General features: G+C 43.6%; 5 protein-coding genes across 9 annotated transcripts in view; 4 read left to right on the top strand and 1 right to left on the bottom strand.

Annotated features, from left to right (window-relative positions):
- The window catches only part of LOC133005369 (integrin alpha-M-like), a 15,587-nt gene extending 2,109 nt beyond the window's left edge, over positions 1 to 13,478 (top strand). Inside the window, exons 6-32 of the mRNA XM_061075030.1 lie at positions 1 to 113; positions 224 to 366; positions 470 to 617; positions 1,183 to 1,318; positions 1,422 to 1,477; positions 1,773 to 1,890; positions 2,078 to 2,220; positions 2,840 to 2,986; positions 3,082 to 3,276; positions 4,179 to 4,309; positions 5,601 to 5,758; positions 5,854 to 6,017; positions 6,803 to 6,919; positions 7,057 to 7,136; positions 8,058 to 8,129; positions 8,215 to 8,356; positions 8,627 to 8,725; positions 8,842 to 8,921; positions 10,380 to 10,460; positions 10,599 to 10,674; positions 11,817 to 11,924; positions 12,021 to 12,059; positions 12,147 to 12,272; positions 12,366 to 12,479; positions 12,573 to 12,644; positions 12,737 to 12,847; positions 12,941 to 13,478. The exon at positions 1 to 113 is cut by the window's left edge and continues 18 nt beyond it. Of these exons, the coding sequence (XP_060931013.1) occupies positions 1 to 113; positions 224 to 366; positions 470 to 617; positions 1,183 to 1,318; positions 1,422 to 1,477; positions 1,773 to 1,890; positions 2,078 to 2,220; positions 2,840 to 2,986; positions 3,082 to 3,276; positions 4,179 to 4,309; positions 5,601 to 5,758; positions 5,854 to 6,017; positions 6,803 to 6,919; positions 7,057 to 7,136; positions 8,058 to 8,129; positions 8,215 to 8,356; positions 8,627 to 8,725; positions 8,842 to 8,921; positions 10,380 to 10,460; positions 10,599 to 10,674; positions 11,817 to 11,924; positions 12,021 to 12,059; positions 12,147 to 12,272; positions 12,366 to 12,479; positions 12,573 to 12,644; positions 12,737 to 12,847; positions 12,941 to 13,063 (3,092 nt within the window). The 3' untranslated portion in view covers positions 13,064 to 13,478. The remainder of the gene's footprint in view (positions 114 to 223; positions 367 to 469; positions 618 to 1,182; positions 1,319 to 1,421; positions 1,478 to 1,772; positions 1,891 to 2,077; positions 2,221 to 2,839; positions 2,987 to 3,081; positions 3,277 to 4,178; positions 4,310 to 5,600; positions 5,759 to 5,853; positions 6,018 to 6,802; positions 6,920 to 7,056; positions 7,137 to 8,057; positions 8,130 to 8,214; positions 8,357 to 8,626; positions 8,726 to 8,841; positions 8,922 to 10,379; positions 10,461 to 10,598; positions 10,675 to 11,816; positions 11,925 to 12,020; positions 12,060 to 12,146; positions 12,273 to 12,365; positions 12,480 to 12,572; positions 12,645 to 12,736; positions 12,848 to 12,940) is intronic.
- Positions 13,479 to 24,331: 10,853 nt separating this feature from the next.
- Positions 24,332 to 41,560, top strand: bltp3a (bridge-like lipid transfer protein family member 3A). The gene is made up of 21 exons (XM_061075056.1): positions 24,332 to 24,501; positions 26,684 to 26,846; positions 28,770 to 28,808; positions 29,035 to 29,126; positions 29,226 to 29,415; positions 29,692 to 29,832; positions 29,943 to 30,113; positions 30,859 to 31,039; positions 31,234 to 31,317; positions 31,903 to 32,073; positions 32,597 to 32,715; positions 33,719 to 33,860; positions 34,059 to 34,252; positions 34,347 to 35,533; positions 35,656 to 35,837; positions 35,914 to 36,053; positions 36,203 to 36,353; positions 36,770 to 37,029; positions 37,273 to 37,400; positions 39,107 to 39,137; positions 40,488 to 41,560. Exons 1-21 carry the CDS (start codon positions 24,458 to 24,460, stop codon positions 40,602 to 40,604), a joined length of 3,927 nt encoding a protein of 1,308 aa, XP_060931039.1. The 5' UTR covers positions 24,332 to 24,457; the 3' UTR covers positions 40,605 to 41,560.
- Positions 41,561 to 43,668: 2,108 nt separating this feature from the next.
- Positions 43,669 to 46,218, bottom strand: taf11 (TAF11 RNA polymerase II, TATA box binding protein (TBP)-associated factor). The gene is made up of 6 exons (XM_061075057.1): positions 45,936 to 46,218; positions 45,552 to 45,729; positions 44,738 to 44,868; positions 44,553 to 44,640; positions 44,218 to 44,314; positions 43,669 to 44,084 (listed from the first exon to the last, which is right to left on the bottom strand). The coding sequence occupies exons 2-6, from the start codon at positions 45,711 to 45,713 to the stop codon at positions 43,954 to 43,956; spliced, it is 609 nt and encodes a 202-aa protein (XP_060931040.1). The 5' UTR covers positions 45,714 to 45,729; positions 45,936 to 46,218; the 3' UTR covers positions 43,669 to 43,953.
- Positions 46,219 to 46,921: 703 nt separating this feature from the next.
- Positions 46,922 to 111,888, top strand: LOC133005299 (ankyrin repeat and SAM domain-containing protein 1A-like). Of its 4 annotated transcripts, XM_061074941.1 has the most exons (27): positions 46,922 to 47,396; positions 57,898 to 57,978; positions 58,201 to 58,357; positions 59,564 to 59,626; positions 70,403 to 70,699; positions 71,994 to 72,069; positions 72,165 to 72,266; positions 72,361 to 72,447; positions 72,608 to 72,777; positions 73,064 to 73,126; positions 73,602 to 73,731; positions 74,640 to 74,683; positions 75,784 to 75,877; positions 80,402 to 80,892; positions 91,189 to 91,258; positions 94,665 to 94,777; positions 102,555 to 102,653; positions 103,018 to 103,164; positions 103,490 to 103,597; positions 103,751 to 103,921; positions 104,017 to 104,154; positions 104,251 to 104,322; positions 104,441 to 104,527; positions 104,937 to 105,074; positions 107,142 to 107,324; positions 109,173 to 109,267; positions 110,504 to 111,888. In XM_061074941.1, the coding sequence occupies exons 1-27, from the start codon at positions 47,218 to 47,220 to the stop codon at positions 110,505 to 110,507; spliced, it is 3,459 nt and encodes a 1,152-aa protein (XP_060930924.1). In that variant the 5' UTR covers positions 46,922 to 47,217; the 3' UTR covers positions 110,508 to 111,888. The 4 variants fall into 4 exon arrangements, with proteins under 4 accessions (XP_060930924.1, XP_060930923.1, XP_060930926.1 ...); XM_061074940.1 differs by lacking the exon at positions 110,504 to 111,888 and having other exon boundaries at positions 109,173 to 109,289; XM_061074943.1 differs by lacking the exons at positions 46,922 to 47,396; positions 57,898 to 57,978; positions 58,201 to 58,357; ... (9 more) ...; positions 75,784 to 75,877; positions 110,504 to 111,888 and adding an exon at positions 80,105 to 80,150 and having other exon boundaries at positions 109,173 to 109,289.
- Positions 111,889 to 114,501: 2,613 nt separating this feature from the next.
- LOC133004908 (specifically androgen-regulated gene protein) lies at positions 114,502 to 121,341 on the top strand. Of its 2 annotated transcripts, XM_061074463.1 has the most exons (4): positions 114,502 to 114,632; positions 117,739 to 117,923; positions 119,076 to 119,226; positions 119,320 to 121,341. In XM_061074463.1, exons 2-4 carry the CDS (start codon positions 117,819 to 117,821, stop codon positions 121,032 to 121,034), a joined length of 1,971 nt encoding a protein of 656 aa, XP_060930446.1. In that variant the 5' UTR covers positions 114,502 to 114,632; positions 117,739 to 117,818; the 3' UTR covers positions 121,035 to 121,341. The 2 variants fall into 2 exon arrangements, with proteins under 2 accessions (XP_060930446.1, XP_060930447.1); XM_061074464.1 differs by lacking the exon at positions 117,739 to 117,923.
- The last annotated feature ends 555 nt before the right edge of the window (positions 121,342 to 121,896 follow it).

The following is a 121,896-nucleotide window of genomic DNA, read 5'->3' on the forward strand; positions in this document are numbered from 1 at the left end:
TGGACCTTGTCTTTCTTGTTGATGGATCAGGCAGTATGACCGGAACTGAGTTCAGAAAAAGTAAAGATTTCATAGTGGATATAATGGCCAGCCTTAAGAACACATCAATCAAGGTCACTGCTCCACTGCAACATTAAAGAGTTCATGACTTTTGTTTGTTGAATTATATACAAATGGTGTTATGTTAAATTGTATTGTGTTGTCTGTTTCATGCATTTTCCAGTTCTCAGCAGTTCAGTTCTCCTCAAAGCACAGAACGGTATTTGACTTCAACGACTATCAAGATGGCAGCGCTCTTGAAAAACTAATGAAAGAACCCCACATGGAGGATCAGACCAACACACATGGAGCCCTCGAATTTGTGATGTGAGTTCAGTTAAGTTATAATTGTCGATTTATTAATATTTATAGATGGAGTTTTGTTTATTCTGAGCAATTAAAAAATCACTTTACTATTTGTTTTTTTCAGGATAAATATCTTTGAAAACCTAACTGCAGGTGCCTCTCCTGATGCAATTAAAGTTCTGGTAATGATCACAGATGGGAATCCCAGTGACAGAGACAAAGGGATTATTAAAAAATATGATGAGAAACAGATCATTCGCTTTGTCATTGGGGTAAGCTGTGATATGATATGTTTTATTACTCTTCTTACTCTGTCTTATTTATGTTACTAGTTTACTTCTCTCGTCCTGTGTTCATCCTGCTGAGCTACAGTTGAAGTGTTTGGTTTATATACTGTGTATATATAGGGTGAATTCGGGTAATATGGGATATTTCTGCTGATGTTTATCAGAGGAATTAGACTCTAAGACTTAGAAGAAGACCTGTTGAATCTGGTACACAGATTGAGGGTCCCGCCCCTTCTGACTGCTACAGAGTGCTGGTCACCTGTTTATCCTATTTGTATTTATATTGAACGCATTGCATTTAAAAATTCTGGTTCACAGGATATGCATTCCACATACAGACAGACATTCAGCTCATGGAACTCCTACAGAGATGCACAATTGCACTTCTTAGAAAAGAACTGAAATGTTTGACCAGCAAAGCTTAAGTGTTTTCTCTTTAAATGGTAGTGTAACAATCATGTTAGAGCTCAGCCTTTCAGCCTGTGCTGTTTCTATTTACGACCTCAGACTTAGACGTGGGTCATAATATCAAACTGCATTCTGATTTCAGGTCAAAGACTTCTCGTTAGAAAGATTCACAGCCATTGCTTCAAAACCAGCAGAGGACTATGTCTTTCCAATCGAGAACTACAACGGACTGGAAGGAATACTGGAAAAGTTTCAAAAAAGGATTTTTAAAATGGAAGGTGATATTGGATATTTTTCTTTCCTCTCTATCAAACAATGTTATAAAAAATACCATAGCCTATACACACCAATACTAGTGAACTAGTTTTGTTCCATATTTAGGAGGAGACTTGAAGGAGGAAATGGCTCAGAGTGGATTCAGTGCTGTCTTCTATAACGTGAGTAAAGTGAAAACAGACAAAAATCTGAGCACATTCAAAATCCCAGTGGTTTTATACACAGGTGCAGACAAACAGTAGAGTTAATTCCCTCCTGAACAAAGCGGCTGTCTTGTTGAGGGACCACTGTTTACAATCTTCCATTGTTTTTTCTGGATGAAACAACATTTCTCTAGTGCCCCAGTGGACCAACCAGTTTGACAGCAGTAGTTCAGACTGAGCATTCGACATAGCACCCACTGGTAGCTCCACTTTTCTCTGTGCTCTGACTAGCAATGCATTTCTCTGTTGACAGAATACGTTGATCCTGGGTTCAGTGGGCTCAAAGAGCTGGGGGGGCTCTCTCAGAGAGATCCATGAAGGAAAAGAAACACAAATTGAAGATCCACTAATGAAGAAGGACTCCTACATGGGTAAAGTCACATCAACAGTCATTACCATATCACCTGCCCCTTTATTAAAATAGTTTATTTTGGCAGGAGACATGCAAAGGTAAATGACGATGTAACTGACATTTGAAGTAGCTGTAAAGCACTGGGCTTCTTAAAAATGAACATTTCATGTGAGTGACATATCATGTTGTGACGGTCACTGTTGCAGGATACTCCATCTCTGTTGGCAAGAGGGACAATGCTTCTCTATACTTTGCGGGTGCACCAAGATTTGAGCACACAGGACAGGTCCTACTTTTCAGACGTGATGGTGGTAATTGGACCGCAGCCCAATCACTAAATGGTACCCAGGTAGGTACACTGTCTTGAAAAGGTTGTTTACAATATGAGTTATTGAACATAATAACATAAACGTTTTGCTTAGCGTGCTAATTTTGCTTAATCTGCCAGTGCAAGTTAACAAACGTCTTTTTGTTACGCAGCCCTTAGAGGCCGTCTCAATCATTTTTGGGTCATTTCTCATTAAAGTAGCTGTTCAATGACGAACAAGAATGTGTGCAAGGTGCAGGTTTACTTTCACCTTTGAGACAGCATTGCTGGAACCCCTCACATATACCGCTACTGTGAAGAGACATCAGCATTTACTTTGCAAAGTTACTCAGAAAGCTTCATGTAACAGGTGACCAGGCCCTGTTAGTAGTGTTTTTCATTAATGCAATCAAGGACATCAGCTAAATTATCATGCAGCAAAGTTGCACTATTTTTGAGGTTTTGAAGAGGAAACCAGAAAACTCCCTTGCACTGGCCACTCTTCTTATTTTTTTTGAGGAATTGTGTGAGAAAATGACAGAGCTCTTGGAAGCAGAATACATGATTATCCTTACTCTACTCAAATACATGTTATACTCAAAACAATGTTTTAGCAAGTGTATGTTTAGACCCTCTGCATTTGTATGCCCCACATTTTCAGATTGGCTCCTACTTTGGTGCAGAGCTGTGCTCAGTAGATATCGACTCAGATGGTAACACTGACTTCCTGTTGGTGGGAGCTCCCCTGTTCTATCAGCCCCATGAGAAGAAAGAAGGCCGGATCTATGTCTACATACTGTCTGAGGAGGTGGGGGCAGCGATAAAGCTTAGAGATGCTTCTTATTTGTTTCCTTCACGTTTTTAATCGATGCATTTGTTTTCATAATGAATTGACTTCTACAGATGCAACTGGAAATTGTACTAAATGTGACAGCATCCATGGGCAGATTTGGCACCACCATTTCCAGCCTTGCGGATCTTAACGGAGACGAACTCCGAGACGTTGCTGTTGGAGCCCCCCTTGAGGATGATAACAGAGGGGCTGTGTACATCTACCTTGGTGACAGACGCAATGGCATACGCAGCAATTTCAGCCAGGTGAGCTCATCACTGACATGCTGTGGGTAGATTCATCAACCACACATCAACCAGTGGTGCATCAAGGAAACCCAGTGAATACAGCATTAAGATGAACCACAATTTCACCAGGTCAAATCCACCATGGGGACGTTTGTTGAATCTTCCTAATTTCCTGTCATCTCTATACTGTCTGTCAAAATCTTTGACAGACATGTATTCATTCCTCATTACACAGTGTAAAATTGTCTTTTGAATCAAACAAAAACTCACATTAAAGGACATGATGACGAGGACGATATTATCATCAGAACATTTTTCAGTTGTTTCAGCTATAACCTCCAAAATGTTTGTGTTTAGTTTAGTTTAGTTCATTTCAAATGTTTTAAAAAGATAGAATTAAATACATTTATAGGAAAAAAATCACAAAATAATTAAACAACAACCTATGTAGTAGAAAACCACAACATAAATATTCAGTCCTCTCTATGGAAGCCGCCAGGTTTCTTGTAGTAGCCATGACTGGACAAACTAAACACCCTTTGAGTTTTTATGAACACTGAAGGTTAACACAGGTTCTCTATCATGTTTGGAAGGGGAGGGTGAGGTGAGGGGGATTCAGCACATGACACTACACCACTAGATTTCACTAAATTCTACACACAGCAACTATAAATTCCACCAGATCCATGAGTTTCAATGCATGTGACTTTAAAATCAGATTATTAGATTGTTCCTGATATCCAATTTCATGTATGATCCTTATGGCTCCTTTTTGTTAGTGAGCAAAGTGGCTGCAGTCTGGTTTCGTAGATGTTGCCCCATCTATCAAGCATCATCTGTTTCCACCACCTCTCTAATGAGTAACTTAGAATTTATAGGCGAATCGTGCACACTTTAAATTTTCCAATCTTTTATTCCAGAGAATCATGGGACAGGGAATAAGACCTGAGATGAGATTCTTCGGACAGGCCATTGATGGGCGCATTGACCTCGGAGAGGACGGACTTCCAGATATTTTGATCGGATCCCAGGGCATGGCTGTTGTCTTGAGGTATGGATACTGTGTGCGTTAAAGGTTCAGTGTGTCAGATTTAGGTGAAAAGATCTACTGGCAGAAAGTGAATATAAAATAATCCTAGTGATGTTTCACTAGTGTGTTTCATCTAAATTGTAAGAATCATTGTTTTATTTTCCCTAGAATGGGCCCTTTATATTTAAATACTTTATATTTACATTGGAAGCAGGTCCTCTCTACAGAGGCCGCCATGTTTTTTTTATAGTAGCCCAAACTGGACAAACTAAACACTGTTGATTTTTTATGACAACTTAAGGTTTCCAGAGGTTCTGTGTCATGTTGAAAAGGGGAGAGTGGGGTGAGTGGTATTCAGCTGCAACATGCAATTTCATCACTAGATGTCACTAAATACTACTAACTGAACCTTAAAGACTATGGCCAAGTCTGAATCAGAATCAGATAAAAAAGGGTTTTTGAGTGAACACATTACCTGAGAACCTACTTAGCACTATAAGTAACCTATAACATATTAATTAAATGTTATAAATTAAAGAAATTACAATATCAAATCTGTTCAAATATACAGAAAATGTCTCATAAGCTGATTTCAAAATATAGGTCAGTTTTTTTTGCAGTTGCAATATTTCTACAATAATAAAGCAGTGTTTACATCCAGGCTGGTATAAAGCGGGACCAAAGGAACTAATATCAACCGTCTCCTATATGACCTACCAAAATATGATTCAACTCTATGCAAGACTCTTTAAAAATAAGCTTCTTGTAATGGAAATTTACTTAATAACGTCTTAGTTTATCCCTACAACAGACATTTCCATCTAGGGCACAGCTCGACATAAACTTTATGGTGCACACACTTTCTAGCATGTGAGCCCTAAGTCTTTTCATGTATTGCAGAAGTTGATCCTGAGGTCATCTGAATTCTAGTGACCTTTGCTTTAGTCTGTGGTTGGACTGTGTTTTTTTGATGAACACTCACCCTAACCACCCAACCATACATGATACTAGTTCCTCTCTAACACATTTAGGATGCACTGTTACAGACTATATGTTCCAGTCACAGAACAATACATTCACACACACCGCCCCCCTGGGTATTTTGGGTGAGGAGGTATCCAACACACACGTTTCCTCTCACTTTCTACCTCCACCTTCACTGTGTGATCCTTTCTGCAAACAGCTTTTACAAATAAACTTACAAAGACAACTTGTCGCAGAACCTCGTTTGTTAGACCACAGTCTAATGATACATTTTTTTATCTCTTAAAATTAATTTAATACATTTGTATCTTTAATCAATATCTTTCAGGTCCCGTCCTGTCTTCAACGTCACCGCACATCTCTCTTTTCTTCCTAAGGAAATAAGCACTGAGGAGATTAACTGTGTGGACCAAACAGATGAAAGTGTACCCATGGGGATCTTAAAAGTCTGCTTTGAAATGGTAGAAAACACAAAGAGCAACGCTGGTAAGTACCGAAGCCAATGAACAGATTTATTAAGAGCTGCCAATAGTGCACACCCTATCAATGAGGTACTTGAATCTTGCTGTGTGTCCTTATAGACGTGATGAGCTCAGGACTGAACATCTCATACATGCTTAATGTGGATCCAGTGAGACAAACCTACCGAGGTTTCTTTGGAAATGACAAGAAAGCCAGGAGTCTTACTTCCACCTGCAACCTGACGGCTAATGAAACTTGCTTCCAGTACCCTGTCAACATGCCTGTATGGAGACCAATTCATTCACACTCATACTCTACACATATGTTTTAGAGCACCTACCACCTATATATAAATATCATCCATGTCGCTACACTGTAAATTGCTTCCATAACCAACACCAGTTGTTCTGAAATTGGGATCAGAGGACCCTAAGAAATGGACCCTAAGAAATGTTTTTAGTTGTTCTCACAAAACTTGTAGAAATATGAAAAGTAGGCTAGGTTTAATATTCCAAGGGACATGTGTGAGGGGTCCTAGCAATATTTTCTATAGGGAGACAATGGCCAGAAAAAAATGGAGGAGCTCTGTCCTACACGACACACTATAAAATGTTGTGTAGGGCGGAGTAAAAAATGAGCGAAATGTTTTGAGCACATGACCTCTGCAACAGACGCATCGAAATTGTGTATAGTTGTGTTTTCACAATTCGCTTAAGGATTTTAACACTTTGTCTCAAACAGAAATGTTCCTCTGAGGAAAACACTGAAATGTTTGCTATCAGTATAGAAATCTGCTGCATGCTTTAGTTTACTTGTTTTCTGTTGTTGTTGTTTATTCAAGCTCAAAGACTCACCGACCCACCTCTCCATGTAGCAATACCTTTTTTGTCACATCATGATACATTAAACTGATAAAACTGGACTCCAGTTACACTAGCCGTCAAAATCTTGTACATTTATTTGATATTTTCTCATGTTCATGCTGAAATCAATTTCTAAAATGAAAAATCTCTACTGTGTGATTATGTCTTCAACAATATGCAGATGACTTCTCTTCCTTTCTCATAGAAATGTCTGAAAGACACTTTTTCACCCATCACCATCAAATTCAACTTTTCCCAAGTCGACATTGAGAGTGCGAGTGCCGTCCTGAACGTGGACAGCAGCAGGTCGGCTAGTGTTGAGGTATGTGCACTGCAGATGGCTGCAGGCCGTCACACAGAGTTGTATCCTTACAGACGCTCTCTTAACAGGTTCCAAACTAAGATGAAATGGATGTCCCACAAAATCCTATGGTGACTTCACTCTCTTTTTCTGTGAAGGCAACGTTTATAACTACTTTCCTCATCATGCCCGAGTACGAGTGGAACGACACAATCGTGATGACCGTTACTGAAAAAAGGTAGAGGCCTTCTTATGCAATCCAACACACACAGCAAAGTCAAACATTTAAATGAAAATATCATTTACTATCATTGCAAATTGTATTTGTGAAGTCCATATTCACAAATCCCAATTTGCCTGATAGAGCTTAACAAGGTGGGACATTCTCTGTCCTTAACCCTCAGCAAGAGTGAAAACATTTTAACAGAGGAAAACATTTAGAAACCGCAGAGAGAGACACATGTGAGGAATCCCTCTACAAGGACGGACAGAAGTGCAAAAGACGCCTCATGTAACAGAGAGCATCAAAATAACATTTACAGCATTCATGAAAAAATATGTTGTCGATAAAAGGAGAGGTGTGTCAAGTTTAAATAGCCCATATTGTGTCAAATACATTTTCTGGGCTTTTACTATCCGTAATGACTTGAAGGGGCTCAGTAGTGACCCTCAAAGTATGACAATTGCAATCCGGGTTCTTTTTCACTCAGTCCATTCTAAGAAATATGTTGTGGAAAGGTCGTGTTTCCTACTTCCTCCCCTGTATGAGTCATATGGGATCGCACTCGTCTCTCAGCTCCACCCAGCCGGTACCAGTCCAGACACCGAATGTGACACCAAGCACACTTGTTGCTCAGCTAGCAGCTTGTTAGCTACCACAGACTAACCACAACAAACAACACTGAAGAAACACTGCAACGTGTAGGGATCATAGACTGTATATATAGAACACTTTATACTTCCTCATTTCGATACATTAAAATAAACCTAAATGCTATACATCAAGTTTTCTAAACCTTTTTTGTACTGTTCATGTTTAACTCAATTTTTTTCATTTGCATGTTTTGATATCATTTAATGGCACCAAAGTAGAACATGTAGTGCAACTATCTGCTTCTTGCCCTGTATTTCCAAATAAGCAGCAATCTTTTTTGTACAGGTTCCCTTTGAAAAGCAATGTGCAAAAAAACGACAACTGTGTTGCTGAGCTCGAGGTGGATTTCAACTTCATGTACGTTCGACATGTGATCAAACACCGGACAGCATCTGTAATGTTGGCATCGTGCGACCAGTAAGAAGTACTCTGTGTCTCCTAGGACTCCTGCCTTATTGGTGGCAGAAGATAGCTACTTCAACGTGAGTGTAAAACTGTCCAATTATGGTGATGATTCATACAACACCAGCCTCACCATGCACTATCTTCCTGGCCTCTCCTTCTCCAGGATGATTATTACAGAGGTGATGTAAACATTTTATTTTATTCTTAATTACATATGAGGGGTATTCTCCATCTTTTCCTATGTTCTATAATGGGACAGCTTTTGACTCTGCTGAACGACACTATGTGTTCGGTTTAAAAAAGGCATAGAGGTAATGATGTCTGATCTTCTGACCTAGCATCATGGCTTCATTTATTTTCTAATAAACAGTCAAAGTCGTGCAAGTATCACAGCATTGTATTTAAATGTTAAGCTCATCCTTCTTTGTTCATGTTTTTCCTTCAAACAGGCGACTAGACCAACGCTCCACAGCTGTCATGATCTTGACGGGGTGCTTGACAAAACTGTGTGCGGCGTCGGCCTTCCTGTGTATCGCAGCAGATCTGCTGTGAGTCAAACTGCAGCCACTTCACAGCAGACAGAAGTGAACTACTATAAATGATGAACTCAAACTACTTTGACCTTTGAAGACGTTTGGTGACTTCTCTCTCTTTTTCTGTGAAGGCAACATTTATAACTACTTTCCTCATCATGCCCGAGTACGAGTGGAACGACACAATCGTGATGACCGTTACTGGAAGAAGGTAGAGGCCTTCTCATGCAATCCAACACACACAGCAAAGCCAAACATTTAAATGAAAATATAATTTACTATCATTGCAAATTATATTTGTGAAGTCCATATTCACAAATCCCAATTTGCCTGATAGAGCTTAACAAGGTGGGACATTCTCTGTCCTTAACCCTCAGCAAGAGTGAAAACATTTTAACAGAGGAAAACATTTAGAAACCGCAGAGAGAGACACATGTGAGGAATCCCTCTACAAGGACGGACAGAAGTGCAAAAGACGCCTCATGTAACAGAGAGCATCAAAATAACATTTACAGCATTCATGAAAAAATATGTTGTCGATAAAAGGAGAGGTGTGTCAAAGTTTAAATAGCCCATATTGTGTCAAATACATTTTCTGGGCTTTTACTATCCGTAATGACTTGAAGGGGCTCAGTAGTGACCCTCAAAGTATGACAACCGTCAGTCCGGGTTCTTTTTCACTCAGTCCATTCTAAGAAATATGTTGTGGAAAGGTCGTGTTTCCTACTTCCTCCCCTGTATGAGTCATATGGGATCGCACCATGGATCGCACTCGTCTCTCAGCTCCACCCAGCCGGTACCAGTCCAGACATCGAAAGTGACACCAAGCACTTGTTGCTCAGCTAGCAGCTTGTTAGCTACCACAGGCTAACCAAAGAAGAAGAACCAAAGAAGAAGAAGAAGAATTCCTCTTAATTCCTCTTAAGAACGTTACTATTCAAGACCAGCGGTATATCATCTTATACCTCATATTAAATCCCAGAAAGGTGTCAAATATGGGCCCTTAAAAGTATTTATACAAAAGAAAATGTTTGACAGAGATGAAGGGCGCAGCAATGACAATTGTAATGATAGAGGAATTGCCAGTAAAGGTATACGTAGGAATATTGTATATCTAAACAATCAAGTTCTTATCATAATCCGTCACGATCCATGACCACGATGTGGCCACAGAAGTGATCCTGGATCTGCTGCGATAAAGCTCAGTCAAGTCAAGTCAAGTCAGCAACATGTATTGAAAAAAAAAACATGTGTCATGTGTCCCCCGGCAATCTAAAAATATAGCAGCAGAATTAAAGGACTTAGACAGACCTGAACCAGCTCTAACTATAAGCTTTATCAATCAGGAAGGTTTCAAGCCGATTGATAAATGTAGAGGGTGTCTGCCTCCTGAACTGACACTGGGACATGATTCCACAGCAGAGGAGCTTAGATAGATAGTTGACAGATGGATGTACTTTATTGTATTTCAACAGCATGTCAAGGGTATTTCACAAAGAGCAAAAAAAAAAGAAACATAACAGAGAACTTCTGCAAGTGACTCATAGTTGTACCCCTCTGACTTTCAGTACAACAAACCCTTTTCTATGTTTAGAGACTTTACAGATGACTAGTATGCTTGAATACTTAACTACCAGTTCTCACAATAACTGCTCTGTTGCTTTCTCAGTGATAACGCGAACATCACCGAGAGCAATACCCTGACCAAAAGTATCCCACTGCAATTTGAAATTAAAATGGGACTGACAGTGTAAGTATGAGTGTCTTAATAAATACCATGTTGTAATGGTAGCTCATATTTGACCCAAGAATATCTGATCAATTTGATAAATGTATTATTGCATAATATATCCCACAGCACACTGTTAACATCTTGTGGTCTTTTCAGGAAAGAAGGCACCACCACATATCTGAACTTCACAGCAGAAGAGGCTGCACCTAAAAAAATGGAGATTATATACCAGGTAAAAAACTTCTAAAAATCTGTCTTTCAATGTTCTCAACAACATTCACCCAATAGACTTCAGCTGCATGGATGGTCAAGTGTTCTGGGTGAGAAGCTGTTGCCAAGCAACAATTCACCACTATTAAAAAGAACATCTAGCGTAACAATAGTAGCATACTATCATCCAATCATCAGCCAGACAGAGACATGTATTGTGAACGTGCAAACCCAACAACCAACCACACAGCTCTTCAGTTTAACACTTACACAACAGCCTAAGTTTTTCAGATGAGGAGTAGATTTATCTTCAAATCACTGAGCAGCTTGACAAATAATACCAAATGATAGGTTACAATAAGTTAGGTTTACTGATGGTTTGTAATATTTAAGGAGTGATATCTATCAACCTTTCTGACAGGCGTTACATGTCGATATGTGATTTTCTAGTCTTGATTACCTGTCAAAGCTCTTTACAGTACATATTTGACATTCACACACATTCATATGGTGCATATACTGCATGTGCAGCACTTTCTCTATCATACATAATCACACGCTAGCTTAGCCGCCATCAGAGGCGATTTGGTGTTGAGTATCTTTCCCAAGGACACACAGCATGTGGGAGACTGGGATCAAACTGCCAACTTTCTGGTTAGTGGACAATCCACCTCATGATTCAGTTCAAGTCTATTGTATTTGAATAGTGGCAAATCAAAACATACATGATCTCAAGGCACTTTACATAGTAAGGTCGAAACCAAACCATTCCCATGACCAGCAAACTCTAACCACATCATACACTGTCATGCTGAATGTGTCAGAAAACAGTTGTCCACTTACCAACTCAACTTTCACTAGCTAGTTGCTGGATTTACAGATTGGAGGTGGGCTGGTTGAATACATCATGAAAGTATAACCTAACATGTGTTTCTTTATGTAGGTTTGTATGAACTAAAAAATACACCAAATGTCAATCACTGGGCTTTAGGAGCTTGCAGTTATGTTTGTTTACAACAACCGGTTGAGCAGTTTCCTCAAAGACAAGCCAGTAGCATCAATCTTCTCATCTGACTTGACAGGAATATGAATTAGCATATACTGTATCCCCAAAATGTTGAACTAATCTTTTTAAATGGACCAAGTGTCTCTCACCATTCACAGATTTATAATCCAGGTTTTAAGGCTTTTCCTGTCAACGTGTCTCTGTTCTTCCCAACGCAACTGGAACATAACTTTGAAATGAAGGATTATCAAGTGTTTGTCCAGCAGGTAATTTGTTAACTACCACAACACTTCTAACTGATAATGCTCCTGTGTAGGAAATTCCAAACTCTTAATACTCACATTTACTTTCTCTCTTTTAAGAACAAAACTCAATGCAGAATCCCTGATCTCAAAGCTGATGTAAGTGAAACATATACAGTGTCGAAATATTCTCAATGAACATGTACTGAACCTACAAGTCTCAAATAAACCGCTGATGTGTTACAGCACTGCTCGCCAGAAGAACACCACAAAATCATTGCATGTGACACATTCATCCTGGACAAGGAGTCGTCCACTGAGTTCACATTGTCAGGAGAAGCACATTTTAGGGATCTCGAAAAGCATGCAGAGGTATGAAGTGACAACACACACACTGACAGAATACATACCACAGTAAACCATTGAAAGCGCTGAATATATATCTAATTAATGTGCACATTGCAGAATAATGCCTTTCTGAAACGATACACCGGAGACAGCGGGGAGGTGAAATTCAAAAGCTCCATAGGTGTTGAATTTGACGGGCGACACTACGTGCTGGTTTCTCGTAAACAAGAGGTTTGCTGATGTTCCACCACAGTATTATCCTTTCAAAGATGCTGATAAAAAAAAATTCCACGATACCTAATTTATCATGTTCATTAAAAACAGAGAAAAGATGGATTTATGGAGACGTCTCATAAATCTTGCTCATGGAAAGACAACGATCCAACCATGAAATGGGTAAATTCAGTCTTTTCACAAACAGCTCAAACTATGTTGTTTTTTAGATCCACAGACTCAGGTTTCACTACAAAACCTTTTTCTGCCAACAGAGTGAAGTTCTGGTTGAGTTCATAATTCTCCCCAATCGACTGCTCAGCATCTTTACTGGAGTTGGATTGGGTTTGTTGTTTCTCATCATAACCACAATCATCATGTGTAAGGTGAGAGATCATTTCTTATTCCACGTGTTCCCCATGTACAGTCTTCAACCTTCGTTTTGAACTAATAATTTATTTCCTTGCTTCCAACACAAGCTTGGTTGCTTCAAGAGGAAGACGTTTTATGAAGAAGAGGAGACAGATGTTGTTCTTCTGGCTTACACTCCCAAAGAGTCTGCCTTTGACCCCATAGTACCATCTGCTACGATTCAATCCTAATTTTCTAACCCCAAAAAACTCTTCTCCATCTTTTCAAACCTGTTATCGCATTACTGATGTCCCATACCTGCAGTAGGTCGCATGATGACAACCGTGTAAAGGAAATGCTTTTTTTAAAATATTTTATCAAATCATTAAATGTTTTTGGAGCACTTTTATTCCATGTAATACCATGGTTGTGTTATATCAGGCACAACAAAGTTATGTGAAAACTCGTCCTCAACACAGAAGAGACACAAGTTTAACTTGCAGGTAGCGTCACATGAAGCCTGGTCACATGATCCCTGTGTCCGGCCTAGGGTGCCGTCTATACTAATGTATATTTACACTGTAAAATACTGTAACATTAATACTAGTCAGCCTTTACCTATTTGTAATCTTCGGCACAGGTTTTATCTCCTTGTTTATGCAATGTTGTGCCTTAATATTATTATGTTTTTATGCTATTTCATTCAAAAAATTAAAGTGAGAGAAAAAGATTGGGTGAGTGTATAAGTTTAGCATTAAAGAGGTGTCACTGTATGTTGTGTTGATTCTTCCTAGTTAAAAACTTCAAAACTCCTGGTGTACTAGCAAGCAACCATTTCAAAAAGATTGATCTGTCCTGACAAATAGCTTTTCCGAACAATTGTGCAATTCTTTAAAAGCATGAAATCATATTATGTAATACTAAGATTAGTACTTTCCATGCTGAGAAATCTTTGTGAGGAAGATTTATTTCAGGTATAGCCAGTTTGAATCCTGGGCTAAAAAGGTCACATTAAGAGACAACCCTTCAATTTTTACCAACAAAATAATATGTATCTGGTTTCTCCTTTGATCCAGAACTTCACTGTGTAAACATAATGGAGAAAAAACTGCAAAGCAATTACAAATTTGTTAAGTTTGATAAAGGGTCCATCAGGTGTGGTTCACTTAACACTATATCTGGGAGGCATAAGATAATTGCACACGAGTATTATTGAGAATAGCAGCAACATCTGAGCTGACAACCTTTGAGTAGCTCAAGAATGAAAAGTCAAGTTATTCACCCAACAATTTGAATTTGAAATTGATCAGAAACCACCTCTTATTAAAAATGAAACAAATGCTTGTAAAAATATATAATACACAAAGTGCAGCCCATCCCCTGCAGGAGGCGCTCAAACTGTCTTTAAAAACGAGGCACAACCTGATGCTGACCTCATGATATGACCCATCCTCTCTCACAAGTTGACCTCTTACATCATATTCCTGTTAAGATATCATTTTAATAAGCATGCATCATACATATATCTTACATATATGCACAGTGTAGAAAGTTTGTGGTAGAGTATTGATGAATGGTACTCATTATTCAAGTTGTAATTTTCATACTTTACAACAATGAGAAAAAACAAACTTTTTATTTTGTTTGGCCTAATAAACCAGCATCTTTCCTGTCTAAATATGACTGTTTTAAATCAGAAGCTTCAAATATAATTGATCTAATTAAGTCTTTAGTATCTTATCTTCCAATATTTGATCTACTCTAAACAAAAATAAGATTTGTGGCACAACAGTTTATATGGCATTCCATTGTAGAATAAAAGAATTTCAGTCGTATAGTTTTGAACAACTTATGCATAAGAAGCTTGTAAGTTTGAAATTCAACACAAGATTGAAATATGTGTACCCCTTTTAAACAAGGTGACCAGGACTGACCACAGATTAAGGGAGAATGTAGACAAATGCATTACACACTCACATTTACCAGCTTATCAGGGCATTTGTATTTTAAAAAGTAAATGTACCTAATAAACTGGCAATAAATACGAACGTAGAAGCAATATTGTTTGGAAACAGTGATATGATTTACTCAAAACCTTTGGCAAACATATGTATGATAAGTAAACAGGTAAGATTTTCACACTTTTCACCTTTTCAAAAATCCAAATAATATGTAAACACATACAGGTTATAGAGATCAGAAGCCTGGGCTTTGACTCAGATAATAACTACATTCAGTTTCACTGTTTCAACATTGATGCTAAAAGAATAAAAGATTTAGACTTTGAAATATGTTAGGGAGATAAAACAAAAGTAAGTCCAATGTTAATGCCCGAGGTTGAAAGCAGTGGTGTCTAAAGTCTTAAAAAGGTCTTTGAATGGTGTGACCGACACTTTCCCATTTCCCCACTTTCCTTCCTCTGAATTGTTCTTCAGTCTCGGTCGGACGTGATGCTGCGTCAGTTGCGTCACAGGTCTGAATGGCAAGTTGTGTGTTCCAGAGTTTCTGACCTGAGGCTCCGTCCTAGCTGGAGCACTGAAGGTCGACCCGACTGTTGCCTCCACAGAGATGAGAGAGGTCTGAGAAGAGGTCTGGTGCTCTGTGGAGTGGGCAACACTCTTCTCAGTGGACTGTTGCTGGGAATACGGAGTCTGAGGAGCACATTACACACAGAGGCAAAAAGTCATCAGCTGCCACACACAAGATACACTTTTGGGCAGACAGTAGCTGATTAGAATATTGTAGCACATCCCCCAACCCTAATGACCTGAAGGTGTCCTGAGGTATTACGTTCACGTGGCAAAAGAAAATGAGTTCCTCCTTGAATACCGGTGAATATTTGTTCCAGATATGAAAATGAGTTCCCTCAATATTCCCTTTTGAGATAGTGTTCACAAGAACGGGACTGACAAACAGAAATTCCCCCAGAAATAATGCAGACATAATGATGGCGCAGACACAAGATTGTGTATATTTTTACTTTCAACAAATATAATGAAAAACCCAAAATCAACAAATAAAACGTAATATCAACAAGTTGTTAAGGTATAAACCTGATACATCTTCTAACTTTGTACCATAAAGCTCCTACAAGACATAAATGAGTCCAAGTCCCACCACAGTTTGATTTAAAAACTACAGTGTACCACCTTAAATGATCTGTTTGCACTTACAATGGAGATCAAGTCTTGTCAAATGATGGCATCGAGTAATACAGGTAAAAAAAAAAAGGGAAAGTAACAAAGAACTAAAGATATTCAAGCATCATTTACTGTCTGATAGTTGATGAGCCACATCTCTGTACCACCAATTCCAGAAATCTTTGTGTCTCTAGAACCATTCATCTGATCAGCCTCACGCTTGCCATGTGCATCGAAGTGCTGTGTCAAATTTACTGCCATTTGAAATCTCAACATTTTCTAAATTAAGTAGCTTTGAATAAAGAGCAATCAGCGCTCTGCAGCAGCTGCACCAGCGTAAGTGATGTCAATCAGGAGGTCAACGGCAAAGATAACACATTCTCCAGTTCGGGGGGGTCCACATACTGAGTTGAAAACATTGAATAAACTGGAGTCCTGCAGCAGGTGTAGAATACTGCAGTCACTTACAGTTTTAGAAAGGAAGCTGCAACCAGCATCACCACAGGCCAGTAGTGGACACTACACAAGTTATGATAATTATAGGATATTGTTCATGTACGGTGGCCCTGATGCAAGTGGACAAAACACAAGCAAGAAAGTAAAAAAACATCTTCATCAATTTCACAACACAACACAACACATTACAGAAACGCACTGCAAATACAGAAAAAGACAACTGAAGTGTTTCCAGAGGACAGCTAAAAGTGATGGACACAAAGAGACACAAACATGTCCAATACATCAAACAAATTCGGTTCCACACAGGAGTCGGCAACCCGCGGCTCTTCAGCTCCTCTGCAGTGGCTGTACAGTGATGTGCATATTTTTTGCAAACGATGTACTTAGCGAATCAGTTTGCATATGATTAACGTGGACGTAAAGTTGTTTTTTTAAATCATTATCGTATCAGGCCATCAGGAAATACAAGGAGAGGGCGTGTGTGTGTGTGCGTGTGTGCGTGTGTGCGTGTGTGTGTGTGTGTGCTCCCAATTAGCTCACACCCACACTGGCCCCGGGGCTCCGACTCCACTCACTCGCTCGGAGAGACGCACAGTGACATCTGAGCACAGAAGAGGAAGCAAACTTGCTCTTTTGATAGTAAAGGTTACCTACCCCTGCACAATATGGACAATACATTTCCTTAGACACAGCAACAACAAACGCACGTGTCCATCACTTTTAGGTGTCCTCTGGAAACACCTCCGTTGTCGTTTTCTGTATTTGTGTATTTGCAGTGCGTTTCCGTAATGTGTTGTGTTGTGTTGTAAAATTGATGAAGGTGTTTTCTTACCTTGCTTGAGTTTTGTCCACCTGCATGTGTTTTCTTAAGTTGCAGTGCGTTGAGCTCTCAGAGCCACCGTATTATTTCAGAGCAGCAAGCCAAAAGCGAAAGTGTGACGGAAGAGATACATTTTGCTGAGAGCATTGTTGTGAGAGGAGAAGTGTCACAACCATCTGTTACCGTAACTCCCTCATTTAAAAAGCGCACAGGAGGTGTTGCACATAGGGTCTAATTTTAAGTGTCAAGCAGCACCATCTTTAGCCTTGAGAAGATTCGTGTGGAAGATGAGAGACTAGCGTCATATTTTCCTTCTCACCTACATGGTAGTGCTTGGTAAGAAAATAATATTTCCTACATTTATCGGACAAAATTTCTCCACGAGGTAAAGGGGGTTTGTGGGAGAATGTGTGTTTGAGTGTTTTAGGCTTACAACTAATAGATGTTTTTTTTTTGTTTTACCAAAAAACTATGTAAAGTTACAAAACCTTATGAATGGACTCTTTCAACTTGAATATTTGTTGCTGAGCAGATATAGTTGCGTTAATTGGTTTTGAGGGCTTTTAGAAAATAGCTGCCTGCTGCTATTCTTGAAAACAACACTTGATGAGAAGTGTACCCATGAATGTAATGAAAACTCCTATCTGAACACTGTGTGTTACAAGATGACATACAGTCTTCAGACAATCTCCTCTTTCACTCCTGCTTTCCAAGGTAAGAGATGATGAAAGACTGGAAATGTCTCCATTACTCACATCTTGTTCTACAGGCTTTTGTCCAAACAAACAATGTTTTTATTCTGTATATTTCTATTCAGAATGTACCAAAAAGACAGTGGACCTTGTCTTTCTTTTTGATGGATCAGGCAGTATGACCGGAACAGAGTTCAACAAAAATAAAGATTTCATAGTGGATATAATGGCCAGCCTTAAGAACACATCAATCAAGGTCACTGCTCCACTGCAACATTAAAGAGTTCATGACTTTTATTTGTTGAATTATAAACAAATGGTGTTATCTTAAATTCTATTGTGTTGTCTGTTTCATACATTTTCCAGTTCTCAGCAGTTCAGTTCTCCTCAGAGTACAGGACGGTATTTGACTTCAACGACTATCAAGATGGCAGCGCTCTTAAAAAACTAAAGAAAGAACCCCACATGGAGGATCTGACCAACACACATGAAGCCCTCGAATTTGTGATGTGAGTTCAGTGATGTTAAACATACAGTTTCAAACTCTCCATCTGAGATGCTCAAGGAATCATGTTGACATTACTGTTGAGGGCCACACTCAACATCACAGCTGGTCCAGTGCCACATTAAGATCTTGAGCATGTTATTTAAGTTATTATTTCTGATTTATTCATATTTATAGATGGAGTTTTGTTTATTCTGAGCATTTAAAAAAACACTTTACTATTTGTGTATTTCAGGATAAATATCTTGGAAAACAGAACTGCAGGTGCCTCTCCTGATACAATTAAAGTTCTGGTCATAATCACAGATGGCGATCCCAGTGACAGAGACAATGGGATTATTAAAAAATATGATGAGAAACAGATCATTCAGTTTGTCATTGGGGTAAGCTGTGATATGATATGTTTTATTATGCTTTCTTATCTATATTACTTGTCCACTTGTTCTCTCGTCCTGTGTTCATACTGCTGAGCTACTGTTCAAGTGTGTGGTTTATGTACTGTATATATATATATATATCGATACAAGAGGAGATGGGACCCAGCCCGGAGGAAGCCCAGGGCCCCCGTCTGGAGCTAGGCCCAGACGGAGGGCTCGATGGCGAGCGCCTGGTGGCCGGGTTTGCCACGGAGCCCGGTCGGGCACAGCCCGAAAAAACTACGTGGCACCCCCCTCTCTTCATCTCATGGGCCCACCACCTGTGGGAAGACCCGTTGGGGTCGGGTGCGCAGCCACATGGGTGGCAGCGAAGGTCAGGGGTCTCGACGGACCAGACCCGGGCGGCAGAAGCTGGCTCTGGGGACGTGGAACGTCACCTCGCTGTGGGGAAAGGAACCGGAGCTTGTGAGGGAGGTGGAGCGCTACCAGTTAGATCTGGTGGGGCTTACCTCCACGCACAGTCTCGGCTCTGGTACCGTACTCCTGGATAAGGGTTGGACTCTATTCTTCTCCGGAGTTGCCAAGGGCGTGAGGCGCCGGGCGGGTGTGGGGATACTCATAAATCCCCGGCTGAGCGCCGCGGTGTTGGAGTTTACCCCGGTAGACGAGAGGGTCGCCTCCCTGCGCCTAAGGGTTGTAAGGGGGAAAACTCTGACTGTTGTTTGTGCGTATGCACCAAACAGCAGCTCAGAGTACTCGGCCTTCTTGGAGACCCTGAATGGAGTCCTGCATGGGGCTCCAGTAGGGGACTCCGTAGTTCTGCTGGGTGACTTCAACGCCCACGTGGGCAACGATGGAGATACCTGGAGAGGCGTGGTGGGGAGGAACGGCCTCCCTAATCTGAACACGAGCGGTCGTTTGTTTTTGGACTTCTGTGCGAGTCATGGATTATCCATAACAAACACCATGTTCGAACATAAGGGTGCTCATAAGTGTACCTGGTACCAGAGTACCCTAGGCCGAAGATCAATGATCGATTTTGTGATCGTGTCATCTGAGCTGAGGCCGCATGTTTTGGACACTCGGGTAAAGAGAGGGGCGGAACTGTCAACCGACCACCATCTTGTTGTGAGTTGGATCAGGGAACGGGGGAAATTTCCGGATAGACCTGGTAAGCCCAAACGAGCAGTGCGGGTGAACTGGGAACGTCTGGAGGAGGCCCCCGTCCTAGGTATCTTCAACTCACACCTCCGGCGGAGTTTTTCTGGCATTCCTGTGGAGGTTGGGGACATTGAGCCGGAGTGGGCGGTGTTCAAAGCCTCCATTGCTGAAGCTGCGGCGGCTAGCTGTGGCCTCAGGGTCTTAGGTTCCTCAAGGGGCGGTAACCCTCGGACACCGTGGTGGACACCGGTGGTCAGGGAAGCCATCCGATTGAAGAAGGAGGCCTTCCGGGATATGATATCCTGGAGGACTCCTGACTCGGTTGCAGGGTACCGACAGGCCCGAAGGGCTGCAGCTGCTGCCGTGTCGGAGGCTAAGCAGCGGGTGTGGGAGAAGTTCGGAGAGGTCATGGAGAAGGACTTTCGGTCGGCACCAAAGTGTTTCTGGAAGACTATCCGGCACCTCAGGAGGGGGAAACGGGGAACCATCCAAGCTGTGTACAGTAAGGATGGGACTCTGTTGACCTCAACTGAGGAGGTCGTCGGACGTTGGAAGGAACACTTTGAGGAACTCCTGAATCCGAATAACACGCCCTCTATGTTGGAGGCAGAGCTCGAGGTTGATGGTGTTTCGTCGTCAATTTCCCTGGTGGAGGTCACTGAGGTAGTCAAACATCTCCGCAGTGGCAAAGCCCCAGGGATTGATGAGATCCAGCCAGAAATGCTAAAGGGTCTGGGTGTTGAGGGGCTGTCATGGTTGACACGCCTATTCAACATCGCGTGGGAGTCGGGTACAGTGCCAAAGGAGTGGCAAACCGGGGTGGTGTTTCCCCTGTTCAAAAAGGGGGACCAGAGAGTGTGTACCAATTATCGGGGTATCACACTTCTCAGCCTCCCTGGTAAAGTCTACTCCAAGGTGCTGGAAAGGAGGGTTCGGCCGATCGTCGAACCTCAGATTGAAGAGGAACAATGCGGTTTTCGCCCCGGACGTGGAACTACGGACCAGCTCTTCACTCTCGCAAGGATCCTGGAGGGGGCCTGGGAGTATGCCCATCCGGTCCACTTGTGTTTTGTGGATCTGGAGAAGGCGTATGACCGGGTCCCCCGGGAGAAACTGTGGGAGGTGCTGCGGGAGTATGGGGTAAGGGGGTCTCTCCTCAGGGCCATCCAATCCCTGTACTCCCAAAGCGAGAGCTGTGTTCGGGTCCTCGGCAGCCAGTCAGTTTCGTTCTCAGTGGGTGCTGGTCTCCGCCAGGGCTGCGCCTTGTCACCAATCCTGTTTGTGATATACATGGACAGGATATCGAGGCGTAGTCGTGGTGGGGAGGGGTTGCAGTTCGGTGGTCTGAGGATCTCGTCACTGCTTTTTGCGGATGATGTGGTCCTCATTGGATCATCGGCTTTTGACCTTCAGCACTCACTGGATCGGCTGGCGGCCGAGTGTGAAGCGGCTGGGATGAGGATCAGCACCGCTAAATCTGAGGCCATGACTCTTAGCAGGAAACCGATGGATTGCTTACTCCGGGTAGGAAATGAGTCCTTAGCCCAAGTGAAGGAGTTCAAGTACCTCGGGGTCTTGTTCGCGAGTGAGGGTACTATGGAGCGTGAGATTGGCCGGAGAATCGGAGCAGCGGGGGCGGTATTGCGTTCGCTTTACCGCACCGTTGTAACGAAAAGAGAGCTGAGCCGCAAGGCAAAGCTCTCGATCTACCTGTCGATCTTCGTTCCTATCCTCACCTATGGTCATGAGGGCTGGGTGATGACCGAAAGGACGAGATCGCGGGTACAAGCGGCCGAGATGAGTTTTCTCAGAAGGGTGGCTGGCGTCTCCCTTAGAGATAGGGTGAGAAGCTCAGTCATCCGTGAGGGACTCGGATTAGAGCCGCTGCTCCTTTACTTAGAAAGGAGTCAGCTGAGGTGGTTCGGGCATCTGGTAAGGATGCCCACTGGGCGCCTCCCTTGGGAGGTGTTTCAGGCACGTCCAGTGGGGAGGAGACCTCGGGGAAGACCCAGGACTAGGTGGAGAGATTATATCTCAACACTGGCCTGGGAACCCCTCGGGATCCCCCCGTCAGAGCTGGTCAATGTGGCCCGGGAAAGGGAAGTCTGGGGCCCCCTGCTTGAGCTGCTCCCCCCGCGACCCGACCCCGGATAAGCGGATGACGAGGAGATGAGATGAGATGAGATATATAGGGTGAATTTGGGTAATATGGGATATATCTTTAATTTTGACTTTTCCCACTTATTCCCGAAGAAAGAATGGAGATCTCATAGAGGAGACTTTTAGTGTTCTTTGTGCCAAAAAAGAAAATCCTGCCTGAATTTGAATTTGTCTGCGACAGGTCCCTTGGTAACCTGGGACATTTGCATTAGGCTTTAAAAAAAGGCCTGCAGTTATAATTTCATGCATTGCATGTCCACTATTACAGAGGTCTGTTAAGCAATCCATCTTCAGACCCAAGTTCACAATTTGTAAAACCAAAAGTGCTGCAGTTTAGCTTGTTATGAGGCATTGCAGCAACAAAACCAACATTGTCCTTTAACTCTAGGGACAAACTCCTAAAAAGGAAGAGATTCTGCGAATGGTACTGCTATGAATGTTTGCCTCAGGTCATCAAAATTATCTGGTGGCGGTTTTGACTGCTGCTGATGTTTATTAAAAGGAATTGGACTGTAAGACTTAGAAGAATACATGTTGAATCTGGTAAACAGACTGAGGGCACCTGTTTATCCCATTTTTTTTCATATTGAACGCATTGCATGTAAAAATTCGGGTTCACAGGATATGCATTCCACATACAGACAGACATTCAGCTCATGGAACTCCTACTGAGATGCACAATTGCACTTCTCAGAAAAGAACTGAAATGTTTGACCAGCAAAGTTTAAGTGTTTTCTCTTTAAATGGTAGTGTAACAATCATGTTAGAGCTCAGCCTCTCAGCCTGTGCTGTTTCTCTTTACGACCTCAGACTTAGACGTGGGTCATAATATCAAACTGCATTCTGATTTCAGGTCAAAGACGTCTCGTTAGAAAAATTCACAGCCATTGCTTCAAAACCAGCAGAGGACTATGCCTTTCAAATCGAGAACTACAACGGACTGAAAGGAATACTGCTAAAGTTTCAAAAAAGGATTTTTAAAATGGAAGGTGATATTGGATATTTTTCTTTTCTCTCTATCAAACAATGTTATAACAAATACCATAGCCTATACATACCAATACTAGTGAACTAATTTTGTTCCATATTTAGGCTCCAGTGTGGCTCGAGGAGAAGACTTGAAGGAGGAAATGGCTCAGAGTGGATTCAGTGCTGTCTTCTATAACGTCAGTAAAGTGAAAAAAGACAAAAGTCTGAGCACATTCAAAATCCCAGTGGTTTCTATACACAGGTGCAGACAAACAGTAGAGTTAATTCCCTCCTGAACAAAGCGGCTGTCTTGTTGAGGGACCACTGTTTACAATCTTCCATTGTTTTTTCTGGATGAAACAACAATTCTTTTTATATATTTGATCTTGTTTATCATTTTATTTTATATGTTGTTTTTTTTCCGTTTTTGTTTTGTGTTGTATATATATTCTGTTTTTATGTTTTTATGTTCATTGTATGCACCAACAACCAGAGCAAATTCCAGGTAGGTGTAAACCTACTTGGCAGTAAATACCTTCTGATTCTGATTCTGAGCTCTTTCTATTTTATTTGTGTCATTCCTTAATTTTACTTGAAAATTGTTGTTATCTGCGCTTTCGTATTTTTAAATTGTTCTGTTGTGTCTGTGTTTAAAAAAAATGTTATATCCGTGTATGAAAAGGTACTTGATAAATAAATTAGCTTTTCCTTTCCTTAAAGGCTCAGTGTGTAGAATGTAGTGACATCTAGTGGTGAAGGTGCATATTGCAGCTGAAGGAGAATCTATGGTCGCCTTCAGTTGTTATTTAAAACTCAAAAGGTATTTAGTTTGTCCAGTCTGGGCTACTGTAAAAAAAACACATGGCCACCCAGGCTAACAACTGTATCTGCCCAATGCCCACAGCACACTTCATATGGTTTCAAATGCAACGTTGTGTTTGTAAACACGTTTTTAAAAAGTAGAAGTAATTGTGTCTATTGTACAATTAATAAACCATATTGCTTTATATTTTTATACATAGTTAAACTTTATATTATTGTTGTTATTATTTTGTATCACCCAAACACTCCTTCCCTGAACACCCAGCAGATGGCAGCATTATGTTGCTGTAGTTTTGTGTGTGTGTGAGAGAGAGACAGAAAGAGAGAGAGAGAATGTGTGTGTGTGTTTTTTTTGTGCATGTGTGCATGTGTTTGTGTGAGTCCGGTGTGTAGCAGTGTAGCTGTGCAACAGCAGCAGCAGCAGTTAGCAGAAGATGCTCACAGTTAGCTCCTTGCTCTGAATGGAGGCTGCCACCGGCTGCTTCGTGTTTATTTAACCGGGAGATCCGCTGCTCAGCAGGGACACGGACCCGAGGAGAGATGGCTGGAATCATCAAGAAGCAAATCTTGAAACATTTGTCCCGGTAAGTGTCCGGCTCGTCTGGTTGTTAGCCTGTTAGCTCGGCTGGGTCCAGGATAGGTCTAAATCGGTCTAAATATACAGTCTATGTTCCAACGTCAGTGACTAAAACTCAGATAACTGTGTGTTTGTCATTTGCACCGATTCACAAACTGTGAAGCTGCCAAGAGGAACCAGAGGAGGGTGGACAGGGACAGTGAAGACAGACTGTCCTCTCAGCACATCATCACTTTACCAACTGTCTGTCTGTGTGTCTGGTTAACAATAAGATAATTATACGAATAAAACGTCTGTATTCTGCGTTAAAATGTGCTTTGGAAAGCTGCTGTATCAGATTAAATGAGCCCAATGCTTCCTCTGCCTTTACCCAACTGTCTACTTGTATATCTTATATTATGATTATTCAATATCTACACCTGAATAGCGTTCATTCTCACCCCCCATGTCTGTCTGGGGACACATTAAATAAGATAATAATATAATAAAGCGTCTGTATTCTGCGTTAAATGTGCTATAGAAAGCTGATATATTAGATTAAATGAGCCCTAGGATTCCTCTGCCTTTACCCAACTGTCTTCTTATATATCTTACATTATGACTATTCAATATCTACACCTGAATAGCAGTCATTCTCAACCTCCCATGTCTGTCTGACACATTAAAGGTGTAGTTCACCCCCAAAATGAAAATTCACTCATCTACAGAAATACTTGTGGAGGCTCAGGGGTAAACAGAGTTGTAGCCAAATGGTGAGCAGTTCTTCAAATGTAAAAAGACAACAATTAATAGATATAAAATGCCTCCATACTTCTCCTGTGGTGTCATCCAAGTGTCTGTAAGCCCGATATTCATATACTAATCAAAAAGAGGTAATTTACATCATGTTTTTAGCCTAAATGTTGTCTGATATCCTCCTTCACAGTTGGATCTTTTCCCTTTTTTAGCTTTTATTTAGGCAGAATGTGTTTTTTTCTGTTGCTCTCAGTTTAGCACAGCTCACAGTGAACTAATGTAATTTGGGTGAAATGTGTTTAAAAGGCCCCTGGTAGCCCGGCTGGACGGGGTAAAGGCTAAAGTTGATCTTGAGTGTGAAATCAGAGATAGGACACAGCATCTCCGTTAATGGGCGGTCATAAAGTACACACCCACTGTATGTTTTGTCCTAAACATACAGATGGAGCGTTATATTTACACACAGTGAGCTGCTGAGGGTTGTTGGGTTTACACTGAATCGACACTTAAAGGCTGATCCTTTTGTGTTAATTGTTTTATATTGCAATCATTAAACTAAACATTTGTGCTTTGGCAGGATACTATCACAATGGTTTCTTTTTTTACCTAAAGAGGCTGTGGAATTTCCTCCTTTCTTAAACCATGTTAATCTCAGCAATTAGCCCATTTAAGAAATAATAGAAACACTAGTCTTTGTTCTAATGTTTAGTTCTTAATCATGCACGCCACACAAATCACTTCTTTACACTCTTATCTGCCGATCTGGCACTTGTTAGTTGTTGTCGTACGGTTGAGTCACAGCTGTTATGTATGGTCAGCGTGCGTTTTTATCTCGAGTGTGGGAGTTAATGTGAAACGTTAGTTTTAGGAAAGCAGTGGATCAGGTTGTGTTGAGCTGTTATTCTTGTGCAGAGTAGCTTTTGACCAGCTTGTCAGGTTTATCAGGTGCAGCGAGGAGTTGGGACAAACAGCGTTAATAAAGTTCACTCTATTTTCACGTCTTCAAGCTTATTCTGTGGCTTTTTCAGCAGCATTTCTCTGTGGATTTCCAAAATGTCACATGGATATGTCAGGACAGTTTTCGATCATGTTATGAAAGCAAAATTAAATATACGTGACAAATGAATTAGCTCCCATTGCTCCTATATTCCCCCTGTGTTGGGTCGTAAGGTGGTGGAGCTCCCTATGTTAGCCTTCTTAACCTAGTTGAGGTATGCAGCTTTATGGGTTTTACTCGAGTAAAGGAGATTGCCACGGTTTCTCAGGATGACTCATTCAGATGCACTGCTTCATCTAAGTCAAGCTGCATAATTCATTTGTGTCTTCTAGGTCATCAGTGACGTCTGCTGGTGTTTCCCTGATAGAAGTTACACTGAACCACTCCAGATCCAGCCTGTGTGTTCTCTCCTCTAATACAATTAGCTTTAACATATTTATCTGGTTCTTTTCCTCAGGTTCACCAAGAATCTGTCCCCGGACAAGATCAACCTGAGCACGTTGAAGGGGGAGGGGCAGCTGTCCAACCTTGAACTCGATGAGGAGGTTCTGCAGAACATGCTGGACCTGCCCACCTGGCTGGCGGTCACACGGGTCTTCTGCAACAAAGCCGCCATCAGGGTACGTTCCTGACCAGTCAAACCTGATTGTGAGGCTGGTCTGATAAGTGAAGCTTTCTCCCTTTTCTATTGAAACACCAGGGCTGCTGCAGAAATGCTGCACCAATTATGTAAATGTAACTCTTGTCTCCTTGTTGATTCTCATACTAATCAAGGGTTTCCTGTTTATTAACGCCAAAGAGGTGCTTTTGAAAGCGTGTAGAGTCACTGAGCAAATAAGCAGTGGCAGTGGCACAATGGCTGGAGGCGCTGCAGAGAGGACGATGTGATCTCCCAGACCAGCGCTGCTTGTTGATAATGGAGAGGCTTCATGTCGTGATTCAGAGGGACACAACAGGCCAGAGGCTAAAGTGATCCTGAGATATACTGGCTGCTGCTGTACATTGAGCTGTAAGGAGCTGCTCTGTGCTCTCAAATGATCCCCAAACATGACATTTAAAAGTAGCTTTTAAAGTAGTATGTCCAATATTATTACACATATGTATTACATATGTATGTGTGTGTGTGTGTATGTTTGTATCTTTGTTTGTTTTATGTTTGCTGCTGTACTGTATTTTATTGACTAAATAAACCCAAAGCTATTTTTATAGCTTTCTTTTATAGCATACATTTTTATCTGTCTCCACACCAGTGACAGTTGTACCTGGAGGTTTTATATCCGTCCATCTGTCTGTCCCACTCACTCTTGAAAAGACAATATCTCAGGAATTCGCTTGGACGCAAGGATGAGGGTCTCTGTGATTTCCTAAAACACCTTTTTGCCTTTTGAGCGTTGAGGGAATTTCTTCAAATTAAGCTCAAAGGTTCAACTGGATGTTTTGTGAACGTGTTTCATCAGGAATTACCAGAGAGAATTTTATGACTTCTGGCACAAACTCAGGGATGACTGATAGGAATTGGTGGTCAAAAGTCAAGGTCGCTGTGACCTCAGACACTAAAAGTCTCAACATCCATTTTAGGAGTCTGGAAAGATTTAAATGTGCAGTGTAACTTGATTGGTTGGTGGAGACATACAACCATAATGCAGTTATTTCAGCTCAACCCAATATTGAGGTTTGTGGTGTTGCCACCAGTCAACAGAGTGACTCCTGTTTAAAAGCATCTCCTTCACAAATTCATGTTTGTCTTTTACTATTTGTTTAGAAATGCCTCAGGCTTTCTCTTTAAAAAAGCTTTAATTTGAAACTTGAACTGTGATACTAGTTTATACAAACACTCTTTTGTTGTGAGGCTCCCAGAGATAAAGACTGTTTAGTGGATTGCAATGCCTCTTAGCTGGCAACAGCCGTGGCACAACGCATTATGTTTTCCGGTTTTGCTGATCCTCCTTTATTTATGTGACCATAACTCAGGATTGAATGCACCTATTAGGAACACAAATCGGACTAATGTGTAAAAGGACATTATAATGATATATTATATCCAAAGGGTCACAGGTCACATTCACTGTGAGATCATAATGTTCTGCACAGACACTTATTCAGCAACATAACTCAGTAGTAGAGGGGAAAGTTACTGTATTTGGTGAACTGAGGCATACAACTGCCATGTGGTAATTCCAGTTAATGGGTCGGTCAATTTCCTATTTAAAAATGTCATGTCCTAAAAACTCATTTTAAAATATTTGTTAACCTTGTTTGATCCCAAACATTAGGGACATTAATAACCTTTTCCTTTTTTCCTTTTTTCTAATCATAAAATCAGACACTATGTCTCTAATTTCCTGTGTTGGGCCTGTGCTTGCTGAACAAACAGCAGCACAGGCAGTTTGACAGAAATGAAGGTTATTGTTGTTTTCCCTGCTTCATGTTGTGGGAGCTTGAGTGTCACTGTGGCCTTGTGCCCGGTGAATGACAAACAGTGCAGAATGCTGTAGCAAGTGTTCGTGACTGACGCTCTTGACCCTGCTGTCCTTTCTTTTCAGATACAATGGACCAAGTTGAAAACAAGCCCTATCTGCCTGGTAAAGAACAGTTCTATTTTTGTCCCTCTGCAGAATTCCTCTACATTTCTTCAACACGAAGCCTCCCCTGTGTTTTAATCCAAAATAAGAAAACTCTGGCCTGACTCCAGCAGTGCCCTTTACAGATATTCTGCACACTAGGCTGCTTATCATCGGTAAATATTAGGCCATCTCTACGTACCCTATCTCAATGGTACGCCGTGTTTTGGTTTCCTCTCTCGTGCAGTTCTTGGATAAGGTCGAGGTGGAGATGAGGACGTGTGAAGAGCCTCGCCCCCCCAACGGCCCCTCTCCTATCGCTATCACAGCAGGACAGAGGTCAGTCTGCGTATCAGACGATGAATCCTGAACCACATCTACATGTCATGTAACACGGTGAAATGTGCCTTCGCTCATCTTTATATTGTGCTTTCACAGCGAGTACGGCTTCGCAGAGAAAGTGGTGGAGGGCATGTCAGTTAGAATCAACTCCATCACCATCAAGGTGCAGGCTCAGGCCTTCCACGCCTCCTTTGAGCTCTGGCAGCTCCAAGGCAACAGCCTCAACCCCAAATGGCAGCACAGTGACCTCCGCTACACCCGCGTCACCGACCCAAAGAGAGGAGAGGTACACTTTCACTAACCCACTCGGGCAATCTTCTACCACAGAAAACACATCTGCCCTGCTTGGTCCTTATTATCTGAAGGGACGATGTTGAGATGAGCAACCTTTCAGAATGAGATCTTATAATCCACTTAGAGGGAATTGCTTTTTATTCCTCTGTTTGTCTAAAAACAGATCTTACCCTTACCACACCAGTAGCAATAACTCCATATAAATGTTGGAAATTTGTGCTTTTATGTTTTGATCGTTTTCAATTTTGATTTGATTTGTTTCCATTAGGTTTTGACATTCAAAGAAATCAACTGGCAGAGTCTCCGAATTGAGGCGGACGCCATTGAGAGCGATGACCAGGACCTCGGCAGCACGCCGTTGCGTCTCATCACCAACCAGGGTCGCATTCGCATCGCTCTAAAACGCAAAGTACGACTGTGTTTCTACTATTCATGGGATGGTTAGATATCACATGTGTAAATTCATCTCAATTACAAATGATTTGTCCCAACTTGTGAATTCTTCATTGTTCTCTCCAGATAAAGGACTGTAACGTGTTGGCGTCCAAGCTGCTCTTCATTTTGGACGACCTGCTGTGGGTGCTGACCGACTCTCAACTCAAAGCGATCATTCATTACGCCAAATCTCTGAGTGAGGCCATGGAGAAGTCGGCCCAGCAGAGGAAGAGCATGACCGCCGAATCCCTGCAGGTACCGCCTCCTTGATTGGTTAACGAACAATATACGTTGAGAAGTTTAAACTACATTCTTCATGTGTTTTAAAGGATAATCTTGGCCAATGTCAGGATTAAAACATCTAAGCTTGATTCAGTCATACATTGCAATTGATTTGATGTTTGACAATGAAATTAATGTTTTCAGACAAACGTTGATTTAAGTTTAAAGCTGCCAGGAACACGAATGCAAGAAAAGTGACACAGACAACAAAAACAAAACAAACAATTTAAATAAATTTACAAATATTACAGTTACAGTAGAAGGTTTCTTAAAATAAAAGAAGTTCCACTATATTCATTTAGAATTGTTACATAAATATAATTATAATACAGTAACAAAACAAAAACATTTATTTAAAGTGTTATTATATCAACTCATTTTGATGTCTTTGTTAATAAAAAGTTACTCTCCACACATGAAGAAAATCACTGTGTTAAAGCCTTGCATCAGCACTTTCAGCTGATTTTGATCTTGTTTATGCATAATATAAAAATAAAGTTGTTACTATAAATAAAACAAACTCAGTGCATCCACCGATACAACGTCAGACTCCAGATTGGTTTGCAGTTATGCATTCATTCAGTTTCCTCTTACAAGGGACACTGAGAAAGACTCTGACACTGAGCTTTCTGTAGAAGAGAATTTGTGTTGTGAGAAATTTTTTCCTAATTTTCTTGGTTGATTATATTGAGATGTTTTCCTTCCCTCTGTGGTTCAGACGTCTCCTCCATCTCCTGGCCTCCACAGCTTGTGGACGGAGCCCCCCCCTGCTCCGACCGGCACCCCCAACAACATGAGTCAATACTTTGATCTCTACGATGTAAAGGAGTCTTCGTACCACACCTTCATATCCCGCTTGGACTTACACATATGCAATGATAGTTCTTCAATGGATGAAGGTTTGTTGGGAAGAACTCACCATGTGCTAAAAGCATCAAAATGCGTAAATTCTCTTGTAACTCCAGTAGATTTCTGCTGCTCTGTATGGTTGTAAAGCCAAGTTCGTACTCTCAGAATAACCCTTAAATTTGAGTTAATTTCTAAGTATTTAATGTGATGGTGTTTTTAACGTCTGTAATGTGATTTTGCACAGATGAGCCTCCTCCGGGTTTGCAGGGTGCGATGCAGCTGACCTTCAGGAAGCTGGGTTTTGATTACTATCCCATCCACAGACCTGGTGAGTGTGATGACTGCGACCATAATTCAACTGCCGCTCACCCTGAGGCTTTGCACTTGTCCGACCGCAAACCACAGCGTCCAGTTAAGAGTGGCTGTTAGGAGGATTACCATTCAAGCAGACTAATGGCCTGAGAGAGTGTGCCCAGTGCCATTAGTCTTTGTGGAATTCCTGAAGTGTAGAATGTAGAACAGCCTCCAAGCCCTTATGGTCAATTAAACAAAGTTTTAAAAAAGCTTTTTTTTTTTTATATATATAACAGGCTTTCGAATATGAAAATAGGAAACTGTATCAAACAACACAGTTCTTATTCTGTATCTGCAGATGTTTGGGTAATGGGTTTGAAAATATTATTGCTTTTCCACATTTTACTGGGTTGTAGACTTGCATCAAGTGATCTGTTTAATTTAAATAAAGTTAAAGACCTCATTTAGGTTTAGCATGACTTTCCATATTTTAGCCCTTAATTGCCATTTTGGTTTGTTTATATTTCATATATTTTGAGTTTAACAATTTGCAGACTAGAGCAAGTCATAATTGCAGATTGCTGAATCATATTTGCTTTTTGATATTTCTCTAATCCAGCTGATGGGTGTCGACACTGGGAGCGTCACAGTGGAGCCATGGAGGCTCAAGCCCAGTGGGCTGGGAAACTTCTGCAGGAGTACCACAAGAGAGTTGAGGCCTCCGGGATCCCAGGGCCACACACCGAGGGGCCCCGGCCAACCAAGGACGGTCCTGCAAAGCCAGGCCAAGGTAGGAATGAATGTACAGGTTTGAATTTTCCAAAAGAAAAACCGATACAATGAAATAATGGTTTTATTACAGTTCAAACTTAAATCCACTTTATAAAAGTTTGGTTGGAGATGGATCTGTTGCCATGGCTAATCTTCTGAATCACTAATTGCAAATTGCTATGACACCCCATTTATCAACAAGTACATCTCCATGGCAACTGAGCAAACTCCATCTGCTGATGAAGATTGAGTGATGTGATTGTAAAGGAAGTGGACTCAAAATCGTGATTATTTAGAATCTTCGTAGCTACAGTCAAATGCCAGAAAAACAACTGAGATGCTGTTAACATCACAACATCTTTGAGAAGTGGTGCACAGGGGTGATGGTAGCACTACGACATACAAACCTACATATGGTTCAATAAGAATAACATTCTTATGATGAGGCAAAAATCCACATCTGTAAAAAATTTGTTTTTTCTGTTGTGCTTGTGCGGAAGCGAGTTATTTGAAGTGTTTCCTCTCCTGTGTAAACGCATTAGATGGACAGTCTGAGAAAGAACAGACGACCTCCAGGAACACTGCTCCGACCGGCTCATCTCTGAAGAGGCTGCGATCCAGCTGCGTGGTGGTCAGGGTGGATGACGTGGACATTCACCAGGCAAGCTTTTATCATCCGCTGATTTGATTTATCTGCTCTGACAGAAGCTTTACTCTCCAATTAAAAGGTGGTTATCTGCTGTGGATCATACCACCGAGCACAGAGCAGCAGCTCATGTAGAATCATATCTTAAAGAATTAACTTAGAAAATTATATCCTCAGATGTGACCACCAGGTCCCCACTGTGGACTACAATGATGCCAGCATAGATTACACGAGTGGATGTTGGAAATAGTTCTGTGACAATAACACTAAATATACTGCAGATATGAGTCTCCATTCAAAAATAAAATAAAATCACGTCACACAGTTGCCTTAGACATTTATAAGATGGAAAGAGAGGGACAGTCTACTCCAGCTAAAATTCTCATGTGCTACAGTGTGATCATCGCTTGCACTTGATTCAAATTGGAATAGACAGTGTCAGATTATCAGCCTCGGAGGCATCTGCATGACAGACTTTGCAGAACAGCCATTCAGTTTGTTTGAACAGGAGCTGATTTGACATATTAATGGAATGATGTGTAAATATTTTGCATCAAATTACCCATGTAAGTAAAGGCTGCTTCTTGGTGTTGCTTTCCTAAAGACCACAGATTTCAATATGACATTCCTGATGTTTTCAGCAAAATTACTACTGTATTCTCAGTGAGAACACAATAACACTATAAATGTCACTTCACCTGCTGTATCGTCTTTTATCCGAGATGGAGAAACCCCCGTTCTATTCAAATTACACTCTCTGGCACATTTTGCATTTCACACTTTCTTTTATCACAAAAGAACGAGAACACTCTCTGGGTTTTTTTTCAGTTAAAAACACTTGTACTTCCTCATTTGTTAGAACAAGAGACACTTTCTCTATGTAAATTATCTATGTGTGGACAGGAAGTCCCTGATATGCAGACTCAGGTGTTTTAGCTCTGTTCTGTGCAGCAAATGTTTACTATTGTTGATTTATTCATTTATTGTATCTAAAACTGTGTCTATCCTCCGCCTCCAGGTGTCTACAAGGGGCCGTCAGAACAAGAAGACCCAGTCTTTATTGTCCTGTAACCGTAAAACTCTGCGTTTGCCAGACAGCGTACCAGCAATTCATCTGCAGTTCACTGAGTACTACTTTCCTGACAACCCAAGTCTCTCGGGTACCAACTTTTCTTTTAGTTTATTGTTATTGTGGGCTTCTGCTTTGCTACATTCACACGACAGAAGGTTTAGTCACCACCAACATATTTCTCTTGGATATGTTAAGGCATTTTTTTGTTTACTTTGTGTTACTTATAATTGATGATAAAAAAAATTCTCCCCCCATCAACTACTCCTGCCTTCTTCCTTTCTTCCAGTGCCCACCTCGAACCTGTATGCCCAGTTAAACGGCCTGCAGCTGTGTGTGGACCCGGCCAGTGTGCTGTGGATCAATCTGTTCTCCAGGGGTCTGCTGCACACGCTGGACCAGGTCAAAGCTTTCTACCATCTGCAAGACAGTAGCAAGGCTGAGGAGCATGTAGACGTCCGCATGGATGCAGCTCAGCTTAAGGTGAATACACAACGGTTTGCAGTGATTTTGTATCATTAATTGTTCACCTTTTAAAAGTAATGTAATTGATTTTGTTTGATGTTTTTTTTTATAGTTGATCATTCCCTTGGATTCCTCCATACTGGACCATCCAGAGCGTCCACAGTCTCTATGCATTACCGTTCCCCAGATGGCGCTCAGCAACACTCGCCTCTGCCCCCATGGCTCCAGAGCTGACCTCCACACCATCTATGACAAGTTTTCCAGCTGCTCTTTCTTCCAACCCACGTCACCTTGCTCTTACCCCAGAGACCCTAGTGCCTTCCATCCCATCCCCTCCTCCCTCCTCCATCTCTCCCAGGAGACAGAGCCTCAACCTCTGGATGGAAAGCAGCTACGATCCCAGGACGTCTGGTCCCTCAGTCTGTCCCGTGTAACCCTGGGTTTCGATGGAGCTCGGCGATTCCCCAAAGGCCGGACCCAGCCCTTTGTCGAGCCCTTCGCCGTGTCCGTGTGGATGTGTCAGCCCGCTGCCTTGAAAAGCGCTTTGTCGTCTTCCTCCTCCACTCCCAGCAGAGACCACCAGCCTCCTGCAGCACAGGAAGAGGCTTCGCTTGCCTCTATCCACTTCCTGGTTCACACCAACACTCCAGTGAAATTGTGGCTCAACCACTACCAGTATGTAGCACTGCTGAGAATGAAGGATTCCATGGCTCGGTTGGGGGCCGAGCTGGGCCGGGACCTGCGAGATGTTAAACAGGCTCGTGGCCAGAAGACAAACAACCCTGCTTCTGTTTGCGTCGCCCTTCTGGTGGACTCGGCAGAACTCGGTCTCCTGCTGCCACCGGTCAGCTCAGAGCCAGAGGAAGAGGTCCCCCACACTCCAGAGACAGACAGCATGACAGACTCTGATATTTCCCCGACTCATCACTCGGCAGAGCTGGTCCCGGAGGACGGTGGGATGGAAAACGGCATCTCCTCTGAGTTGGATCAGGATGAACACGTGGAGGAGGCGTGTGAGGCTGTGGAGGAGGGGCCGGAGCAGGACGGTTTGTCAACACAAGTGGACAATGCTGTCCTCTCACACCCCCTGTCACCTGGACACTCCCCTGCCCTGTCCCGCGTGCCGTCCAGCTTCAGCCTGGAGGGAGAGCTGTCAAGCGCCATTAACGTGACCAAGGATGCGACTAAAGATGCCATCAGTGCCTCGCTGGACCTGACAAAGGGAGCGTTTTCAATAACAAAAGATGCATTTAGCCTTCTGAGTCGTGGCTCGGGGATGAGCAAACTGTTCAGTCCAAAGTAAGTGCCAGTGCTCCCCTGCTGGGCTGTTGGTGAAAACAATATGATTGTTTGTGTGCCTGGACCCCTGCTGTGCACTACCTGCTTTCACCGGCTGTCCCTTAACGACTGTGTTTTCATAGGGAACAGGTCCAGCGTTCAGAGGAGTCCTCCCCCTCGCTGGCTGCCGGCCTGCGTCACCAACCGATGAAGCAGTCTCCTTCCCAGCATTCCTTCGATAGTGCTATCTTGGAGGGCAGCCTACCTGATGAGAATCATGTGGATAGTGACGTCAGCGACGGTTTTGTTATTCTCATGGACTCAGGTACTTGAAAGTTTCCATAACAAATTCTCTGAATACCTCAGGCGACACCTACTGCAGCTTTATATTTTGTTTCCAGAGTCAGGCGTGGAGTCCATGCGTCCCAACAACACTGCACTAGGCAGCCGGGGAAGCCCCGCCCCGGGGACAGAGGGGGGGTCATCAGCTGACCTCAGCAGCTCCCTGTCCCAAAGTATTGAGGACGTGTCTGAGGACATGGTGGGTTACTCTTCTGATATAAAGTTCTATACAAACAAAAGATTGGTTGATTGTTTAACATTGGAGCTCCGTTATGTGTCTGAACAAATAATATCTCAAAGAATAATTCAAATCATTTAAAGTGTGATTTCATTGTGCTGTGGTTACAGTCTTCGGTGTTGTTACTGATCCTGAGTGGAGCAGCATGTACCATGGAAGTAAAGGGAGAAAACCAAGTTGTGGCTGTGGAAGCCCAGAATCTGAGCCCTGTGCAGATGGGAACCATCAAGGTGTCCGACGTGCTGACTGGGCTCGTACAAGGTAAACTGGTTATTGTGGACACACTGACATTTCCTGTTCGTCTTTGCTATGAGTCCTAAACAACACTCCATATTTTACATGTGCTATCACATTCTGAAAAAGCTTAAATGTAGATTAGTGTTTTGGATAAACTTGGGATAAAGGGATTAAGAAATATGATCAATCGACTTCCAGAAGTCTAATTTAAGTTTACTTGAAATGTTCTGCAATTTCAAACAAACAAATCATGACCGGTTGAAGGATCGACACCACTGCTGAGTTGAGTAGTATAAACTCAAACCTTATAATCCCTCTTTTTCTTCTGTTGTATAAATGCCTTCGAATCAAAACATGGTTTCTACATTGCTATATATTTTCTAGCCTGGTTGCAGTGTAAAGTTTTCACTCATATGTATCTTCTCCTTTTGTTTCTGCAGCTCCAGGTGGACCAGTCCAGAACCAGAATGGGCGAGGTGGGTCTCCAGTGGTGCGCATGCGAGCAGAAATGGGTCCGTCTGCAGCCCGGCACTCTTCCCTGGCCGAGTCTCTGGGCTTCCTGGACGTGAGAGTGCAGGACTGCCACGCTGAGCTGTTAGCCTCTACAGTGGCTAACATCGGGCCTTTCCTGGAAGACGAATTCAGTGTCGATGGCCAACCGATGAAGTTACACATGAGCAACATCACCATCACCATGAAGGTTGGTTCCTCATAATGTTTGGATTTGGGGAAAAGCAAAGTCGGATGTTGGTGGGAGATGTTTGACACGATTGGATGTCAAGATGTTTTTCTCCACTGAACTGAACAACCTCAAGAAATTGATTCGTTGTTTGTTGTAAACAGAATGACCTTGCTAAGTGGCCGGTCCTGGTATTTAGAAGTAAATGGACTTGAATCTGTAAATTGGTGAATTACCAAGATCCTTTGTTCTTTTGTTTTTTAGGATGACGGCCCTAGAAACTATCCCACCGCCCCTCAACCTGTCCCAGCCACTTTCATCGTGGATCAGCTTCTCCTGCAGCGCAGTGACGATGGCATCATGAGGCTCAAAGGTGGGCAAGAGAAGACACAGTATTATTATTTGTTGCCATAGTCACAGAATGATGAACAGGAAGTGATAGTCACGGTTTCTTTTTTAATTTAATCCTTAGCAGGTGCTCCTGTGGCTGGTCCAGGCAACACAGACACTTCCTGTGCTGTTCTACAGACGAGAGAGGTAAGAGAAAACTAAAGTAACTAAATACAGCTGTATAAGATTGATCTAAAAAATGTAATATACTGTTACGGACCTATAAGAAATGGCTCGTGAGGCCCGGAACACATCAAATAAACGAATCAGAAACAACTGTTGCCACTAAATAATAACAAATGTTTATTGGTTGAAACAAACAAATATTTAGAAAGGCAACAAACCAAAAGGGTTGGAGGTTTCCGGCCAAAACAAACAAAAGAGAGGGGAACACTGAGCCAGCCATCGGCCGTCGAAGTCAGTGTTCACCCCCGAACTAAGTCTGCCTAAATAACCCACTACCTAAATGAAAGAAAAAGGTTATCCGAAAACAGGACTACCGGGAACCCCCGAACCAACTACCAACATAACAAAAGCTCAAAAGGACTTCTGGCATGGGGGAAACCGGAGCCTCGGTCTCCTCACCCGTTCACCTGCATGGAAGAATAGAGAGCGAGAAAGAAATTCACAGCCTCCTTAAGTCAGCTCCAGCTGACGAGGTGATGAGTCTCACCTGAGGACTGGCTGCGTGGAGAGAGAGAGAAAGGTGGAGAGGCACAAACACACACATTCTCACACAGAGCCCCACCTCCTGGCCACACGTAACACCCCCACCCATAGCTTGTGAATAGCCGGGGGCAAACGTGAAGACCAGGGAGGAAGGAAAAAAAAACAACACATTCACAAGACCTAACAACGTGTCGGCCAGGACGTTGTCCCGCCCCTTCACATGCCGAATGATCACGTTAAAGGACTGCAGGAAGAGCGCCCAGCGCATTAACCTCTGGTTAGTGTTCCGCATCTGATTCACAAAAACTAAAGGATTGTGGTCCGTATACACAACAGTTGGCGAACTCGCGGAACCCACATAAACTTCAAAGTGGCTCAGCGCCAGGACCAAGGCCAACGCCTCCTTCTCAATAGTAGAGTACACGCGCTGGTGTTTGTTGAACTTCTTGGAGAAGTAAGAGACGGGATGTTCAACCCCGTCCCCCCCCTCCTGAAGCAGAACAGCACCAGCACCCGCATCACTGGCATCAACAGACAGTTTAAATGGACGATCAAACACAGGGGCACACAGGACTGGGGCCGTAGTCAACAAAGCCTTAATACAGTCAAAAGCACGCTGACAGCCCTCAGTCCAGCGAAAACACACCTTCGGGCTCAACAAGTCAGTGAGGGAAGCAGCTACCGCAGAAAAGTTCTTACAAAAACTACGGTAGTAGCCCGCCATCCCCAGAAACCGGCGCAATTCCCGCCATGAACGAGGGACAGGGAAAGAAAGAATAGCCTCCACCTTGGAGTGCACCGGCCTGACTTGGCCCCGACCAACCACTTTGCCCAAATAGGTCACTGTCGCCTGGCCAAACTCCACGTATGTCTTCTCATACAACTTCTTGAGACGACGGTACCTCTGGCGATATGCCTCGGGCACTAACTCGTAGGCCCTCAGCACCGCCTCTTTGACATGATCATAATTCAGGCTCATACCAGACTCCAAAGACGCGTAGGCATCCTGGGCCTTTCCCGTGAACACACATTGTAAAAGCAACGGCCAAAACTGCCTAGGCCACTCCAGGGTCTCAGCTACACGTTCAAACAGGGTGAAATATTTGTCAACATCTTTATCATTAAAAGACGGAACGAAACGGATGCATCTACCTATATCAAAACCACTGGCGGCAGGAGGGGGAGGAGAAGGAGGTGCATGCTGTAACTCCAGCTCCTTCAGATGCACCTGCCTCTTTGTCTCTTCCTCCAGCTTCCGCACCTCCAGTTCACCCAACAGCTCCTTCTCCCTCAGATCCAGACGGCGCAACTCAATCTGCAGCTCCAATCCCCTGAGACGAGCCGCTTCATCCACATCTGACCGTGACTCCACCCCCTTCATGACCGCTTCACTCAAAAGACCCTCTTTATACAACACAGACAGCAGCTCAGTTTTTATAGCCTGCTTCTTCATCTGCTTAGTCACCGTAACTTTAAGAAAACTGGCCAGAGAAATTAACTGCTCTTTAGTGCAAGAACAGAACTGCTCCATCGTCGGATGAGCAACAAACTCCTCAGCACTAAACGCCATGACGAGACTGGCCACACTGATCAGACCAGGGCGAGAGGAAAAAAAACAAAAAAAACAGACCGCTCACCAACCTACTCCCTCAAAAAGTCAGTGTTCACCCCCGAACTAACTCTGCCTAAATAACCCACTACCTAAATGAAAGAAAAAGGTTATCCGAAAACAGGACTACCGGGAACCCCCGAACCAACTACCAACATAACAAAAGCTCAAAAGGACTTCTGGCATGGGGGAAAACGGAGCCTCGGTCTCCTCACCCGTTCACCTGCATGGAAGAATAGAGAGCGAGAAAGAAATTCACAGCCTCCTTAAGTCAGCTCCAGCTGACGAGGTGATGAGTCTCACCTGAGGACTGGCTGCGTGGAGAGAGAGAGAAAGGTGGAGAGGCACAAACACACACACACATTCTCACACAGAGCCCCACCTCCTGGCCACACGTAACATATACAAAGTTGGATTCAAAACACTTTAGGTGGTAAACTATCTTTTTTTATCAAATTTCCCATTTATAACTCTTTTTCAGCCACAGAAAAAAGGACTATGTCAATTTCCTCATAACAACTCAAAAGTCCTGTCAAACTGCAGCAGAGTTTGACTCATTCAGATTAGTTTTCACTCATGTTTCAGATATCTTCAGTCTTAATTACAGCTGTTAAACTGATCACTGGTCAGCTCTAAGATACACACAGCAGAGGTGTTGAGTATCTCTATACAAGTTTGTGTAACGGTATCGTAATGACACCTGTTGCTGTCTGTCAGAATCTGATATCCGCCCTCTTGGCGTGGAGCACGTAGCCAGCGCCTCCATTACCTACAGCTGAAACTAACCGATTCACTCATCCTGTGCTTCCAGAGACAGACTGTGGAGTCGCAGCTCTCTGATGCCCAGGCTGTCCTCACCCAGGCCCTCAGTGACAGAGAGCGCCTCCTTCTGGAGGTCAGGAAGTATGACCCAGCGTTTACTCTCTGACCCCCGACCATCGGTGCTGACTGACTGAGATCAGACGTATCGGGATGTAGGTCAGGAAACTTGAAGACTCGCGAAAAGACATGTCAGGGCATTAGTCATGTTTCAGAGGAAAATGAAAGTTGAGGCTTTGGATCACTTCCCATTCTATTATCATGCTTCTCTTGAGATTCAAAAATAGCCCTTGTAACAACTACTTAAAGGGGAAGCTAGTGGACTAACTTATTGGTACATTATTGGTACTATATTTGAACTTGGCAGTGTTGATATTCCTCACTGCGTTACTCAACCCAAGTTATTGTGGTTGTTTCATTCACATAGTGTTGACAGTGAACTCAGTGTGTGGTTTCAGTGATTGTCACAAAGCATGCAAGAGTAAACATCATCAAGGTTTAATCCTCTCCACTTTAATAATAGTGTAACGGAACTGTTGAGTCAGGCACAAGCCAAAACCTCCTCACATGCACTGACACTGCCAGACAGTCATCAGTCGCTCCTTCTGCAGAACAATACACAAGTTACTGTCAAGCATGCTTCGTGATCAGTGCTAATTTACACATGGCACATTTACAGATAGTCATAACGTTAGGCTAAGTGACGTAGAGTTCCTCTGTTTAAGTGTTAAATACAATAGATCCATGTGCTTACTTTTCTTTTACAAATTTAATAATAAGATATCACCTGTTGTTGGAGATGTGATTCAATAGGTAGGGAAATCAATGCACTTTTTAATTTAATTAAAAAAAAGAAAAGAAGGCAGAAGCATAACAACACTGATTTCATAGAGGGAGAGGGATGTGTCACAGTGTTGTGTTGCTTTATCACCAGTGGTCACACAAACTTAACAAGTTCTCTGTTCTCAGAAAGCAGGTCGACTCATTCCCCAGTGTTGTGTTATTCTCCGAGCGGTGAAAGGTTTATCGTTTTTCTTTTTTGTCCTGTGAAACGGTGCTCGGTGGCAGAACGTCCACTCAAAAGACGACCCGCCTTTCCTTCTCCCCCCCCCCCCCTCGGCTCTGAGAGCAGGTTGCACGGTACCTTCAGTATTGTAACTGGTTCTGTGTTTTCATTCTCTACTGTGAGAGGTTTGGGATTTTACCAGCAAAGCCAGAGATAGAATACTTGACCCTCTTGAAACGTGTTTTTGTAGCTTGCCAGGAAACAAGTCAGACTGCTTGTGTTGTTACCACTGTACACACTGATCATGTTTAGTGATCAGACATCATTAACTTACAGCTCACTGTGTTTGTTGTTTTACATGTGTGTATTTATTTAGATTTGTCAATGCCTTTGTTTTTGTACGACCAGATTGACGTCGGTGTGTTGAAGCCATATCAATCAAAGAAAGTGACATTTAAACAAGCTACGGTACTGCTTATACTCACAAGCTGTGTTTTATGTATGTTATTTAACCCACAACAAAAACGGATATTTCCCAATGTTAAACCTCGATCTGATGGTTTATCAATGGGGCCGGATGCCAGTTTCCTTTATTCATGCATAAATCTGTTACATGCATGGATTCAAACAATGATGGATTTGTTCATCAGTGTAACATTAATTTTATGAATTCTTTCTAAAATGTTGTTCTAATTCCTGGTTAAATCCACATCTCACTCATGTGTCTCATTCTGTACCCTGGAGACCTCTGGTGGCTGTGCGTCACCACTGCACTGCTTATTCAGAATTCATCAGTATTTATCTTTTTTTCAATCTGTGGTTGCCTTGCAAGCTATGAATGATATTTTCCCATTCTTAAAGAGGAATGTAAAATATTGAAGCAATAGAAAGAAAGTTTGAACCAAAAACATGACAACGAACAGTAACACTATATGTTTGATGTTGAATTCTTAACAGTACTTATATCAAAGAAAATCAATTTACTCGTCAGGTTTGAGTGTTTTTCCCCCTCAACTGCATGTGGACTCCACATCTCTTCCTTCTGTGCAACAAGGCAGCAACTCTGCCATTTAACCTCAGTGTCACTTGTAGATGTGATCTTCTCCTCAGCTCTTGGTGTTATATGATTTTGCATGGCCTCAGTAAACAAACATGTGGTGGTACGAAACTGAACGTCCCAGTCTGGATGCAACATATGTAGCTGTAGAGTGGCTCACTCCTCTGTCAGGCCTCAGTGACACGTAGCACCCCCGAGCTGCAGACAAACTGGTGCTCTGATACCTGCTGACTTCCTTTTTGCACTCCAGAGCAGGCCAGGGTTTCCATGACAACTGAACCCTTACCCAGTGTGCCATGAAAAAAGATGAGATGGACAGAGAGTGAAGCAGGACTCTCTTCAGGGTGTTTCTCTCTCTCGGTGCATGTGCTGAAGTGATGTATGTTGTATATGCCTTGTGAATTACTTGCACCTGTGTAGTAACTTCACTGGAAATTGCACTTGTTTTAATGTAACTCACTTCAGAGGACTCCTTGTGATATCTTCCTACGTGGAAGTCGCAGCCCCTGTTGACAGTATTTTTTTTCTCATTTATGTAGAATAACATTGAATTTTGTATCGTCTTTACCAGTTCATCAAGACTAATATAAAACTGGTTCTGTGAACCAAAGTATGTGGAACATATTTGAAAAAGGTGACAGAATAAATTAATTGCTGAACACTTCTCAGTTGTGTCTTTGTGATTTAATCGATGTACAACACATGGTCTGTTCCAAGTGTCTGTCATTTTACTAGTGAGAAGTTTGTGTCACATATTTCCAAATAAATGCTGAACATGTGATTTATTTGGCAACTAATAAACTAAGATGAAAAATACCTCTCCTGTAAAACTGGAAGAAAGGTTCCATTGTTGTCTCCCATCCGAACCACTTCCTCTCAATAAGAGCAGACATACACAAATGTGATGCAAATATCACAGGTTGAACTTCACACAGAAACCACACTGCAACTTGCCTCACTACAGAAGGCAAATGTTTGATTCGCCTACTTGATCTCACAGATTGGAAAAGAACAGGAGGGACAAGGTTCACCACTAAAGAGAAGTCATGTGTGACCATGTGTCCAAAGTTCAGTGAATCATAAAAATAACTACGGCACCAAAACAAAACATTACTGGTTTTCGAGTATAAAACTTTATTTACAACCATAATACATCAATAGAATTATTCAAATGTAACATTAAGCTTTGACAGATAGAGGTGAATGGCAGGTTTAGTCTTCTGCTTATTGTTCAGTGCTGCAGTCAACACTGAGCTAGAGAATGATCAGCCCCTGGTCGGCTGCAGGATCATTAAAGTGTTTTTTAACAGGACTTTGACACGAGATGGCCCAATGTTTTAATCACAGCCGATCCTCCGTCTCCATGATCCCCAAACGATGTAAAACTCTGGTGCCTCAGTGAAAGACAATGTTCTTAAACTTGGTGTTGGGAATTTGATCTCTGCTCTTCAACCTCCTCACGGCTTCCCTCATGTGTTTGGGCTGTAGAGGTGGTGTCTCTCCCCACTTCTCACAAACATCCAACGCTGCGAGAGCAAAGAAAACCGACATGACATTAATAATCTTACACCCTGGGAAATGGGCCAAATAAAGTCAGCTTATATTTATACATATTTGAAATTATTTTGTCTGAACATTCTTTGTAAGTCTGCCACTCACCTTCCTCAACAATTTCCCCGGCAAAAACCTTTGAAATACCAGACATGGCGATCACTACGTTCTGAGACACAGATGATCCGGTTATGGACTGGATCAGCTGGAAGAAAAAAACAAAACATTTTAGCTGCTATGAGCAACAATTGGTTGAGTGCCGGGCGTTTAGAGGAAGAATAGGAAGAAGATGAGGGAAATGGAGGAAGAGGAAAACAAGCTTTTCCTGATGCGTTTTGCTTAAATAGACATGAGCAGAGTTATCAACCAGGGTTTGAACTCACAACCTCAGACACTAATTTCAAAAACTTAAGAACAATTTATCAGTGTCTGTAACAGCGTACCCTCTTAATAGCGGCCTTGGGGAAGGCCGATCGTCTGTACATCTCATAGCGATTCAGCTGTTCTTCAGAAAAGGACGACACCAGAACCCTTAAAAAAACAGGTGAAGGTGATGTTTAGCAAAAAGAAGCTTGTGCAAATTTCAAGAATTTTACAATTTCTGTTCAGATAAAATGTTTGATCTTACTGCATCTTCTGTATTTCGTCCTCATCAACCTTGAGACGTTTCTCCTTCTTCTTCTCTGGTTCCACCTTCAGTCTTTTGGCACCAGACTGGCCGGAGGTTCCTTCCTCCTCATCTTCTCCAGCTGCTGTTTCCTTTACAGAGGAAGATGAAATGATTTATATAGCTACTAGAAACAAGGGAATGACATCTGTAAAACCACCGCATACACACAGCCATGGTAATTGGTAAAGTATATTGTTTCATTTTGTGTTATTTTATAGAGATTTCCTTTTGGATATAGTATTTTTAAACTGTGTGTCCAATTAACCTTTTTAAGTCTGTTTCAAATAAGTAAAGTCGGTATAAATCTGCTGGATTCACCTTCTTAAAAGCTTACATTTCCTTGCAATCATTATTTGATATCGAATGCACAATGTGAGTTTGATGTTTGTTTGTTTTTCAACCCAAACTTAGATCACAGTCGTTCCTTGTAAACGTTATTTGTTATGGCTGCTTGTACTAAAGCAACATCTAAAATTAAAGATGTTTTCATTGTGTTTATCTTATTGTGTTGATTGGGATATAAGACGATTATTGTTTTTCTAACTCAGGATATAAAGAATCTTGTAATTTCTATACTTACAATAACAATGTAGTAGTAGTGTTTTGTTATCTGAACCATTCAGGCATCACAACAACTCTAGTTTGAACACATGTCTACTAGCAGTGAGGTGGTGTAAAGATATTTACTAATAAGAGGATAGCTCCATATGTTGTTTAATATGAACTCCATCTTTTCCTCTGGTGTTGAGAGAAACGAAGCTGCACAACTCACATCTTTCACCTCCTCTTTGGACTGATCCTGCGAGGACGACTCCTTGCTTTCATGGGATGATTTTTCTTTTGCATCTTCGGATTCTTCTGATTTGGGATGATCCTCTGAGGCTTTCCTCGCGGATTTGTCCTCAGTTGTTTTCATTCGTGCAGGGTCCGCCATGATGCAGCTTCACTACCTGTGCAATAACAACAATACAGAGGATACGTCACTGGTTTGACTGGATAAGAGTTCAGTTTAACTTCAGTTACCAGCTCAAGTCTGGGCAAACGGGACATGACGTGTTAACAAACTACCAAGGAATAAATAGTTAGTGGATTTGTGTTAATTTTGACTTTGATAGATAAACATCTGGATGGAGGTGAGTCTGACAGATGCACTTACCTCCTCTGCAGCCAGGCGTCAACAAAGCAGTAGCAACAACTAAGCTAACGATGCCGCTAAGCTAACGATGCCGCTAAGCTAACGCTAGCTCAGTAGTTGTCGCTAGTTAGCGAAACACATTCACTTTACCTGCTTGAGCGCATTAAAACATTCATACAAATGCAAGTGACTAATCTATGAACACGGTTAATACACTACAAGCACGTCACCAAGTCTGGGAGCTACGGTTGAAACGACAATGCTAACTTTCAGTAGCATGCACTCGTCACTTCCGCTTCCGCTTTGTAAGAACTTTATTAACACTAAGCAGTAGGAACAAAGACAACTTGTGCCCAACCTACAGTCAATGTGCCAAACACGTAAAATATACACACTTAACTAGACATTTACAGTTTATTTCTGCTATAAACTAATAAAATAATGAGTTAACTACATTTATCTCACACTATATATTACACTTTTACAGTTTAAGACGGTCATCCTCACTGTTTTCCCTTTAATTTTACTCAAACTATGAGTTGTCACCTGATAACATGTGATGAAATGTCCCAGTTTACACACATGTGGGAATCTGACACAGTTTTATCAGCATAACTAAATAAATTCATGTACTTTCCCTCATTGTTTACAACCTGTGCACACTTGTAAATTAAGTGACTGTATTTCTGGATTTAAAAAAAAAATATATATATATATTCAAGCTTCTGGTTTAATAATAATAATAATAATTTAGTTGAGTGAGTTAAATTAGAACAAACATATAAAAAATATGGGGTTTTGGACATTTGGATACTAGGAGTGGTGGTAGAATAGATCTGTTACCAGCTGGATGGGTGTAGTTGCCTCTGAGTAGCACAGGCACCATCTTGCTTTCCCCCATCCAGCTGGTGTGTGCTCGTACGCGTGCAGGGTTTGGGGTTCGAGCAGCAGAAAGAAGAAAGGGCAGTTTCGAGGAAGTGACGAGGGGACGAGGAGCAGCGGACCGGTGGACCAGAGGAAGTTTACTCGATGCTGGTTCCGTGCGGCTGAGCCAAACTTTCACCCCCTCCTTCGGCTCCAGCTCCAGCGGCAGGAGGCGGCACCGTGGACCGGGAACCAGGGATCCAGCGGCGGCGGCAGCTCCAGCTCCGGCTCCCGCTCCAGCTCCAGCAGCATCCGGGAGGAATAACTTGACATCGGGGATCGCAGAGGAATTTCACTCCCCCCCCCCCTCCTCCTCCTCCTACTCCCCTTTCCCTTCTCCTCACCCTTCTTCTTCTTCTTCTTCTCTCCGGGATCCGCGATGGGGAAGGAGCAGGAGCTGCTCGAAGCGGCTCGCACGGGAAACCTGGCCGCCGTGGAGAAGCTTTTATCCGGGAAGCGGCAGTCCTTGGGCACCGGCGGCGGGTCGTCGGGCACCGGAGGAGGAGGCAGCAGCGGCGGCCACGGAGCCTCCTCTCACCCGCTCTCCAGTCTGCTCAGGTAGGCACTCAGTATACCTGACTGGGAGCCAGTGTCTTCCCAGTCTAATATCCCCGGATCATTCACAGCGCATCCCAGTCTTTAAAATCAATGTTAGTTACAGTCATGTTTTATTTGCATTTGCCAAACAAACAATCAAACCGAACCAGTGCAGCACCGGAGCAGGGGCATGCTTCTTTGTTAGCTCCCAGGCAGCTGAGTCCCTGCCAGCTTTCACTGAAATGTGCACCGACACCTCAGGAGGCAATTGTGCAATTTAACTAGAGAAACGTGCAATAAAGCAGCCCAGGGTTTCTTCCCTTTAAAAAAAGAACGGGTGCACATGTATTATTAATAGCTTACACACAGTCTAGACCTGAGAGCTCTCAGTGGGGAAGGAGGAGCAGAGATCCAGTTGTCAGGATCCTTACTGTACCCACTTAAAAAAAGAATAAAACATCTATTTACCTCAAAGAGCAAAGGCCTTGGATGAGGTTAGCATTTGATGTGGGTTTCACATCCTGCATGAGACCCACCATGAAGGTTAGAGAGGTTTAGCTGCTCTCATGAGGTTTTCCCTTGTCACCCGAAGGCTTTTTGTACTGCTAATATCTCCCTATAATTACTAATCTCCATAGAATAAAGCAAAGTACAGTCAACACACAGTACCCGTACATACCACAGTATACAGATACTCATATTAACATGTGTTGTTCAACAGTGAGGACATACAACACATACTTGATCTACTGTACCTCAGATTTGTGAATGATTTGCTATTGTTATTCTCTGCCCATAAAGAATTTTACACTTACAATAAATAGTCATGTCATATCGAAAGAGGCATTGGTCAAATTGCCTGAGTCACCAGTCCGTGGTCCTGTGCTGTTTGTTGTAATTTAAGATTGCATCAAATTCTTCACTGTATTAAGAAGATGCAGCTTGGCCAGACCTCCATCCTAATGCACAGTCCTTCTACCTCTGTGCTGCTGCAGGGTTATATTAAACAGTACTATCGAGTATAATCGATCTGATAAGTTACGAGTTTCATTTTGTCCTGGTGATGTTATCGGAGTTATTGGCTTACCACAACCTAATTGCTGAATTCCCTGGGCTGTAGAGAGAGAGCATTTGATCCAGTTTTACAATACAGTCTTTACTGAGATAGCCAGTGTGCAAGAAAGGAACACTCTTATTGTTTAGACAGAGCCCACTCTCGTCTAGCTTACGCGTACAAATGAACTAAAGCTTGTAAACTCATGGTTGGGGAGAGCTGTGTGTCGAAAGCTTCCTCATTTTAGTAACAAGCACATGTAGGTGAACGTCCGGCGTCAATCAAAACATAGTATTGTTGCTGTGGGAGCCGCCGTCACCTGGGGGACGGTCTGATGGCGTGGGCCGAGGTGACTCATCATTGTGTTACTCAGCGCAGATCATTCAATCTGAGGTAATTACATTAAATCCCGTTGTAAATATCAAGGATCCAATTCGGTGATGCTGCTCCGTCTTCTGCTCACAGATCCCTGGGCGGTCTGAAGAGCCCATTGTGTCATCTGTCTCGGACTTGAGCAATCAATGTGGGGCAATGTTGGCTCGGGGAAATTATTGGCCAGTCTTTGTTGGAAATGAGTTGACTAATGTGCGGTTGTACCTTACAGACCAGGTTGCTTCCGGACACCTGAGTTTAGAGGAAAGACTCCGAAACAAAACAAGCTGTGAGATTATTGACCAGAGGAAAGCCCCGGGGGACTTGTTGCTATTGTGTGCATTTGATTTAGTTTGCATAATGAAAATGTCAATACGTGTTTAAGGGCTTCCTAGTGAATGACTACAGTGGCTGCTGGTTGGCGTTTATGTGTGTGTGTGTTTGTGTGTTTTTCTCCTCTTTACCAGAATTTTGTAACTTATTAATCATCCATAGTTGGAAAGTGTAGCCTTGTAATCCTGTCAAAGGAGATTTGATCTGTAGGGACGACAGCTTTCTTCAGCAGATTTTCAGCCTGTGTTGATCATCATGTAGGAACGCCTTTGTGTTATTTCATTATTTTGTTCGGTATTCAGAACAATCATTGAATTTGACTTTCTCTGCTGCTGTTGGTGTGAGAGCAGGACGTTCGGCCTTATGTGCGCCACCACAGGTCATACAGATGAATAATCAGACCTAATGGCTGTCATTACCATGCTTTGAAGGCATGTTGTGTGTGTTTCCACTAGTTTGTTAGTGTTCTCGCTCTGGAATGGCCCCGCGTGTCAAGACTTGTTGTGTTTTTGTAACCAGGCAGTTGTACAGCTCTGCTCTGCGGAATGTCTGCTTTCCCAGGAGGCTGCATCCCGGCGGCTGCCATGGGATCGGCACTGACCCCTGCATGTTTAACACTGTCACCGCCCCAAACATTTGTTCTCTGGTGCTCCATTAACACCAAAATGAGCCGGGCAGGGCTTCTCTGTCAAGAAGGAAGGTCATGCTATTATATAGAGCCACCGTGCAGTGTTGGTTACAATAGCTTGCAACAATAGTGTGTGGCGGAAATGGTTTGTCCATATTGTGGCCTGTTGCATTGAGGTTTTGTTTACCTCAATGCGTCGGCCCCGTGACCTGCTTTGATCCCAGAGGTGTACAGGAAGTGGTCTAAAGCAACACTTCCTGGTCCAGGTCGTCCAAACGCAGGCAGCTGCTGCAGTCAGACCGGAGGTAAGACAAGTCCCTGGCAGGGAGGAAGCCTGCCCACTGAGGGGAACTTAACAGAGGAATGCACGGGGTTCTGGACAGACGCTCTGAGAGCTTAGCCAGATGAGGGCTCGTCTCCCAGATTCACAGCCGTGTCCTTTGTCCAGCTGACAAAGCGTAGAATGGCTGCTTTTCATATTCATAGGAGTCCCTAAAGACCATTATGTGCTTTTTTTTGTTTTACAAAGAAAATTGAGCTGTCATTCGGACCACCTATTAAGAGGAGCCTCATTCAGGCTAGTGTTTGCCATCACTATAGGCTGAATCAAGATGGGCTTTCTCAAACATTTCTGCGATGAAGATTTCCTTTTGAATCGAGGTTTCTGTATTATGGTTTCTTCTTTTTTCTGAATCCTAGGGAGGGAAGAGTTTCTATCAGTGCGAGGGCTCGGTTTGCATTTTAAGAGGCTCGGGCACAACTCCAGATCTTTCCGTCCCATTACATCCACCATTTCTGGCTCGTCCCTGGCAAACCCATGCTGTCAGACCGGTGTCAGCTGAGGAAATATCTGCTGCATAATAATGAGCACACACTGTCCCTATAAAAAAATAACAGAAACTCCTTGTAGCTTCTTTTCTAATGGGATCTGTGTGCATGTCAGTGTGAAGGTGCAGAGTGGGACTTGTGATGGTGTGTTGGCTGACGACCGGTTCACAGCAGAAATCTGTCACCCTGGGTCCTTTGCTGTACTACCCAGTAGCTATCAGAGTCCATGCCTGCTGTAAGTGCAGCCACAGTGTTAACAAGGCAGTTCCACTCACTTTTACAGAAATGGCCAGATCCTCGGATCCCCACTAGGTAGCTAAAAGCTAGCACGCAGCAGGCCTGGCAGTCACATTTCATCAGTTGTCGACCTCTGAACTGAGAGAAACTGTAGCCGGTTCAACGCAGGAGGGAGCGGTGGAAGCTGGGAAATCTAACACCACTCTGTTAGCATTCCTGGAGCATCTGAGTTTGGGATGCTCTACTCGGCACGTTGTGTTTACGGCCCTTGTTTGTGTAGTCTGAGAATCCAAGCACTTAGTAGCAGTGATGCATTCCACATATGTGTCTGTGTGGAGGGAGCATAAACCGACACATGTAGTGTCCATCTTTATTTTAACCTAATGGTGTTGTGCTAAAGATAGTTTTCATCCAAGTGGGTCAGGGGATTCTTGATTAGTTTGCCGAGGTAGTGGTTGCCCTTGAGTCGTCTGAAGTAGAAAATATATCTTGTAAGAAAACCAAGCAATGTTCCCAATTTTAACTATACTATAAAATTATTTTAACAGCCCTATTAATAGTCAAGTGCTTCACAATTAAGGCTCCCTCAGTTACCATATTTTTCTTGTTTCTCATAAAGGTTATTCTTTTTTGAAGTTCCCATCTCACTGGGCTTCCTGTATTGAAACGAAAAAGAAAGTTGCTCATGTAGGAGCAGGACAGAAGCACTCAGACCTATGTACAGACTCTTCTGTCTGCTTGTGTATGTGAACTCTATTTCACCCCAGTCGCTGAAATCCTTTATAATAACAAATGGACAAAAAGATAAGGCTGCTGAGCTTGTGGTTTATCTACGTGTGTGGTGTCTGTTTTTTCTAACCAACTAATAGGAAGAAAGTACCACATTGACCCCAGACATCAGACCTCCATGTCCCGTGCAGAACCAGACACTTCAGTCTGTCTGGTTGGCGTCGTCTCCCTGCTCTCCCACTCTGCCTCTCCCAGCAGCCTTGTAGCCCACCTGCTGGGCCCGAGCCCACCTCCACTGCACCTCCAGACTTCAAACACATTGTGCTTGGAGCCAGAATAATGGCACTGCCCTCAGTCTGGACGCTAAGGAAACTACCCAGCCCAGAATCTTTTACTCTAAATTTCCCCTTTGCTCTGCTGTTTCTGCAAACCATATAAAAGAAGCAGGCTCTGGGCTGGATTAGCCTGAGCATGACTAAGCAGACTGGCGACAGACTGTGACCAGGAAATGGCTCTTTTCTTATATTAACACACACAGAAGTTGTTTTTTTTGTTTAGTAGTCACAAAAAAACAACAAATTTAAAAGTTAAATGATAAATTTGTGATCAAACAGAGAAATATGTCACTTTCAGTAGCTGTTTGTCAGACTTACTGAAAATCAGCTTGTCTTTTAAGCAAAATGCTCAGTGGATTCCTGTGTGACAAAATGAGATCTGTGAAGTGTCTTCTGCTGTGAATTCATGGGAAGTGGCAGCTTCTCTGCGACAGGATGAGATATAAAGGGTTTTCCTCGTTTTTTGTCATCCCATCTCATTCTTCCTTATCGCTTTTCTTCTTTTCTTCTACATTAATTCCACCTTTTCATCCTGCTATTATTTTTCTTTTCATGCCCATCAATTTGATTGTGCTGGAGCTCATTGGACCGCTCTCATCATAGACAGTGGGGGTGCGCAGTTTATTCACACCTCCTGCTGCAACACAGATGCTCATTACTGTGCGTTTCCAGGCAGCCGCAGCTCAATCAGGTTCTGTAAAGACTGAATTGGCAAATGAGCTCCCGCGACTTTGGCATAATTTCATTCAGTTTTGTTGCAAGATGTACTTGGAGCCGTTTCTGTACCTCCTAAATGTTCAGATGTTTCTGTAGCCATGTTGAAAGGTTTATAACATTCTTCCTTTTTGTATCATTGATGACATGTCCAAGCTACGTACCCACTTCTCAGCTCCAGCTCATCTCCAACCCTCAGAAGGATAATATATATAGTAAAGCTGATGGATGGATGGTTGTAACTATAGATGATCAGAACAAAATGTAATTGTATGAATAATTACTTTCAAATTAAACTCAATTGTACTTTGTGTTAATTGCTAAGTAGCTTCCTAACATGTGTAAATTAAGATAGTGAACATTGTAAACGTTATTCTTACTAAACGCATGCATGTTAGCATTGTCATTGTGAAGATGTTAGCACTCAGAGGTTAGCATCCAGCTCAAAGCACTGGTTTTGTGCCACCCCAAAGAAAATAAACCAAAGCTTACAAATAGTCACAAACTTGAACTTTTAAATAAAAGCAGTTTGAGGATGTTTATTTGGGTCTTGTGTCATAGATTTCAGATTTGTTGCAAGAGGTGTTTCTGCCTAACTCGTAACACTGCTTCACGACTGTAGATGTGTCATCCTATTAATCTGTTCTGTCACAGCCTCTGTGACGAGCGTGTTCTGCTTCACTCCAGTTGTAGTTGAAACATGGCATCTTGAGGGAGATGTAGCTCATTAAGTCATTGAGTGCAGTCTTCAGGAGGCCGGGAGGACTCTGGCAGGTACTTCACTCTCTCCCGCTGAGGAGCAGATGCTCAGGTTGGCGGTTTGGCAGCAGGGCATCTGGTTTCGGCACCCGCCAGCCGTATGCATAATTAAGCCCAATTTCCCCTCATGGTGGCTGACATGCGCCAGTCACTGCTGGGCTCAGCGCCCTGGGCGAGAGTAATCCCCTGGCAGTGTGGTATCACTGCTAATAGGCTGCAGGACAAATCTGTTTATTTGACACCGGATCCACACTCACCTGGGTTTTTATTTGCTGAAACTCACTGCTGGATTTTGCTTTGGATTCTCCCCGGAGCTCCACAAGCAAACAGGTTATCGTATATCCTGACTTTTGATTCCACTGGAATTATCTTGGGTTTTGTGGCATATGGACTAAAAACAAACATTTACTCTGACTACCTGCTGTTGCTAAAATAGTCAACATGTTGAAGCCTGATGGAGATAAGGCACACAAATAGCTGCTCTGGAAGGCAGAGGGTCTATTGGTTCTGTTTAATCCTTTATATAATATCAAGAAAAGTAAGTAAACATTTTAACCCTGTGTGCAGCCTGACACATCATTTCTAAATTTTTAAATTTGAAGATTTATTTTGACCTTTGACAATATATATAAAAAAGAAAACATTTGCATACAGGATCTCTTGTTTCCTATTTGATACAGAAGGTGTTAAAGGCATTTTATTGACAACAACAGTGTTTATTCTAGAGACATTTAATTTGGAACATTTACTTTGGTATCAAACATTCATTTCATCTGGTAACAACCAGTTTGTTGCGTCCTCTTCATATTTTACTCTCCCACAGTTTTGGAAACCCCAATAAAGACCACATTTCATGCAGAAACTAGAATTCAGAATAGCACATGTCTCCACCAAGGCCCAACAGTCCCTGTAAATTCAATACCTGAGTTTTTTCTGACAGCTTTAAAGAAAGTGATAAATCAATCCTGGATCTGCACAAAATCGTGAGGGGTTCTTCCCTGACCCGTATCGCATCCTTCCACCAAGTGGTAATCTGTCTGTTAATATCTGTGTAACGCTGCTAACTAACAGACAGACATATTAACAAAAGAATTTGAAAACACAACCTCCTTGGCCGAGGTAAATACAGAAATGTTTCACAACTGCTCATCACTCTGAGGGAGAGGGAACTACATTATCAACTCAAATGTGATGGAAATGACAGATGCATCACCTAATTGAGTCCACAGTGAGTTGTTATTTGAGTCGGTGCTAAAAACAACTGCAGTGTTTTTTGTTTTGTGCTTGAGCTCCATGACATTTGAACTTCAGGAAAAGAAACCCAGTGGAGATTAATGTTTAAGCCTACATATTTTGCAAATGACCGTCTGTTTAAAATAGCAGTATTCACAATGTGTGACTGACATTAGCAAACTAGTGCAGATAATGCATAAAAGAGGGAGAATGTTATTATCTTTCCTGCTCTCATACTGGCTGAACACAGCACAACGCACAATTACAGCCTCCCAGAATCTCTTTCAAACTTCAGCCTCATCCCGTTGATATTCCCTCAGGGAAATTAAGGATTAGCGCAGCTTTTCAAACAGGAATTCCTCCGTCAGTTCCCATGAATGTGCCCCCTCCCAAACTAAATCAACTCTGTTTTGCCCATTGCGCCGCTGCGGGCCTAAGCCCCGGCCCCCAGATAGGTTGGTTGTGAGCCGTAGTAAGAGGATGAAGTGGATTGTCGAGCACCACTCTGACTCATGCCCTTGAGTGCCGTGCAGCCAAAATGCAGAGAGGACGTAACACTTTTTGACTGCACTTAAAGCTGTTGCTTCGGGGCCTTTAAAGCAAATTTAAATAGTATGACAGTAGAGAGGCAGACAGCTTCATTTCCTCTACACGGAGATAATTCTGATAGGATTAATTAGTACCCGGGTCCCTGATTAGAGCCGTAATATTCCCGGAAAACCACAGAGTTGCATGTTATTGGGGTTTGTGATGCGGTTGACCCCTGTTGAGGTTTCATTGGTCACTGGGCTGATGTGACAGTGATTGTTTGTGTTTCTGAGTGGCATTTGTGGAACTTCTGGCAATGTCACATCCATGTCATAACTGCTGAGACTGTCCAGTGTCAAACACAGAGTCAATTTAACCCTTTATTCTAGAGCTCTCTGATCTTGGGCATTTATCTTGTGATACATCTGCAGGTTCATCTTGCATGACTCAGCAATTGATGGTCAAAAATAACACAAGACGAGAACGTAACATTAAATGTCCCGATTCTCACTTGCATGATATGACAATCACGGCAATAAAGTCACAGCCATGTTAATGATGTGCCCGACCCCATGGCATGCCTCCTTGCATTACTCGGATAATCATTACTGCCCCATGCCTGATTTTGTTGAATTCTAAAGTCGAAGTTGCTGCTGTTCGTGTTTATGTTAATTTGTGTATGTGGGGGTTTTTCCGCTGTAAGCCGTTACATAACTCCTTTATCTGGGACAGCCACGAAAGGTCTGTTTCTGTCTCCGCTTTCCACTTTGATGTGTTCGCCGACCATGCACATGCAAGGGCTGCTGCACTCTTTACTACGAATTTGATTCCTGGTCCAGGGGAAGGGACGAGAGTGGAAGTGTGCCTCTACGACTCCTTCAAAGCCGACATTGATCCGAGCTCACGCATCTTCTAACTGAAACGCATCAATCCCCATCATGTCCGTCCACCACCTTCTCCCGGCTGTAGTGTTCCCTTTGAACTCACCCTGCGTTTGATGTCTCACGTCTTCACGGCTGCCCGAGTCGGTTCAGACGTGAGCCAGAGGGGTCGGCCGTAAGAAATAAACGGCTTAGGTTATGACGAGGAGAGCGGTGCATCCCTGTGTGTCTGCGCTCCGTCAGGCCCATTGTTCCGCGGGCTGCGGAGCCCTCCGAGATACTTATTTAATGAGACAGCTCTGACTGTGTAATTGCAGGCTGCTCTGAGAGCTATTATGGGAGATGTATTTTCGGGGAGGGGAGGCAAAATGGCCATTACTGCGACAAAACCGAGCGGCGCGTGTGTGTGGGACAATGTCACAGGAGTTGCACTGAAGCTGACGCGAGGAGGCCGAGCATGCCGCTGCCACACCTTCCACACCGATTACATCACGGATCAATTCCTCCTGTGTCTGTGAGCGTGTTCTACTGCCGGAGCTGTTGTTTCTTTCCCCAGCCGACAGCCTGTGATGCTGTTCCTCCTCTCAGCAGAGACCTCTCTTCCAAACACTTCATTCATAGAAGTTTTTTCTCGCTTGCATTAAAATTCAAGCCACTAATAATTAATGAATCTCTTCCCGCTGCCAAAACGGTCGCTCTCGTTGGTTTTTAAGACAGTTTTCTATAATGTATCAAAAGCTAAGTAAATAGTTTTTTAAAAATAGAGGAGAAATCTGTTCATGTTTGATTCTGTGTGAGGACCGACTGCTTTTCAGACCCTGGTCTCAGAGATTTGGTTCACTAGTGTTGGGATTTCCACGTCACATGATTTATTTAGGATGTGTTAAGGTCTTTCAGAGAGCCTCACATCCCCGGCCTGGCACTCAGTCTCACCAGACATCCTTCAGCTTCTTAAATTACTCATTCCATCTCTCTTAACCCCCCCCTCCCCTTCCCTATCGCCTCACTCTTTTTCGTCCTCGCCACAATGCTGTTTGTGAATTAAAAGAAACAAGCCAATCTGAGTTGACAGCTCCAGTTCAGCTCAAGTGGATGAGAGTGCCGGGCTGATTCCGGGCCAGCTTTACACTTTACCCCTCCGCTGCTTGTTCTTGGCTCGGCCTCAGAGCTTTGTTTGTTGTTTCTGACGCTGCATGACAAAATGCCCATTCTCATTCAGTGCCGGGCTCAGAACGATCAGGCTTCGGGATGCATATCTGTTTACCAGATACCATTCGCTCACCCTAGCTGCCGCTCCCGGGTGTTTCTTTCCCTTCCTGGTTGTCTCAGTCGATGCTGCTGCAGCTGCTGGCCCCGGCCCCAGTGTTTTCTTGTTCCAGTCGTCTGGCAGCGGGTTGGGCTGCATGATGTGAGCGAGCCGCTGAGATAGTGATCAGTCACACCCACGGGTAGAGACTTTACACAGGGCTAGGCAGTGTGTGTTTGGTCTGTGCGTGTGTGTTTGTCTGTGTTAAAAATGTGAGAGGCGGTGGACTAGTGGCAGAAACTTGGACTATGGGCAGAAAAGGTCTCTGGTTCGTCTCTGGTTCGACTCCACGGACAAAACAACAAAAAGACGAAACTGCATTGATCTGTCCAAAAATCCAAGAGGATTCTCCCTACCCTGTCTAGTGCCCCTGAGCAAGGCACCTTACTCCCCCAACATCTGCTCCCCGGGCGCCGTACATGGCTGCTCACTGCTCTGTGTGTCCTGCACCAGATGGGTTAACAGCAGAGGTTAAGTTTCCCTACAATTGCATGAGTGTGCTTGTGTGTTTGGGACAAATAAATGTATCTTAATCTTAATCGTATCTTGAAAAGCTAAATAACAATCTCCTCCTCTCCTCCACAGCATCTGGAGAGGCCCCAATGTGAATTGTGTGGACAGCACTGGATACACCCCCCTCCACCACGCTGCCCTGAATGGACACAGGTAGATGGGTGATACATTACTGTTGGGAATTGGGAGGAATGCCTGAGTTGCGGCTTCTCATTATGTATGTACATTAAATGAGCTCTGCCCTCACACACACTTGTCCCATGGGGACATTAAAGCTATTGATTTGACTGTCTCTTAAGGTTGTGTGTGTATTTATTAGTGTGGTTTAAACTCTGACCATTCTCTGACCCGAGTTGTTCCTCGATTGCTCCGCAGCGAGGTGGTGGAGGCGCTGCTACGAAACGAGGCCTTGACCAACATCGCCGACAACAAGGGTTGCTACCCGCTGCACCTGGCAGCGTGGAAGGGGGACGAGCACATCGTCAAGCTGCTCGTTCACCAGGGGCCGTCGCACCCCCGACTCAACGAGCAGGTCAGGCTCAGCGGTTTCTCTTCTGCTTTGTTTTTTGTGTGTGTTGTGTTTTCTGATTTGACTCAAGCAGTTCTAGTTTGGGATTTTCAAACACATTTATTTTGCTGATAATATCACAAGTTGTGAGATGCGGTCAGTGATTTGTTCCTCAGCTTTTTTAAGAGCCAGAGATCCGGTTCAGACCGGGTGTTCACATCCGTCCTGAGGGATCCGATCACAAAGGTGTCTGGTTCAGGCGTCGAGATCCGATCACTCAGACCGGACGCGGAGGTGGTTTTAGATACACGTGGCCTCAACTTCTCAAATTGATATACATCTCTCTTTCAGATTCACTCTTTCAGCGACATCACTCACACGCTAACACACAAACACAAACACAGTGACACATCTGTAAACTCAAACCATCAGCAAACCGAAATTTGAGTGTTTATTCCCAAATAGAGCAGGGAAGTGAGATCTGATCACAAGTGGTCACAGGAGACACTTCCAGGACCCGTGTTAATGTCAGGGGTGAACTTGCTGCTGTCCACTTGCGATCGCATCTCTCAGGACGGATGTGAACACCGGGTCTGAACCATAGACTGAATAGAGCCTGTGTGTCTGACACACGAGGACTTCTTCTTTTAAAGTCACAGACGTGTAAATTCAGCTTTTCAGCAGATTTGTCGACCTCTTGAAGTTTCATTATGACAGTTCTAAGGGTTCAGTCAGGAACTGAAGGAGGTGGATTTTAGTTTTTCTGGTAACGAGGAAGGAGCTGGTTTTAGCAACAAAATGCCCACTAAACAATTTTCGATGTTAAATTCTCCCTCAGCATGGCATGCTTTATATTAGAAACAGGAAGAGTGCATTGTGACTTTTACAGCTTTGACGCCATGTCAGTGTGATGAGTGCTTGTTTGCTCTAACTGTTTAACTCATGTGTTTGATTTTTAGTTGCTTCCAAACTCTCCAGCCGGAGAAATGACCCATGATGAGCATCAGAAATTTAATCTGAACCATAACAGGCCAATCTGATATTTATTTAACAAAAAAGTAGATTTAAAAAGTCTCATTTTGTGTCATCTCTCACTGCCTGTTCATGACATCTGACTGTTCATTAACTCAAATCTGATTTTTAGTTGCACTCATTTGTGATCATCATTGGTTTTGTTCATCGCTTGTTTGAAAAGAAGCCATCAGCCTATCTTCTCTTTCTCCCTCCCAGAGCTCTGTAGACCATAAAGAGTTCAAACGCTGTGGGCCCTTTGACCCCTATATTAATGCCAAGGTGTGTACACAGTGCTGCCGAAACAACAATTTCCTTCCTGAAGTGCTCCTTCGCTTTACTGCTGTGTTGGCTTGATGTGCTTGGGTTCGGTCTGTTGCTGCTTGCTGCTGCTGCTCTGGAGATCTGGGGGAGGCTTTTAATTTCCCTGGCTATCAGTACATCTCTGTCCTCTGGCTCTCTACTCATGTTCGCTTGTGATCTCCAAATTGTTGTGTTTGACATAAGTGACACTGCATTTACAGCATGCCCTCCACCGATGTTAATCTTCCCCTCACATGTTACAATACTCTTGTTGCAGCCTTTTTTTTTGAGCAGGGTCAGGAATAAACTGGGCTTTGGATGGAAATGCCTTTTAGAGTTTTGGTTAATGCCTCCGTGTCCCCTCCGTGTCCCGGGAGGTGATTTGTGAGTTTCTGTGTGGGAGCTTTTCTCTTCGGGGTGAAGACTAAGTGAAAAGTGGTGTAATATACAGCCTCAGTCAGCAAAGTTGTTGGCTGCAGTAAGAGAAAGTATTGAATGATTCAAACCGCTCTATTAATTAAAGCTCCGACACCCATTACAGTATTAGAAAATCAACAGTGGAAGGTTGAAGTATAGCTTACAGGAAGTCTTCTATAAAACCTGATTAATTAACCTCTTATTAATTGAATTCAAAGAATAAACTATATAATTCCTTAAATAAAAAAAGAAGTTAAGGCTGAAGAGGAAAAATTGTGTGACGTGATAAGTTAATTTTTATTCCAATGTCGCAGTAGGTGGTCCAAAAAATCTGAGGATTAATTTGCTGAGGTTAGAGTTTGTCTTTCACATATGAAAAACACAGCAGGAGATTGTCCAGGTCAGGAAGCATCCACAACAACAGGAAAATGTCCTCTTCATTCAGATGAGGGCTGGTGCGTGGGGGGGGGGCACGCTGCAGGACGGACATGACTTATAAATTATGTTGCGGAAATCACATTTTTCCGCAAACAGCACTTCAACACCAGAATCGGCCCTTATCACCAACAGAGAAATCTCTTGTCGTCGAATCTCGTTGTCTTTCAAAGTTCGACATTGAGAAATGTCAGGAGAATATTCTGAGCGCAAAGCAGGTTTGAAAGCAGCTTCACAGAAAGTCTTATATAAAACCTACCACCAGCTGCAGCAGCAACATTTAAAAGAGAAAATAAGTCATGATAATATAAGAACTATAAGATTGAAGAGGAAAAATTGTGTGAAGAAATAAAGTAAACTTCCTTCGTATAAGCGTCTCACCAGCAGAGGGGAAACCAAGGTTGAACCAAGGGTTTACTCTGTATCTCTCAGTTATGTGACTCGTCTGTATTACACCGTTTATTACATCCAGCCACTTGATATCTCAGTCTCAACACCACCCTCATTGCATTGCAGCTACTCGGGGGAAGCCCCAGTCTCGTCTACATGACAGAGAGATGTCACTTTGTTGGAGGCTGCGAAGCCGACGGTGTCTGATGGAGTCAGAGCAGCGAACAGTGTGAACACGTTTGTTTGTTCACTCTGTGATTGTATTTTGTGGCGGCAGAGCTGTGTGATTGGATGGAAAGGCTGGCTTCTTTAACACATGCATATTAGAGTGTGAATTTTCCTGCCTTGTGTGTGTTTGTCTCGCTCTCTTCTCATTTAGTCCGTTGATGGTTTTCATATTGACTCTTGGCTCGTTATGAATGATATCTTAATGCAAACCCTTTCAGGATAGTTCGGGAGCCACTACCTGGTATTGAACCTGAATAATTGATGCCCGGTTATGAATAAATCAAAATCGTGGATGTGGCGTGGAGCCTCTGGTTGTGGTCATGGGTGATGGCATCATGTGACTGTGTGGGCGGGGTGCACGCTGCCTCCCCTCTCATCCCACTCCAGGACCAGAGAGCCTCATCTCACGAGGAGGATGGGAGGTTTTCTGCCGCACCGGTCTCTTTGCATCAGCATCAAAGAGAGATGTCCATGCTTCGAGTGTGTAAATGGGTGAATTTGCTCCTCCTCCTCCTCTCCCTCCTCCCAGTTTGTGCTTCTGAGCTTGCGTTGCTCCAGAGAGGAAGAGGTGACGTTGTCATAGTAACAGTGTCACGGCTTATTGGTCGTACAGTGGTGGGTACTGAGTACTGAGTTTCCCCAGTGGAGAGATGTGGTGTTTGAGTGGAGTGAGCATGTCAGACATGAAAGGTGTGAGATAAGGCTTCAGTGGTCCCTGTCAGGGACGCTCAAGGAATCAGTCCGGACTGGATCCAGATCTCTCTCATCCTGGTCCAGGAAGCCAGTCAGAATCATGTTTATTTTTTTCACCTCTGTGATGTCTCTCCCTGATTGTGTCCAGAGTGAGCTGGTAACTTTGATGCTGCTTCATATCCCTCATTAAAGGAGAATTAACCACCGACCACATGATCTGACCTCCACTGATCGTGACATCTGAGAACTCAGGAAACATTCTGCTAGGATTTTACTTAAAAAAACAAGTGGTAGACTCTGGAGCTGAAAAAGTGATTCGGCCCTATTTTGATTATTTAATTCAGACTGTAGCTAATGATTTGTCATTGTGGATTAATCTGAGGATCGTATTGTGGGTTAATTAATTGCTGAAAATGTCCTACAAGCCCAATTTGATGTTATTAGTTTGCTTGTTGTTTTCTTTTGCAGTACAAACCCCAGAAATTATCTTTTTTCTGTCACCAAGCAAAGAAAAATAAACGTTCATCACATTTTAATAACTTCAACTGGAGAATGTTAATAATGATGGTGGATTGCGTATGAGAAATCGTGATCATAGTGGCCAAACCTGTATGGTGGATTCTGTCTCGTGCTGGCTGATCGTGATAATAATGGCTGATCCTGTATCGTGCTGGCATCTGATAGTGGTGCTGGACCACGATCGAGGTGGCAGCTGATGTTGGATCCTGATGGCGCCAGTGAACAATGACTATGGACTATGGTGGCATCTGATCTTGATGGTGGATCATGATCGTGCTGGCTGCTGACTGTGGACTATGATTACAACAAGACTGCTTGATATATAATATTTCTCCTAAGATGCTTGACCATTACTGACAATAATCCATCAATGCATTGTACTTCAGTTATGCTTCAAAACGTTTGTTCTAATTGATGCTGCTAATACCCTTATGTTGATGATGCTCTCCTTTACACTTGACATCTATTACACTTCTAACCAACATAATCAAATTATGCACAAAAGTTAATATGAGAAAAATAAAATGTTATAATGACATTTAGTCCAAATCCAATTTCCAGGAGCAACTGCTGGTTATTAATATTTTTATTGACCTAATTTATGTTAATTACCATATTTCCAGTTTATTACTTCAGCCGCAGACCTTGGTTTGCCCTGACTAATATCACGCTACCTTTCACACAGGCTTCATCTTCCTATATGGGTCACATGTCTAATACAATATGTGTTTAGATGAGATCCTCTTACCCAGGCTCAGATGTTCAGGCTCTCTGCCATCAACCTGAACCCAGACAGCGTCATGCACTGTAAACGACCCCGGAACAAATCCAAACAGAATCAAACTGAGGCTCAAGTAAAGTCAAACTAGAAATAGAGGTGAATTGTTAAAGATGGATGGATCGTTCATCTTCCTCAGACATGAAGGTAAAAGTTTATGACGGCGGCAGCAGAAGTCGTTTCTTTGGGTCACCTCATTATCAAGTGGAGCAGAGTTTCTCCTCCTTCCTGCAGGCGCATTGCTCGCAGGCTGCCAGCGCGCTCATTTATCCGTGTGTCACCTCAGTGTCCAGCTCTTCCCTCTGCAACACAACATCATAGCCTCCCCCACCCCCAACCTCCCTTTACCTTCTGCTCTCTTCTCGTCCTCCACAAATGTCGTGCAAAGAAATGGTCGGAGCTTGTCTGAGGGGCGCTCAGGGGGACTTGTTGTTATTTAGCAGAAGGAGCCGAGTTTATTCTCATTGTCTTTCATCTGTGTACATTTTAGGATGAGTCCTTTATGTCGGTGACAGCTGATTGTCCCTGGACGAGAAGAGATTCAGAGCAGAGCTGGACTGCAGTAAACTGTCTACTTCAAGGCCTTTTGAATTATGTTGGGGAAAGTGTGTCCAATCTAATCAAGTGGAGTATCCATCAATTAACGGTGCCCCTCGTCCTCTGAGGGCCGCCATGGGGCTGGAGCTGTCATTGGCTGAGAGGGGGGGGGGGGGGGGGGGTACACGCTGGACAGGTCGCCAGTCTGTCACGGGTCCAAGTGGAATATAAGGAGTGAGATTTATCTTTACTGTAAAAGCGAGGGAGAGAGTTGGCTGTACAGAGAATCACAATCTACGGCCGGAAGCCAGTCAGACAGTTATTTCATTACAGGGCTGCAAGGTCTGGTTACTGTGGAATGCGTGACGGTGTCCAAGCTAAAAATCTATAATTAGAGTCAGCATTTACGTTACGGTTCCTCTGCTTTTTTTTGGTGCAAAATCTAGCTGTGATTTGAGTCGACTTGGACAAATGTTGAGAAACAAACATTAACATAAACATAAACACTTTCCTAAAGAACAAGGGGCCGTTGCTTATTTGTCCGACCAACTGTTTGAACAAAAAGTTTTTTTACTCAAGATACAAAAGAGAGAGAAGCAGTTTAACTTTGCACTGGAAAGCTCAAAACCAAGACACATGTAATTTTGCTGTGACAGTGAAATAGTGTTGATATATTTTCACTTAATTGACCAATTGAGTAATTCACTGCCTTGAGCACTTGCAAATAAACTAAAAAAACATGAAAGAGGAGTTGAAGTAGTCAAGGCGTGAGATGACAAGAGTCTGGACCAGGGAACGTATTCTCCTGATGTTGTTCAGCATGTATCTACACGATCGGATTGTTGCAGTAATGTTGCGGTAAGGGAGAGTTGCCTGTCGAGGGTCACACCCAGGATCCTTGCGGTCTGGGTCGGGACTACCACAGAGTTGTTGCTGGTGACAGTAAGGTCACGAGTTGGAGAGGACTTCCCCTGGAAGGAAAAGTAGCTTTGAGGTTGACAAGACTGAGTATAAAATAGTTTGAACCACCCATATAACATTCACTGGCAGCATCTAAAGGCTCTTATATACTACTACGTGTCCGTTTCTCGGAGAGGTCTCAGCAGGGGGCAAATAGTCTTTTTGATTTTTACTTCTCCGACACAGTCTGTCGGAAAAAATTCATCGCCAAACCCATAGGTGGCGCAACGGAAGACGAGCTTAGAGAAGCCTACCCCATTTGGGAAGAAGAAGTCCACGTGTCTCTGTTTACATGTTAGCTTGCGTCCCACACACTGAACCATGGCAACTAACAGAACTAAATAAAGTGACACCCAGCGTGTCAAGATGCTGATGTAATCGTTTCTTAGCGCAGCGGTTCCCCGGTCTTGTTTCCGAACTGTGTTGCTGATTCCACAGCTTGAATCTGCTTGAGGCTACATGTAGCTAGAAGCTACCCGGAGCTAGCTCCCCCCCAGCTTCCACACACAGTCAGCAGGGACTCCCGACACTAACTACTACTATCCAGTGTTTGCTTCTAACCTGACGGTATTATAGAAACAGTGTCATGATAGAAGTGGAATTAAAGTCGTGACGGCGGGTTCTTGCACTGTTACCACCGCAGTTAGCATGGTGGCTAGCCTAGCCTGCTAGCGCCGTTTTGAAAGCTCGTTATAACCGTATGTGACCGTGCACACATGCCCTCAGTGCTCTAACGAGCCACCGTCAGCCGGACAACTCCGCTGGCTTAACACACACGTCACATTAATCGTAGAATCATAGTTGTGTTCGTGTTTGTTGCTACAAGTAAACAGGACGTTTGAGGTCTGGAAATACGGAAATGACGTCATACGGAAATTATGTCGTTCGCGGACCAATCACAGCCAAGAGCGGTCCGTCGGGTCTCCAACACGAAGACGGATAGTTAGAAAAATCAGACGTGTACGAAAAGCTGTCCGAAGCACTCGGAGAGGGCGTTTCACGACGGATAGGCCGGTCTTATCTGTCCGTAATAGAAAAAACGGAGAGGCATAAATTGGCCTTAAGTGTTTATAACAAAGTTACATGTAGATATGAGTACATATATTTTATTATTGATGTTATAAACAGCTGTTACACCTCCTGTTAGCACCCTCAATTGGAGGCTTAAACAGATAATGAGAGTAATTTTGTAGTAATTATGTTTGACACATACTCCACATTAAAACAAACATATGTATGATAATATTATCAACAATATTTGGTTCACAATTGAGATAATGTCATTCACATCAGCTGGATGATACATTCAAAAATAATCCAAATATCAATTTCACAAATGGAAAATGACAGTAAACCCTCTTTGCGTGTGTGAGATCTATGATTTATATGAATGCACCCAAACCGGTGGGATTACAGATGAGGTGGAGGCGGGCCCTCTGGCACACTGGTTGCAACAGCTGCTCTGCCCACCCCTTCACCACCACTACCACCCACCGCTGCTACTACAACCACTACCCGGGGCGAGCATGACGTAACCGCTGCCTCGCGCTGCTGCCAGCCAGCGGATCACGTGACAGAGGTCGCCAGTCAAACCGTGTTACCGTCTCCCAGCTTCAGGTTGTGAGAATTGTAACATCCTCCGACCTCTGTTTTCTCTCCCCCTCTCTCTCTCTGTCTCTCTGTTTTACCTCCTTGCTCCTGTCAGAATATTGTGCGGCTTGACAACACAATGCAGTGTAATCTCCAGATGTTGCTGGTTAAGGCAGCGTTTATCAATCATCAGCAGGCACCAGGGCAGATCTTAATCTGTTCTCGTTTGACATGCACTGAGGTCTCAATCAGGATGAGGTTTTACGCCGTCTGCTGCACCGCAGTAACGGCAGGATTTCAATAGAAAACATGGACTGTCCAGGAAGTCTTGGCTGAATTATATGAATTCTAATCTTTTTTTCTCAGCTAGGCCTCGAGTCATTGGTGCCATTTTGTTTAAAAGCCCTCAGAGCTCTGTCTTGTCGGTACATGATTGTTTGACTGCTCATGTGGCACGTGGTGTTCCGGTGGAGACGAGGCTGATCCTGGTCTTTACGACGTGGGGATTTCATGCTGAAACTCCTCACTGTGCCTTTCTAATGCAAGAATGTTGCAATAAAAATCACAATCAATTATAACATTTAATACTATGTTTGGTATTTTCCTATTTTTATTATCCAGCTGGGCTTTCACTTAAATGACTGAATATCAAATAATGCATCTACAGTGTCTGCAGAATATGAACAGAAAATAGATTTTTGAACTGTTGCTTTACTTCTTTATTAACAGAGATGGTTTTCTTTTGCTTTTTGTAAAATTAATCGGTACAAATGTTTTCAAAATCTGGCAACAATAGTAATGACTGTCAATGTGCAAAACATGCACCGATCTTACATATGCAGATGAGAATAACTTTGTGTGGACTTAACAAGTAGGTCTGCATAGGTATCAGAATATAATAATACTTCAAAACACTGTATCACATGTCTCCCACAGTACAGTTACACTAAAGAGGCTGTTTTAGTGTGAACTAAAGTGAAAACACAGGTCACGGAGGTGTTTGGAAAGTGAGAGGCGCCTGTCTGTGAGTAACATGCCTCACATACCTTGCTAAAGAAGAGGCGAAGCCAGGCCGGGTGTCACACGGCTGCTTGTTCACTGTCTGTGGGTCAAGTAGCTGGTCAGCCATGTTTAATAAGATCAGATGCTGGCTGACACATGGCAACACAGCACTGACCACCACACTGGCAAGAGCGACACGTATTGTTAACATGATCATAAGCGCTCTGTTCAAGGTATCAGGCCCTTTAATCTCATGCACCCATTTACGAACTTTCAGTCAATCCTAGTTGTTTTGGATTATTTGTGTAAATCATTGTATGCTAGATTAACTCCCGAAGCAGCCGACCTGCACATCTGAGGATGTGAATCATGCTGATGTCATCACAGCGTGTGTCAGTTTGTTTGATGAAGTCATCCAAACATCCTGATTAGAGCTCTCTTAAGAAATGTTGTGATAAATACTTGATGGTGCGTCACAAATGAGAGATGGCGTTCACACACACGTAAGTGTTGATAAGTGTGTGTGTACATGGAAGTCGCTTTGACCCAAGGACGGTAGAAAAGAGGAACAAGTATCTGATAACATATCAAACACATTACTACTTTTATCACCTCTACTACGGCTTCTACTAAAAATAATGATAGTCCTCTTCATTTATAACTTGTCAATGTTTGATTTAAAGATGGCAGTTATCTCCCAGCACTGTATTATATTACAATGTTATATTGTAATGATGCCATTTCATCATGATGTCGTCTACATCATCTAAACACTCATGATTGGTTAATCTTAATAAGCTGTAGATAGTGTTTTTAATGCTGCAAAAGGTTAACGCTTTTCAAAACAACATCACAATGACGTATTATATGATACCATAAAATCTGAAATTATTTACTTTCTATATTAGCTTTCAGGTCTGTAGTCCTTTAAGTTGCAGAGATGTTTTAACTATAAGCAAGAAGTATTCAGTTTCTGGATTCATGACAACACTTGAAAATGCATCCATGCATTGTTCGGTTGTTTTGTCAACACACACAGAGACGAGTGAAAACAATAATTAGATTTTAGTATAAGTCAGGTAAAGCTCTCAGATAAAATGATCTTGAGATGGGACTTAAGAGGAGAATTTGCTGAGTCAGCCCACCTTATTTCCCAGGCATCAGAATCTGAAGACTCCTCAGAAAGAAAAGCAGTTTTAAAATCCCTTTTCCCACTTGTTTAGCTCAGTCGAGTTCCCCCAAGACGAGTTGTGTTATTTTCCTCCCAGCCTCGGTGCTTCCTCCTCTGACAGGCAGGTGTCCTGTTGTTGTTTCCCTAAGCTCCGCCTCATCTCTGGGCTCAAGCTGCAGCCTGCTCTGCCAGTTTGAGCCCAATACTCTCTCTCTCTCTCTCTGTCTCTCTCTCCCTGTAACAATGGAGGAGCTACCTGCTGATCCCATCTGGTGCCAGATCTTTGTGAAAAGGGCCGACTGACACCCGCCTAAATCTGCCCTGTCCCCACCATGATCCCCTGTCCTCTGGGGCACAGCTGGCAGGTTCCTGTGGGAGTCGCCCGACCTGGCATCGTGCATGCCCGTGTCAGAAGGGGGAGTGGAGGCCCCCCCCCCCCCCGTGCCAGCTGTCGGCCCTTTTGTAGGTGCCTCTACGCGTCTGGAATGACTGACTCTCGGAGCATGTGCTTCCACAATGGCTGACGTTTGCTGTCACACCCATTTTTCCCCATAGTGTTTTTTAAAGGAGCTGCAGTGCTTTGGGGTTGTTCAGGCTTTGTTTACATCCTGTTTGCAATGTTGTCCCCTTCAGAGATTGAGAGCAGCTCGAGTGCAACCATAAGACTTTCTACTAAAGGTAGCATCGTGTTTTTATAGCTTTTTCCCTGAAGCCTACATCCATGTTGTTGTTATGAGTATTCCCAATGCCATCACCTCACTGTAGCTCCAGGGCTGCAGGGTCTGCCCCCTGCTGGCTCTTCCTGGTAGGGATCATCAACACCGCTGGAGGATCTCAGGTCTGTTTAGACATTGATCTTGTTGTTGCACGAGAGTCATTAGGTCCAATAAGCAGCACTTACACAGAGTTCACTCTGTAATTACTGCTCTTTCATTGCTGCTTCGTCGGCTCATGTGTTTGCTTGTTTTCCTGCAGATGTTTTGAAACATCTGCAACTGTCGCGCTGCAGAGACGAGATCAGTCTTTGCTCTGGATGAATTGTCACTTTGAATATGAAGGACACCAGTTGTTTACTGGCTGTTGATAAGTTCTTCTCTAATCCTTTCAGAGTTCTCTGGGGTTGGAATTGCTCAGAATATTGGAACATTGAGTTTCCATTACTGTCAGGCAGTTATCCAGACCACTGGTGTGTGTTGTCATTGCTGGAGCTGTTGGTTTATTCATAGATTTGTTTTATTGACACTAATATACTTCATTCATTGAGAAAAATGCAGAACATTCTCCAGCTTCTTCAGGTTCCAGATTCTTCAATATGATGATTAGCTGTTTTTTACAGTCAGTAAATTGTGTTTCTAGTTCGTGATCAACCAACTCACGACTTCTGGGTGTTTGGAAATTGATTGGGGAACAATTAATGAAGAAAATAACTCATGGATTGATGCCGTAATGACAAATCAAAGTAATAACAAAACTCAACAGTTCAGGCCTCATCAATATTCAACACACATGAAGTCTCCCCTGGTTGTTGTTGGTGTGCACTGCAGGCCGAGCGATGAACGACAGTTGTGCTTCACGGAGTTGACGCCCCCAATGTGACAGGAGGAGAATAATGGGCCCGTCTCACTCTTTGTGTAACTACACAACACCGCTGCTTCTCGTTCCTCTCGTCCAAGTGACCCATGTCTGCTGATTCTCCGCCCGCCTCGGTGCCTTTGCCCCTCTGCTAGCGCCAGAGTCCCCCTCTGCCAGATTTCCCCCCCCCCCCACCCCCCAGGCCTCTCTATGTGTTTCACTGTGGTTGGTGCTTTTTATGACCTTTTAATCTGCTAATGTGGTGGGCTCTATGTCTGCACTGATTGGTTTACCGTCCCAACGACTCCTCTGAGGCACTTACTCTTACTCCTTCATCAAACCACGTCCCTTTCCTACTCTTCATTACTTACATCCATTTATTGCTTTGTTTGCTGCGTCTCTTTCCTGTGCCGCCTCTCACCCATCAATCTGGACCCCCCCCAACCCCCCCTCCCTCAAACAGAATAATGACAACGAGACGCCGCTGCACTGCGCCGCCCAGTACGGCCACTTCCAGGTGGTGCGGCTGCTGCTGGAGGAGTTGACGGACCCCACCATGAGGAACAACAAGTTCGAGACCCCCCTGGACCTGGCGGCCCTCTACGGCCGCTTGGAGGTGGTCAAGCTGCTGCTCTGTGCCCACCCCAACCTGCTCTGCTGTAACACCAAGAAACACACGCCGCTGCACCTGGCCTCTCGGAACGGACACCTGTCTGTGGTGGAGGTGCTGCTGGACGCCGGCATGGACATCAACTATGAGGTAAGTTTTAAAACGACGCAATGCACAATTTGCTCTTTGCTATACTTGAGCTCCCCCTACAGGTGGGATGTATCGGTCACTGTTCGTAAATACGAGTTGGAGCCTAACCCCTTCTTTGCACAAAGCTGTACACAGAAGCGTTTGCTCACAAGCTAACTTTCAAGCTAAACCTCTATCGAAAAGGGGTTAACCTGACGTCTGATGATAAACTAGCGAGTCAACAACTTCACGCACACAGCCCAACGTCGAGCAAGCAGAACAAAACATAGCAAACAAGCAAGAGGTCACTTACTTATCCAATAACAACAACAACTAAAGATCCGGATCCTTTGGCCTCTTTAAGCTCTCGCCTATGAGTGAAATATGCTCTGATATTCAGTTTGGTCTGTGATGTGTGCTGTAAAGCAGGTCGTTATGTTCCAGCACGGTACACTAGTGCAGCTCCAGGCCTCCAGGGATCACTGTGGCAATGACAGACAGGCTATTCTCCCTGTTTTAAGTTTGTGTACCTCAATATTATTTAGCAGCTGTTATTGCAAGGTAATAAAACTACCAAGTGTTGCTTTATTCTGTATGTGTGTGTACACAGTGTGTGTAGGAAGCTAAAATCTTCGGAGTGCATTTGTTTCTAAATGTGGCACAAATCATGTTGGGTTACCTAATCTGGTCTTGCATTACTTCCTCTCACTACTTCCTACGAGGTTAAATATATGACTCTTGAGCTCTCAGTCTGTAAAGGAACTGATGTGGTATCTAAGCATAGTCGGCCTGGCTCCAACTGGTTAGACCCTGTGGCTGTGACACTGCACCAAACTGTGCCATCCATCTGTCTGGAGATACTTTTCCCTTTTACTTCGCCCTACTTTCCTCAGAATCAAGGATGGGGTATCTCTCCAGCGTCCTTCAGGCCCTGCACCCCACAGGTTTCAATTAGCATGGCCCTGTGAACTGGAAAATGATCCACTTTCATTGCTCAGCCACATCATCTTCAGTGGAGAAGTGGACCAGCTGCTGGGCATAAACTCAGTAGTTGCCCTACACTGTCCGTCAGAGTGAAAGGACGTAGCTGAAACAAGATTGTTACAGGTACCACTTATCCCTTGAGGGTCACATGGGAGGCTGATCACTCCCTGCTGACATTGGGCGGGTGACAGGTTTACACCCTGGACACGTGTAACACAGGGCCGACATATATGTAGAAACAAGTAATCGTATCCACATCAGTGTCCTCACTTTGTCCCGGCTCTCTCTCTGCCTCTGGCTCTAAATGTTCCTGGTTTCTTTTTCTGCTCAGACGGAGAAAGGCAGCGCCCTCCACGAAGCGGCCTTGTTCGGGAAGGCGGATGTGGTGCAGAGACTTCTCAGTGCAGGTCAGACCTCAGTGCCATAGTGATTCAATCAGCTAAAATCCCCTCACAACGCTTGGCTTGTGTCTCTATCATCTATTCCTGTTGTCATTCTCCAGGTATCGACGTGAACATCACCGACCGGAAGGGCCTCCCAGCGCTGGACACGGTCAAGGACATGCCCTCCCAGAAGAGCAGAGAAATAGTTGCTCTCGTTTTAGGTAAATGTGAAAACAAAGAGCTGTGGAAGGAAGTGTCCACTTGATTTCACATCTTCCTGCTGTGTGATACAATCTCCTGTTTGGCTTGTTGCAGGTCACATGGCCGGGAAACCCCCTGACATCGACCTCCCCCCTCCACCACTACCACCGCCTCAGGAGAGTCCCAGCCCACGCAGAAAGGGTAAGACTGGGAAAATTTCCCTAGCTAGAAAAGTGGTTTGGATGTAGAAGCAACAATTCAGTCAGCAAATAAAACAGGAAACACTGGACAGGCAAATTCAAAGTTCTCTTAAATTTTTCAGCTAAAGACTATGTGTGTCTGTGTGTTTTTTTGACCAAAGGTGAAATGGAGAAGATGAGTGAGTTGATCTCGGGGCTGGCCCCGGGGCCCGAGGAGGAGAGCCCATATGAGGCCCTGTATGAAGCCACCTCCTGTCACTCTCTGGACAGCCTCGCCAGCGGCAAGTCCTCTGACAGAGACTCTGGACGGCCGGATAGTGAAGCTGGCAAGGTCAGCAGAGGTTTAACTACACACACGTACACACACACACATTCACACAGCAGAACGGTTTCCTCATCTCAGGGGTTTATAGGAGATAGAATACTGATCTCCCACTAGAGGGTGATAGTGGTCCTCTGGCAGCACAGCTGGGCTGCTAAACCCCTCCAGCATTACACTCTGCTCTGTGGTACACAGGGACTTTGCAGTGCATTTCTAAGCTTTGATACATCAAAGTAATAATAAAATAAATTGCAACCATAAATTTAGTAGAAATTAAATTCCTTATCATTTGTAGAAAGATCGTCTGGTCCACACATCACATCCTGGTCCTGGTCATGAAGAGATGAAGAGCTCAGAGGTGAGGAGCCAAGAGTATTGCAATTTACATTATAACACAACAGATATTCATATGTACAATTTATAGCAGTGCATAAATGGTCACGATAGTATCACTAGCTTTAATAGTTAGTATATCGCACGTGGTGGGTTTGTACAATGACAGACGGACTGTTGACGGTCACCTCTGGATTCCTCTCAGTAAATATTAATGGAAGCGGGGGAGTAAAAGGAGAAGTGAAGTGGAAAAGGAGCGAGGACAAACTGAGAGAATCTGTCTGGTCTGAACTGTGACCGACCACAGAGGATTCATTGTGGAAGTAACTTTAAGGAAGTGATTTCATCCAAAAACTTTCCCAGTCTTTTTCTTCCTCGCTGAAGGACACATTTGGATCTTAACTGTAACCGGCTCTAGCAGAATGATGAAGAAGTTCTTTCAACTTCTTTCCCTGAACGTCATCCTTTCCTCTTCTCTCTTTCTGTTTATCTTTCTGCAGGCGCTGCATACTAACAGCATCATTGATGAGAGAGGCGAGCCGGTGGAGGAGGAGGATCACACGTACGAGTTGTTGCTGTCAGCACAGACCAAAGTCCCACTGCCCAGCAAGGAGTCCCACTCCCACAAAGGTAATAAGGGCTTTAATATCATCCAAAAAAAGGGAATACTTGTATTAAAAGTCTAGCGCGTGAACAAAATGTTAGCAAAATTAGCAATTCAATCATTGGTGGATATATATTTTCATAATCAAACCTTTTGGATAAAGAAATCTTGATATTTTACAGTTTTACCATACATTTTTATCATAAATAAAAAGAAAACACAATTACAAACAAATATCTGGAGCTTCAATCAGGGAAATAAACATATTTTTTCACAAACTATTTACAATAATAACTATTAAATGGGTCAGGTTGTAAACGGGTGTTATTAAAGTTTATGAGCGATACACACCGTCAACCTCACCACGGCTGCGTGTGCTGTACGAGAGCAGACCCTCCTCAGTTGTGGCTGGTGAATGGCACCGCATGTAATTGGATTAAATGGGATTAAATTAGGAGGCCATTTTGATCCCTAGCTGTTGATGTAGTTGTTTTAATACCGTCCCCTCGGGGCCTCCAACTTACTCAGCTTCACTGGCACCAGTAGGAAAACGTCACTGAGCTGAGGGCTTGGAGTTTGATGGGCTGATGTCATCATGCCTCCCCTGTGTGGATAAACGAGGCCATTAGGGGGGAAAAGGCTTCGTCTTCTCTTGAGTTTGATAAAGAGTTTGACGACTCGTTTTCTCCCCATTTCTCCTTAAACTGCTTTTTCATGTCGGCACACGCAGTTAAGTTTAAATGGCAGGAAGATGAATCTAAAGTCTGTCTGACTCGTGGCCCGATAACGTCTCCATGCATAATACACGATCTTAGTCTACATCACTTTCACATTTTCTCTCCTGACAATCACAAACTGTCTGAAGTTCTGTTGAGTAATTGAACTGTGGAGATAATCTGTCACTGTCTTAAATCTCTGTTCTCTGTCTCTGCAGATGAGAATACCACTGCACAGTCTTCCAACAGTGTCCTACCTCAGGTATCTATTTTATTTATTGTGTTATATTGTTTGCATTTCATTTTTTCTCATTATACTGTTACACAGCTCAATGGCTAAATGTGTATCTCTATATTGTGAGTGTGGGACTTTTCAGTGGTTTGGATTCTAAATAGAGACCTGTCTCATCCTGGACACTAAATTCTATTTGAGAATTGATCCTTTACAAGTTACTCTTTAGTTTGTTTTTTATGATTTTTTTATTAAAAGTTTTTATTACAGGAGGGGCATTATGTTTTCTGGTTGTCAATTTCCTCAAATCAGGTAGAATTGTTCAGTTGAACTCAAATATGAACTGATTAGATTTAAAATGGATCAGATAAAAGTATTGATTACTTTCTCACCCTCAAATGTCTCTAATATTTTTTTCCATCTGCTTTTGAGCGAACTCCACGAGCACAAGTTTCACAATAAAACCTATGGATTGAGTTTTGACAGCCAGAGAACAGTATCCCAGCTGAAATTTAGAATTCTGTATCTGGAGCGTGACCGTGTGACCACAGCGAGTTTATATAATACAGACGAATGCCTCTTCACAGTCAGAGATTGAGTCATATGTCAGGCAGTTGGCAGAAGCCGTCTTAAACTGGCCCCTCATAACCAAACGTCCTTTCGTGACCCGGCCCTCTCTTTTTATTGGCCCATCACATCTTATTTTTATTGCCTTTTCATATTTATCGCACGGTTAGTGGGTTTTATTATGGCTGCCACCCATCTGCAACCACACCTGCTGCCCACAATATCGTCTCACATGTTTTATTTCCAGCCCCTATTGGATTAGCTGTGCTCCTCAGCCGCCTAATCATAATAAATGAGCAGGTCTGTGTCCTCTGCTCTGTAATGTGCAGCCTCCTGAGCAGAGCCACGTAATGGCTCGTAAAGACAAACCCGCCACCATCTGGGCAACGCAGGAAATCAGTTGGAGAGTGTCTTTATTTCATGTCAGGCCAGCTACACGATTATCCTGGATTATTAATTAGCTAAGCGGATGCTGCTAATACGATTGTTGGCCTTTGCATTACATGTTTGGAAGTTGTGTTTTCATTGGCAGGCCTGGGTAAACTCTTTTCTCCTCTTTTTAGCGTAAACCCACTGCCCCAAATGACCTCCAAGCCCCGAGCACGACGAAAGACTCCCTGCACCTTCCTGGATGGGTCGGCCCACGGCTACCGGGAGGTGAGTGTGACCACCGTCCTCAGATTTTAGCAACGCAATGAAGAACAACTTCTGCGGCTCGCAAAGCTGTGAGGGTACGAAACGACGGAGTGGAAACGATACACTTGAAAATCACAGTGGAAGCATGTCAGTGAAATGGGAGAAATGCGTTTGAGTGTGCACACTGAGACGGGCCGGGCTTGGATAAGCCGTGCCAGGGAATACGTGATTGGCATCCGCAGGCAACAGGGTGGATTTGGCTTGTCAGGAGCCGGCTGATTGACGTCCCCCGGCAAGTGGACAAGGCTCATTTCAGAGCCCATATGAAACCGAGTTCTTGATCAGATGGTGAAACTCCGATCTCGTATCCACATCCATGCTTAAAGGGTTTTCCCAACAAGCACAAATATGTTTTTATTGAATAATTGTTTGTGGAGCATGTTTGCAAAAGGAAGTATAAAAAGAAGAGTTTTTAGTGCTGTTCACAGGAGGAACGGCCTTCTTTTTTCATAGGCCTATTTTATTATTTTCTTACTGTGGTCAAAAGAAAGTTTTAGATCCAAAAGAATTTGTAGAAGCACTGCAGCTACGTCAAGTCTAACTTTACAAATCTATCGAACATGTGATGCACATTAACTGCCTGAACCTTCGCCCTCATTACTTCGTGGAAATATCTAAGGATGATGGTTAAAACTAGGGAGACACGTTTTCAGCTTAGATTTGGTTTTGCTGTGCTGGTATTGCACATTTAATGTTGATGAAAAGCCCTTTTTGATTGAGTTAAAATTAAACATTTTGCAATGTTTCAGTTGTTTTAGAGGCAGGAGCTGACATGTAGTTTTGAGGAAAATACACCCGAGCATCTTGATATAAATTGTGGGAAAATGTTAAAGGGTCAGTTTAAGTGTTAGGGTTAGGGTAAGTTGTGTTGTGTTGAAGGAGGGAGATGTGAAACCCTCTATGTCCCTTTTCCTTGCATATTGGCCTGAGTGACTCTCAAGCTGTATTCTCCTTTCCCGTTTTCTAAAGCCACAAAAACCAAAAGCTTGCTTGATGTGTGAATAGATATTCTGTTTTTGCAGAATCAGCTAAGTTAAATTGAGGGTTCCTCCTTTAGTGTTTTACATGAAACAGGGACATGCAGGCTGAGTCCTGCTCGTGTGAATGTGCTTCTCGTGACGATCTCAGGTCTGATTTCTTCCCCCTTGTGGAAAGTCGGGATCCCAGACCTCAGCTCGCTCTGTAGCAGGTGGAGGATACTGTACGTGCATGGTCAGCGATATCAGGGCCTTGTATCATCTGTCACAAACAAATTGCTGTTCTCAGCAGGAGCATATTGCCTCCCAGCAGATTTCCATCTCGGTGTAGATGTTTTATTGGGTTTCCAGGGGATATTTCTCACGGGTAGTAGTATCCTATGGCTCTCCACAGGCAGTAATGAAAAAAGGGTAAACATAGGGCGTAGTTATTTTATGCATGCTGCTCATTCACTACATAGCCAGGGTTAGGTTTCATTTACTGGCCGCACAGTTTTTACAGTTTAGGTTTGGGCTCTGCAGTCCAACCTAAGCTTTCAATGGTTGTTCCAGAGATGGACACATGTTTGTGTTGCTGTAATGATGATGTGGTGCATCAGAGAAACAGCAAACACCAGGTTAGTCACAGGATGAGCAGTGAGCATCAAAATAAACTCAACCCTTCCTTGCAGCATGATGCCAGTTCAAGTAAGTGATTGTTACAGATGGATGGAATGTGGAAGTGGTAGATGAGGAAATGAAGAACCCATGAAAAATTCTGGCAATTTGAGGGGACTGATATTTATGATAGTGTGCAATTTGGTGCAGAGCCAAATAAAGATGTAATTAGATTTGGCTTCTTATTGTTTGTTTGCTTTTAGCAGGATTACGCAAAAGCTATTTAATCAATTTTCTCGAAACTTTGTGGGATGTGGACCAAGAAATTTGTTTTTTACTTTCTTTAACATTGCTCAACAAATTTGTGAAACATTCAAGAAATAGTGCAGAGATCTTGATAAAAAGAATCAGACATCCGTACAGTGTTTATATCTATGAAGAGAGGGAAATAAGTTGCAGATGATACAGATTTATTAAATTAAATAGTATTTTTGAGTTGTGATCTTTATTAATTTACAGTACAGTAACAAAAACCCTTTCAACTATATCAGAGAATATATATCTTGCCTGCAGTTGAATGAAAGCAGTTTGCAGATTACTCTTTATATCTGATGAAATACATGTATCTGCGGTATTGTGATAAATTGGCCAATCAGCCTCGGTGGAGGTCTGTGCTCACAGCTTATCGTCTAGTCATTTATCTGATTTCCTTCTTCCTAATTTTACACATGGTTATGCCCATATAGGGCTGGGTGATATGACTTCAAATCTGGACTTTACTTTGTGTGACTTTATGTGTTTGAATATGTTTCCAACAAACTCTAGAGCGAATCAAACAAACACAAATTGAACTTCAAATCCTGTACGTGAACCTAGTTCAAGTGTAATGTGAGTGCAGGTCAGCAGAGGAGTGAGGAGGATTAAGTCAGTTAGAGGTTATAAATGTGAGTTTCGATACCTTTTTGGCAAAATGTCCAGTCCTTGTCCTTTATGTACAGTTGAATAGTGGTTTTCAGTACAGGGACTATTGTTCTGTATTGACTACTCCTGTCAATAGAGGTGTTTGTTTACCCTTTTTACGGTAAATGTCTACATATCAACGAGATGGTTTTTGGTTCCTCATTGACTTTCTGCATTGTGCGACCTGGAGTGTAGAATATCTTTTCATACCCTATAAAAACAGGTCTGTTTCTCCCCAGGCTGAGCTTGAGTTGACTTTGGACCACGCAGATGCTGGAGTGACAGCCAGCACTGCAGTGTCTGTAAAACCAACATGACATCACTCCTGAGATATGGAGTTCACTTCACGGAGCCAAATTCAATGCACGTCCCAGCCGCTGTGGTGACCTCATGCATTGTGACTGCCTGGACATGTGTTCCACAACAGAAACGCATCAGTGAGGGGGGGTGCTGCAGCAGTTTTGGCAAGGGTTAACTCGGTGTGAGATTGTTGGAGCCCCGGAGATGTGCTCATAGGGCGTTCACACTCCCCCGCTGCCAGGGAGAGGGTGGGTGTTTGGCTGTGATCCTGACATATGTGCACAGTTCACTCACTCGCCGCTTATAACAAACACACACACACTCTTTCTTCTTCTTCTTCTCCATGTTCAAGCCTATAGCGACTTGTGAAAAGGGAGTTCAGGGCGTCGGCACGCTCCTTCACCGTAAATGGCCCCTGGAACACTAATGAGGCATTTTCTGGTGAAGAGGGACTTTGTGTGTCAAACAGTTGAGTTGTAAGATAACCCCCCCCCAAATGGGCTGCAGATTCAACTCGTACACAGCCCGATCTTTCCACGAACAGCAGGTCGAGAGACTGCAGAGCGTTTTTGTGAAGGACAAACAAAGTGTTGCAACAGGTCGATGCTTTTCTTGTGGTGCGACTGCCCCAGATTCCCTGTCACCAAACACCATGACCCTGCCACCCTGACGAAGACGGTCCGCACACGCGCACACACACACACACACACACACACACACACACACACACATGCACACACACACACATGCACAGCCTCCTGCACCATGTGTCACAGGGCTAATTATCAGGAGTCTGGCTGCGGGAGGATGGGGTGATTCAAATTTCCATTCCTCAACCACCATTAGGGTCTAGAATTAGAAGCCAGGAAACACGCAGGCGGCTGGTCACACGGCAGACAACAACCGGCATCGCTGCAGTGCAGAGGGAGGTGAGCGCTGAGCCGGGACCGGGCTGGTGGTGTTGGTGAAGCGTCGCCTCTACTGGGCACCGTCAAGCCGTGGTCGGTTTGAATTTGGAAAAGAGGCTTAGGTGGCAGTAATTCCTCTGGGAGAGGGAGGAGAAGAATCAAATTGTTTTTTAATTGCACTTGCCACCCGGCCCCATTAAGGAGTTGTTTTCGTTGGAGAAGCCTGCGCATGTAAGTTTCTCTCTCCTTGTTGATATCTCCGACCGCTTTTAGTCATTTTTCGTTGTTTGTTGTACGCTGTGTTTGTGTTATTTGTTCTTGTGTGCTTCGTGGGGGGATTTTTTAGTGTTGTGTCATTTTGTGGGACAGGACTTAGAAAACATGTGTTCCTGTGAGGTGAAGCAAGTCACAGAGATGACTAACCTCATCTCCCTGTTACACAACACAGGCAGTCAGGCACCAGCTCATCGCCGTCAGACGGCTGCAAGCTGGGTTTGGAATTCTGTTATTTCTTCAGCCAAAATACGCCTTCCCTTTGCTCCATCTCTCCTCTCTCCCTTGTTTCTCTCCGTCACTCCCCGTAGGAAACAATTACAGATCTGTTTCGGGTCTTGTGTGGGCGGTTTCTTATTAGCTCTGCTCTGAGGATCTGCCCCTCAGTTAGAAGTCTACTCGCCGAGCCTTTACAAACTGCTCTCTGTCGTCCTTAACTTTGTTCATTCCTGGTCTCTTCCTCTCTTTAGATAACTCCCAGCTCAGCCAGGAGCCAGGTGTCCCGGAGGTGTTCACTGGCCTCCTGCACGGATCCTCTCCTGTCTTCGACTCCGCCGAGGAGCCCTTCAGGCTCCCAGGTGTTCCGCTCCCCGCCAAGGGCCAGAAAGAATCACGGAAAACTGCCAAAGTAAAAGAGGAAGTAGTAGCAGCAGCCACGCCGCCACCTAGCCGTCCCAGTATGGCGGCCATCCTCACAGACTGTGACCCAAAAGCGATTTATGCAACTGTGATCAAGGAACACAGGGACTCTGGGGCCGGGGCTGTGTCTGCCGGAAGGATGCGCCCGCCTGGGGATCTGAAACTGGCAGGCAGCCTCTCCAAGTCTGACTCAGACTTACTGGTGTCGCCTCCCAGCGAGGAGGACGGCGGACTGGGGAACCGTAGCGAGTCTGTTTCGAACTGTAGCACTGGAAAGAAGAGGCTTGAGAAATCTCCCTCTTTCACTTCAGAATGGGACGAGGTAAGTGTTTGGTCTTTAACCTTATTAGGGACTTTGTGCTTGTGTACTTTTTAATGCTGCAGTCTTAAAGTAGCACTACAGTCAATAATATGAAAGTTAAATATATTTTAATGCAAGTTTCTTCAGTAATCACCACAATATTTTCTATCCAAAATAGAAAACCATTCGAATAAAACTTTTCACATTGTTCACCTGCTACAATAACAGTTCATATACACAGAATGTACAGAAGTGCCAATGTTAAATCTCTCATTCTAACAGTTGATTTAGATGAATCCAAACAACATACTGTGGAGAATTCCTCCCGTATACTTTTTTTTTTTCATACAAAGCCTCAATTGTTAGTCGTGACTCAGCTTGTGTTGACGCTGGAGCTGCAAGTTCACAACGGAAACGCTCATGAATGAAAACAAGAAATCTGTTGACTAAACTACATCGCACACTGTTGTCGCTCTGTCAACACAAAGCCCACCTGTTGTCCAGAGGGGGGCGCTGTGCAATGTGAGCTCCGCCTTGAACACAAACCATCGGCGAGCACACTGACTGTGTTGGAAAATGTGTTAACACAGGAAACCATTTAGGTTGGTTCTGTTGTTTCTTAAAGAATATATTTGCTGCTTATGTTGCACAAAAATCCTTTTCATAACTCTATATTTTGGCTGTAAAATGGTGTATTTTTGTTCTCAATATTTTCTTGTTTAGCATCGACCAACCTTCCATTTAGCTCCTATGTCTGAGACACAGATAAAGAGCTCAGTAGAGTCTCATGCAGTGAGAGGGGATGGAGATAAAACCACAGACTGAGACAAGAGACGGAGATTTAGAAATTGAGATTCAGAGAGAGCGGCTGCTGATCCGTCTCCCTTCAGGCTCCAGACTCCACCTTCAGTCTCTCTACAGATGGACGACCGTTCGTACATCACACAAACCACATCGCCAAACAGAAGTGGGATCATTTAAAAATACCCTCAAGTGTAAAAAGGCCTCCTAGCTTCTCAATTTAATTATTTAAAATGAGCAGAATGTCTCTCAGTAGAGTGCATACCTCCGTGGAGGCCCAGCAGTTCCCTCAAATTCACTCAAGCTGCACCAAATTCCACAGACTCATAGACACACCCTTAATTTGCCTGATAGCTTTCACCAAGGTCCATTAATAATTCCCTTGGAAATTTGCGAAAATGTCAAAGAACTGTCGAAATATCAGAAAAAAAATGTAATTTAATAAATCCTCCCATTCTCCCACCGAGTCTCGCGTATTCCTTCCACCCAAGAAACAAGGTGTGAAAACACAACCTGCTCGGCGGAGGTAGTAATAACTTGTATGGGCTGTGAATAATGGAACACATATATAACAAGGAGTGAGCAGAGGTATATACAGTCATATAAGCGTACATATAGTTTCCTCTTCATGCTCTTTCACCATTTTCCTTCAACAATCCTCTTACTGTTGGCAAGATTAATGCTTTCCTCTAAGCTTCTCAGTTAAGTTTTAACATAATCCGCCCTCATCGAGCGGATACACTGTTTTCTCACTGATTCCTCCTTTTGTATCGTTCGTGTTCTGCTCTGTAGATTGAAAACATACTCTCTTGTTTGTTCTTTACAATTCCCCTCCACTCCGATGGCAGAGCAGGGCAGGAGAGGTAACTTACACGTTTGCAGTTTCGATGCCAGATCGTCCAGAACAGATCACGAGCACCGATGCTCTTCCTCCCCACAGTGAGGAGATCGAGTTGCTGCCGAGTGTTTCTTTACCCGGGCCTATCGGATGGGCCCGGGTGAGCAGAGCTGGGAGAGACTCTGAGGTCGATGTCTCTGCTGCTTGTGGGCCCTGGTTTGGTTTTCAGCCGGTCAGAGTGGAGGTGGATGGGAGAGGGGGGGGCAGAGCAGGTTTGAGGTGGAGGAGAATGAAATGAAATCCCAAAAATGATCTTTAAAACCTCATGTTGTTGACTTGTACCACTAATCCAAATATTAGATTGCGATGTGTTATTGTTCTACTTCACTGAAACTGTAGCTTTTACCTCAGCATCTGCCAATTGCACAAATGTGATGTAATAAGTGCGATTTTCTAGCTTTTAATACGTGTTTCTTCGTCCACTCCTAATCGTGTTTGGGCCGACACACCACACAACCACACCTGAATTATGCACTTATTATTATTATTGCAGTGTTTTTGCAATACTGGCCTCTACTGTGGACGTGTGCTTGCTTCTTAGATTTGCTCATCTACTCATGTCTATCGTTGGCATGTGTCATAAACCGAGCCAGATGTGGATGTTGCCGCTGCAGCTGTTTGTTAGTGATGCAGTATCCCAGCCCACAACAAGGATGCTGTAATTGGAAGAGTCTCTTTGAAAGCACATTTACGCACAACAGCAAATTGAAGCCGGATACTTGATCTGTTTTGGAAATCGTCCCGTCAACGCTGAGACGGGAGAGGAGCTAATGCACAAAACCTCTTTCAGACGCCAGGCAGAAGAGTTCAAACGTTCAGAACACTTTTCTGGCCCGAGGGTAGAACACAGCACCTTGGCAGCATGACTCATCCATTCCTGTGTTCAGTCAGTGCAGAGTTGGTGTCTGAGATTTTAGAACTTTTTGATTTACGTCAGCCCATGCCGCACATCTGCAAACATCAGCAGCATAACTTTAACTCAAAGTCTGGCAAGTAGACCCTCACAGAAACAGGAATTTAGAGAATTTGACTTTCATCTTAAACACCTTAGCTCCATTGTTTTGTGAAACGCTAAGAATTACCACAGTTTGACCAGACTTCTTAAGATTTTCATTTTTAGCCAATAAGAGCCTCATCATGACTTCTGCATACTGCTGCAATGTGCTTCTCTGCATTGTTTTTGCTTTGTTCTTACCACTGAAACTAGAGGAACAGGATTGTTTGTACACATGTCACAAATAAAAGCCTGGCTATTTCTGGATTCTTGAGGTAGAGCGATATTTTAATTTTTACATAGTCATCGTGGAGATTTTCATGAAATTATTTGTTTTTGCAATGACATAATACACATAAATAATAAATATACATAAATACCAAGCAGCACATTTTACAATTAAATAAAATGAACACGTCAATGCTTTACTGGACAAGCGGAAGAATAATGCATGTGTATCTAAATGACCTCAAACCAAATGTCTTATTATTTATCGATTGACAGACCCGTTAGCTTTGAGTTAATATCTTCCTGATTGATTTTATCTTTCCAGCTCTATCATGAGTACTGACTTATTTCAATCAAAAATGTATATTATTTAAATATTATTTATAAGTAATTGATTATTTCATTCACTTGATGCGACAATTAATGACATAGAGACTTTATCCCAGACGTCGTCCTCCCTCTGCAGAACATTATGGGCCAGTGGAGTAAGAAGGTCAAGTGAAGGGAACATCTTGAGAGCCTGAATCTTTTATTTCCCCTCTCACACTCTGTGGTCACCAGGCAGTCGAGTGACCCGGCTGAACCAACACCTCACCTCCTCAGACCGAGAGACGTGGGCTCGGTGAGCGTGACAGCAGCAACGCGACCATGACATTTGCTTTGTTATTGGAGATCGCTGCTCTTCCCTGTTGCCCTCAGCAGCCAGTAAAAACAAAGATCCTCTTCTCCCTGGTGCTCGTGCACAGATGAGTGTGAGAATTGATCTGGTTATTAAAGAGAACGTCTGTAGAGGAAGAGGCCGAACAGCAGGTGTCTCTGTCCTCTTGGAGAACAAGCTGTTTTATTGGCTACTTACTGATGAAGCTCTCATCAGGGAAAAGGAGATTCATGTCAGGCGGTGGCCTCATTTGCTGAATGCACCATCCTAGCGTATGTTACCCAGTGAACTGACCAGCTTGAAGTTCATCACAATGCTTAAAGGCGTGTTTGAAATCTTATAGTAGGCTGCTGGCATCGAGCACCACAATTCACCCTTAATTATTAATTCATCCCCTGGGAGTGCATCTTATTTACTCTCCAGTCTGTTGGCCGCAAAATAAGACTGTTTTAAGATCATAATGACAAATGACTCAGTGCAGATAGTTGATGTCTTAAGAAACGAACTGCAGAATAAAATGTGAAACAGGAGCCGAGTCTCTGATGGATATCAGTAACAGTATGTGCAGGTACCTTGTCATGTTCCCTGTCACACTGGGTACAGACTGTATTTGTGTGTGAACCAGCCCGTCAGCTGGAACAACACGTCTCACATCTTATGCAAGAAAGCTCGACAGAATTTTAAAAAGTACCAGACCTAAGCTGCAGGGAACATAAATGTGAGCCCTGCTGCCTGAGGGAGGAAGTTAAGAAGAACCAGTTTGATGTGGTTAACTCCACCTTTTCTATTCCATGATGGGGTGCGTGTTGAAATGAGATTTGACATTTTTTGACGAGGCAATTTCTTTTGTGCAATTAAGGGGATGTAGTTAATATTAATGAACTCGGATTCTTATTTCTTCTCACTTGAATAGTTATTCAGAGGCTTGAATGCAAGAGAGGCGAGAGAAGCGAGAGCCCCGGATCCTTCTTCCTCTCCTTTCAGGGAATAAGCCTGCATTCGCTTGAAATGGAAATATTCACACTGGCGACATAAAGAGCATAGCAAATGAGCGGAGTGTGTGGGGAAAGTAGTTAAAGTTTGATTGGGCGTAACCCAGCCTGCACTCTCTTTAATGATGTTAGGAGGGTTGTCATCTGGAAATGGAAAACTCCCTTCTTCTGTTCTCTCCCTCCGACTTCTCTCCGGCCCGTATCACTCCATCTCTGTGTGGCAGCCATCTTGCCTGTCACGGCCGACTGCTCTGCAACACTCTACTGAGCTGTGTGACAGCTTTCGGCCCAAGGAGTCCCAGCACGTTACAGAACCCACCCCCCACTGACGCATGCACACACAGCTTTAAAAATCATATTTTTCTTCTCTTAATCTGGATTTCCAAATATTCCAATTCTCACTCCTTCTTCTCATTTTCTTTCTACATCAGTCTCACTCCATCTCTCCTCCCCTCCTTTTCTCCGCTTGAGCTACACCCTCGGATACTCTGCCTCTGGTTTCAAGACAAGGAGATTTGACTTGCATGAGGTCTTGGCCTATGCATCTCTCCATTTAAGGGGCTCTGAGTGTGTGTGTGCGTGTGCATGTGGGTGTGTGCTGGTGTGTAAAGCGCATGCTAATGTGGGTTGGTCCTGGTCCTTGGAATCAGACTGGAGATGACAATCCAGGGGGCACATTGTGTGGGCCAGCCAACTGAGCTCCACGAATGGGAGGAGAGAAAGGGAAACAGACGGCTGTCGACGGACACAGAAGGAGAGGGCCGCCCTCCATCCGCAGCCCCACTGCTCCGCTAACTTCATTTGCAATTCGCACTCCACAGATCCAGTAGTCACTATGAAACCAGCTTTTGTGAGTATTGATTCCCTTTAAAGGCAGCAGCTCCACCGGCGGCTCATTCATCTTGTCTACCTGCAGTGAGTCAATTGAATGAGAAGAGAATTGACGCTTTCTAGCCGTTCTGTGGATATTATATTTCTCGTAAAGACGGTTTGATTATGTGCTTGTTGAAGTCTTTGTGATCCTCCTTTTGAGTGTTTCCTTTAAAAAGTGAATCCTCCCGGCTTTTTCTGCAACTGTTTATGCAACATTTCATTGTTTTATAGGTTTGTATTGCAATATGCAGAACCTGGTGGTGGATTTGTGGTAGATTTGACTCTGTGTGAGGTGAAAACATGGTCTTGCAGTTTGTTTTCAAGTGGACCTCTCCTGAAGTGGACCTGCCTAACTGTGGGTGTGGGTCGTGGCCTGGTTCTAGGACAGCCACAGCGGAACTCAGACCTCTTGTCTCTGGAGAGAAGTGACGCCTTCTCTGCTCTAGGTTGAATGAAGAATTTCAACTTATTAAATATCTATACCCTGTCGTCCTTTTAAGAGTTGAGGCGACAACATTGTGGAGTTGCTTGTTAGGGAAGTTGCTCCTAAAAGCACGAGCGTGACATTGCGCTATTTCAGGTAATGTTAATGGAACTGCTGATGGTGCTTTGTCCCAATGTGGCACCGAGGTGTTGGCACCTCCTTTTGTAGACGATGGCGTGTTTGTGTTGCCCTTGATGCCATTCACTGGTCCACAGTTTCAAGTCCAACGCTTGTTTTGGTGCCAGCTGGCCAATCCGAGGCCGGTGGTGCGGGCACACTTTCTCTGCAGCCGCCTTTTGTTTCTCCCTTCACAGGCTCTAACAAGGCTGCCTTCAGCTGAGCTCTCCCACTGCCCTCCTGTCTGCGCCTCAGTAGCTTATTGTTCCAGATTGTCAAGGCTGTTAATAGAAAAAACAACCATGCCCTCAAATACCAGTAAAATAGCAGTGGAGTTATCGTCCGGTGTCATCCCAGTGCCGAAGGCCCGCTGGGAGAAGCATGACAAATGGGTTTATGTGTCTTTAATCTCACGCTGACCAACTTTCATCACGGCTCGCTCTTCAGCTGCTGACCTCCACCCTGCTGCTGACTCCTGACCCTCCTCATTGTACCTCCTTGTTCTAGTGAGCCCCTCTCACAATGGACGCCTCTCCATTTCACTTCTCTGCATTGATTCCATCCTGCAGCACAGAAACACATTCCTCTCCGTCACTCCTCTATTCATTCTCACGGCTCCTTGCTCCTCGGCCATGCCACTCGGAGGCTTTCCTCTTGTTGTGGATGTGTTTTACCTTGAGGAAATCACTGGGCTGTGTCCCCTGATAGGATACATTTACCCAGCTCCAACACGACTGTGGATCACACCTGCCTGTCACGGTAGCTGCTTCTGAATCTCACTAGCCCAGCTGAAATTCCCTTTTTCATTATAGTGGACAAGTGAACACCAAGACTGAGTGCAGCTCTGTTTTTTACTAATTGCATCCGCAACAAACACTGGAAATAAACATGGATGACGCGTCTCCACCTTCTCCCGCCGTTCAACAGTTAAGATTTCTTGGATACGGGTGCCATCTTGCGCTTTTGACATAGACTAAGTCTGAAATCACTCACTCATCAGTGGTGTACTAGCGCTGTACATAGAAGACCTTATATAGTAAAGGGGTTAGTGAATGAGTGGGTGATTTTGGACGTTTCATGAGGTTTCAAACTCTTTGTGGCATCACAAAAATAATTAAAACCAAAGTTACAAGAAAAGTTGACCTGGGTCCATGTCCCATCCACTAACAAGGAAGAGGTGGGTTAACAGCCCCACCAAGAAGGACAAAAGAGATGATTTGGCGTCACTTTTTGGGAGCTGTCACATCATCCATCTTTATAAAGAGTCTACAATCCACCCACGCACACATTTGCATTGTGTTTAAATGCCAAAGCTGGATACACTAACCTTACCTGCAGTGTGAGTGTGTGTTTAAAATGCAACCAGTCACCTCGTTGTTCTTCTGCAGCTCGAGACATTCAGCAAGGCCCCCCGAGGTCGATCAGGAGAACAGATTATTACAAACCCCTGCTTCGGTATTTTAAAGTACACAGACTTGTTTTATCTACTGAGAGCCAAAGGAGAGCGACACCCCCCCCCCCCCCCCCCCCCGTTGGTGCCACTCTGCTCATTGTAGAGAAGTGAGGCCTCTGACAGCAGCATTATCCTCCCTTCAGCACAGACCTCCACCACTTTAAGAGACACCAGTATTACCCTGCGCTCATTATCACATGACTTACAATAGCTGTGAATGAGTGAGTGGGATTTCGCGGAGCTCTGTTCATCAGCAGCTTTATAATTGGCTTTGCTGACGGCCTAGAAATGTTGCTTATCTCGAATGCAGCATGAAAATGAACACGTCACATTAAGTTTTCTCCAATTTGTATTTATTGCAAAATCGATATCGTTCCCCTGCTGCACACGAGCGATAGCCAATGACCACGCAGGAGATTCTTTATCTTTTGCGCCTCTCATTTACAACTCAGTTACCTCATTGCAGCGAGAGATAGTCCAGTGGGTTCACGCTTTTTCAATTGTTTCAGCTGTTCATACTGAGGAAAGAAATATTCCTAACCCAATAGTTTGGGGAATACACTTATTTACTTGTGTTGCCGAGAGTTACACGAGAAGGTCAATACCTCCCTCAGACGGTAAATGGTAAATATGACGCCTCGGTGGATTATTTCAGGGGCGAAGCTTTAATTAACAGATTTTTATCTCGTGTCTAGAATAACCGCAGGGGGTTGTGTGACTGATGATTCGGTGGCCAGTAGCGGTGACTTCCTGGTGTTGACTCGCTGCCTCACAGAAAAGCCAAGAAAGAATAGAACACGTTATCCTCAGTTCAACCAGGGTGTTTTTATTATTATTTGTGTTAACTAAGTATGCAGGTTAAACACATGACACATAAAATGGTGATTAATGCAGCTTGCAGAAGTGCTGGTGGATCTTTGTACATTTTGACTGAGCCCCCACGCACACAAACACACACTCACACGCACACACACACGCACACACACACACACACACAGCAAAACCCCTTTCACACTTGCACTGTCCTATCAATAGGTGAAGTGCCTGAATAATATCTTTATAGAAACTAACTTTCAAAATAAAAGCGTGTGGTCCTTAGGTTCCTTGATGTTGAATGTTTTGTTTTTACTCTTTTGTTAAAAAAATGTTCTTCAACCTCCTAGTTTCTCAATGATTTTATCTTAACTAAACAAATTGCTTATGCACCACGTGGTTTTCTTTTTTAGAATAGTCTTTCAGGATCAACTGTGTAAAGGATCTTTATATCAAACAGGAAGGTTGAACTATAACCCTGCTGGTGGATCGCTGGCACAGTTTACAGTAGTTTACACAGAAGCACACAAAAACAAAACCCTGAATTCTCTCTCAGCAGACACCGACGACCTCTCCCACCACAAAACAACGAAGATCTAATTCCGTTGACAGCGTAAGAAGTCCATCTTCATAAAATAATTTCCTGGTCCTTTTTGGGGGTTTGGATCTGTCCTCTTCTGGGGCGCTCTTGGTAGAGGTAGATGGGATTCTTTCGGGTTTAATTAACGGTGGAATGACGTAATCTCAGTGATTATTCATTTCTTCTTCTATCCAAGTCGAGGAGCTTTAATGTTCTATTAACTATCCAGTCTGAGAGCAGAACTTTTAAAAAGCTGCATCAATCTGACAGACATTTCTCTTCTATTTCACGCCTGATCTGATCGATGACGAGAGGAGCCTTACAAATGTAGACTTGATGGCTCTATGTTGTCTTATATAACTACACTAATGCGGGCCAATAACCCGTCTGGGGCTTTAAGAGGAGCAGACAGGACTTAAACTCAGTCCACAGACATTACTTTCAGAGAAAACATTTCCAAAGAGGTATATAAAGAACTGAGTGAAAGTGCCTGACAGATGTGAAAGCAGCGCTGTCAGTTTCTACCTTTTCATTTTCTGAACACTCAACCCCTGGACTGGTTGAAAGGGCGTGAGACATGTTCCTGTGCTGTGACGGGTGTAATATTACAGCTCAATGACTCAATGCTGCTGCAGTGCCCTTATGAACACATTCAAAGTTAACAATATTCTGTTATGTTCCGTTGTGCATGTGTATGGCATGTTGATATCAGGGGCTGAGCTGGGAGACACCACCTTAGTGATGCTCTCATGCATTCTGTGGAAATGCATGAAACCTTTGCAAGGAACCATTGCACTCTGGGTCTTTTCAGTTTGAGTTATTGCTCCTTTTTTCTCCAGTTTCCATGAATTCAACTATTTCTGTGCTTTGTATCATCAAAAGCCTCAGTTACCTTGAAACAATAGATATTATGATTTGAGCGATAATCTTAACAATATTAGTTTATCCTGAACTGTTTTCTGTATCAGTTTATCAAACCACTTCTCTCTCTTTTTATTGCCCTGTCAAAACATTTGACGCCAGATGGTGAGACCAGCGAGTGTCTGTTTAAATCATCATTGCTTTGGCTGCAGGCAGCGGTTCAGCTGATTTTATACCTGCAGCCCAGAGTCAGTATCTCCTCCAACATGAGACTGTAGAAGTCACTGGAATGCTTTTGCAATAAACAAGGCATAAATGCAGCCATGCAGCCACAGTGCAGCTGCTCAGGATGCCCTTCAGAAAACACTTTGTGTATCTTCATAAAACTACTGACTCTTCTCCTGCTGATAGTTTAACACTGCTTTTGCAGAGTGCCTGTATTTGGTGGTGTATTGTTTAAGGCATGGGGATGTTTCTCTGCATTTGTATTGGTGAGAGGTGGAGGTTGCACTGTGACGGCTTCTGCGGCTCCTTATCTCTTTCTCTCTTTTACTCTTGTCCTCAGATCGAGAAGATCATGACGCTGATCGGTGCCGGCATCGATTTTTCCAGAGATCAGCAATATGCTACGCCAGGTAGAGTATAATAATTATTCCCTTTTTTAAAGTTGTTCCATAATTAGAATCCAACACCTAGAAACAGTTCAAGTGCTCCAGCTCTTTGTGCAGATTGTATCTGTTTTTACTGGCCTCTGTTATAAATCTATATCTAATAAATCTCACCTCTGTTGTGTTATTAATCTCATGAGAACTCTCTAGGCTTCAACATAAAAAAACCTTAATTGCCCATTTGGCTGTAGGCAGGGATTTTACTGAACAGATTTAGACTTGATTTCTTCGCCTGCATCTCCTCTAAACCTTTAATCAGCCATTCTACGTTTGTGACATACATGTTTGTATTACCACAGGACGAAGTCTGCCCTTACATACTGTCCTCTGGACATATAACTCACACTTCCTTTACCCGTACCTGCCTGAATTTTCTTTATCCTCCCCAAAGTTATTCTATCCTTATCGAGTCCTCAGGGGAAATCAAACAGAAAGACCCGGGCAATGAAGGATGCACCTGGAAACAAATTGAGAGTCAGTTATCATCAGAGAATCTGTTGCTAAAGTTAATGCAGCAAGACAGTTGGTCTGTTCTAATAGAGCAGGCGAGGAAGGGAATTGGTATTTGCGGCTGTGGAGAAAGTTACACGGCTGTAAGAAGTTCTATTTGAAGAACTTTCCCAGCTGTTGAAGCATTGAAGACAAAGATATTAAGAAATCCTCTTGAACTAAGTTATAAGATCACTTTGATCACGTTATTATGCTTTTTTATGTTCGTGAAAGATCATCCTCTGGCACAAGTTCCCACAAACTTGTTGCACTCATGTTGCACTGATCTGTGCTGTGGGATTTAAGTCTGGCTCATTATCTTATTGTAGGATGAACTCATGATCAACCAGTCTGCCTTTTCCTCATCCTCCTGATAACAGTAAACAGTGCAACTTCCTGCAGCTCAGTATTGTACAGACAGACCGGGGCTTTGTTTTTGCCTAAAGCGGTTGATTTGCTTCCTTTGCTGCAGAAAGCTGTTCCCTTATTTACACCGTATTCTCATCCCTGAAACCACTTGGACCGTTGGCCAGTCTATACATCACCTCAGTACCATTGAAGGTTATTCACTGGGCTGTAAGAAATGGGGGTTCGTCTCAAACACTCGACCGATCGATGCTCCTGAGCAGCCTTTCTTGCCCTGTGGTTAGAGAGTGGACAGGAAAACCACAGGGTTTATGTCCAGGCTTATTTCAGGTGGTGCTTTCAAACTTTCAAACCAACAGGGGCCGGGCCAGGTCTTTGTGTTCAGGATTCTGTACCTGTTCACCTCTTACTCACCGGGCTTAGGTGAAGCCTGTCGTCAGGTTTGATGGATGAAGCCTGGGGACTGTGGCCGAATCCCAAACAATTGACTCCCTCTCTTCAGCAGTGAACTCTCTGCTTGAGCCACGATATAATATATTTAAGTAATGCAGCAGAGCCGTTGTTGCTTAGCACAAAGTTCGCCGTCTCCTTATTCCCAGCCGGAGCGAGCTGTTTAAATATTAACCACTACGTACTGTATGTCAGGGGGATGAGCTCATTCTTGATTTGTAGACCTTAGGAAAGCTGAGACCACTGCAGCAGCGTAGTGAGCCTCCTTCCACCGGCTGCATCTGTCTGCTCACAGCTCCATCTCCATGAAGGAGGCCACCGAGGCAGATCTCCGGAGAGGCAGCATCTCTGTTCGATGCCCATGCGAGAAGCCGCATCCCCTTCAGCCCCCCCGCCCCTCCCCTCCCCTCTCTGATTCAGTCCAGCGTTGACTAGAGAGCCGGGATGTGTCTGGCTGAGTGGCTCCGCGCCTGCAGCCACTGTTTCACTTTCCTCCCCTCCGCTGATCGACTTCAGAGTGAGAGATGCAGTGGAAGAGGGTGCGAAGGGAAAACACATGGAGGGTGGTGCGATGAAAGGAAGCAAGCTGGAGCCAATGCTGGTAATGAGGGGTGGGTGGTGGGGTGGGGGGGTCTGTGGCTCGCACTGACAAAGAGCAGCCACCTGCAGTGTTTCAGAGAGGTGGTGGTGGGGAGAGGGAGAGAGGGAGGAGTGGGGGAACGCATGCAACAAGGAGGGGAGAGAGAGAGAGAGTGAGGGAGGAGAGAGGAATTGCAGGCAGCAGCGTTGTGAACAGGCGGGACAATAGGAGGACGCCACCTCGGGATCTGTCCATTCTTCAGCCCGGAGACGAAGATACAAGCTTTTTTCTATTTTTCTTTCTTGACTGGACTTGACTTCATCTCACAAACTGTGCCAGTTTTTCTTTCTTGAGACAGTTCTCACACGCTCTTCGTCTGCAGAGGAGTTCCGTCTCAGGGGCCGGCAATTACTGAAGTGCTACTTGAAGTGGCTGATTGGATCCCTGAGTGGATTTTTTCTTTACCTTGACACATTTCCGACACTCTGGAGTGACTTCTTGGAGCGGGATGAGGAGATGAGGGCGGCGACAAGGGAATGCAAAGCTTTAAAATGTGCATTTTACACGTTCATTCTAATGTAGCTTTATTTCGTGTCTGTTTGTTATTTGTAAGTTGACAGATTTCCTTATGTGTTGCCATGCACACACAACTTACGGATCAAATCAGTCGTAAAAGACAACTTGATTCCTGTGTTTTCCAAGTGAGATAAACCAGTAACATGGTAAAAGGAGAAGAGGCGATCACGTCTGCTCCTGTAGGTCCGGCTCCTGTCGGCTGTGGATGCTGACAGCCGTCACCACAGCGCTTGCTTGTGATCAGTCTTGGCTGTCTGTCCTGCTGCCGCCCATGTGTGCAGGCTTCCTGTCCCGTGGATTATGTGCTGACTGAGCTGCGTCTGCGATTCAGGGGATGAGCCAGTTCGATAATTAACTGTCTCCCGCTTCTGTCCGCAAGTTTCCCAACAACTTCCCACTCAGCCGAAACGAATCACTCTCCCTGAAAAGAGCAGTGATGAGCGGCGGCTCTGCTCTGACTCCTCTGAGTTTCTCCTCATGACAGAACTGGAGCTCATTTAAATCAGCTGCAGGCTTTTATACAAGTTCCACCTCCTGACATGGGACATTTAGAATTCTTCTGATGGCTGGATATGAACTGTTTTATTGCTCATTTTCCTCATTTAGCTGAGGCAGTGCTGTGTTGTTGTTGTTAGCTGGTAGTCAACCAGCTCATAACCGTTTATCACCCCCCCTCACCCCTGAGATCGGGGGTGCTATAAGCCATCTTGGGTGACTTTGGTTCGGCCCCCGCCTCGCTGCGGGAGCCGACGCCCCGTCCACAGAGGACACTGTCTCCTCCGTCCTCCTGCTGCTGGTGCGCTCGGCTCTGCTGGCCGAGAATGATGTGGCAATGCCACGTCTCGTCCTCAGAGTGCCGCTGCTACCGGCTGAAAGGTTTCTCCCTCCTGAAGCGCTTTCCCCTGTCGGCAGGTGCTGCGGGCCGGCTGCTGGACCAGCCCGTGGGAGACTGGCTGGAGCACGTGGGGCTCCCGCAGTACGAGAGCAAGCTGCTCCTCAACGGCTTCGACGACCTGCACTACATGGTGAGTGGCTCATTCCTTTTATACAATGTCCAAATTGTCCTCGACTCTTTTGACTGTCATCTTTGACTTCTCACTTCTGTAATCTTAGTTTTTTTTCCAACCTGTCACCACTTCCTGCTACTTAACTCCAGTTTGCATCTTTGTGCATTAATCCAACCGATGTCACTCTCCATTAGTTGATAGATGATCCCCTGAGCTGCACCTGACATTGAATTAGTTGAAACTCAACCTCTCCCACCGTGAGTCGGGCTTGTGTTTCAGTAACTTTGATACTTAATTATCGGAACAGTTGTTTTCTGGGTGGACTCAGCACATAATTCAAAATCGCTCATTACATCACATGTTTTCTACACTTCTTAATATTCATTATTTAAGATTAAGATACATTTATTTGTCCCAAACACATGCACAGACATGCACAAGCACACTCATGCAAGGAGGGAAATTTAACCTCTGCTTTTAACCCATCTGGTGCAGGACACACAGAGCAGTGAGCAGCCATGTACGGCGCCCGGGGAGCAGAGCTTAGGGGACTAAGGTGCCTTGCTCAGGGGCACTAGACAGGGTAGGGAGAATCCTCTTGGATTTTTGGACAGATCAATCCAGGTTCGTCTTTTTGTTGTTTCTCCGTGGAGTCGAACCAGAGACGAACCAGAGACCTTTTCTGCCCATAGTCCAAGTTTCTGCCACTAGTCCACCGCCTCTCCGTTTGATTCCCAGCACAACCTTTCTTAGTCTTTTGAAAGGTTATTAGATGTTTTCATGTCCATTCAACTACACAACACGCAGCCTGGTCTGTGCTGTCAGACGTCTTGTTTACATCAGGTTTAATATCCTATCGCCAGTTTCTGTGTGAGTCAGGTTTGTCCTGTCAGGCTCTCAGACGCCTTGTCTCAGCTCAGGAGTTCGCTGTCACCTCCTCTCACCAACAGTCACTGAGAGGCGGCTGCTGCCCGCCCAGACTGGAGGAGCGGCTCGGTGAGCAATGGGATGCTGTTGCCAAGCCGACAAGTTTATAGAGCGACGCCACTGTGAGTTGGCGCTGGTGCTTTTGTCACTAATCAGGACTGATGGAGGAGAGGATGAGGGACCCAGCTGGTTGGGCTGAGCCAGCGGGAACGTTGGAAGTGAGACAGCCACCTTATGTATCGGGAAGAAAACTGTCTCCTCCTCCATCGGGCCCATCACGCGCCTCGTCTTTTGATAAAGAGCCATATGTGTTCAGCTCCTCATCTCATTTCAGACGCCACGTTTGATTTCACTGATTGTGTTGTGGTGAGAAATAGTAAAAGGTCACATGCAGGCAAAACACAGCTGCCATAATCTTTCCCATCTGTCCTCATATGTGCATTAGAGTTAATAATTACATGAATTAAAGATTTTATGATCTGTTATGTACACAACTAGTTCCCGCACATTGGATTACAATTGACCACAGATCCCAGATCCAGATCTGCAGATACATTTTCCAACAAATTTTAAAAAATCCCCTTAACTAAGGGAAACAAACTTTGATGACTTTCATTACTTTATACAACAAAGTACATCACATCACTGTCAATGTATTTAATATGTAATACTGACAAATGTAAGTACATACTGATGAAGTAGTACCATCCACCAATCATCTTCTCTATACATCGGAATAGATCAGGTTTTTATTGAGCCTTTTAAATCAATATAATTCGTGCAGTACTAATCTCAAATAGCCTGACCCCTCGCCATTGGCTGAAGATCCTAAAAAGTGTTTTCATTGGCCACTGCAGCTCTGTTCCCATACCAGACATTGGATGTGATATACAACCCAATCCTTGTATTTGACATAACCCTAAAGTAGTTGGATCACTTTATCTCACTGAATTGTGACCGTTTGAATCATTAAAGTCATTATATATTAGTTTTTATAACCAGTGCTGCTGGAAGTCACACATCACTCACTTGTCGTCTTCACATATCTTTTAAAAAATCTGTGTGTTCAACTGCAGATAACTGCAAATTATTATTCAGTTTAATTCAATTAGTGAAGCACAAACGCATTTTTGTGATCTAGTTGATATGTTTTGAGACTATAGAGCACATTAAATGTTTAACTGCAGTATGTCTACAGACTTTAACGGCCGTGAAATTATTAAAATTCAAAAGCAGCTACTTGGAAAAAGTCTGACAACAGCAGCCATAAACTAAACCCAACGTACAGTGAAATTAAATGAACCCGGTTTGCTGTATATGCAGATGAGTGGCTGAGAAACGACACTAATCTTCATGCTTAATAATCTGAGGCTCCGTTCTCTCAGTAGTTAACATGATGATGAAGTTCAGTCAAAGTAAAGAGTTTCTTTCGGTTCGTCCTCCGTCTGTAAACCAGAGAAAGTGTTGTTCCAGTCTGTGATTGTTTCAAATGAAGATCAGAGTTGTCTGTTGGTTTATGTTATTTTAATGTTGTAACTTAGATGTATAGATATTGTAAATTGGGATTTATTGACCTCCAGAGAACAGAACTGTCTCACTGAGCTTTAGTTGTTTTGCAGGAACCACAATGTCCATGTCTGTAAGCTACTGTTGTTGAACAAGCATTACAAAGCCAGAAACATCAAACCCATGAATACTAAGATACATGAGAACCTTTTACACTCTTGTGGACCTACGTGCCAGAGATGTCTGACAAATTTTACTCTACAATGATACAAATAACCTTTTAATCTACTTTACATAACCTCAGAAAAGCAGATTCCTCTCTCCCTCTCTCTCTCTCCCTCTTTCTCCCTCTCTCCCAGGCTCAACGACAGCCATGTTTAATTCTGCGTCGAAGCCTCTGAAGTTGCTTTCCGGTTTTTAATCTCCTTTCTGTCTTTTTGAGCCTTTTCCCTCCTCAGCCCCGAGTCGTCTGAGCAGAGAACTGGCAATATTTCTATCTTTAAACACGGCTTACAAAACCACCTGGCTCCCCGAGACCGCTTGAGGATTTAGAAAAGAGCCGTAACCTTTAAACAACGCGTCCTTCTCCACAGCAAATGTTGACCTTTCTAAAGAAATCACAATTTGGTCTCGACTGGAAACGGGAATTACGCTACGAGTCACCTTGTCGGCGCTAAACTTTTTCTAATTGCCTTTAATGTGCGCTTGTGTATTCGAGTGGATACTGCAGATGATAGGTCATGTTGCATTGTGGGCTCTGTGACCAGACAGATATTATTGTCTAATGCAACAAAGCCTCACACATGATCTCTAGGGCAGGGGTCTTCAACGTTTTTCAGGCCAAGGACCCCCTGTTGAAGACCTCTGCTCTAGGGTATCAACTCTAAACAATCTAAATCGATATTGCAAGTATACACAATTTCTGGAGCGTCATGGATGACTGGATCCTAATTAAGACTCTAATACTTCCATGACCTCTCCTCTGTAGCTGCTATAGTCAAAAAACGATGGCTGTGGCTCAGGGGTGAAAGCGGTTCGATCCCAGTCGTCCCTATTCCTTGGGCAAGATATCGAACCCCAAAACGGCTCCTTCTAAAAGAGAAAGTCTTGCACATAGATGCTCTGTATGAATGGGTGTGTGAATGGGTGAATGGGCAAAAAACTGATCTGTAAAAGAGCTTTGAGAAAAGGGCTTTAAAAATACAAGCTAAATTCATTTAGACTCAGAAATAATCAATTGTTCATCATCATCAAATGTAAAGATTCAGCATCAGGCTCCTTTTAATCTTCCCTTGGGTATTAAAATCCCCCCACTGAAAAACATGGGTTGAGAGATGGCATGTCTGCTGTAGGCCCTTTGCAGTGAGATCACTAATTAAACAGAGTTTACTCAGCCAGCGGGTCGGACTCTGTCTGCCCGGCAGGTTGCTCCAGGACTGGATCGATAGATGCAGTGATTGTATTTTGTTCAAGCACCGAGGCCGAGACGAGCGTCTTCTGAAACTTATTAGATGCTTTTTATCGACTCTTAGAGCAAATGTCCCGATGAACCAAGCTCCCGTGCAGCCGAGTAATGCTTGTTAAAATGAAAACAGCTCTTTTTTTTCCTGCTCTACTCTCGCTCCTGAGCTCAGCCTCTGGAAAAACGTGTCGTTCAGCTGTGACAGGGTCGGCCAACGGAGCTGCGAGTCAGTTAACATGTTTCTCCAACACGTCAACGTGGTTTTCCATCATGGAGCGATCCGGAGAGGAACACATTAACTTCAAGTGCCGAATTGATGGAGGTGATTTGGTGCATAGAAGTAGAATCGCACTAAACAGAGCGTAAACCTCCACCAAGGCCTAACAGTCCCTTTAAATTCAATCAGGCTGCACCAAATTACACACTCTCATAGATATCAGCCCCCTAAATGTCAATCAAATCAAGATCTGTGTTATTTCTTTAAAATTCACTTTCCTGACTGAAACCAACCGTCCACTAAGTTAAGTGGAAATCCCTCCAGTAGTTTTAGTGAATCCTGCCAGCTAACAAACAGCAGATGAAAACACAACCTCCTCGGTGAAGGTAACTCAAAGATTTTAATCGGAGAAGTTGCACAAAGGTGAGAGAAACATCAGAACACATGATATCTCCATCCAGCAGTCGCCTCCACCTCCTGTTCTCTGCCTCAACTCTGCTGGAACGAGTCGATGCCAATGAAGCCTGCAGACAAATTGGAAACTTGGTAATGGCCTTGTGCATTAGAAGCCCAAACATTTGGGATGATTAATAGATTTGTTTCTGTTGTGCTGATGGTGGTGATGTATTTTCATCCATTTAACTATTTTTTAAAAAAGTTATGCAGGGTATGGAGCAAATACATCGCTTTTTTTATCGTCTTTGGCCGTTCTGTCACAGGTATATTTTTACAGGCCCTTGTGTTTTGATGACAGGACGACAAACTGTGACTTTTAGTGCGGCTGTTATCTGTCCTTCAGACGGTCAGAGGGAGGGACCCGAGCCCCCGAGCCCCTGGCCTGGATTCAGAGTGCTTTTTGTGGCTGTTCCTCTGGATTCACCGAGAAGAGAGCAGCCGCATTTAAATGAGAGCACAGGGGGGGGGCGAGGCGGAGAGCAGAGATGGATGGGCCACACAAGCAAAGGCATAGCACCACCGAGGTTACACCACTCTAATGTATTGTGTTCCCCCGTGTTGTGCTGATGTCAGCGGTTTTGCATCCCTCACTTTTTCAACCTGTGGAGTCGTGTCTCTCGCCAATGAAATATTTATTTTTTTGTTTAAACTTTCAAAGACGAGATGATCCCTTTAAAATTACTTTCACATTTAGAGTCTGTGCGTTCAGTCGGCTTTTGTTCAGGCAGCGAAACGTGGATTATTACATTATTAATGAATCTGCCCATTATCTTTTCAATTGTTAAATGAATTTTTCATTGTGCTTTCCCATAGTCCAAGGTGACATTTTTGGTGAAGCTCAGGTTTTTATATAAGATGAAGACTAGCAGCAAATCCTCATGTTAAAGGGTCTGAAATCAGTTATTACACAATAAGTTTAATATATGTGACAATTTAATTCATTCTTTTGATTAGTCAATAAATGGCTAAAAATAGCCAGCTCTTTAAAATGCTTGTTTTCTATTTAATAGTTAAAATATATTTAAGAAGAAATTGCAGTTAAACGCTTAAACAGTTAATTAGTTAGTCAGTGATTTGTTAGAGAATCTACTTTTAATGCACTAATAAAACATCCAAACCCACACAGCCTTATTGCAACAGGCATTTTATTCTGAAAACATAAGTGTCTCTTTTCACGACAATCATTTTGACAACTTGTGATATCTACTGTCTCAAATATCAGTAAATCTCAATAAACAGGAAACTTTAGGAGCAACAACATAAACTAGAACGGCACTCGGGAGAGTTCAAACCTCCGCCAAGGCCCAACAGCTGCACAAAAGTCCGATCAGTATCAGATCCAGGCACAGGCTTGATCTTCCCCTCTTTTTTTTTTGATCAAGATCCATCAATTATTCTCCGGGAAGTCTGGGAAAAAGACAAAAGAAGTAAAAATAAACAAATTCCTTGATCCATACAATACATATACATAACCTTTGATATATCTTCATTGAAACACGTCTACTCAACCACAGAGTAGAAGAGAATACAAGCAGTGACACACACACACTCACACACACACACACACACTCACAGCCATTTATCAGTTAATCTCCAGTGGGACAATAATGCAACGATCCATGTGCACTGTGAAAGCACAATTATCCATCCAGCTCCCCAAATAGATTCAATCCTCAGGTGGAGAAGCAGCGATCAGCGCGGCTCGCTCAGCGATAACAGGCTTTAAGTCGTCAGTTTAATGCGAAGGGTTTAAGAAAGAGAGAGAGAGAGAGAGAGAGAGAGAGAGAGCGAGCGAGAGCTGCGTCACGATGTGAAATCTGAGCTCAAACACCCGAACGTCATAGTTACGAACGTCGATTTGCCCCGAGACGGTGCAGACGCTCTTTCCTTCATCCCGTCTTTCTGTCCCTCTCAAGATTTCCACAGGTTTTATAATGCAAGCTGCTAATTGCCCTCATATTACACACACACACAGCAAAAAATATTGTTTAACATTGTGATTCCACAGGCAGCGTTACTCTGCGGTTTTCCCCTCATACAGACAGACCCGCTCCTCCCTTCTCCTCATCCCTCGTTCATATCGACTGCTCCTTTATGAAGAGCAGGTCGTGACCTCTGACCTACAGACGTGTCCTCTTCTGTCCCGTCGCTGCCGTGCATCTGTGTGTGTGTTAGTGTGTGTGTGTTAGTGTGTGTGTGTTAGTGTGTATGTGTGTTAGTGTGTATGTGTGTGATTCATTGAGATGCGTACAGATGGGTCAGCTGCACGGGGCCGTCACATTTCGTTCCTGAGGGCAGCAGCTCCCATGTGGCGTCATGATACTTTGACAGATGAGGTTTGGTTGCTGACGCCTCGTGTGGAGGCAACACCCCCCCCCCCTTCCCCTCTTATTCACCCGTTATCTGAGCCGGGAGCTTTGTAATCATTTATTTTTATCTCAAACTGTGAGCTCGGCTAACAGGAATCTGTTATTACATCACTTTAATTGTGGAACTACTCTCCCTTCACATGTCGAGGGAGGAGGGGTGGGGGGGGGTTGACTTGTCTCCTTGCAGCCTGAAGATACAGTCCGATATCGAAGCACTCGTCGTTTTCGACCCGTCCATCACATATCGCTGACCACTCTGCAGCCCTGGCATTGATTTATCGCTCCATTCTCCATTATCCATTCGCCTGCCACATGGTCTCAGAGGTGGTGCTCTGTGTAACCAAAGATGAGTTTGGCTTTAATTCACACACACACACACACACACACACACACACACACACACACAAACATCCATGCAGCCCCACCCCCTCCCCTGACAAACGCTTACGTCTCATTTAAGGGGTTATCGACATGGCCCCGGTCCTTCAGTCACTGGGCTGGACTCCAGGACGGAGTTTAAACATCTCACTCTGGAATAATTGAGCTTTTTTCTGCCATGACAGTGTTTTCCCATGATCAATATTTACCCTTCATGGTGATTTGTCTAACCTTCTGTGTTTTAGATTTTCACATATTATTTCAGGGTAACACACAATCAGACAAACCTGATCGTATAATGTGACTTGATCTCTTTTACAGTGTTGTACATTGTTTGACAGGAGATGTCATCTTTGACATAGAATTCCATGAATCATTTCTGCTCTCATGCACGTGCTTCAGACGTCTCTCACATGCACCAGTTTTCAAGTTCATTCCCATTTCCTTAAACTGTGTCGCTCTCTGTATTTTGTTCTGCAGGGTAGTAATGTCATGGAGGACCAGGACCTGAGAGAGATCGGGATCCAGGACCCAAGTCACAGAAAGAAGATCCTGCACGCAGCACGGTCACTACCTAAGGTGACAAATCAACTGATTACTATTCCAGTATTAATAATCTAATAACACATTAAGGTTATATTAGCGATGGGAACCATTTTTCTGCCAGTACTTTTACTTAAGTACAGTAGCTTCATGTGGTTACAGTTTTGTACTTTAACTGAAGTAGAAGTGTTGAATTTCTGTTTCAAAACAAATACAAAAACTCGTAAAGGGCTATTTCTAGTACTTCTACCACTTTATTAGTTTTACTTAAACCTATGATCTGTTTCCTTCAATGGGGTTATAAGTTCTTTGGCACCAAATCTGGTAAAATTGCAGCAGATACAGATGTTCAGCCTGTGTCATGAACCCCTTTAAGTGTCTTGACCGTTCTCTCCTGCAGGTGAAAGCTCTGGGCTGTGACGGCAGCAGCTCCCTGTCCTCCTGGCTGGACAACCTGGGACTGCAAGAGTACTTACACAACTTCCTGACCAGCGGCTACCGCACTCTGGACTGTGTGAAGAACCTGTGGGAGTTAGAGATCGTCAACGTGAGTCCCAGTGACATAGATGGACTGTGATTAGTATCAGAGGAGGAACTAAGTTTATGGAATAACGAAAAGTTTGACAGTGAAACAAGAGGAGACTCAAACTTTGATGTTGGATTTCAGTGCTTCAGCTGGTCACAGGTTTAAAACTATACTTTAGTCAGAGCTCTTACAAGTTAGGTAATTTTGGGTCGAGCTTAAGGTTAAAAGCTTGTTTACTTGTTGTTAGGATATGTTTAGTAGGAGTATCTGTTTTTCCTTGGTATGTCTCCACCTTTCTAGCACCAGCTCCTCATGTGTCGCTCCATATGTTCCTCTTCTCCCTCAGGTGCTGAAGATCTCCCTCCTGGGTCACAGGAAACGCATCATTGCTTCTTTAGCAGAGAGGCCGTACGAGGAGCCTCCGGTCAAACCTCCTCGCTTGTCTCAGATCAGGGTGAGAAACTAAAGACTTGATGGTTTTCCCTTCATTCTGTCTCAACTCTGTTGGTTTCAGTGTCCAATTTAAACCTGTAAAGCCTAGCTGCTGCTAAAAGCTACAGAGTACAATCACTGTTTTATTCAACTAACTATGTCTGACTGTCTCCAGTGCCAAGACCTGCCTGGATCCCACACCTCGTCCCCCCTCAGTCAGATGGATTCCTACGCAGGTCGATCCATGGACCCTCTGCTGCCTCTAGTGGAGCCAGGGAGGAAAAAAGTGCCAAATAACGACTACGACGTGACCCAAAGATATCACAGTGAACGACACAGAACTCATGTATGTGGAGTTCTATCTGTATCTTCAGCAGTGCTTAACATCCAGGATCTCCCTGTGATCCAGTGGTTGTATGAAACTTTCATTGATAATTCCAGGAGCGGTATGAGGAGCGGCATCGAGAGCCGCGTCTGACGCTGCGTCCTCCGAGTCTGGCCGCGCCCTACGCTCCCGTCCAGAACTGGCACCACTCACCGGAGAAGCTCATCTTCGAATCCTGTGATTACGAAGCCAGTGTAAATTTACGCCTTTACTCTTTTCCTCAATGATCCAGTTTCCACTTTACACAAACAGCAACCCTGAGTTCTCTTCTCTGCTCTTCCCCTGTTCAGTACCTGGGGTCCATGCTCATCAAAGAGCTGCGAGGTACCGAGTCCACGCAGGATGCTTGCGCCAAAATGCGGGTATGCTACATTTTGCTATTCCATTCTCTGTGAACATAAACATGACATTGTGCGTATGAATGAATGATAAATCCCTGTGTTCTCCTTTCTGATCTGCTCTGTTTTTGTTGCCCCCCAGAGGTCGACGGAACAGATGAGGAAGGTCCCGACCATCCTCCTCTCCATCACCTACAAGGGGGTGAAGTTCATCGATGCAGCCAATAAGGTTTGTTGCTACACGTCATGCTCGAACTGAAGTTAACTTTAAAACCCTCAATATCTTCAGTGTTCCACATACTTTTAAACTCAGTATTTTTGTATTATTTTATGAAAGACTTACACTCGGACATCAAGCTGTTTCCTCTCTGATGAAAGTCTCTTCATATTGACATTTATTTGACATTAATAAAAAGAAAAGGAACATTAGCCGTCTTTAATTTTTATGTCTGCACTCTCCTCCGATGGCTGTGAAACACATTTTATGCCTCAGTGTCTCCTGTCACCTCCTATTTTCACAATTCGTTCAGACTCGTGTCCTTAGATTTGTGTGTGAGAAAGCTTGACTTTCTTTTTGTGTTGTATTAAAGTGTCATTTTCAGTCCCTTGCTGATTCATACCTTCTCTTCTCGGTGCAGAACATCATCGCAGAACACGAGATCCGGAATATTTCATGTGCAGCCCAGGACCCGGAGGACCTGTGCACGTTTGCTTACATCACCAAGGACCTGCAGACCAGCCACCACTACTGCCACGTGTTCAGCACAGTCGACGTGGTAAGGATGGCGCTCGCTGCCCCGCCCCCTTTTGTTCTGACTGGAAAACTCATTGTGTGGTTTTCAGACAGATATTGCCTGGAAAATTGCTTCCAGACTTTTTCCGGAGTTTGCCTTTCACACATGAAGAATGAAGCAGGAAATTGTCAGGGTCAGACATGTGCACAGCATCAGGAAAAACAGCAGGGGTCGTCCCTTATTGCCCAAAACTCTAAAAATCCTCAAATCTTGTTATCTTTCCTTGTTGACATCTTCATCTACGTGTTTTCCTCCTCTTTTTCATCCTGAGAGGATTTATAATCTTCAAGTTTTGCGTCCATAACTTGTAAGAAAAATCATCAACTGTGATTTTCCCAGAAATTCGGTGACAAGCAACTGTCCTAAACCTTTATATTCTCACATACGTCCCCTTTGGAAAATGTCTGCAGCTCAGTGCATGTCTGACAGAATCCAGATTAAAAAATGAAAGTAGCTTCTTGTAAGTGCTCAAAAACTTTTCCTCGCTGGCACATCTGAATTCCTCCAGCATGGTTTCCTGTCCTCACTGGGAGCAGATGTGATGAGCTTCACAATCGAACTCTTATCTCCAGACGGCCTTATCTCTTTAAGGTGCCACGCTTCACCAGCGGTTGATTGCATCCTTGTAGACACTGTGCGACTCTTGGCCATGATAACTAGCCGTCCATTACCTACTCTGTCCCCCCCACCAGTGTTAATTTCGTTGACGAAAACTATGATGAAAAATATTCGTTAACGACCTTTTTCACATGGCTAAGACGAAACGAAAACAGATCAGCATTTGGTGTTTCCCTTTGTTGTAACAGGTAAAAATAGAAATAAAATGCCAACAGTTTTCTTTATTGTTGTTCTATTATTTCATAAATGCAATAATCTATAATTTAGTATAGTATAACTTTATATAAAACTTTATCAGCTTTGTTATCAAACTTGTTTTGCGGCTCCAGACAAATTTTATTTGGGGGAAGAGGGGGCAAAATGGCTCTTTTGATAGTAAAGGTTCCCGACCCCTGCTATAGACCTATAGGAGGGACATCTAATGGACAACCTAAGTACTGCAAGCTAGACTAGTATGCAGTTGTAGACACAACACAGGGGGTCCCTGGACCTGAGAAGGGAAGATAAGGAGTTTAATGTGGCTATTAAATGTGACTAAAACTAGACTAAAATGTAATTAGTTTTCGTCGACTAAAACTAGACTAAAACTAAGAAGGATAAAAATGACTAAATGTGACTAAAACTAATATACATTTTCGTCTAAAGACTAAGACTAAAACTAAATCAAAAATAGCTGCCAAAATAAACACTGCCCCCGACTCTGGTCACTCCAGACAGCTCAGTGACACACTTTTTGTCTAAGTCACTGTAGTTCTCTGAGCTCTCACATTTCTTCTGTGGGTTTGGGGGGGGGGGGAGCAAATTGAAAGCAGAACTAAAAATCCACAACACACATTCGTTGCAATGAAATGTTTTAACCACCAGACACATTCTCTCCTCACAAAGTGGGAACATAGAGTGGATACAGTCTGAGGTCTGAGTCGTCTGTGTCACACAGAGACACACAACATTTCTGTGTCACATTCTTGATTAAAGAAGATGACACATTTCCTCATTGTGGTCCTTGGAAGATTTAATCCTATTTTCAAGTGATGTTGAAATGTTCCATCTGTATAATTGTTTTTTAATTCCTGAGCCGTGTGGTGTGATGTTTAAATCATCTGTCTTTAGTACTTGTTCATATTGGAAAGCTGACAGGAAACAGCAGGAGAAATACAGCAGCGTGTTTAACACAAAGATGCAGCAGATGTTTCTAGTGAGAGAAGCTGTTTGCTGCTGCAGCTGCTCGATGCTCCTGAGATGAACTGCCACTTCTCCGTCTTAGTTCTGAAGTGTTGAGGAAAAGAAACTTTGCTCTCAGATCTTTGCTGCCTCGCTGCAAACTGAGCACAGTGTTGTTGTCCTGCCGGGAAACAAAACTGACTTTGAGGCTTGAAATCCAGGACATTTTCACACTCTTCCTCTTTCTCTCTTTTTTCTCTTTCTGCATAGAACTTGACCTATGAGATTATTCTGACCCTGGGTCAGGCGTTCGAGGTGGCCTATCAGCTGGCTCTGCAGGCCCAGAGGACCAAGCAGCACCAGAGCCTCCCGGTGGGACCTGGTTCTGAGATCACAGAGATCATGTCCAGCCGGCCGGTTCCCAAACCACGAGGCAGCGTTAAGAAGTCGGGGGTGAGTTGGACATCGGACATGTAGCGCAACACACCGACTCTGATTGAGGATAAATCTGCAAATAGATCATAAAGAATTAACACACTTTCCAGACCCATCATGCTGAAGCACACACACACACACACCTGTGAGCTGCCCAGTACAACCACACTCATCCAGACTCCTCCTGTCTCATGCTTGCTCCTCATATCTGTGTCATTTTCCCTTTCTCTACTTCCATTTCTTTTGTTCTTCCTCTTTCCCTTCTCTTCTTCTTCTTCTACCTCGCTCTCTCTCTCTGACTCTCCTCTCTCCCCCTGGCGGTGTTTATCTCTCCCAGGACTCTCCTCCTGTCCACAGTCGTTGCTGTTACTGTTACACCTGCACCCCCCACCGTCCCTCCTGCCCACTGCTGCACTCTTCCACCCCCGCTGCTCAGGTGCTGCCTCCTCATCCTCTCACATCTTCATCCTCTCGTGCTTTTTCTGCTTTTATTTCTTTATCTTCACGCTCACTTCCCAGAACATGTCACAATGCATTGTGTCCAATTTTTCTTTGTGAAATTTGTTTAGCTTTTATTTATATAAATATATATATAAACAAGTTATATCATGTGTACTGATAAAGGTTTGTATGTCAGGTTTAACTTGGGCGCCATCTAGTGACAGATTGGAGAAGTACTCCTGGTGTAGAGAGTGTTACTCTGTGTGTCACAAAATGTGTGTTATTATTACATAGCTGAGGTTTTGCATCAGTACAGGAAACAGTACTTGAATAATAACCTTCTAAAAAATTTAAGTAAGTTAAATTAGTTTGAAAGCATTTTCTTGATTTTGAAAACACCAGTAGACAAATGGTCCTTTAAATTAAAGTCAACTTGTCATGGTATACAATTTGAATACTGATAAAAACAGAGCCAGCCTCTAGCAGCTGATGAGGTGATTTAAAACCTTTGGATGTGGATGTAACTTTTATTATAGTTGAAAAGACAAAGAAGGCAAAGGTCAAACTCGGTTTTAAATGACAAACATTTCAAATCATAAAATATATGTTATTACCTAGAAGGGCTGGTTGTCCACTTTATCATTATATTGTGTTTATTGAGATCATATACATATACTGGGACAGAGACATTGTCTACTCACTCCTTACAATTATACCTGTTCATACATATTACCACTCTAAGACACATTTAAATGAAAACATAACTTCTCCTTCTCCTGAATCTGCTGAGGTAACAAATTAACATAATGTAAAATACTTGTGATTTGAACTGTAGTGAATTTTTCTACATTATAATAAAAACACATCACACAGCTATGAATGTACACTATTCCCATGAATACGTATATTATTATAAAAGTTTTTTATATCTCGTCATTCAATATCTATTTATTCACCAGGAGGATTTAATTTGTTTATATAAAAAATATTTATCACTGCTCATAACTACCATTATACCAGGTTATTCACTATTTGAAAGGTTATGTGTAGCTGATAAGCTGCTTGTCTTCACATTTATAATTATACCTGTTCATAGATATAAGCACTCTAAGACTTTTCCTGACTCAGTCGAGGTAACACATTAACATAATGTAAAATACTTAAGATTTGAACCATAGTGAAGTTTACTACTTTATAATAAAACACATCTCAATTTTTTTAAACAGCTATGAATGTTCACTATAACTATGAACACATATATTATTATAAAAGTTAATTTATGTAAAGTCAATAAATATCTGTTTATTCACCAGGAGGAGTTAAAGTTGTTTGTAGAAACTTTTATTTATCACTTCCTCCTGCTCATAACTACATTATACCAGGATATCCACCATTTGAAAGGTTATATGTATCTTCTCTTCACAGGGGGACGGTGTGGACCAGGAGGGCGACGCCCAGTCCCAGGGCAGCGCCACGTGGCTCGTGGACCCCAAGGAATCCAAGCGCACTATCAGCACCAAGTATGAGACCACCATATTCTGAGTGGACCCCCCCTCTTCCTCCCGACCTCTCAACCTGGGCCTGGTCTCACCCCTCCTCCTTCCACCCCCTCCTTCTGTGTGCCTTTCACTCTGCCCCTCCCTCTCTCCCTCTCTCTCTCTCTCTCTGGGCTGGACCCCCGCCCTCTCCCGTCTCCCCTCGGCCGTCACGCGTTTCCTGCTTTTACAACAACAACAAAAACAACAACAACACCAACACCCTACTAGTGCACCCCCTCCACCTAATCAACCCTCCTCTCGCTGGTCTCACTCTCCAGTTTCTGCCACTCCAGCTTCGCTCTTGCACTCCTTCTGTTTGCCTGCTTCCTGAACCTGAACACCCCCCCCCCACCCCCCTTCCCAGTCCACATCCTGGTACTAACTCTCGGTGATGATCTCTTCTCGGTGCTTCTCCTGCTCTGCTAGGCGACGGCCACTCTGAGGCTTGTCACTTCTGATCTTTCGACTCCTGACCGGTGCTGGGGGATACCTTGATTTACTTCACCTGAGAGTGACCCCACCCCCTGCCCCAGCCCCCCCGAGGGCAGCACACATCCTCATACCTGGATGGACGTGTTTTCCAGAGGGAACCGAGGAACTGCTCCTGTAGTTCTTCGCATCTGTTGGAGTTTGCAGACTGTTACTGAATCAGTGGGGGGTGCAGGCTGTGGTGGTTATGCTCGAAGCCAAAGGAGGATGAGATCGTAGCACTGTGATAACGTCCTTTAGGAGCTTTTAAAGTTATCGATTTGGGGGGCGGGGGGGTACAAAACAGGGCACAGAGGCTGATATGGGACCCGCATGTACTGAGGCCCACGATGCTCCAGGAAATAGACAGCCCCATCTGTCCTGGGACCGGCATGCCCTCCTTTCTCTTTCAATCAGAGGTGCGGGATTCAAACCTGCTGCCTCTTCTGGACTGAACTAACTTTAAACTAAGCACTTTTTACCAAATCCCCCAAAAAAGTGTGTGAGAACAAGTGCATCTTCCTCTCGTCTGTTTTGTTTCTTCCTCTTCTTTTCACAACAAATGCCTTCTGTGTCTTCACCGTGTTAATATTCCACTGGCGACAGTGACGGGAGTTAATGATTCTTGGGGACAATCCCTCACCATCATGTTGTGTGTGTCCATTTGTTCAGTTGTTACTTTATTTTAACCTCCCTGTTTTGTGTGTGTGTCTCTCTCTGTGTGTGTTTGTGTGTGTCCCTTCCCCATAGCTGAACACTGTGGCCACTCCCAGCCTGTAAGAAAGAGCCCTGTTGTCGTGTTGGGTTTGTTTTCTCGTTGGGAAAGTGACCCACTGACCACGCAGCAGATCACATGACCAGTCGGGAGGTTCCCGCCACAGTAACGCACGGGCGCCCGGAGACTCTCTCATCACTGCACCCTCCCGTCACCTGACACACACATCACCACACACACACACACACACACACACACACATAGACACACACCTTCATTTAGCTTCCTGCTCATCAGGGGATGTTCCTCAACCTGTCATTAAAGTGGAAGCGGCTGATTTCTCTGTGTTGTTGTTGTTCTGATACAAAGGTACAAGTTGTCGGTAAGAGACCTCACACTGTCGGTACACCCCCCCCCCTCCTGGATTATCTGTCCCTTATCCAAACACTGGAGCGTCTCTTGACGACCACGAGCTTCTCATCCACACCGTGCGTATATATAACTGTGATAAACGGGAGGAACTCTCGAGCCGAACTCAGAAAGGGAAGAGGAAGCGACACTACAAACACTGTTCCACGGTGATGTAACGGGGGGGCGGCTTTTTTTATGATTTGAAAGTTGTCTCTCTTCTTGTTTTTGTATGTTTTAATTGTTTTATAGGACAATGACGTGTCCTAATGCAGGAACTGGATCAGGCGTGGTTCTCTCTCTCTCTCTCTCTCCCTCCCTGCGTCTTTGTTAATCTAGACAAGATTTTTTTTCACCCAACCTGCCACACAGGCTGGTACGTCTCTTAGTCTGTAGCCTCGGAACAGAACAATAGGGCAAGTCTCTCCCAACTCACTCCCCAGTGCGCTGACTGTTAATGGTACTTTCTCTTTTTTTGTCGGCTCATGTGTATATGGGTTGGTAGTCAGGTTGTTTTTTTGGTTTAACTGTTGTATATGTGGTACCCTGTCAGGCCGGTTGGTTAACTTGATGGTACGCTGTGTTCGCTGGTGTTGGCACCTTCAGCCGTCGGCCTGGTCCCGTTCTGCTTTGCACATCGCTGAGGATCAGGAGATAGAGAGATTTCTGGGACTAGCCTGATGACAACAATGATGAGAATGATATTGTACATGAATCTAGCAGTCTGTATTTTGATACTTGAATGATTTTTGCTTTTATAGATATATATATATATATATGTATATGTATGTATGTATGTATGTATGTAATTTTTGACGTTTGTCAAAAGAGAGAAAAGGACTATGTCTTATAAAGTTAAACATATCGTGAATAAATACCCTGTGATAAAAAAATAAAGGTTAAATAAACTATGACTCAAAAGAGGGACCTCACTTCAGAAAAAAAAAGATTGTACATAATCTTGGGCTTCCAGTCTTTTTTATGAATATTTTTCATAATTGTTCAACTAATAAATGGCTCAATTAGAAAACCTGTCCCTGTTGTTTCTTTGTCTCTCTGTTTCTTCACTCATCTTGTTTACTGCAACAAAGGAGCAGATTCTGATACAGTTGCTCTACAGGTATCGCAGCCAGCGTCGGAGGGTAAACAAGGTCGGTGCCAAGAGGAAATATTTGCTCTCCGCCCTCCACGTTCATTTCAGAACCATTTCTCTGCTGGAGGATGGACAGAAGCTTCTCAGAGACCAGTGCAGGTGTTAACACTCACAGAAGACGACTGTAAAATCTCATCCTGGCTCCTCCTGTCAAACATGAAGACTGCTGCAGGTACAAGCTGCAGTGACGGCATAACTAAAACAGAGCAAACTTGTTTCTGCAGTTCAACTCTGTGCATTCAAGTTCATGTTACAAGTGCAATACGCACAATTAAATAAAAACTATTGACAAAATGTTTGCATGTGAAGACCTTTAATACTCATGCTTTTAAATTTAAGAGACTGTTGAAACCTCTGTTTCTGGAATTTAGAAAATCTTTCCGACGTCATCTCCTTGTTGGGCATTGGCGGTAATTTACTTCCCTGTCAGGAAGGGAAGTAAATCAACAAGAGAAAATAACCACGGCTGTAATTAAAATGCCAGCCTCTGTAAAGTATTGCAGCAGTAATGACTCATCCATCTGTCACAAGCCAATCCCAGTTAACACTGGGCGAGAGGCAGGTGACACCTGCAACAGGTCCTCGTGTATGTGTGTCATACAGAGTCAATAACTTGTTTACCTTCAAGACAATTCTCCAGTTTAGATTTTTAAATGAAAAGATGATAAAATCGTGTTTATTGTGTATGACCATCTCATATCAACACATATTTTCCTTCTTATGATCAATTCTAGTAAACTTTTTAAAAAAAAATGTTTTAAAGCACATAGATAAGAAAATAGTCAATAATTATATGTTGTATTCTTCATCTGATTTCTATTATTTGTTCAGTGTTTTGATAATTAATACAATCATAGAATTAATATCATAAAATGTTATTTTACTGCTTCAGGCCACAGAAAATGAAGCAGGTAAAGTAAGGTTGTATCAGATGACATGATGTTTTCTGAATATGAATTTTCCCATCTGCAAACTTTCATAGATGTGCAGACATTAGAGATGTAAGATGCTGTTCCTGGACTGAGATTCAAAAACTCCATCATTCACTAACTGACTTAAGCCTCCAGCCTGCATTCAATGGAAATAATGTGCTATTGGTTTTTAGGAAACACAATAACAAACAACACAATAGTATGGTTCCAACTCCAAATTAGATCATTTAGCCCTCTTTATAATACCTTATAATTTGTAATTCAAGGTACAAACCATTAAGAAGAATTATACCATTAATGCAATTGGATGAATTGCACTAAAGTTAGCTTTCCCACAGGTTAAATGTCAAAACCTTGTGTTCCCTTGGACATCGTGTACCCTCATTAGACCAAAATGTAATTTAGTTCATTCTTTGTTTTATTACTTAATACCCAACACACTAATGACAACATGTCCCCCGGCTGTGTTCTGTGAGAACCTGCTAAAGTCTGCATTGTGAGCATGGGACCTTGATTTAACTCAAACCACCACTGAATAAAAACAGGCTCACACATGTAGAGAATAGTATTGGGGCCAGACATGAGTTTTAAAAATAGAAGAGAGGAGGGAGATTTGTTTGTTATTTTGTAATTTTCCGAATAAAGTACAGATGTCGAGCAAATACCACCAGAGTATGAGAATAGAGTAAAACTGCCAGAGTGTTACATCCTTGCAATATAAGGTGTAACCATCGGTTTCCTTGCATTTGCTCATTTAACATCAATTTCAGTTTGCAAAACTTTGTGATTTCTCCTCCTGAACAATCGAGCTTCGTCTGATACTGAATGCAAACTGTTTATCTACAAGAGGAGTTTTGAAGAGACGGTTTAACTTTGTTGATTTTTACTTTTTACTTTGTCTCATATGTTCTTTTGTTATTTACACTCATGTTGCTGTTGATTAAAATATATCATCCCTCTCAAAGAATCACTAAATGAAATTAAACATGTCAATCTCGAAATTCCAAATTAATTGTAGCAATTCGACAATATTCTCGATATGCAAAATACATTTAAGAAAAAAATACTCTGATCAAGTTCAACCTTATTATCAATATTTCATTTTTTTTATTATTCTTGATGTGCAAAAGAAAAAACAACCTCATCCTCTTCTCATGTTTTTCTCAAGCCTCTAAACTCTTCCACACAGATGAGACAACATGCCTAAAGGAATATGAGCATTATTCTGGAAATACATCATATATAGCCCATAACGTTGTATGTATTTATTGAACATATTTATCTTAAAAATATTTTTTTTAACAAAGTATATAATAACAATACACATACATATAGTCTATAATATATGAACTATTCTGGTAATACACACACGTCAATGTATGGAGATTTATAAGAGTCTGCTGCCAGTGGGTTCGTCCTTGATGACGTCTGACTCAGGTGCTTGCTGATTGGCCACTCACGAACCTGTCCCGATGCTAATTGGTTCACCTGTCGTTGTTATTACCTGCTCGGTCTCAGGTCGTCTGTAGTTTCTCTTCAGCGCAGCAGCGGCAGGAGGAACGAGAGAGAGAAAGAGAGAAAGAGAGAGAGAGAGAGATTCACCTCCAACATGGACTGAGACCTGAGAACTGCTCCTAGATCAGCCGGGACTTCACCTCTGTCACAGCTCCGGTGAGTTTGAAGTTGTTCTCAAGTCAGAGCTTGTTTTTCTCTGCGGTTTTTCCTGTTGAGGGCGTTTTAAAGTTCTGAGGAAAAAGTTGTTCTGCTGCTTTCTGGAAATTGGAACCAGCCTCTGTGTGTGATTTGCACAAACTTTGCCCTGAAGAGACACTTTTCCAAACTTGTATTTTATTTCATTCCAATAGTTTAAAGGGTGTGAATGACAACTTTCCCCATTTGCACAGAATACCAGCTTCATCCTGTGTCAAACATCAGTTTGTGTTGAGAGGAGTTGAGAATAAATGTGTTTTCTGGCATTATAATACGTTTCTATTCTATTAAAGCCTGTAACCATTTTCCAAATATGTGAGAAATGTGTTATCACATAATATTTAGTGTCTCATGAGTCCGGAAAAGTTCAAATATTCGCACATATGCGTCAATAACGTTGGTTTTAGTGGCACAGGCTAAACATTAATGGAATATTTCTGTTGAGGTTGAGAGTTTCACAACCTGCTGTTCACACACGAGCTTTTTTGTTGACTGTTAATCATTAAACCAGTTCCCTGACTGGCTGCCCTTGAACACATACTTCACATAGTTGTGTGCGACCCCGGATTCAGGAACACGCTGTAATCCATCATCAGCTTCTCTAAATGATGCTTCCTGGGTTTGTAATGAGTCTGCTTCTCTCACGGCAAAAAAACTCATTCAAAAGACCTGGAGCTTGAAACGTCTCATCTGCCGAGATGTGACTCAGGTGGAACGCCCAGTCCCATCAGAGCACTCGGCTGGATTCAAACACTTGTTCTTTCTGAACCAGTGGAAGCAAGCAAAGTGACATTCCTGTCTGTATTAAATCACTGACTCAGCTGTGGGTGTAGTGAGCCAGCTCCTCCACCGCTGCTGCCCTACAGGTTTGGTGCCTTGCTCAGGGTGGAGAGGTGTTGGCTGCTGGGGGTTTGGACTCGTGTGGATCTGCTGATGTGCAGAGGCCTAATGGGAGGTTACAGTAACCAGCAGCTTTCTCTGGGAGGCCCGTAGCTGCTGGTGTTGCCAGAAAACATGTGGGAATGTGGGTGTTGGTGATCAGGTTTTTCCCGGCTGTCCTCATGTCAACAGGGCGACACGTCAGTGCCCTTTACCAGCAGGGCGAGTCTGGATCAACCAACCGAGAGGTCAGATCCCAAGGAGTCAGAGGTCACCTGCAGAAGCCATAACAGAATTTGATCTTTATCTCCATTAATCGATCAGTTTGTTTCTTCCACCTATTTCTCTTTCAACACTTATCTCTGTAAAGGTTCTCACTGAACCTTGGTTCAGCGAAACAAGGGTTTGGCTGTGGCCAGAACATATTTAAACAGTGATAATCAAAGTGATATGAAAGACAAACATCTCACTCTATTTGAATTTTGGAACATTTCCCAAATTTTCCCGTCTTTGTTGTTCTAAGAATCATTTTTATATTAAAATGATCTAAAAGAAGGAAAGAGTTTCCAACTCACCACCTGGAGATTTATCTTTATTTTAAAAGTTACAAGCATAAATGTTTGGGATCCGCTGTTTCTAGAAGAGATCAACAGAGCTTATAACATGTTCTAATCATGCTTACGAAAATATTGTTGGAAACGTCCTAAATGTAAAATGCATGAATCACTTAAAGTTGAATTGAATTTTCCTACTTTCTTCACTCACAGAACTTATTTCCAAACGTGTCTTTCCCTTCCCTTCGCTGCCAGGAATGCAGCTGTGGTGGAAAAACACTGAACCAATTATGAATTTATTCACTTTTGGCCCTAAAAGGTAGTTTAGTTTAATCAGAAAATATTTCCTTTTCTGCTTCTAAAACATCCACCATGTGCTCATTTCAATTGTGGAAAGTAAATTTTCCCTGAGCAGAAAACAACACATGAAAAGTACTTGTATAAAATGATAATTCACAGCTTTAATGCAGTTAAAGACTCCTTGACACTGACTCATACAGAGAAACTTTAATTCGGGTTTAATCAAACATTCACTGAGATAAAAAACGAACAATAAAGTTAACTCGGCTCTGCCTTCTCAAACACACCTGCACCTGATTGTGTGGCCGCGTGATGAATAAAGCGTTTAAAAGCCTTTTCAATACAGGATGTTGCATGTGTGTGACCTAGTTCACTCTAATCCACTGGAGTGTTTGAACTTCACTTGATCAAATAGAATCTCCTCTTTACTATTGTTTGTGCTCTTTGCTTCTGGCACTGTAAGGAGGTAAGAACTTTTTTTTTGATTCCAGCTCGTGTGAATTTATTTCCCAACCCGGTTTGTTTCCCAAGTCTATTTAGTGAGGATTTAAAAATAAAAGAAATCCCTGGTCCTCATTGTTCCTTCAGCAGATGAGGAGCCTGTAGTAATCGCCTGAGGTCGTGGCTGGCACGCTTGCTCGCTCCGACGTGACACAGGAGAACGGGCAGCAGGCGCTCGTGAGCAATGTCGTGCAGCGGCAACACAATCCCCTCATATCAACTGTCTTTACACAAAGTGAACATGACAGGAAGTATGTGACAAGTGCTCACAAACAAAGATGAGCATTGCTCGCCGTCGGTGAATCACAGCGACTGACACGACAATGGATTCATGGATTTCTGTTTCACTTGTTGTTTCAGCTCCATGATATAAACACATCGTCTGACAGGGGGACGACAATCTTCAACCTCACAAAAATCCATCTTGGTTTTCAATCTATTGGTTTCAAACCCGTCCACGTCTCGTCTGTAAATAAAACGTTTCACCATCTCATCCATTAGTTTGTTTAACGACTCAATTAGCATATCTGGTTGTATCCAATAGATCACCCTGACTCCATTCAGCATCTCAACGGCCTCTTGTTAAACGTTAATGGGAGAGTTATTACATTATGAGGATCATTTAACTGTGAGCTTACATTTATGGCGTTAATCTGTCTCACTAATGGGAAGAGTTGACATTAATGGCTGTTTTTTGTTTGCTGACTTATTCTGTGACAGAACTCAAACTGTGGATCCTTCTCCTCTCAGCCTCCAGTGGGAAACTGTCTCAAACCTGCAAGTTGACATTTTTTTATCTTAACCGCGCCACCTTTTTCTTTCTTCTTCCTCAGAACGACTCGTGGTGAGGTTCACGCAATTCAAATCGGACTGTGAAGTCCAGTTTCCCCTCCCCCGTCTTCTTCCTTATGCAATGACGAAGAATGACACATGGCCAGGCGGCGTTGCCATGGAATCGTTGAGCAATATGGACAGTGCTGGGAGCTGCGAGAGTGTAATCAGCATGAACTCTGGCTATGTGAGTGCTGCTGTAGATCGCCAGATGGATATGGGATACGGGGGGGGTCTTGATATCTGACAGTTTTACCATAAACTTATATAACGTATATAATCTAGTGCACATAACCTCCATCAGAGCCCAACAGTCCAATTCAATCAAGCTGCTCCAAGTTTCACTCACTCATCGATATCAGATCCCTTAATATGCCTGATGTAGGTTTTTGTTAAAGTAAAAGAAAGTGGAAATAGAAAATCCTGGATCTGCACCAAAATTGAAATGTTTTTTTCCCAGATTCTCACAACATCCTTCCACTAAGTTTCCTGGTAAGCCGTTCATTCATTTTCTAGGAAATCTTGCTTACAAATAAACAAACAAACAAACATACGCACCGGGGTGAAAACATAACCACCTTGTTCGAGGTCATAACTACAAATAGAAGGAAAACACAAATGAAACCAAACCTGTAGAACTTGAATTACGAAAATAAACAACTTCTCCCTAAAATGTAAACACAAATGCTTGTTGCTTATTCTTCAGAATAAGTCATGAAATAAGTTTTCCTGTCAGCCAACCAATGCAATCGGCCCTGCTCCAGTCATCTGCCCCCTGTGACTCTGCAGCTTATCTGTTTATTGTCAAACACAACTTATGCAAACTCTTCAGATCACACTCCCCCCCCCCCCCCTGTCTGAACCAGGGTCTGAGCAGCGTCTCAAACACCTGCACAGTCATTACCAGACACATGAGAGACGAGGAGACAAAGTGAATCTGTTCAATACTGGTTCCAGTGTTTTTTTTAGAGATCTCGAGCAGTTCCCAGGCAGCTGGAGTCACCTGAAACTCCTCTGACAAGTCAATGTGCAGTGAAAGAAACTGCGGCTGTTATTACTCATTCCTCTGCAGCTGTTTGAACACTAAACAACTTTGACCTATTCCTGCTGGGTTGTCTCCCGTGGCTGTGCTCAGGGTTAGATGGAGGACAGAGGTGACTGAAGAGTTGAGAAAACCTCAGAAAATGCTTTTGTTTTTAACATGCAGGGTCTTGAAAGTCAAAATAATTAAAATAATCAGTATAACAATGCTTCTGGGACACGGATATGTATTAAAATCTGTCGTACTTGATCTTAAATTCCTCTCATTTTGAACTAACTGGTCTTGTTATGTGTGCAGAGTGAAGACAGCATGGAGCACTTATCTGCAGAGGAGCGAGCGTGTCTCATGTATCTGGAGCAAACCATTGAGGCCCTGGAGGTGCAGGAGGACAGCGGCTTCTCCAACGATGAACCAGACGCTGACAAAATGGGTCAGACCAATATAAATGGTGGGTGCTTCTCACATTCTGCTCAGGGGATCATCTCCGTCGTGTCTCCTTCCTGTGAACTCACTGCAAGAATTGTGTTTTTCTTTTTCTTAGACATTCTCAGTACCAAGCCGGATCATGAACCAGCATCGCATCCTGTTTCAGCAGCGCTCCTATCATCTCTGGATGTCATGACTCCACCCACTGGTTCTCAAATCCCCCAATCAGCTCCTCAGCATGAGGCTCTGTGCGTTACCACAGATGAAGATGGTCATCCTATGATTGTCACCAGTTCAGAGCTTCACGAAGGACAGTCCAGTGGGACCTCGGCCAAAGATCTGGTTCTGATCCCACCTCCCTCAGACTTCATGGACAGGCCACGCCCTCAAGTGCACCTGGACAAAGCCAGGGACCTTGCTCCATCTGCAAGGACGTCCAACAAGCCGCGAGGATCTATCGACTTAGAGCAACTGCGTCAGAGAGCAACTGAGAGGAGAACTTCAGGAAGCTCCTCTATGACCCAGGAGAGTCCTGACATGCCCAAACCTGAAGGGTATCCCGGTCTGAGTCCACCAGACGTCACCTCTAGTCCCCAGATGAGTCCTCCTCCCAATCCTGCTGGTCCCCACATGAGTCCTCCTTCTGATGATCCTGGTCCCCCCATGAGTCCTCCTCCCGATCCTCCTGGTCCCCACATGAGTCCTCATCCCAATCCTGCTGGTCCCCACATGAGTCCTCCTTCTGATGATCCTGGTCCCCCCATGAGTCCTCCTCCCGATCCTCCTGGTCCCCACATGAGTCCTCCTCATGATGCTCCTGGTCCCCACATGAGTCCTCCTCCCGATTCTCCTGGTCCCCACATGAGTCTTCCTCATGATGCTCCTGGTCCCTACTTGAGTGCCCCTCCCGATGCTGCTGAGCCCAGAAGTCCACCTGCTGTGGCCCCTAAGCCCAAGAAGCTTCCTCCCAACATTGTTCTGAAGTCACACAAGAAATCAGGGTCTGATGGCGGCTCGGGACACTACGTGGCCTCCAGCAGTGACCGGGTGTTGGACCCAGTCCACTTTGAGGCTCTCCGAAAGCTCGGCCTGCTAAAAGGTGATGAGACAAATCCAGGTCTGAGCCCCAGACTGTCTCCCAAAACTAGAAGCTCCTGGGGAGGTCCTCCTTCTCCACTCAGCCCAGCAACCCCACAGAAACAGCACTTCACACCATCTAACACCCATGTCAGCAGCCCACCTCCAGTCTCCGTCCCCCTAGTGTCTCCAGCTGCCGTGCCAACATCAGCTCAGGTTCCAGATGTTCTCCCAGCACCTGATGCTTTCTGTGACTCCCTCGGATCTCTGACCTCAGATCATGAACCGTCTGCTGCCGCCCGTGTTTCCGAGGCTGATGTTCACGCACAGGAGAAAACGCCTCCTCCAACCCCACTTAGATCAAGCCCACCCAGGATCGTAGGCGTCAAATCGGCCACCCTGGAGCGCTCGGGCCTGGGTCTCAGCAGCTCTTTTAAAGAGGAAGGCTCCAGCGAGGATGGCGATCTGAGTCCCAGGCAGCTGCGTAACACTCGGCCCCGCCCGGCGTCCCTGGGGAGCGGGAAGGAGTTTTCAAGCGCTCTGGGAGAGGCGGTCACCCATCAAGAGCCTGGATACCGGAAGTCCCTGCAGGTCCCTCGGAGGTCCCTGCCGGCCCCCACCACCCAGCAGCACTCCAGAGACACTCATAAGCTGCCTCGGTCCCAAGGCATCAGTGTGCTGATCTGCCCCCGCTCGGAAAATGAGGAGGACCGACGCCAGGCCCTGAGGAAGCTGGGGCTCCTCAGGGACTGAAGCCTGGTTCACGTCGTCTCCTCGTCTCCTCGTCTCCCTGCAGACTCTTTCATACGCATGACGAAGCATCGCAAACCTCTCGGGAAGCAGCTCTACTACATATTTATGCTTGAACCTTGACCTGAAAACTGTCATTCACACTTCTTACGTCCACTTGTTACTGATATTGTACAGTGTTTTTATTTCTCCTTCATCTGGCAAGAGCTGTTTGGATTTTCCTGAGTCTCTCCCTGTCTCTGTGGTGTTTCTTGTAAATTAAATGCTGTTACTGTCAAAGAGGCAATAATAAGTTGTCATTTCAAGTGTTTCCATCACTGTCTGGTTTCACAGGCTCGTCACTGGCACCAGTGTGAGGCTGGTTCCCGTCGAACTTCTGCTTTTCATGAACTTTAAAAGGTCACTTTGGTTTGTACTTACTACCCAAACTTCCCTGGAAGGTTTAGTCTGGTTTTGTTTCAATGAGCACTGGGCTTATATTCAAGTTTAATTATAATTGAATCAAATCTATTTGAGTGTATTTTGGTTTATAAATGAAGGATTGTGATGTTGAATGGATTAAAATGCAAACAGGACATTGTGGTTTTCTAGGTTATGGTTCACTGAGACTTAATGCAAATAGTCCCAGGCGCCCGGTGATAAGAATCTGAGACACGAGGATTTCAAAACACACCAGAGCAGCGATTAGCGGTGTCAGTGTGCGTCTGTCGTACATGAGCTGATTGAACTTGTGTTATTTTGTTCCTTGTAAGATCAAATTTCTCGATCACACTCTGTCCTGCGTCACTCACAAGTCACAAATGTGACCACGTGACGGTCTCAAGTCGAATCACACACAGAGCCGCCTGTTTCCTGGCTCAGCTTC

This window comes from Limanda limanda, chromosome 7, assembly GCF_963576545.1.
Source record: "Limanda limanda chromosome 7, fLimLim1.1, whole genome shotgun sequence".
Classification (NCBI taxonomy): domain Eukaryota; kingdom Metazoa; phylum Chordata; class Actinopteri; order Pleuronectiformes; family Pleuronectidae; genus Limanda; species Limanda limanda.

Bases quoted from the DNA above. Each gene is read 5' to 3' on its own strand.
- bltp3a (XM_061075056.1), top strand. From the start codon at position 24,458: ATGGCTGGAATCATCAAGAAGCAAATCTTGAAACATTTGTCCCG. The intron at 36,354-36,769 runs GTAAACTGGTTA...TTGTTTCTGCAG, and splicing joins GCTGACTGGGCTCGTACAAG to CTCCAGGTGGACCAGTCCAG. The intron at 39,138-40,487 runs GTCTCAGCTACA...CTGTGCTTCCAG, and splicing joins ACTGCCTAGGCCACTCCAGG to AGACAGACTGTGGAGTCGCA.
- taf11 (XM_061075057.1), bottom strand. From the start codon at position 45,713: ATGGCGGACCCTGCACGAATGAAAACAACTGAGGACAAATCCGCGAGG. The intron at 44,641-44,737 runs GTAAGATCAAAC...TGTTTTTTTAAG, and splicing joins GACGAAATACAGAAGATGCA to GGTTCTGGTGTCGTCCTTTT. The intron at 44,315-44,552 runs GTACGCTGTTAC...TTTTTCTTCCAG, and splicing joins CCAAGGCCGCTATTAAGAGG to CTGATCCAGTCCATAACCGG.
- LOC133004908 (XM_061074463.1), top strand. From the start codon at position 117,819: ATGACGAAGAATGACACATGGCCAGGCGGCGTTGCCATGGAATCGTTG. The intron at 117,924-119,075 runs GTGAGTGCTGCT...TTATGTGTGCAG, and splicing joins TCAGCATGAACTCTGGCTAT to AGTGAAGACAGCATGGAGCA. The intron at 119,227-119,319 runs GTGGGTGCTTCT...TCTTTTTCTTAG, and splicing joins GGGTCAGACCAATATAAATG to ACATTCTCAGTACCAAGCCG.
- LOC133005299 (XM_061074940.1), top strand. From the start codon at position 47,218: ATGGGGAAGGAGCAGGAGCTGCTCGAAGCGGCTCGCACGGGAAACCTG. The intron at 59,627-70,402 runs GTGTGTACACAG...TCCCTCAAACAG, and splicing joins ACCCCTATATTAATGCCAAG to AATAATGACAACGAGACGCC. The intron at 105,075-107,141 runs GTAAGGATGGCG...CTTTCTGCATAG, and splicing joins TGTTCAGCACAGTCGACGTG to AACTTGACCTATGAGATTAT.